The 144,179-nt window shown below is 46.2% G+C and overlaps 3 protein-coding genes across 5 annotated transcripts; all 3 read left to right on the top strand.

Moving 5' to 3' along the window:
• Positions 1 to 17,500: 17,500 nt before the first annotated feature.
• UBE2D4 (ubiquitin conjugating enzyme E2 D4 (putative)) lies at positions 17,501 to 41,780 on the top strand. The gene is made up of 7 exons (XM_040346056.1): positions 17,501 to 17,609; positions 24,694 to 24,757; positions 28,190 to 28,221; positions 33,047 to 33,124; positions 33,272 to 33,377; positions 35,205 to 35,298; positions 40,637 to 41,780. The coding sequence occupies exons 1-7, from the start codon at positions 17,586 to 17,588 to the stop codon at positions 40,680 to 40,682; spliced, it is 444 nt and encodes a 147-aa protein (XP_040201990.1). The 5' UTR covers positions 17,501 to 17,585; the 3' UTR covers positions 40,683 to 41,780.
• A 37,950-nt stretch (positions 41,781 to 79,730) lies between these two features.
• Positions 79,731 to 143,482, top strand: DBNL (drebrin like). Of its 3 annotated transcripts, XM_040346053.1 has the most exons (14): positions 79,731 to 79,902; positions 111,120 to 111,175; positions 111,389 to 111,501; positions 111,591 to 111,665; positions 125,736 to 125,879; positions 126,485 to 126,562; positions 130,442 to 130,593; positions 130,707 to 130,740; positions 133,713 to 133,806; positions 133,913 to 134,031; positions 134,065 to 134,260; positions 134,350 to 134,435; positions 135,725 to 135,809; positions 141,621 to 143,482. In XM_040346053.1, the coding sequence occupies exons 1-14, from the start codon at positions 79,820 to 79,822 to the stop codon at positions 141,758 to 141,760; spliced, it is 1,455 nt and encodes a 484-aa protein (XP_040201987.1). In that variant the 5' UTR covers positions 79,731 to 79,819; the 3' UTR covers positions 141,761 to 143,482. The 3 variants fall into 3 exon arrangements, with proteins under 3 accessions (XP_040201987.1, XP_040201986.1, XP_040201989.1); XM_040346052.1 differs by having other exon boundaries at positions 133,913 to 134,260; XM_040346055.1 differs by lacking the exons at positions 133,913 to 134,031; positions 134,065 to 134,260 and having other exon boundaries at positions 79,732 to 79,902.
• LOC120933068 lies at positions 89,894 to 93,032 on the top strand. Its single transcript, XM_040346051.1, has 2 exons — positions 89,894 to 92,776; positions 92,943 to 93,032. Exon 1 carries the CDS (start codon positions 89,914 to 89,916, stop codon positions 92,770 to 92,772), a length of 2,859 nt encoding a protein of 952 aa, XP_040201985.1. The 5' UTR covers positions 89,894 to 89,913; the 3' UTR covers positions 92,773 to 92,776; positions 92,943 to 93,032.
• Positions 143,483 to 144,179: the final 697 nt, after the last annotated feature.

The raw sequence follows: 144,179 nt of genomic DNA, 5'->3' as shown, positions 1-144,179 counted from the left end.
GGCCAACATGGCCCGATAAATGAAGTACAAGAAGTACAACAATCATATTGCAGTGCACGTCAATACGGATCTTATCTCGGGCATTCGAGCGGAACATACTGCTAAAACATATCTTCTAGGGCATGCCCATGCCAGGGCGCACGGCTGGGGGAATAAGGAGCATCATATACAGGGTATATTATAAGCTAATTCCATTATGGATCACCCCGCCCGCACCACTGAAGCATACCCCAGGAGGAGGGATGCCCCTCCACCAGCTAAAATTATCTGAACAAGCCTCCGAGCTTCGGGCTAACATGCAATGGGAAAGCAGAGAAAAGAAAGGGGGGGTAGGAGAGGGTCACATACATAACAAAAGGAACAAGGGGGGGGGGGTTTTCGGTACTAGATAGACTGTAACATCTCTACTATGGCTACATCAGTCCACTGTTTCATTAGGGTCATCGGCGGCACCTCCTTCAACAACATTGGGCCCCCTGCCAGAGGGGTTCACCCCCTGGGGGGGCCCAAGCCCAGGCAGCTCCTCAGGGCCCGTATAGTGTATCCAAGTCGCCCATATTGAGTAGAATTTGTCATATTTATCTTTGCACTGCGCCATCCACTTCTCCGCTTCCATAATTTTGTTTACCATATTCACCCACTCAGAGCGGGACGGTACCTGAGGTGTCTTCCAATGTATTGGAATCAGCCGCCTGGCCGCATTGAGCAGATGAGGCAGTGCAGACTTGCGATAAAGGCTGACTGGGATGGTAGGGAAGTGGAGCAGGGACTCCAATGGGGAGTCTGGAAGTACCACGTCCAGGATCAGTTTGATCTGGGCATGGACATCTTGCCAAAAGGGGCGCAGCTTGGGGCACTCCCACCAAATATGCAGGAAAGTGCCCCGTTGGCCGCACTCCCGCCAGCATGCATCTGAAAGAGAAGGGTATATCTGAGTGAGCCTGGTTGGGACCCTGTACCATCTGGTGAGCACCTTATAGCTATTTTCCTGCATCTTTGTGTCAACCGTGCTCGAGTGTGTGAGCTTGTACATGTGGTCCAGCTGAGGCTGAGTAAAGTTGTGTTGCAGGTCTCCTTCCCATTCCCGTATGAACCTTGGCTTCCCGTCCTCCAGCAGGGAGTAGATCAAGGCATATAACACAGAAATGGCGTGAGGGACAGCCGCTGGGGACATACAGAGGCGTTCAAAAGGGGACGCCTGCGTGGGTGACCTGACTCCCCGGGGCAGAGAGGCGAGAAAATGACTAAGTTGCCGATAGCGCCACTCATCCATTAGAAAGGGGCCATATTGTTCCCTCAGCGTGGCCAGAGGCAGCAGACCCCCATCCTGGACAAACCTCCCACACCTGGATTCCCCGTCCTCCGTCCACGTCCGGAAAAAGGACGGGTGCTCCCCCGGACTAAACCAGGGGAAGCCCCCCAGGGGCGCCAGCAGAGAGGTAGGCAAAGCCAACTCCCCCGACTTGTTTAAGGCATCCCAGATCGCCAGGGCATGGACCGCAAAAGGGGAAACCAGTCCAGACAAACCCCTATGCTCCCCTGGCACCCACGGGGCGTGGGACAGATTACGCCCCGCCAGGTACTTATCCAAAGGCACCCACATCTTGTGCTGGACACTATGGTTCCAGTCCAAAATGCGCTGAAGGGCTATTGATTCGTAATATCTCCTCACCACCGGGACCCCCAGCCCACCCGCAGACTTAGGGCGTTGCAGAATGCGGAGAGCTAGCCGAGGACATTTCCCACTCCAGATATATTGGATGAATAGGCTATTGAGGCTTGAGAAGAAGGCCTTGGGCAGAGCAATCGGAACCATCTGTAGGAAAAACAAAATTCTGGGGAGCACATTCATTTTCAACACACTGACCCGGCCCATCCATGAGAAGGCCGCCTTATCCCACCTTCCCAAATCCACCCTGATGGTCGAGAGCAGTGGGGTGTAGTTATACTCATACAACCGAGCGCAGCTCGCTGATAGATGAACTCCTAGATACTTCAGTGACGATTGACACCATGTGAATGAGAACGCAGCCTGCAGCTGCGCGCGCAGTCCCGGGGGAATGGTCAGTGATAGGATCTCCGACTTGGCGTAATTTATCTTGAAATTAGATAGAAGGTTAAACTCCGCCAACTCTGCCATAATGTTGGGCAATGACACCAGAGGTTCAGACACATAAAACAATACGTCGTCCGCATAGGCGGACAACTTATGTTCCCTGGGGCCGACCTTTAACCCCCTGATGTTGCTATTGAGGCGAATCCGGCTGAGCAGCGGTTCAAGCGTCAAAGCAAACACGAGGGGTGACAGCGGGCAACCCTGCCGCGTCCCATTGCTAATTGTAAAGGGATCTGATAGTAGGCCGTTAACCTTGACTCTGGCGGACGGAGAGCTATACAGGGAGGATATGCATGCCAGCATATTAGGACCCAGACCAAGCCTGGTCAAAACGATAGTCATATATGTCCAATCCACCCAGTCAAATGCCTTCTCGGCATCAGTCGAAAGCAAAAGACATGGTTGTGGGGCTGTTTGCGATTCTACCCAGTGGATCAGCTGGAGTGCCCTATTCGCATTGTCCCTCGCTTCCCTGTCCATGATAAAGCCAGTTTGGTCCGGGTGTACCACAGACGGGAGTACCGGCTTTAGCCTATTGGCCAATATTTTGGCCAGAATCTTAATGTCGGTGTTCAGGAGCGATATAGGCCTATAGCTACCCGGTAGGGAGTGGTCCTTCCCCTCCTTTGGTAAAACCGAAATATGGGCCAGCAGTGCCTCCGGAGGCATAGCTGTGCCTGACGCCAACGCCGTAAAATACGCGCACATAGGCCTCGACAGTTCCTCCCCATATTTTTTATAGTAAGTATTGGTGTAGCCGTCGGGGCCAGGGCTTTTCCCATTAGGGAGATCCTTTACTACCGCCCGAATCTCTGCGACCGTGATAGGGGCATCAAGTTGTTTACCCACCGACGCTTCTAACTGCGGGAATTGCGCCTCTGCCAGGTATTGGTGTATTCTAGCTGCCCGCTGTGTATCAGAAACGCCCGGCAGCGTGTCTGGGAGGTTGTAAAGCTGGGCATAAAAGTCCCGAAACGCCGCCGCTATCTTGGATGAATGGACAACAGGCGTGCCCGCCGCAGACTTCAATTTGTGTACGTGGCCCGCGTCCCGTTGGCCCCTGAGGGCCCTAGCCAGCATCCTCCCGCATTTATTGCCGAACTCATAAAATTTATGGGTCAGGTATCGTAGCCGTGCCCTGATCTTAGAGTCCAGTAGATCCGCCAGATCCCGGCGGAGGGAGGCCAGCTCCACCGCCAGCTCTGGGGTGACCTTTTTTTTATGGGTAAGCTCCGCCGTGTGAAGCCTAGCCAGCAGAGTCCGCAGTTCACCCTCCCTAGCCTTCTTAAGCCTAGCCCCTTGTGTGGAGTCTTCATTTTAAAGATTGCAAGCAGGCATGCATGTAATATCTGTAAGTCTGCATCATATGTTATCCACCGATTCAAATCATCAAAGAAAATTAAATGTTGCAGTAAGGAGAGCTTGTGTGAACCTGGTACAAAGCTGTACAAAGCTGTACAAAGCTGAGCAAGTAAACTGACCTGGCAACATCAAGTCCAAGCCTTGCAAGGCTTGGACATCACATTGCCAGCTCAGTTTGTTTGTTCAGCTTTGTACATGTAACACCTCTCTCTAGTATAAAAATCCACTCTGAGATTGGTCACTCTCCCAGGGGCTGGTAAGACCAAGTTCACACGAGCTCTCCTGACTGCAACGCTTTATTTTCTTTGATAATTTGAATGGGTGGATAACATATGATGCAGACTTACACCTTATGGAAAGAATTAATTTATTCCTTCATGTTTATGTAAGAGATAGGAAGTCCTGAAGAAGCGGTAAACCAGCAAAACGCGTCAACCCCAATTTTTTTTCCTGTTTCAACCAAACCACAATGGTCCTTATCCATGTGGCAGATGATAATAGAGGGTATTCATGTGCAAATGCACACAGGAAAGATATGTTTTTATTGAAGATGTTTATACTGGATAAAATAAAGATGATAGCTTATCAATAGCCTTGATCGAGAGCTGTCAATGACAGCTCTTTCAGTGTGCTGGGAGCGTGTACTGAGCACGCTTTCAGCACACAACCTCAGGCCCCTGTGAAAGCATATGTGTGGAAACTGGGCATTTTCTTGCCACCGCATAGATGGGCTACATTGTCAGCAAGAGGTTAAAAGAACACATAATATAATAAAGATAGAAAACACTGGAAACATAATAAAGATAGAACAAAATTGGAAACATAATAATAGAACCCGTTGGAGACATCATAAAGTTGGAAAACATTCAGGCGTTCTATAAAATAGTGCAAGGAGCAAAGTACTAAGGGCAAACTGTAGTAGCTAACAAAAGCAATTATAATCCATCTGCTCTGGCTTTATTAAACTGAATTTTGATTGTTTCCTTTGCTTTACTGCGGTTACAATTTTGCTCCTTGCACTATTTATTGAATAAACCTGATTATAGTAATAGTGGTGATCACTTATCTGAAATCTACTACAACAAAACACAATTCTCGGTGATAGAAGCAAATACTCAGAATACACACACTACTTTTATTCAGAATAGGTACAATGGTTCATACATACAACAGTTTTGGGTGTCCCTATCCTTCATCAGGTACACTAGTAAATGCCAAAATCAACTGGATCCGTATAGAGTATCTACAGTGGATATAAAAAGTCTACACACCCACGTTAAGATGTCAGGTTTCTTTGATGTAAAAAAACGAGACAAAGAGAAATCATTTCAGAACTTTTTCCACCTGCCATCATTTAAAGTGACTTTGATTAACCCCAAATAAAGTTTAGCTCTTCTAGTAGGTCTTTCCTGACATTTTCTTAGTCGCATCCTACAGCAAAAGCCATGGTCCACAGAGAGCTTCCAAAGCACCAGAGGGATCACATTGGTAAAAGGTATCAGTCAGGAGAAGGGTACAAAAGAATTTCGAAGGCATTAGATATACCATGGAACACAGTGAACAGTCATTATCAAGTGGAGAAAATATGGCACAACAGTGACAGAACTGGAAGTTGCTCCAAAATTGATGAAAAGATGAGAAGAAAACTGGTCAGGGAGGCTGTGATAAGGCTGCTGACTGATATCACTCTGCCAGAGCCGTACCTTATCGCAAAATGCGGCTCCTGGTGGTGTTATTCCATCTGAGCGCAGAGTTAAAAACAAAAAATCTCTCCATGCTACAGCATTCTGGGCCCCTCTAAATGAACTGACAGGGCCCAGGGAATATATTTTAGGCCACCTGGGAGCTGAGAGGAGGAGTCGGGGGAAGCAGAAATAAAGTCCCTGCAGCTGCATTTAGATGATGACGAAAATTAAAACCGGTGAGGTGGGAGGGAGCCTCAGAGTCGCAATATTTTCTTTGGAGGGGGCAATTTCCCCATTGCCCCCCCTGGATCTGCCCCTGACCACTACAGAGTCGGGAGGAGGTATGCTGTGCTCTCCCCTCCTCTCAGAACAGTGCTCCTCCATGCAGCAGATGACACAGGATCGCTCTTACCTTGGACTGTACACAGTTTCATTACCCATCCCAGTGATGGCCTCTTACAAGCATTCAAGCTTGTGTCTTCCATGGGGGTGATGTGTGTTCATATGAGTAGATCTACTTGTCTGGGATATTGAGGATGCGCACAAGGACCATCTAATTTACTTGCTTTTCAACCACTTGTCTACCAGTGGAGACTAAGGCCTCGTACACACGATAGGTTAACCAGAGGACAACGGTCTGAAGGATCGTTTTCATCGGTCAAAACCGATCGTGTGTGGGCCCCATAGGCTATTTAACCATTGGTTAAAAAAAAGCCAACTTGCTTTAAAATTAACCGATGGATTCCTAACCGATAGGTCAAAACCGATCGTTAGTAGGCACGACCATCGGTTAAAAATCCATGCATGCTCAGAATCAAGTCGACGCATGCTTGGAAGCATTGAACTTTTTTCAGCACGTCGTTGTGTTTTACGTCACCACGTTCTGACACGATCGGTTATTTAACCTATGGTGTGTAGGCGTAAAGGACCATCAGTCAGCTTCATTGGTTAACCTATGACAACGGTCCTTCAGACCGTTGTCCTCTGGTTAACCTATCGTGTGTACAAGGCTTTAAACATACTTCTGGCCACAAGAGCAACATCTATAATCCTGAATAGTAATAATAATAATTTATTAAGCAGACTGTCAACTTTCTGGTGGAAGCTGTAAAGCCTCCTGATCACTTCCACAGACCTTCCAGGTATCACCCCCTCGCCCGACTACCCTCACTGTCCCACCTATAGGCCTATGACCAGCGTGGCAGGTGGCAGCAGATGGAACAGAGGGATATCAGCAAACATTAGTTTGTTGATCTCCCCTCTGGTGAATGAACATGGAAGCAACGTGCATTATCTTACCTCCAGGTTCAGATCTGTCATTGAAAACATGGAATGGAGAATGACGTTTATACAGCTGCTGTTGATCACCCCACCCTCACATTTTTTTTAGCTTAAGGGCTTATCTTCCTTTCTCTCTCCATTTTGAATTTAGGCTATGAGGGCTTTCACATTCATGAATATCTCTTTAAGAGATTAGTTATCTATCAGATAACATCCTTGTGTACATCTGATAACTTAAAAAATGTTTGTAGCACTACTCCTGAAGGAGCTACTTGGTAATGTGTGTTCTCTGTTCTGTGCCTTGACTCCAACAACAACTTCAGCCCCTCTGACACACCTGGTTAAATGAAAGTTACTGCAAGCACTAAGAACATGAGTATAGATACCTTTTACTTGGCTGTGAATTAGTATCAGGAAATAGACACAAGACAGATTAGTGATAAATCAATTCAGTGTATTGGTACAGGTTTGAATAAATGATAGTTTGAGCATAAATGGACACACATAAAATAGATTTAGACACAGTCAGCTAGATGGTATAATTACTATGCTAAGGTAATTTAGAATATAGTTCTGTACCGTTAGACTGGGATTAACTCATGAATCAGCAAAGTCAACAATAAACAGTGCATATAAACATTAACTGTAATATGAATAGTAATACTATAACTAGTCTAGAGTGCACTCTAGGAGAATGGCTAGGATATGATGCAATGTCCCCTGAGAAGTACATCTTAGCATAAGCAATAAGTGATGGTCTCTGTCTCTTCTCTGCAAAGGGAAAGTCTTTAGTCCTAACTCTTCAGCTGGCTAGTGTCAGGGCCCCGTTGTACCATCGGTGCACATGAGAATAGTCCCAGCACTATGACTACGAGATGACTCTATGATCAGTTCCTAAAGGGCTTATTCTCTCTAGCAGCAGATAGTAAATGCCCACAGCACCAGCTCACCAGTCCCAGCAATATTACAGCCCACCATCTAGTCACACGCAACGATTAGTACACTCCCTGCTCTGCACCCAGGTGGCTTTGGCTGTTGACACACATGAACTCTGGATCCTGTTCAGGCTGCCATTATGCAGCTTTGGTGGTACACACTGGAAAGATATGTGCACTCTCTTGGCTTCCTCATGGCAAGAGAAAGCTGTGTCCTGTACAACCTGAGAAAATGCAGCTCTTTCCCCTCCTCCTGGCAATCTCCCTCTGGGAAATGCAGATCAAAAGCTTTTGGTTACAGTAGTCTCTCTCCTCTGGACTACAGTTCCCACAGTGCAGTGCTGCCTCACTCAGCCTATTGCACTCTTGCTGCACAGCAGATAACTCCTAGTGCATATCTCTTAACCAGTTCAGCACCACAGGGCAGCAGCTGCAGAGAGCACTCTCTCTCTCATTCTCCATTCTTAGCCAGACATTCTTTGCAAGTACTTTGAAAAACATTTGTGTTTAACATTAATTTTGGAGTGAATAGACTTTCCTGAACAAAAAAAAAAAACAATCACGGCTAAGAATATGTTTGTTTTAAGAAATATTTTCCATGCTGCTCCTTTCAGTTTTTCCATCACTGTGTTGAAAAAAAACAAACAAACATCAGTCTGACCCACCTAGCAATCTAAAAATCAAATTAATGTTCTTAAAGCGGGGGTTCACCCTTAGAGGGCACTTTTCCCCCTTAGATTCCTGCTCGTTTTTACTAGGGGAATCGGCTATTTGTTTTAAAATATGTGCAGTACTTACCCGTTTACGAGATGCATCCTCTCCGTCGCTTCCGGGTATGGGCTGCGGGACTGGGCGTTCCTTCTTGATTGACAGTCTTCCGAGAGGCTTCCGACGGTCGCATCCATCGCGTCACGATTTTCCGAAAGAAGCCGAACGTCGGTGCGCAGGCGCAGTATAGAGCCGCACCGACGTTCGGCTTCTTTCGGCTACGAGTGACGCGATGGATGCGACCGTCGGAAGCCTCTCGGAAGGCTGTCAATCAAGAAGGAACGCCCGCTCCCGAAGACCCATACCCGGAAGCGACGGAAGAAGATGCAGCTCGAAAACGGGTAAGTACTGCTCATATTTTAATACAAATAGCCGATTCCCCTAGACCGAACGAGCAGGAATCTAAGGGGAGAAAAAAAAAATTTAATACATGGGTGAACTCCCGCTTTAACCACTTCCCATCCAGGCCAATTCTGACATTTCGCTCCTACATGTAAATATCTACCTTTTTTGCTAGAAAATTACTTAGAACCCCCAAACATTTTATATATCTATCTATCTATATATATATATATATATATAAATATATATATATATATATTTTTTAGCAGATGCCCTATAGAATAAAATGGTGGGTGTTGCTATTTTTTATGTCACACAGTAGTTGCCCACATTTTTGGTATAATGTGAAAGATTATGTTACACCAAGTAAATGGATACCTAACATGTCACGATTTAAAATTGCATCTGCCTGTGCAATGGTGGAAAATTACAGTGCTTAAAATTCTCCATAGGCGACGCTTTGAAGGTCTTTTCAGGTTGCCAGTTTAGAGTTACAGAAAAGGTCTGGTGCTAGAATTATCGCTCTTGCTCTGACGTGCGTGATAATACCTCACATGTGTGGTGTAATCACCATTTACATCTACGTGCGGGAGTAACGTATTCCTATGCATTAGCCCATATGCATGATGGGACGGGGGTGCTTTAAAAAAAAAAAAATTATATTCTATTATTTATTTTATAAAAAAAGCAAATGCAAAAGTGTCTTGCCCAGGTTCAGATTGGTTTGGAAAAATGCTTTTGCATCTCTCACGGATGTAGCTGCAGCATCGTGGTTTTATATGACATACGTTGTATACAGTTGGTGCACCGGAGCACCTTTTAAATGTAAGTTCTGCGCACAATTTTTAATAAATTGAATATTGTTTAAAAACGATATAAGCACTATTTGGAGTTTTTTTTTTTTCTCTAATATATATCGAGTCATAATGGAGGCACATCAATGGACCAACTAGCAGGAAAACATGATCTGTTAGTCTGGGGTGACTAAAAAGCTTTATTTGACCAAACTTAAAGTGGAGGTTCACCCGAAAAGTACATTTTTAACCTTAGATTGATGCTCATTTTGTCAAGGGGAATCGGGTAGTTTTTTTTAAATCTAAGCAGTACTTACCGTTTTAGAGAGCGATCTTCTCCGCCGCTTCCGGGTATGGGCTGCGGCACTGGGCGTTCCTATTTGATTGACAGTCTTCCGACAGGCTTCCGACGGTCGCATACATCGCGTCGCGATTTTCCGAAAGTAGCCGAACGTCGGTGCGCAGGCGCCGTATAGAGCCGCACCGACGTTCGGCTTCTTTCGGCTACTCGTGACGCGATGTATGCGACCGTCGGAAGTCTGTCGAACTGTCCCTATTGCTCTGGTAATGTCCTGCTGTGCTGATGTTTGGCGGATAAGCTGGAGCTTGGTCTGATTTCACAGCCTTTTTCTAAAGTGGTTCTAAAGGCTCCAGGTTTTTTACCTTCATGCATTCTACTCTAATGCCACGTACACACGACCGTTTTTCGGGTTGTAAAAAATTACGTTTTTTTTATGTTATTAAAAACGATCGTGTGTGGGCTCCAGAGCATTTTTCACGATGTAAAAAAATGGCCATTAAAAATTTAGAACATGCTCTAATTTTTCACGCCGCTTTTAACGTTGTCGTTTTTAACGGCGTAAAAAATGGTCATGTGTAGGCTTTAACGACGTGAAAAAAACGTGCATGCTCAGAAGCAAGTTATGAGACGGGAGCGCTCGTTTTGGTAAAACTAGCGTTCGTAATGGAGTAAGCACATTCATCACGCTGTAACAGACTAAAAAGCGCGAATCGTCTTTTACTATAAAATCAGCAAAAGCAGCCCCATGGGTGGCGCCATCCGAATGGAACTTCCCCTTTATAGTGGCGTTGTACATGTTGTACGTCATCACGCTTTGCTAGAGCATTTTTTTTTCACGATCGTGTGTAGGCAAGGCCGGTTTAACGATCAGGTTGAAAAAAACATTGGGCCAGATTCACAGAAGTACGCCGGAGTATCTGCTGATACTCCGGCGTACTTTCAAATTTGCCGCGTCGTATCCTAATTTGTAATTCACAAACAAGATACGATGGCATTTGGCTAAGATCCGACAGGCTTACGGCTTCGTACGCCTTCGGATCTTAGGATGCAATACTTCGGCCGCTGCTGGGTGGAGTTCGCGTCGTTTTCCAGCGTCGGGTATGCAAATTAGCTTTTACGGCGATCCACGAAGGTACGCGCGTTCGTTACGTCGTCGCTAGTCGTTTTTTCCCGTCGCAAAATTACACCTGCTTTTTCATGGCTTCATTTTAGACCAGCCATGTTAAAGTATGGGCGTCGTTCCCGCGTCGAATTTCAATTTTTTTTTTTGCGTAAGTCGTCCGGGAATACGAAAGTACGTTACGCACGTCGCCATTCAAAACATTACGTCGGGCGACGTCATTTCGCGCAAAGCACGGCGGGAAATTTCAAAACGGAGCATGCGCAGTACGTTCGGCGCGGGAACGCGCCTAATTTAAATGGTCCCCGCCCCATTTGAATTAGGCGGGCTTGCGCCGGATGGCTTTACGTTACTCCGCCGCAAGTTTACACTCAAGTGCTTTGTGAATCAAGCACTTACGAGGAAAACAAGCGGCGGAGTAACGTAAAGGACATACGTTACGCCGCTGCAATTCTTTCTGAATCTGGCCCATTGTTTTTTCTAGACCATTAAAAATGTAATTTTTTACAACCCGAAAAACGGTCGTGTGTACGTGCCATTAAGCCCCATCAGTTTTCCTGCAGGTTTTTGTCTTCAGGTTTACCAAAACCATCTAATATGAGGTCAAACCTCAAGAGTTTCAATTTGTATGCAATCAGGCAGGCCCTTGTACTACATGGTTTTGGTAAACCTGAAGAGAAAAACCTTAAGGAAAACTGATGGTGTGTATGGGGCTTTAGATGGTAAGCTCTAACGAGCAGGGCCCTCTTATTCCTCTTGTACCAAATTGTATTGTAATTCTACTGTCTGCCTTCATTTTGTAAAGCATTGCGCAAACTGTTGGCGCTATATAAATCCTGTATAATAATATGCATAAAGGTAAAAAAAACGTCTGTGTGCAGCAGCCCCCCCCCCCCCCAATACTTACCTGAGCCCCACCGTGTTCCAGCGATGTGCACGAGAGCATCGGCTCTGAGTGAGTGAATAACTTGTATAGCGCTACACATGCAAACTTAATCGCCTCAAGGCGCTTGTTCCATCTGTTGTCTTCCTTATCCTTCAAAAGAGGTAGGTCTTACATTTTTCCTGAAGGCCCGATGGTTTTCTTCAATGCAGATGTCCGTAGAGCATTCCATAGCCGTGGTCCTTGGACTGCAAATCTTCGTTCTCCCTTTGATTTGTAGTGGGACTTGGGGATGTAGAGGAGGTTTTGGTTAGACGATCGGAGAGTGCGATTGGGGGTGTAGTGTTTTATTTTCTTGCATAAGTATTGAGGAGCTTTTCCTTGTGTGCATTTGTGGGTGAGGCAGAGGGTCTTGAATGTGACCCGATCCTTTACTGTTAGCCAATGAAGGGTCCTCAGGGATGGGGTGATGGATTCCCAGGGTTTCTTTCCTGTTACCTGCCTGGCTGCTGTGTTCTGGACGACTTGTAGGTGCGAGATCTGGTATTTTGGTAGTCCTAAGTAGAGGGAGTTTGCGTAGTCGAGTCGAGAATTGATGATTGTTCCAACTACTACCGCTGTATCCTCTTCCGGGATGAAGGGGATGAGTCTACGCAGTAGGCGGAGAAGGTGATGGGATCTCCAGGGACTCTCCCTCCTCTTTGGCTGAAAAAGCAGTAGGAGTCTTTGGCTCAGGCAATGAACCAATGAGGAGAGAGAAGAGGTGAGCTTGAAAAAGCAAGCCTGCTTGGATGCCCCAGAGCAAACAGGCCACTTGCCAGGAAGAAGAGGCCAGGAGCACCGGCGGGGGACCCAAGAGAAAGAGGATCAGGCAAAACCATTTTTTTTCTGTGAATTTAATGTTTTTTTACCTTTTATCCTCCTATTTCCCTGATTTTGTAATTTGTTTTCACTGATTCGTTCACTTTTTTTAATGATTTCATATAATTCTTTTACTGATTTTGTATTTTTTTCACAAATATTTTCTCTTTTTACAAAAAATTTTTCTTTTTACTGATTTCATAACCTTTACTTTATTGGGGGGATGTCGTATATTTTTTTCACTGATTTTGTCTATTATTACTGTTTTTTTCACTGATTTCATAATTTTTCACAGATTTTTTGGTATTTTTTTTTACGGATTTCATATTTCCACTTTTTTCAGTGCCTTCATGTCTTTTTAGATGATATTTTTTAAAGAATTTCACAGATTTTGAATATTTTTTCACTGATCTTTAGATATTTTTCCATTGATTTTGAATATTTTTACTGACTTATTCACTGATTTCATAATTTTTCACTTATTTTTCTTTTCACTAATTTCATATAATGTTTCCACTTCTTTTCACTGGTTTCATATTTATTTTTTTACCGATTTTTTTAACTTTTTTTAGTATAATCTTTATTTAGGACAAAATAATACGTCTCAGCAAACATTTCCAGTAGCATAAAACCAGAAGCTTGAAAGGACATGTAAAAAAATGTGGAAACGTGAAATACAAATACTAAACAAGAAAATAATAAAGGAACAACAGTTGTGTAATAGAAGAAGTGGGGTAGCCTCTATGTCACCAGCTTGTACATATAACAAGGGGAATAATCTTTACAAGAAAGCCCAGTAGCTAGTGTCAGCGAAATATGGCTGTACACAGAGCACACAGCCAAATCTCGTGTGATATCAGCAACTAGAACAATAATAGCCCGCAAATGGAAAGAAAATAAAAGTTCAAATATAACAGAATGGATATGTGAAATGAACAAAATACAATATATGGAAAGACAGATAAGAGAAGAAGAATATATAAATAGTCCAATGCCAGATATATGGCAAAAATGGGATGAATTTCGGCTCTCAAAAGGAATGAAAGAATATATATAATAATGAAAAAAAATTATGAAAAGGGAAATATAGAATTATTAGATGGAAAGAGAGAAAATATAAGGGATATATATATTTTTTTTATGGGAGCATGAATGAGAATGTATGATTGTGAGTAAATGGAGGGTATATGATGTAGGAAACCTTCTTTTAAAAGGCAATGTGATTTATGAACATTGAATAAGATTCGGTATATTGAATAGAAATAGATGTATAATGTGATAGAATCTTGTTTTAACCACTTAAGGACCGCCTCCTGCACATATACGTCGGCAGAATGGCACGGCTGGGCACAGGCACGTACATGTACGTCGCCTTTAAGAGCCCAGCCTTGGGTCACGCGCGCCCGGTCCAAAGCTCCGTGACTGCGGGACCCGATCGCCGCCGGTGTCCCGCGATCGGTCACAGGAGCTGAAGAACGGGGAGAGGCCTGTTCCCTGATATAGACAGTTAGATGCAAATGACCATATAAGAATATCCTTCTAATAGGATGTGTTAAAGGGGTTGTAAAGGAAAACATTTTTTTCCCTAAATAGCTTCCTTTACCTTAGTGCAGTCCTCCTTCACTTACCTCATCCTTCCATTTTGCTTTTAAATGTCCTTATTTCTTCTGAGAAATCCTCACTTCCTGTTCTTCTGTCTGTAACTACACACCGTAATGCAAGGCTTTCTTCCTGGTGTGGGGGGAGGGGGCGAGCAGGCAAGTCAGGACACTCTCTACTTTGCAGATAGAGAAAGGAGCTGTGTGTTAATGGGTGTCCTGACACTCCTGCTCGCCTCCTCCCCCCACACCAGGAAGAAAGCTTTGCATTACTGTGTGGAGTTACAGACAGAAGAACAGGAAGTGAGCATTTCTCAGAAGAAAAAAAAGCAAAATCGAAGGATGAGGTAAGTGAAGGAGGACTGCAATAAGGTAGTGTATAAATGGTTTTCAATTCTTTTTACAAATAAATATCTGAAAATTGTGGCGTAGGAAAAGTTGTATGGATATAGAAAGAATCGCATCCCCCACCTAAAGCGGGCAAATATGTTGTCGGGAGATGGTTCTGCCAAATCCAGCAATGCCAGATCTAAACTGGAGGACACTTGAGTTTGTTTCCTGTGATTTTGAATCAATAGAACTTGAGTGAGTAAGCTGGTATAGGTGGGTTAGCTGAGCTAAAGAAAATTCAAGCCCTAAAAAGAAAAAAAAAAATTCAAGCCCTAAGTCCTTTTTCCAGACCTGTATATATGTGGGCTTAGTTTCAGAAGTGGCAGAGTCTAGCAGTTGATATAGTTCGGAGACCATATGCGGTACAGGTTCTTCCTCTATAAAGAGGCGTGAGGGAGGAAATATCCCTTATGAAGTGGCCATTAACCTCAAAAAAGTGGTGGTGTTGCCTATACCTCCAGAAATCCATATGGGAACCTCCATGTTGGGCCTTCGGGGTTTCAAACGTCAGCAGCTTGCTGCTCCTCAGGAGCTGGCATTATCAACCTCTACCCAAGGCTCTAAGAAGGCCATTTGTTCCCCAGGAGGAAACCACAGGAACCCTCCCAGTGGACACAGGGGGTGTCAAGTCCAGTATCGGATTAATGTGATCCCAGACTGCAAGAGCATGGGTCATCAATGGGGAGGTAGTATCTGATGGGCTGCACTGATGGGCAGCATACATCAATTAAAGCGGGAGTTCACCCATTTGTTTGTTTTTTGCCCTTTTCCCCTTAGATTCCTGCTCGTTTTGTCTAGGGGAATCGGCTATTTGTTTTAAAATATGAGCAGTACTTACCCGTTTTCGAGATGCATCTTCTCCGTCGCTTCCGGGTATGGGTCTTCGGGAGCGGGCGTTCCTTCTTGATTGACAGTCTTCCGAGAGGCTTCCGACGGTCGCATCCATCGCGTCACTAGTAGCCGAAAGAAGCCGAACGTCGGTGCGGCTCTATACTGCGCCTGCGCACGGACGTTCGGCTTCTTTCGGAAAATCGTGACGCGATGGATGCGACCGCCGGAAGCCTCTCGGAAGACTGTCAATCAAAATAGGAACGCCCAGTCCCGCAGCCCATACCCGGAAGCAGCGGAGAAGATGCATCTCGTAAACGGTAAGTACAGCTCATATTTTAAAACATCTAGCCGAATCCCCTAGACAAAACGAGCATCCATCTAGGGGGAAATAGTGATATATACGGGTGAACCTCCGCTTTAAGGAGAAAAACTACCTGTTTGCAAAATGTTATAACAAAATTTTAAAAAATGTATATATAACAGGGCTCAAAATTTCAAGTCCTGAGCTACTAGCCATGCCTCAAGAGTCACTCGCCACCAGTTGCCCCACCTAATTCATACACTGCCCTGCGCCTAATTGCACCCGTAAACACGCCCTCGTAGATTATCTCATGGAATAACAATGTTTTATGCAGAATCAAGTTACAAAATTCAATATTACCAACAACAACTTTAACAAAATGGGACAGGGCACTGGGGGCAGACCAGAGGGACAGGGCACTGGGGGCAGACCAGAGGGACAGGGCACTGGGGGCAGACCAGAGGGACAGGGCACTAGAAATGGGTCTCTTCCCCATTCTCTTGCTGTCTGCTCTGCAACTCCCATCCATCCTCTCTCTCCCATTCATCTCATCATCAGGAGCCTGTGTGTGCGGCTCCACGCTTGCATGTCCCCACTTCCCCCTTTTATTCAGACTGGCAGAGAGGAGAGAAGCTGCAGCACGGGAGGGAGTACAATCCAGCGCTGAGATCCACACAACTGCACAGCCATTGACACCATAGCACAGCGCACGCTGACAGCGCACAGCACACATTGAGACCAGTCTGTTCACAGTGCTCAGGCTAAACTGTTGGACACTTACATAGAGCACAAGGAGAAGAAAAATGCACAAACTAGAAGGCTGCCGCTCTCATGTCAGGGCAACTTTCAGTGAGCGCTGCACCGGAGTGGTAATTTTTGCAATCCTCCACCTCACTCATTACTTTCTGCTCTCCAGCTACATTGGTCGGGGGGAGGGGGGCAGGCTCAGAGTGGTCATACTGTTAGGTCCCATGGCTTAATGAGAATTGTAAGGAGAGCACCTGTGTACTGCTCTGCCTGTGCGCGGCTCACCAGACTACTTTTCCCGAGCATGTACCTTTCCTCTTCGGCCGCCAATCTCATCGGGACTCTAAGTGTAGGCACAGATTGGAGGGAGATTGGTCATGCAGCCCTGTCATCACTCGCCCCCAGCGTAAATCCACTCGCCAAATGCTAGTAGGCGAGTGGAAATTTTGAGGGCTGTATATATATATATATTTTTTTTTATTCAGTCTTTATAAAAAAAAATAACCAAAAATAAAAACCGTTTTGGGTACAATGGGTTCATTTGGGTACAGTGTAGTATGACCGCGCAACTGTCATTCAAAGTGCGTTAGCGCTAAAAGCTGAAAATTGGTCTGGGCAGGAGGGGGGTTTAAGTGCCCAGTAAGCAAGTGGTTAAACTTTTTTTTCACTTATTTTTTTCCACTGATTTTGTATATTTTTTCAATGTTTTAACTTATTTTTTTCACTGATTTTGTGTATTTTTTTTAAGGGAAATAATATTTCACTATAATTGATGACACTGTATTTTGTGAAGTGTAGAGGAGGGGGGAAGCAGCGTTGGTGTATATGTATATAAAACACGGGAGGGTGTTGGTTTCCAGCCCGTGGGGTGTATTGTTCTGTGTGAGGGAAGGAATGGAGCTATCTCTTTATTATGAGTTCTCTAGGTAGAACAGTGGAGCCCAGGCAGGTACACAGATGTCCCAGTCATTCACACCTCATGTAGAGAGCGGAGAACTCCCTTCATTCCCCCGGGTCAGCACCACGTGACCTCATACGTTGTGTACAACTCCCCAGCGTGAGGAGGTATTGCCACGCATGCGCTGCAGCGGCGAGAAGCCCCATATCTCCCAGCATGCACCGCTCCACCATGCCCCAGGAGTCGACAAAGACTACACTTCCCAGAAGCCATCGCGTGGACGTGCGCAGTGGTCGCTGAGGGCGGAGTTACGTGTCAGTGTCGGGCTCCTGCTGCCCCCAGCACAGCTCGCTCCGCTGGCTCTGGGACAACATGGCGCTGAAAAGGATTCAGAAGGTGAGATGAGCAGGAGCCGCCCGACCGCAGCGGGCTCGGGTCCTCACCCCGCACGGAGGGACCCCCGGGCCGCTTCTTCCGCCTAGGAGAGCGCCGTCATTGGGCGGAGGGTGACCAGAAACGACGATGCGCTGGCAGGGTGCCGGGAGGGTGGGGGAGGAGTGTGAGGGGCCGAATCACACGGGGGCTCCCGGTAGAGCCAAGGACGGCGCGGAGCCGCTTGCCAGATACTGATCCAAGAGGCGTAGGGTCTGCGCGTGCGCTCCGGCTGTCACCGAGGCCTCGCCCCCCAGAGAACGAGAGCCGCGCATGCGCAGTGGTGCAGAACGGGCCTTGGGGCCGTGAGGGCGCATGCGCCGGGAGAGTGACTGAGCCGCTTTTGTAGTGCGCGTGCGCCGACGGTGACAGCTGCTCTCACACCTCCCCCCCTTTTCTCTCTCGAACCCTTTGCCAAATAGTGATCGTTAGGCCAGCTGCTGGGGACAGACCTTACATGGAAAGAGGGGACAGAGAGAGGGCGAGGGAGCCCGGGGATCACTGCTCAGGATATGTCCACACCTTCCAATGGAGGATGGCCATAGACAAGCATTGTCACCAGGGCCCTTCCTCCATAACACTTGTATACATTGCAGGCAAGGCCAGACTGGGAGACCAGAGCTTCCAGTGCCACATTGTACCAGGGACACCTATAGGGGGGATAAACAAGGTATATGATTGGGGGAGGGGATCCCCCGGAGAGCTTACCTCCCAACCATGTTGGTCCAGAGATGGTGTTTTCTAAAACTAGGCAGCCATTGTTCTGTATGTAGGCACACAGTATGTATAGCTGGTTAATTGAAGTCAGTAATACGGGTTGTCTATACATGAGCAGAACGCTCTCTTGACCCACGGGCAATGGGAGATCTGCTTTCCAGAACCATAGACCCAGGATCCAGATCAGGGGCGTGAAACTCAATTTCATTATGGGCCGCATCAGCATTATGATTGCCCTCAAAGGGGGCGTTTGTATCTGTAAGATTAGATGTCCAGCCCCCCCCCCCCCCCCCTTACATTAGATGTCAAGAGCCACCCCACCATCAGAAGTTGGGTCCCCCACTCTCCCTTACATCACAGTACACCCCCCTTTCCTTATGCTGCTGCTGGGAAGAAGCTGGATGCATTTCTTGAAAGCAGAAAGTACGGGTCTGGAGCTCTCCTGCAGCTACAGGAGAGGTGCAAGGGCCACATGAAATGGTCTGAAGGGCCGGATTCGGCCTGCGGGCCTTGTTTTTGACACGTGTTATCTAGAGGGATGGGACCATGGAGTATGTGAGATCTGCACCTCAGAACCATGGGCCACTCACTAGAACCATGGACTTGCCAGTGGCGTAACTAGAACCGTCAGGGCCCCGGTGCAAGAAACCATGAAGGGCCTTTCGGTCGGGGCCATTCCCTCCGAGCCTGGTGGCAGAACACCAGAGCCCGGTCGTAAATGCAACCTTTGTCATCCTGGTAATTCAGTCACTTGTGTCATTAGTAATTAATATTATACATTTTTTAACAATATGTTTTTTAGATTTCTGTTGGTGAGATATAAGGGATCTAAACAGAACTCTGATGTTCCACCTTTTAAGACAAAGGACTTTGAGGACACTGCCCTTAATCTTCGTTTTGGCAGCCTCAGCTGCCCAGAAAAAATGGACAGGGATGGCTCTGTATCTTCCATCCATTCACAGACCGAAGCATAGTGAACACAATTTACTATGTTTCAGTTATGAATTGACAGTCAGTGATCGGTGCAGATCACTGACTATTCATTTAGGCGAGGAAGGGGCTGATAAATGACACATTTACCGGCCTCTTCCCCTGACACATGCCATGCAGGTACGCCACTTACTAGAACCATGGCACATGAGACTCATGGGCCTGTTTCCTAGAACCATGGGAACCTTGTTCACTAAAACCATGGGCCACTCTATAGAGCAGGGGTCTCCAAACGATGGTCCTCCTGTTCAGGAATTACAATTCCCATCATGTCATGTCTGTGAATGTCAGAGTTTTACAATGCCTCATGGGACGTGTAGTTCTGCAACAGCTGGAGGGCCGTAGCTTGGAGATCCCTGCTCTAGAAGCATTGGAGACTTGCTTACTAGAAGCATAGACCATAGGAGGTTCGTTCACTAGAACCCGTGGAATCCACTTACTAGAACCGTGGGGCATAGGGGAATGCTCACTAAACCATCAGACTACAACCATGAGCCCCTCGCCGGGGGGATTTGTTAGATCCTTGGACAGTGGAAGATCTGCTCTTCACTGAGATTGCACACCACCTACGGGGATTTGTTTACCTGTCTCAGCCAGTTTGTTGTCAGATATTCAGGCATTTCGGTGATTAGCAGCCCTCAAACATTAATCCTTTTTATTTGAGATCAGTGCACATTGGCGTCAACGCTCTTCTTGCTACAGAAATGGTTGGCATCGCACAACCAACTGAACACATGAGAGGCAGTAGAAGTAAACGCGCGTGTGATTTTTAGCCAGATAAGTTGCTTCACAAGACTTTGCCGCAATCTTTATTTTTATTTTAGCTTTTTGATGTCAAAAAGGCAGAAGCAGTGAATCCTAATTTGTAGTATAATCAAGTAATTTCCCTTTTTTTGGCTTTGCAGAGCACAAAGTCAAATGGTAACAACACTTATCTCAGGAAAGCCTAGACCATGCACAAGCATTGCCATTGAAACAATGCTTAGTACCTTTTTATTTTTCTATGTTCATATTAAGATCAGTCGATGGGTCACATTATCCTGTTAAAAAATGCAGAAAATTTTGTTCCGTGGCAGTAAAAGCCGAACCTGTAAACAGCAAAATAGAGCACAACAATACAAGATGTCCTAGATCAGGAAGTGGGATGCACGAGCCTTGACCTTTTGCACATTTTTGTAAAAATCAGTTCACAATTGTGTATACAAGCAATAGTTTGTTTGCTCTACTTTTTTTTTTTTTTTAATTGTGTTATTGACTGACGAGCAATGGGTTTATTGGAGTCCTTAAAGTGGGGGTTCACCCAAAAACTCAATTTTTAACATTAGATTGAGGCTCATTTTGTGAAGGGGAATCGGGTGTTTTTTTTTTTAAATCGAAGCAGTACTTACCGTTTTAGAGAGCGATCTTCTCCGCCGCTTCCGGGTATGGGCTGCGGGACTGGGCGTTCCTATTTGATTGACAGGCTTCCAAAGGTCGCATACAGCGTGTTTGCGATTTTCCGAAAGTAGCCGAACGTCGGTGCGCAGGCGCCGTATAGAGCCGCGCCGACTTTCGGCTACTCGTGACGCGATGTATGCGACCGTCGGAAGCCTGTCAATCAAATAGGAACGCCCAGTCCTGAAGACCATACCCGGAAGCGGCGGAGAAGATTGCTCTCTAAAACGGTAAGTACAACTTCGATTTAAAAAAAAAAACACCCGATTCCCCTTCACAAAATGAGCATCAATCTAATGTTAAAAATCGTTTTTCGGGTGAACTCCCGCTTTAACGTGAAGTGTAATTATATCCATATCCTTAACCCCCCCCCCCCCAAAAAAAAAAACATACGAACTAGGGTTGTCTCGATGCCACTTTTTTAAGACCGAGTACAAGTACCGATCCTTTTTTTAAGTACTCGCTGATACCGATACTTTTTATTTTTATTTTTTTTTGTCATGTGACAGTGGCGCGTGTTTTTTTTTTTTTTTTTTTATTATATATTTTTTTATTTTACAATGATTTTATTTTTTTACAATAATTTTGTTTTTTAGCTTTTTTACAATGCTTTTTTTATTTGTATTTTTTTGTGGGTGGACGTGTCAGTGTGCTTTTTATTAATTTTTTTATTTTTCCAATTCATTTTTTATTTTTTTTGTTATTTATTGCAATTTTATTTTTTCTCCTACCTTCGCTCTCCATTCTAACAGTTCAATGACAGAGGAGGCGGAGGAGGACACAGAGGGGGACTAAGGCAGAACGGAGGGGACAGCAGCACAGAGCACTTAGGCGGACATGGAGCACAGAGGGTGACATGGAACAGAATGGAGGGGACAGCAGCAGAACGAAGGGGGACTGGAGGAGGATACAAGGACAGTCGGCTGCGATCGGTGCGGTGGGGGGAGTTGCAAGCACCGATCACCCTGTTGAAATCTATACAGGTTGATCAGTGCTTGTAACTCCTCCCACCGCACTGATCACCTTCACTGTCCAGCTATCGGGTGAAGCATCGGAGCATTTGCTCGAGTACATATACATATACTTCAACAATTTAGGCCAATATGTATTCTGTGAAATATTTCTGGTAAAAAAAAAAAAATGCCAATAAGCGTATATTGATTGGTTTGCGCAAAAGTTATAGCGTGTACAAACTATAAGATATGTTGTATTTTTTACTAGTGGCAGTGATTTCCGATTTTTAGCGGAAGTGTAACTATTGTGGCAGACAACTGACACTTTTTGGGAACCAGTGACAACAGAATAATTGGTGCTAAAAAAATAAATAAATGCACTGTCACTATACTAATGACACTGGCAGGGAAGGGGATAACATCATGGGAGATCAAAGGGTTACATTTTTTCCGTGGAGTGCTTTTTAACTGTGTGCGGGGGTGCTTTGACTGGGGGAAGACAGAGAATCTGTGTTCCTACTTGGCAGAAACGCAAGATCTCCATCTTCCTCTCACAGCCTTGTTTACATAGGCAGACCGCCATTCTGCCTCTTTTCGTAACGATCGTGGGGTGCTGGCGAATGTCGAGTCCACCGCACCCTCTGGCTCCCGCTGTGTCTAAACACAACGAGAGCGGGTTGCACGCAGTGGGCGTGCACTCCCCAGATCTGCAACTAGAAATAACATACAGGTACGTGATTTCGCAGTTTATATGCATGTGGCGGTCCAGAAGAGGTTAAAGTCATTGTAAACAATCACCTTGTAACGCAACCCATTCAGTTAAAAATGTAAATGAAATGTAAAGCATTTGTGTATAGCTGCATTAGAGTTGGGGGGGGGGGGGGGGTAAGCAACAGCACACTGAGCTTCCCAGTGAATAGCTGGGGGAGGGGGGCGGGGCGTGTCAGGACAAGTCTGCTCATTGGAGGAGAGCAGGCAGAGTTCTCAGCATTGCTAGAGAACTGACCACAGAATGTTCTAGTACATTGTTGGTGGGACTGCTCATCGGGTGTGTAAAGGTGACAACACTTGTGCTGAAATGAGTCATTGTTGTCTGGGAAGGGAAGTGCCTGTGCTTGCTTGTATGATTCCATTGAATGAAATGCTTGTTTTTCAGGAACATGTTCAATAACCTATTTGGTCTAAGGCCCCATGAATAACACTTCTGCAAGAGTTGAGCCATTTTTATTTTCCCCGTCTATGTAAGCCTGTATGTCCATGCATTTACAGGAATATTAGAAGGGGAGTGTTTACAGGCAGAACCCCCCCCCCCCCCCTCTCACGAAGGCATGTTTTTCTGCGCCATGACCGTAAATGCATTCAATTGGGCAGAATAAATGAATATTCTGGCCAGTAGAATGCATTCATGCATTCATTTATAGCAAATTTTTTATGTCACTTTTTTCCTACTGGTTGGCTTTCAGAGCGTCTTTTTCAGATGCCCCGTGTGCACGAGTCCTAAGTGTATTGGTTTGGATGCCCTTTTTAACCACCTCAGCCCCGGAAAGATTTGGCTGCCCAATGACGGGGCCATTTTTTGCGATTCGGCACTGCGTCGCTTTAACTGGCAATTGCGCGGTCGTGCGACGTTGTACCCAAACAAAATTGGCGTCCTTTTTTTCCCCCACAAATAGCTTTCTTTTGGTGGTATTTGATCACCTCTGCAATTTTTATTTTTTGTGCCATAAACAAATCGTGACAACTTTAAAAAAAAAAGTTGCATGACCTATGAAAAACATACCAAAAGCAGTAAAATCGGCACAAAAACGGGGTAAAATAGCCAGCAAATTTACAGTAAATTCGCTGTGATTTCACTGTAAAATTGCAGCAAAATCACAGTGAATTCGCTGTAAAATCACAGTGCCATTATCGACACCGAATGCCAATAACACCATTTTTGCCTAATATGTTTCGCCAGCCAACATTTTGGTGCATCTCTAATTAAAACCTAAAGGCACAGAGGATAGTTGGCACTGCAGACATGGAATGCTTTGCCATTGTACAGTATGTACCCTTTTTATAGCCAAAGATGTTTTATTTTTTTATTTCTATACCTTTTCTAGGTGGTATAGAACTATTGTGTAAGTGTTATAGAAGAACTCTAAAATACTATAAAAATATTTAATTCCCCAGGAGATTTAAGCCTGGTACACAAATAAAAAAAACAAAAAAAAAAAACCTGACAGCACGGAGCCGATGTGGGATGCAAGTTCAACGACCTCCCCCGCTATGCTATTGTTTTCTGACAGGGGGCGGCCCCCCGACAGAACACTCCGATCAGCACTTTAATCTGCCATTGGCTGAGAGCTCTGATCGGGAGTTGGCTGCTGGTTTGGCCGGCTTCTGTCGGACAGACCGACATGCACATGTGCCGAATGTCGGCTGTAGGTCCTTCCTTTTTTTTTTTTTTAAACTGGCCGATGTCTCCAGGCATTCAGCCCGTGTGTACTAGGCTTAAAGTGCATATAACATCCTATTACAATTTGTGGCCTCATTGTTCCCTAAACACACCTCTGTATACTGGCAGAAGCACCATCCCATTCTGAAGCCCAAATTATGGGTGTTCCCGATGGGGGTGGGTACAGCTAGCACAGTTTAGGGGTGGGATCTTTCACTATTTTGAATAAAAAAAGTCCGGGTCTTCAAGTGGTTAAAGGTGAACTTTAGGGAAGTTAAGACCATGCAGACTATGGTCATCCTCTCGTTCTGGTCAGATCTGGGTTTCTACACCAAGGCAGCTTTTTTGGTGTGTAGATGTTTGTGGCGGTCCTAGTGATATTTGCTCTTTAAAGCCTCTCGAGGCATGTCATTAAAAAATAAAATGATCAGATAATTAATATACACAAGCAACAATTTATTGGATGTTTATTCTGCAATATATTTTTTCTAAAGTCATATTGTCTTTTTATCCACAGGAACTTATGGATTTGCAGAGGGACCCCCCAGCACAGTGTTCTGCTGGTCCCGTGGGAGAGGACTGTATGTATTGCATCCTGTACATTACATTGTACATTAGTAGGGAAATTAGTTCTTATTACAAATAAACACATCAGACTTGAGTAATATTTAATGTTTAAATCGTCACTATTATATAATTGGCACTTGTGTACCTGAGACTAGACCATGCACTTCTCCTGCACATATTGTCCCTACAATACAAATAATAGATTCACAGTTACAGGAGGTGGACAGAATAATGGAATCTTCTAGCAGTCTATTAAAAATGAATGTCCTAGTAAAGAATTTTGGCTCTGATTTTGTACTCGGACCTTCTTGGAATGCCGTCAGACAAGTAGTGATCGGTGTGTTATGGGATTCCACTTCATTCTTCAGAAGAAGTGTCTCTAGTTATCTGAGAGATAAAGGAGGTGGAAATCTGCTTGGCTTGTCTCTGGCATTCCTTATTAAATGGTACAGCTGCTACACAACTCATACTTTAATTGATCGTTATTAAAAATGATTTTTCCTTTTCAATGTGCAGCTCTGTAATTTTATGTAAAATTGAATGCAATGTGACAAACTGGAGGCCTTCTGTACAGTGTATGGAAGTCTGCACTAAGCTACAAGTCAGATTTCAGGCATCCTGTGCAACAAAAATTGCATTTTGCTGAGACTCCCAAAGAGTTAATCACTCTGGGGATGCTGATGCTGCAACTTTCTTCATTAGAATACTAAGTGCATCAGCTGAAAAAAAAATCTTTCTATCCTATCTATACTGTATTGCCAAAAGTATTGTGATGCCTGCCTTTACACACACAAACTTTAATGACATCCCAGTCCATAGGGTTTAATATTGAGTTGGCCCACCCTATAACAGCTCCAATTCTTCTAGGAAGGCCGTCCGCAAGGTTTAGGAGTGTGTCTATGGGAATGGTTGACCATTCTTTCAGAAGCGCATTTGTGAGGTCAGGCACTGATGTTGGATGAGAAGGCCTGGTTTGCAGTCTCTGCTCTAATTGTTCCCAAAGGTGCTCTATTGGGTTGAGGTGAGGACTCTGTCAAAGGCCAGTCAAGTTTCTCCAACCCAAACTCACTCATCTATGTCTTTATGGACCTTTCTTTGTGCACTGGCGCTCAGTCATGTTGGAACAATATTGGGTTGAGGGTCAGGCCAGTCAAGTTCCTCCACCCCCAAACTCACTCATCCGTGTCTTTTATGGGGCCATCCCCAAAATGTTCCCACAAAGTTGGGAGCATATTGTCCAAAATGTCTTGGTATGCTGACACCTTAGGAGTTTCTTTCACTGGAACTAAGGGGCCAAGCCCAACCCCTGAAAAAAAAATATCGCCCCTCCACCAAATGATTTGGACCAGTGCATAAAGCAAGGTACATAAAGACATGGATGAGCGAGTTTGGGGTGGAGGAACTTGACTGGCCTAAACAAAGTCCTGACCTCAACCAGATAGAACATCTTTGGGATGAATTGGAGCGGAGACTGCGAGCCAGGCCTTCTCGTCCACATCAGTGCCTGACCTCCCTCTTCTGGAAGAATGGTCAGACATTCCCATAGACACACTTCTAAGCTTTGTAGACAGCCTTTCCAGAAGAGTTGGGGCTGCAAAGGGAGGGCCAACTCAACATTGAACCCTACAGACTAAGGGCCCTTTCACACGTACGGACCGTATGTCCGCATTTTCATCCGTCCGTTTGCGGATGAAAACGGGACATACATGGGTCCCTATGTGATTACGGGTGTCAGCGGATGAACATCCGCTGACACCCGTAATTTGTCCGCCTCCGTAAAGATCCGCATTTGCAGACGGAAGAAATCCTATTTTTCTTCCGTCTGCCGGATCGGATGAACATGTACATACGATCTGTGCTCATCTGATCCCCCATAGGGGAGAGCGGAGGAAACACAGGGCGGGCGCTGCACAGTGTGCGGGGACCGCCCTGTCGGCTGCCAGCTCAGCAAGGATTTTACGGAGGATCCCCGCTGAGCTTTGCGGACACATGGAGCGGATCATTACTGATCTGCTCTGTGTGAAAGGGCCCTAAGACTGGCATGCCATTAAAGTTTTTGTGTGTAAAGGCCGGCGTTCGACTACTTTTTCACAATGCAGTATAGTTTTTCAGCTGATGCATTTAAGCCTCGTACACACGGTCAGATTTTCCGCAGACAAAGCCTCAGACTTTTGTCCAAAGGGCGTTGGCCAAAACTGTCTTGCATTCAAACGACACACAATTGTCTGCCAACAAACATGAATGTAGTTACGTACTAGGTGGTTTTAGCTCTTTAGCGCCACCCTTTGGGCACCTTCTGCTAATGTTGTGTTTGGTGAGCAGACATTTTTTAAGCCTGCCATCCGTTTGTCCTCTAAAAAAAAATCAGACAACAATTGTCCGATGGAACGTACAAACGGTCGGATTTTTCACCAACAGCCTGTCATCACACAATTCCTGTCGGAAAATCTGATCGTGTGTACGAGGGTTTAGTGTTCTGACGAGGAAAGTTGCAGCATCCCCAGAGTGATTAACTCTTTGGGAGTTTCTCAGCAAAATGCCATTTTTGTTGTACATACTATATTTCTCTACTGTTCCCTTTTAACTCGCTGAATAATTTCTCAGTGACCGATGCACATGCAATTTGGGAATCGGCCATCTGGCTTCTTTGAAGTTGTTGGTGACGTCATGTGACTCTGATAACTCAAATTTCAAGTTCTAATTTTCACACCTTTTTAATAGCTGACTTATACTGCTAACTGGCAGTCAACCTTGTGTGACTAACCTTTGCAGCTGTGATGGTGATCAGTTACTGTTCGGTTTAAGGGCTCTTTCACACGGAGCGGACCGTTTCTGGGTCCGCTCCGTGTGTCTCCGTCGGCTCAGCGGGGATCCCCGCTGAGCTGTCGGCGGATAGGGCGGTCCCCGCACACAGTGCAGAGACCGCCCTGTCTCGGCTCCGCTCTGCCCTATGGGGAACCGAATGCAGACGGACCGTCTGTCCATCTGCATCCGTTCCGTTCCGCCGGACGGAAGAAAAATAGGGTTTTCTTTCGTCCGAAAACCGGATCCCGACGGACGCAGACGTTAGCGGATGCTCCATCCGCTAACGGACGCGATCCCATAGGGATGTATTACAAGTCCGTTAACGGACTTGTAATAACGGACAGGCGGAGCGGACGTCTAAAAGGGGCCAAACTCCTCTTTTCATTGAAGTGTTTCCTTTATTTTGTCCATCCCTGTACATAGAAACATACATTTTAATCGGAGATTGAAAACCTTGTTGCGCAATCGTAAATGGTGCAAGTGTCTGATTTATATATATTTTTTTAATATAGTTTACATAATACAAAGCAGTAAGGACACATCACGCACTAATAATACAGTTGCTCGTATATATCTCACTAGCAGTAGGGAATCCTCTCGTACATGAAATATCCCCAAAGTTGTGTCTCTCTGTATTTCAGTGTTTCATTGGCAGGCGACTATCATGGGCCCCGTAAGTATCTTGTACCACGCTGTGTGCACCACCCCTCTGTCTGTGTGTGGACTAATATTCATCACATCCTTTAACAGGGTGTTCAGCACTTCTGGATACCCCGGCAGCTGAAGTTTAGTGCAATCCAGTGAGCTGTCAGGCATTATGTTCTGTGATTGCAGTCTAGTCTCCCAGAAAAGTATGGACCCTTGTTAGAATGGCAGGCTGTATGGGGAGATGGATTTTGTTTGGAAACTCATTAGGGTACGGGACTAGACACAAATAGAAAACACTGACAGTCCCGTGACAAGTGTGGAGGAGGCAAATATCTGGTGAGGTCGAATAGTGTTCTAATTTGAGCGAGGAAGTGGGAATGCCCTTCTCTCTCATTGGCGAGACCCCCTCCACCGCCTGTTCTCTAAACTAAGGGAGTGTACTGACTACTAGAGTACAAAGCTAAGGGTTTTCTCTGCAAAGAAACCTTGCTGAAAGAAATACAGTACTGAGGATGCAGTTGCTGTCCCCCGTCTGAAAACGCTAGTTTGAGTGGTCCTCCTGGTCTTTTAACCACTTGAGAACCAGCCTGTAATACTTGATCATTACCAGGTCGTTTTTCATTGCTCTGATTGACCATTGCTCAGTTATGCAACCCTGTGCCTAAATTATTTTTATATAATTTTTTCAGGCAGTATTTAATCTTCAAAGATATAGATTTATATAAAGGTGAAAAGGCCAAAATATTTAGAAATTACACTTGGTGTGCCTACTTTGTATTCTAAATCATCATTGCAAATATAAATGTCAGGATAGTATGAAAACCCCAAAATGACCCTTTTTTTGGTAAGTAGAGCCCCTAATGTGATCTTTTTCCCCCAATCGTCTTTCAGGACCGCTACAATACTTTGGGAAATTAAGAAACCTGCTGGTTTTGAGGTGACTAAAACATAGAGCTCATTCACGTGGGGCATATTTCAGCGTACGCCGATGCAAGACTGTTAACCTGAAAGGGAATGCATGGGTGTTCCGTGCAGGTAGTCCCATTAATGTCAGTTGTGGCTGCAGGGACACAGCTGCTGCTCCCCCCAATTCATCATCCGTTCTGGTGTCCCTAAACTCGCACTGCTTGTGTCTGGGTCTTGCACCCGCTTGAATGTAAGATTGGGAGCAGTAGCTGTGTCTGTGCAACTGTTGACTTCAATGGGACTGCCTGCATGTGTATGCATTGGACACCTGTACATCCTTGTGCAGGTAAGCACGGGGCATATGCTGTAGTACACCCTGTGTGAACGAGTTCTAGCAGTGCATTGGATGCAACTTATTGGTCTAATGCAGTGTTTCTCAATTCCAGTCCTCAGGCCCCCCCAACAGGTCAGGTTTTCAGGATTTCCATTATTTTGCACAGGTGATTTGATCAGTTTCACTGCCTAATGGCCCGTACACACGATCCGAATATCGTACGACGGATCGTACGACTTTTTTCGCTTAATAGTCGCAAGTAAAATGAAATAGGTTATTAAAGTCACGAAAATTCTCGTACGACCGAAAAAAATAATCGGAAGTGATGTCATGTGTTGTAATGTATTTGTATTGTATTGTCGGACGACAACTGTACTGACTAAACGAAAATCGTACGATCTTACATCGTACGAGGAAAATTTTCGTGCATGTCCGATCGAAAAATATCGGATGAACGGTCGTGATCGGCTCTTGAACGTAGTGTACACACGATCAGAAAATCGTACGATTCTTCATCGGACGATCATTTTCGTCCGATATTCGGATCGTGTGTACGGGCCATTAGTAATCACCACAGCCTTTTCATCTGAGGGAAAACCTGACCTGTTGGGGGGGGCCTGAGGACTGGAATTGAGAAACGCTGGTCTAATGTATAGCTCGTACACGGAGGGTGAGGGGGGGGGGGGGGTCCGGTCAATGATGCCTTCATCCAAGGACTAGCATCAGTTCCAGTAGCTGAGCAGTGTCGGCCATTGCTTTGCGGAAGGGAGGTGGATATGTTTCTTAGAATAAAAAAAGCCACATGTAGACTGTAAGGTCCCTTTCACACAAGCAGACCGATCGGGTCCACCTATCGGTTTTTCAGGCAGACTTGATCGGACCCTCCATTCTCCTCTGTGGAGCGGCGGTTGTTTACACCTGTCGACATGCAATCTGCTAAGAAAAGACAGGTGGGGATTCGTTCTCCATCCAGACAGGCGGTCTGTTTTCCATCCGACCGCCTATAGAGCAGATCGATCTTTGTTCACTCTGCATAAGCAGAGTGAACACGCACCAGCCATCTGCCTGTATATCAGGGATCAATGGATAGATCCCTTGCTAAGCAAGCGGAGCCCACCCCATGTGGAAGGGTCTTAAGAGTTGGAATGGGGTTTTGTGTGCCAAGATTTTTACAGATTTATATTTAGATGGATGCAGCATTGGTCCGATGATGCATCTGTTCCCCGGCGCCTTTGCACTGAGAACCAAGCAATCGGTCACCACTGATCTCTCGGTTCTGACGGCTCCATGATCAGAGAGCTGCAGACTCGCAGCTCTTTGCTCTGTCCCCTCCACGCTTACTAGAGCGCTGGGCTGTGAAGAGGATGGTAGCAGCCTGCTCAGTCTCTCCAGTGGCTCGCTGAGAGGCTGAGCTGGGTGTCGGTCCAGGGACCTGACAGATCCCAACTTCCATTGTTGGGATGACGCAATGTGTGGACTAACTTCTATGATGTCGGCAGAGAGCGGACTTCAGCGCGCTCTGCTGAAAACGGGTCACAAGAGTGCAAAATGAATTGCACTCCTGTGATCCATGGAAGTACAGCCAAACAAGCTTTGGCTATACTTCTCCTTTTAAATGGGATTGTTCCCAAAATGATGTGCCTGTCTCTGAAGTTTCTGATGGGACATTCCAAGTCGCACACTTGAGCACCAGTTTTAAAATGCTTTTGGCTTTACTGTGATTTTAATGGCTTCCCTGAATTTAGCATGGGACCCTCAAGTCATGGCAGCTTCCATTAGAAGATTCCATTGATGGGGATTTTGTTAGACTATTGCACGCATATGTACCAAGCCAATATTTTAATTCTGGAAAAGCAGGTAGCGAGCTGTAGAGACAACATGCAATAAACACTTGTGATGTGCCCCTGCATGAGGGACTTTTAAAGCTACTGGTGGCCAATTCTAGTAAATATTCAGTGTCAAAGGCTGAGTAATGCTCAGTGGTGATGGGGTTCTGTATTAGGCTGTGCCGAGATCTGCAGTGCAGGCAGTAACAAGGTGCATGAGTTGGCTCTCAGTGGTATGTCAGTGGGTTGCCAAATATTTATAATGTGTAAGGAAGGAAAAAACCCTTTTTATATGCCAGCTGTGTATGCATAATAAGATGCTACTGCACGATCTATATTGTATTCAGCAGTGACGCCATTCAGTGAAATGGAGCGCTCTCTGGCCTAGGAAGTAGATACAGCATGGGACCCGGAAGATGACGTGGTTTTAGTACAGACTAATTGCACTGTAGAGCAGAGGTTCTTAACCTTGTCCACCTTTAGGGCTGTATTATGGGCTTGGATTTTGGCTTGATTCGGTTTTCTTTTAAATAAAACTTTTCCAAATCTGACCTTTTTTCAAATCTTAAAATACAGGTATGGGATCTTGTTTTTAACTTGTTTGCTTCTTTGAGTTCCGGATTTGGTGAAGAGGTTTCCATGAACATATCATTGTTGATGAACCTGGCTCGCTGATCTACATAATGGGTATGCCCAGGGGTGGACAAATCTCTGGAGCCAGGTGGTCAATGCTTCTTCCTGCTGTCGCCTAACTTCTGAGGTTTCTCCAGTACGTTGTCAATGGAGCTCCTGGGGGGAAAAAAATCCTGCTGGACTAAGCTCCCGGGGGTGGGGTGAAACACGTTGGGGAGGGGGGCGTGGCCTGGTGGTAGCCCAGGCTTAGGTTGTCTCTCTCGTACCACCAATGGATATTTCCTCTCTTCTGGTGACTACAGGAACTGGGACGAACTCCACCCCTTGCTGGCATTCCTGCAGTGGTTGAAGCATCACCCACACTATTCCCCATAGCGATCAAGTCTGAGCGGCACACTAAACGAACCATGGGTCACCCTGGATAACAGACTGGCTCCTGAATTTCAAATTGTCCGCCCCTGGGTATGCCTGTCATTTTTAAACCTGAATTAAGTTAGTTGAGCCCTCGTTCACATTGGAGTGACTTGTCATGCAATTTGACAGATCAAATCACATAAGGCGCACCCTATTGTCAGCAATGGCATTGTTCAAGTCTATGCAATTCTGACTTTGTGGTGCCACATCGATTTGAAAAAGTAGTTCCAGCACTTTGGTGATTTCAGGTGCAATTTTTGTATAGACATCTGTGAATGAAACTGCACATGTCTTCAAAGTCGCACTGATATGTGGCTTCAAAAATGTGCGATTTCAGATAGTCGCACAAGGTCAAAGCTGCATTCAATGTGACCGAAGGCTGACTCTTGTCATTCCAGTTTTCAGAATGAAATCTGTTCAGCAGGGCCCACATTGTGACTGTAGGTCTTGGTGATCAGATTAACTTTCTATTGAAGCAGATCTCATACCTGTATACGTAAAAATTGTGTGGAAAAAGATCTCTAGTATACGGGTTAAGAACCACTGCACAATACAGTCATGACTGGAGATGTGACTGACTTGTATTACAGTAGGAAATGATTAGGTCAGGCGCTGGACTTGCCACTTCTTCCTTTTTCTCTTGTTTCCTATCTGTTTTTTTTTTTTTTTTTTTTTTTTTTTTTTTTTTTGGTCTCGTCTGGCGCTCTCCATTTGCTGACATGCTTTTCCATTTTCAGAATGACAGCCCTTTCCAAGGTGGAGTTTTCTTCCTCACCATTCACTTTCCCACAGATTATCCCTTCAAACCCCCCAAGGTAAGGAGAAGGTTCAGCTTTCTGTCTAGGGAAGAGATCGCCTGAAACGACTGCACAGCAATTGTCGGTCACGCACCACTTTGGATTGATCATGGTGGTTTTTCAGTAGCAGAGGCTTTGACTTTTTTACTATATCTTTCTTTACAGGTGGCATTTACAACCAAAATCTATCACCCCAACATAAACAGTAATGGCAGCATTTGTTTGGACATCCTGCGAAGCCAATGGTCCCCAGCCCTGACGGTTTCCAAAGGTCAGTAAACATGTGTGAAAGGAGAACTAAAATGTAATCTATTGGAGCATACCGGTCTTTAGATGCGGCGGCTACATTCGTTTTAACTTCTTCAGGCATTTTCAACAATTGCAGAACAAAGCATGCCATCTTCCGTTAACTACTAGCCTCCCCATCCCCCAATGTAATGGAGAAGATAAGAGGAAGACCTGTTTGAAGTGCAGTCTGGGAGACAGCCATGGCTTCCTTTTTTTTAAAGATGCAATTTTGAAGTGAGCGTAGACACATAGGGATAGAAAGTATGTTATTCACAGGACTTTCAGGTGAGAATAAAGGGGGGGGGGGTTTGAAACAAGAAAACCAATGTTGCCGCTTCTAAGGACCAGTAAGCTACAATACATGTTAATATTCAATTGATATCTCTAAAGCTGACCATAGATGGATCATATCTTGTTCAGCAGGGGATGGGCGAGAGATGGGCAGACTGGTTGTACTAAAAATCAATAGACTTCAGTACAACCAACCTGGGAGATTTTCTGCATGCAATTGTGTTCTGATGGTAGTTAAGGCTCCCTGCTGCTGGTAGAACACAATAGCGCTGCAGGAGTGACTTTCCCCATCAACACTGACTGTGTTGATGGGCGAATGGAGCAATTATCTTTCCTTCAACTCGTGGAGCTAAAACTAATCTATCTAGCCCTGTAAAGAAGAAATCGCTATACATACATTTTCTGCAGCTGGTCTGGTCCCAGGCTGATCTGTCAGCGGCGGCTTCAGTGTGCAGAAGTGGCAGCCAACGGAATGGGAGATGTCACTTTCCAGGCATTTCACAGCCGTTGTCTGTTCTCTCCTGCACACAGCATCCTATTCTGGAGACCGGACCAGATGGGCTTCAGAAAAGGTAAGTTAAGTGATTTCTTCTTTACAGGGTTAGATCCGCTTCTATGTGTAAGCACGAGGGGATTTTTTTTTATTATTATTATTTTTTTTTAACATGGTCCTGTTTTGTTTTTTTTTTATTTATTTTTTTGTAAACATCCCTTGTCCTCCTCCTTTTTATGGAGACATCTAGGGTCAAGAGATCTGCTCTACCCTGGAAAGTATGATTTAAAAAAAAAAATGTATCTGCTTTCTAGGGGAAAAAACTGTCAGTGTTTCACACCTCCCAGAGCCAGATGATGACGTTGCTTCTGGCCTCCCAGGGTTATAGAGATGGACAGGGACAGTCCGGTCCATGGCCAGCTCTATGGTACACTGGCGCCGCTGCCGAATCTCATCTTCAGCTTCTTGATCGCACCGGAGAGACACCTGAGGGCGGGGGCGCACACATCCTCTCCTAACTGTAAAAGCAATCCAGCGGCTGAACAAGTGATGGAATCGCCGTCTAACTACAAAGTAGTAACAGGCATCACCCAGATATCGCCACTTCAACCTTAGGACTTCATATGACATCCTACGGGCGGGAAGTGGTTAAAGGGGCACTTTGCTCATTTAGGTGATCCTGTTGCTTTGTTCTGCATGGGAAAAGCACAGGTTCATATTAAGCATGCGTCAAGCAAAGTGATAACCTCTGATCTGTTTACTTGTTCTACATCAGTGACTTGGTGTATTAAATACATTGGATCAGTCAGGCAACAAGATGTTTACATGAGGTTAGCAGTGGAAGCTCTATTTTTTTTTTTGTTGTCAGGACGAGTTTCATTTGTATGCTGTCTCAAAACCTTTTTTAATGTATAATTTGTCATATATGTACATTAGGGCAGCAATGTGCACTGATTATATTTCTGCTCCAACTCCTTTTGTGTTTTTTCTCGTGTTTAAGTACTGACTTGTGTTTTCCTCCCTCAGTTCTGCTCTCTATCTGCTCCCTTCTCTGTGACCCCAATCCCGATGACCCTCTGGTGCCAGAGATCGCTCACACGTATAAAGCAGACCGGGAGAAGTACGTAGAATTTAACTGAATTTCTCTTCATATCCATTCACAGAAAACATGATTACCAATAAGCCAAACTATTGTATATGAATGATTTTTGACTAGATAGAAATGACAGGGTTTCAAGATTGCCGTAAATGTTCTGTCAAACTTTATTTTTATTTTTATTTTTTTTTCACCTAAAAAGCCTTAATGAGCTAGTATACGGTGCATACTGGCTCATTATGAAATACTTACCTTGGAACGAGGCATCAGTAACTCACCTGGTCCACACTGAGGTAGTTGACATGTTGCCTCGTCGTGTCTTCCGGCTATCGCGGCTCCAGCGCTGTGAGTGGCTGGAGCCGCGATGTTGTCACTCCCGCACATGTGTCCAGGAGACTTCTTTCCACCAAGGTCCTATTATAGGCTTACCTGTAGGTAGAAGTATAAAAAAAAAAAAAAAACACTATACAGCCACTTTAAATATTGGATTGTTGTGTGAGATGTGAAAGGGGTCTTGTCAACGGAATCTATAACCAAAACTCATGGTTTCATGGTGTAGGGATTGGTTAGCACCTCCTATTAAGTTCCTGTTGCCGTTTGTGTACCCTCTGGGGTGATTTGCCTTTTTCCCCTGTTGGATTTCTTCTCACTTTTAAAGAGACTTTCTGTTGCATTTTTGACGCAGAAAATGAGATCACTTCAATGGGATTCAGCAAGAGGGGGAAAAAAACGGATTTTTCGTTTTGGCATTTCCTACTATTTAAAATAAACCCATTATTTCTATAGATACACTTTGGGCCTGTGCCAATTGGCTTTGGGCTTGTGTTGATGACCTTAGTTTAACATTAATTGAGGTGCTTCTGAGATCGTTCAGAATTCATTGATGGGTTCTTTTGACCTCCTCCTAACATTCTGACCTGTATCAAGTGGGTTTTGCATGTCCATTGACTTGAGTAGGAATGCAAAACCTTTTTGATGTAAACACGTGCCTGTTGACTGCTTAAGCATCCTACAGAAATCGTAAGACTGCACATATGTGGACCTTTGGGCTCAGGTTTTACCATTGCATCTGTTAGTATTGGAGTCCTGGCATCTGATATTACAACTGACCTACAGGCAGTGTCACCTTGATCTTCTTTTTTTTTTTTTTGTAAACATGTTGCGCTTACCTGCTCTGTGCAGTGGTTTTGCACAAAGCAGCCCCGGTCCTCCTTTTCTCGGGTCCCCTGCCGGCTCTCCTGGCTCCACCTCACCGCTAAATGCCCCTGCCATATCAAGTCACTTTCCATGGGGGCCCCTCCGGTCACTTTTTACTGGCTCTGATTGAAAGCAGTGGGAGCTAATGACTCGTGATGCTGTATATGAGCCAATAAGGGGCAAGAGACCCGAGAGCCTCTGCACTCATGCACATTGCTGGATTGAGATGGGGCTCAGGTATGTATTTAGGTAGCTGGGGGAGGAGCTGCATGCAGAAGGTGTTTTTACCTTGCTGCATAGAATGCAGTAAGGTGTGAATAAAAATAAAAAAAAACGTACGGCTGGCCAAAAATGTATAAACGTTTCGTTAATATGTAAAATGGCACCTATCTTGGTCCTGTTTAGAGAACCATTCAAAATCCACCAACAGTTTTCTGCATTAAATAGGAAGTAAAGGTTTTTTTATTTTCTCTTGCAAAGTAAAGGTATGATGTGCTAATATTGCATCGCATACTAGCACATTATGTGAAACTTCCCTGCTCATGAAGCCCTCGCATCCATCTTCACCCATCTTCCTTCTGAGTCCACAGGCTCCGGCGCTGTGATTGGCCGGAGCGGTGTGATGTCACTCCCGAGCATGCGCCCGGGAGCTTCCGAAGAAATGGCACAGGCGGCCGTTTCTTCAGAGCACATGCGCCGATTACTTCATCGGCACTGTAAGCCTTATTATAGGGTTACCTTTAGTTACGAACATTAGAGGGAAGTTTACTTCTTCTTTTTAAAGTGTAATTCAAGGCAAATTCATGAACTCGGTTGTACATTTATTGAGCTATTTTACCCAACAAAGGATTTGTAATGTTAAGCTAAATGAGCTTTTTACATCCCTGCCACACTGTAAAACTGGTCTATACCACCACTATATTCTGATTTCAACTTTACAGTTTCTCTTGTCACCTCTGGACATGTCATCTGCCTGCTCACTGGACAAAGAGCTGGAAGTGTGTTGCTGGTTCATTGTTCAGTGTGTAGGTTGGAGGCAGAGAGGGTTGCATTAGAAGCTAGAAAGCTAAACCGGTAAACGGGCCAGACTGTACAGTGTGCAAGATGTTTGTAAATTTCAGATCTGGCTGAACAGAATCAAGAGTAAGTGAGTATGGCCAGTAACCAGATCCACATATGTTTTTACTGCATATGTAACCTTTTCCCTAGAGTTCCGGTTACCAGTGTTCTGTCTATGTATATGGTTATCAGGCTCCATTCACTGAACAATAACAAACACCTTTTTTTGCCATCAAAATCATTCTTTTCAGCAGCGTGCTTTCCACCCTTTGTTGTGGAAAAATAGTGATGATCTGGCTGTGAACAATCTGTCGCTTCGTCAGTTGAGCCCATTGTGCAAAGCACACAATGTTTAGATCTGTATGATTATTATCCAAGCAAGCTCATTTAGATGTGATAACGTAACATGTACTATGTGAGTATTGGATATTTTCATTTTTATAGGACTGTCTTTATAATATTGACTGTTTAAAATGAAGCTGGCCCCACAAATTGCATAAATTACTAAAGGCTATGTAATGTGAGAGCCCGAGCTGGTTGGTTATATTGAATACTTTGTGGTACGTTTTAGGAGATTAAAGGGGTTTTAAAGATTCATGTTTTTTCACCGTGAAAAAACACCTGGCAATGATGGGCCCCCTAGTCCTTTTTGTTTTTACTTACCGGAGCCAGTTCACCTGCTCAGCACGTCCTCTTCTCCACAGAGTCCTGGCGTTGATTGGATAGATTAATAGCAGTGCTGCCATTGGCTCCCGCTGCTGTCAAATCCAATGACACAGGCGCAAGCGGGCAAGGCTAAGTCATACACTCAGTGTCTATGGATGCCAAGTGTATGACACAGGAGCGCGCCTGCAAGAGAGAGCTTCCCAGAGGGGGTTATCTAATGCAAGGGGGAGCCGCCGTGCGACCCCAGAAGAGGATGTTTGAGGCCACTCTGGGCAAAACGAGCTGCACAGTGGAGGTAAGTATTACATGTTTGTTGTAAAAAAAAAAAAAACGGAACCGTTACAATCACTTTAAGCTCCAGGGGTTTCTAAGCCCCTGAGCCCGTGAGGAGGCAATAGCGGGGCTCAGAACGGGAGATATGGGGGCACCCATGCTAAAAAAAACAAAACAATAATAATCTCCTGCACTTGGGTGTTTGGTCTAAAAACTCTTTAAATTTAGGCAAAGCCTGTAGTCTTGCAGCCCTCCTCAGAACAATGGGTATTATAACGGGGGGGGGGGGGGGGTTATGGAGGGTGCACCGATCTTTGCATTACCCATGATAGCATTTTAAAGTCACAAAAACGATGTTTATACTCAAAAATTAGTATGTAAACGAGGCTTGTCAATTGGTCAGACTGCATCTCTAGACACCTGTCAGGAGTCTAGGATGCAGTCTGACCAATTGCCAATTTTGGTACCCAATTTTTTGGCACTCAAGCCAAGTCACAGCTCCCTGTGTCCATTCAGACACTGAGCCGCAACCCAGCCTCACCCCCTCTCTCCCATGAATAGGCTAGCTGACTTTGACAGCAGTGAGGGCCAATGGCACCGCTGCAGTGTCTCATCCAATTGGGAAAGAATCTCAGACAACTGAGACGCTTGTGGACATCGCTGTACAGAAAAGGGCGTCAGGTAAGTGTTAGGGGGGCTGCTGCACACAGAAAGCTTTATCTTGATGCATTAAGATGAAAAATCCCTCTGCTATTACAGCCACTTTAAGAAATCCTGTAATCTGCTGTGTTACAGAATTATATAATGTGCAGTGTGTCTTTTTAAGTAAAGCTTTTGAGCTAAATACCTTATTTACAGTGCCGCAGGGCGCTCACGTGACCTCCTGCTGCTCTCCTTCTCTCAGCTGACATCAGCAGGGGATCTCGGCCCCTCCCTCTGCAGTGCTCGGAGTGGTGAAGGAGAGCTCTGGCGGGTCACGTGAGCGCCCAGCAGCGCTGTAAATGAGGTATTTATCGCATTAGTTTTACACACACACACTGTACATGATATAATCCTGCGGATTATAGAATTTCTTAATGTTGACTTTACGACCACTTTTAAAGTGGTTTTAAAGGCTCAAGGTTTTTTGCCTTAATGCAGTCTATGTATTCATGCATGAAGGTAAAAAAAAAACCTGTGCGTAGGGGGCCCCCTACCCACCAGCCACCTTAATACTTACCTGAGCTCCCTCTCGATCTAGTGATGTGCACAATAACTGTGCTTCTCATCATTCCTCATTAGCTGAGACAGCCATGGGAGCCAGTGAGAGAGTGGGGGCTTTTTTATTTTTAAATGACACTTCAATAACACTTTAAGGCCTATCACACATTAAAGGGGAGTTCCAGCCTTTTTTATGTTTAAAGTCAGTAGCTACAAAAAGTGTACCTGCTGGCTTTTAATAAACAGACACTTACCTGTTCCACAGTCCAGCGACGCCCGTAGCTTCGCTCCCGGCTGTGACAGCTTTCGGCTTCACGGCCAGCCACTCACTGCGCATGCGGAACGGCGCAGTGCTCCCTGAGTAAACAAGCGATCACCTGGGACCTGTCACGTGTCCCAGGTGATCGCCTACAGGGAGGGGCCACCAAAAGGCGATATGACGTATCGCCTAAGCGGTCCCTGGGCGGATGGAGGAAGTGGGACAGGAAGTCCCACTCCTACTGAATCCTATTGAATCTTGGCATGCTTTGTGTATTTTTTTTCCAGATCTGTGCAGTAATCCAGTGCGACAGGAGATTCCTGTAATAAAGACCGGTCATTGCTGCTCTCTCACATTGTGCAGAGTGACTGGTCTTGTCTCCGCCCCCTCTAGTAGCTTTCTGCAGGCAGCCTGTAGTTGGTGTAGCCTGATAGATTAGGGTAATATCTGTATTTGGAAAGACATTTGATTCACACAGTGAATTTTTATTCTGTTTGTGGCTATAATGGGAAATATTTGAATTCAAATTTTAGCACAGAGTTCTGCCTGAAGGGGTTCTAAAGGAGACTGTACAGAGATTTATTTGTACAATCCGATTTGTAATGTATGTGGTTTGTATTAGACTTGGCCTTCTGTGGTGATGTTTTGATGTATTTATGATTTCTTAATGACCTCCTCACATAAAACTTTCCTCTTCTTCCTTTCTAGGTATAACAGACTAGCACGAGAATGGACACAGAAATATGCAATGTAACACACTCTAAATAGCACAGCCAGACTGACAGACTGGAGAGGGAAGAGACCCTCCCACTTCTCTTGTTTATCTTCTTGTGCCAACATGCCCGCAATGTTTTTATACAACACCGACCAACCAAAAAATAACCAAGCGACTCCAAGGATGCCCCTTTCCCCTTCACATCCAATTCCCTGCAGCCCGGCTGAGGAAGAGATTTGCCCATTCTTGCTCTGAAAATCTGCTGCTGTTATAAAGCCCTTCAGCTTGTTCTATTCATACTCTGAAATCCCATGGGATGAGCCCCTCTCCCCCCTGCACTGAGACTTCCCTGCCCTGGGATCTGCTTTCAAGATGCTCATATCACCTTACCCCCTTCTTAAAATAACTCAGGACATAGATCATGGGATCCTCCCTATTGCCCAGACCAGAAAAGCATGGCCGACAGCTGCTGTTGCTGGAACAAGAGAAGCCTTTGTAGGACGAGGAGGGAGATCAGGAGCTGCTTTTGTCTTCAGGCCTTTGACTCGTCCTGAAATAGACACTCTCATCTTTTATCTGTTACCTGCATGGAGAAGGCGAGCAGAGATATCTATGGAACAGTGTGCAATTCTTTATGCACAGGGTTGCGGTACTGTTTTTGCAACGGCTGTACTCCCAGAATGTTTGATGAATGGGGGAAGCTGGAACCCAATCTATTTTTAATGCATGTGACAGCTGCGTGCTTATCACATCAATAACAGTTAATGGTACCTTGGGGGTGTGTATCATCAATGATGGGTGGTACTTTGTATCTTCCTAGCATCTCCTAGAACTGGGTAGACCCTCTCCCTTTTGTTTACTTGTATAAGAATGTGTCATTAACACCCATCTGTGTTCATTTTACCATCAAACTAACTCATATCATTGTGTGCGTTAAAGGATGATATATTTAGCTACACAATTCTCGGATGCCAAACAGCTCCTCACTCCACCTTAAGCCCTAGGTCTAGCATCAACCATTGCACTCCCCTCTCTCTCTCTGTTGGAGCAGAAACCCACAGGCCATAGTTGTGGAGGCAAACCTTCTGCAAGCTGGACCACTGTTCACTAAAATAAAGGTTACCCCATACTGCTACAGATTTGTGTTGCTTCCAGCTAAAGTTGACTCTTGAAACGGGTGCAATGCAAACTTCACTCCTGTTATTGTGATTGAGCATTCTGGTAACTAGGAAACATCCAGTAAGTATCTGAACAAGCCATTTGCAAGATGAGGAGGCAAGTTGATCACCATGGAAACTTGTCAAGGGATAACTTGCATCTGTGGCAAGACACAAAATTGCTGAAGGTGACCTGCAGCTGACTGGGGAAACACTGTCACAGGGATCTTGTGACATCGCTAAGGCAGGGAAGCCTGTTGACAAATTGATGGTGACATTAGTTTGTATGTAATTTTATAGCAGCGGGATAATTTTAACTGATGTCACTGAATGAATAATCTACGTTCTTATGATCATTGGTTCATACAAAATGACTGCTTCCACTTGTGTAAGTGACTACTGGTAAATCTACCCGAAGCTGATATTTTGGGATGAGGCACTGGTGATTTGAATTATCCACCATACTTTTAAATATTGCGTTGCCTGCCAGTGTGTTGTCTGTACACGAGTTCTCAGCTCCTCCCATCTGACATGGTCATAACCTGGGGGGGTGGTCTCGGTTTAATATAAATTATGGAGAGTTCTATAGGAACAGTGAGACCCAACCTTGTCCTAATAATGGTTGTTGGTGCTGAGAATTTCAGTGTTGTGGTCTTGCCACTGCAGGCTTAAATAATAAGAAAGGAGTGGATGATTCAAGCCACCAACTGCCACCTGCAATGGATATTTTGGCTTTGGACTGGCACTCCCTTCAAGAACACAAGGTCCTATTTGGGGCATTCATTGTGCGACAGGCAGGGGAATGTTTTTCAGCACTGTGAATTTACCTTGCTCCCAGCCTACCTCACGCTCTGAATTCTGGGACAAGAGAATCCCTTCCACTTCACAGAAAAGTGGAGCGGCTCTGCAATGTAACGCACCCAAGAGCAAAACACTGGGCAGGAGAAGCAGTTTCTGCGGTCAGTCCTACATGCATAAAGAAATTGTATCATAATATACACAACGACCGGGGTGGGCAAAATAATGGATTTACCTGAAATTTGAAAAGGATTCATGTCACAACTGACTCTTCATGTACAGGGCTTGTGTAGAGACATAGCTGCTTATTCAATTGAGGAAGTCGTTTTGTAGCACTTGGCAGTTATCCCATTGGTTGCTAGTCTATTTTTTTTTTTTCGCTGAGCATTAATTTGTCACCCTTGGTCCTTTTTTTTGCCAATGCGGTTTTCACTTGTTTTGTATGTATTGTCATTTCTGTGGTGGTTCCCCTTTTTTTTTTTTTTTTTTTTTTTTTTTTTTTTGATGGCTGCTCATCTATTTTGGGCACTGCCAATTTGGCCTTTTCTCAATATTGCTGTGAAAAATCAAATAGCTAACTGCCACACCTTCTTTTCTTTTTTTTTTTTTTTCCTTTTTTCTTTTATAATGGACACCTTCTGGTAATGACAGTCAGTTTTAATGTGAATTAGGATTGCAGCTATTTTTGTAGTTGTGACTTGGTTATAACAAACTTCCTTTTTTCAAGATGGTGTTTCCATTATTTTGCCAAGTCCCTGTAGAAGAAACCTGATGCACTGTACAGTCAGAGAATCTCTACCTACTCCTTTTACTTTGTATGAGGTTTGCTTTGTATCCGCTATAGATATGCACTGTGTACCTGTATACAATGTTGGTGAATGTGCTGCACTGAATTATTGCCAGCAGACAGTAACCGACTTAAGGTCTGTATCGGCGTAATTAAAAGTGGACAGTGTTCATTAAATAATATCTATTATGAGAGCATGTCTCTTACCTTCTGTGGAAGCGGCCGTTTTTGTAGCGTGAACCAATAATCAGGAGGATGCAGCCTGTTCTTTAGGAGATGATGGCTCCCGGTAGTATTAATGATAAATTGAACCCTTGCTGGGGGACTCCAACAACCTGGAAATGCCCTATAATCATGTACCCTGTAGGGCCACAGGTTCTAGATCTTATCTCCACTGCCTGCTGATGAGAAATACATTTTTGGGGATTTCACTTATAAGTCTTCCACCAACTGTAGGTAGGCAACGCTGAGATGGAGAAGGCACATTGGAAGTGTTTTTGCACCTAATTACTGGACAAATGATACAAAGCAGCCACTTTGTAAAATTTATAAATTTCCCATCTTTACAGGTTCATGAAGTGCTCATTGTGTTAGAATTTTTCAAATTTTCCTTGTTTTAAAGAAGCCATGTGCCTATCCCATGCATATTGCATTCAAGATATTCTGTAAACCTACTCGCATTTCTATAGTTATGGCTGCTTTTTTCTTTTTCTCCATAAGGACTGGTTATGTCCTGAAAATGGAGAATCTAACTTTCTTCTGGAAGTTTTGGAGCCACTGTTCCAGTCTTATGCCACAGCTCCCACAACCTGAAGTCGCCCCTTCTGGAAGTGACCAGGATAGCCTTGTTTAATTGGTAAAGACTGCCTATGTGGGTCAAGCACAGTTTCACCAGCTGTTGACGGGGTCCTGGAAGGGGTAGCTGCAATATCAGACTGGCACACAGAGCCTCTGAAAGACTCAGTGTTCAAGGAGAAGATTAGAACTGCTCTTTGTGGAGCAACCTTAGTCGGTTATTAAGGAAGGCAGCCATAACTATTGAGTACATTTACATAACATCTTAAGCCAGCTATAGATGGAGTGATTTTCTTTCACGGGTTTGCAGGAAAGAACACTTCTTGATTCCCCCATCAACAGTGTTGGTGTTGATGGGAGGTTCTCCCTCCATGGAGTTATTGTGTTCTCCCGTCGTGGGGAGCCATCCCAGCCGGGAGAACACTGATTATTGCTAAAGGCTATAGCTGCTGGCAATAATCGCATGCAAAATCTGACAGGTTTGTTGTACCCAAGATGACGATTTGATCAGCCTGCCTATACATAGTTCGACTCTTGGAAGGTCCCTGCTGAACCAGCTGAGAGTCGAAACAGTCTATGGCTGGGTTTAATGCACACGGGGGGTGACAGGTTCTCTTAAAGGAAACCATGTTAAAGGCTCTGCCTTATCAGAATTGCCTCAAAGCTGAAGTTGTGCTTTAAATTGAACTAGGAGAACCTCTTTAAAGAAAACCTATAAGGGGCTGCTATTACTGTAAATAAATTAAGGTTGCACCATTATCGGCATCAGTGCTGATACTAGGCATTTGCATGAGTATTCTTGTGCGTCCAAATTCTCCCAATACCTGAAACCAATACCTTTGCGGTGCAATTTGAAGCCATACAAAATAAATGAGCTCAAATTGCACTGCAAAGAATCACATGTGATTTGAACAGGAATGTGGTGTGACTCCTGTCCGAATCGCATGAGATTTTTCTGCACTGCCCCTGTGTGAACCCAGGCTTGTCATAGTGACTTCAGCCTGGGTTCACACGGGAGCGGTGCTGAAAACTGCATGCTATTTGGACAGGAGTCACACCGCATTCTTGTTCCAATCACATGTGATTCTTTGCGATGCGATTTGAACCCAATCATTTGTATGGGCTCCAACTACACCACAAAGGTATCGGTACTCTGTATCCTGCGAGTACTTGACCGAAAGTATCGGTACTCATAGGTAAAAAAAAATGGTATTGGTGCAACCCTACTGATCCCTATAAAAATCTTTGTCCTGGATTAGACTCAAAATATTAAAGCCAGGCAGGCCATCAACAATCATGTAGCAGGTGAGGTCTGAACACCTGATCTATGTACCTGTCGCTGACTCCGATTATTGAGCCACAATGTAAGCATGCCAGAAGAGGATTATTTTCAGAAGTCAGCAGTGACTTCCCCCTGTATTTATTACAAGTTTCCTTTAAGGGGTCATACCACTCAAATGTTCTATCTCATGGGGAGATTTCTCTGCCATATATTCTGGCTTTGTTGCTATCCAACTGTGAAATCGGGGATGTTCATAACCATCTTTGGGTGTCCTACGCCTTATGCATCCTCCATTATGTAAACTATACTAAGAATCCAATGGTCCTCCTCAGCAGGTGTGCTGCTTTGGGAATTTGTGTATAGTGATTGAAACGCTGCAGTCCTAAAGATCCTGTTTGTTGGTTTAGTTCTCCAGCATTTGCTAAACCTGAATGATCTGTATTGGCTGGATGGACCCTTCCATCAGGCCTGATTTATATAATGCTGAAGTGCCTCAGTGATGTCACAAGTTCCTAAAGATGTCCTTTGGCTGCATTCCTGGGAATATCTGTTCACCCTACAAAGGCTGCCTCTGCAGTTTGCAAGCATGATATTGTTAATTTTGCTGATTTGCATTTGCTTGGTCTATATGTACCACAGACGTTGATGTCACTCACCACCATGGCATAGCATTTATTAAGAATGTGTTTGAATTACAGTCGGCAAACCCAAAACTTGCCTAGAATTTGAGGATCGCTTTTCGTAACTTATTTATTCATCATTCTGTTTATATTTAAACACGCATAGTTTTTTGTTTTACGGAATCTGCATTAAATGTTTCTCATCCTCCTCAAAACTAGTCTGTGTAGCTTCATGTAGTAAAGAGTGATCGGTAGTACAGGGGTGGGCAAATGGCAAGAGGCCGGGTAAGTTTGCGTTGGATCCCTTTTATACAGAGGCAAAGCATCAGGTGAAACCCCTGCAGCTGGGGGCCAGTTCTTCGTTGGGTCTTGCAGAATTTGCCTTCAGAGTGTAATTTACTTTGTCTCCTTTACCGAAATGGTACCTTTTTGTGCTAGGTGACTGGAAAAGACAGAAAAATGCAGTGTTTCTCAACTGGGGTTCTGTAGAATCGGTTCCTCCACAGGTTGCTAGGAGGTTCTTTGAACTGTGGTGGTTGTACCACAACTAACTGTAAGTGGGGCATTTTTCCTACCGATCATCAATGATGATTGGTTCTAGCTGGGGTTCCACAAGATTTCAAAAATATTTTAAATCTGTATTAAACCCCAAAACAAGCATCGTAGCTTACCAATCCCTATGTGGTGGCTGCATTAACTTTTTTTTTTTTGTAGTCTTATTTATTTTCACCTGCCAGTAACACACTTCCTCTCTTAAAGCATAACTCCACCCAAAAGGAGAAGTTCCAATTTAAGGCTACATATCAACTAGTGTAAATTGGGACTGCAAATTCGCATGACAAGTCATACCTCATGATTTCTAATGAGTACTGTTCATATCTGAGCAACTTCAAAGTAGTCCCTGCACTACTTTGGTCCGACATTGATGCAACTTGAGGTCCATAGACCTAAAGAATATGCAGGCATTGCTTCAAGTCGCATCAAAATCAAGTGATTTCAGGTTGCAATAGTGGAAACTTAATCTAAGGTCTGCTACCCCCCCCCCCCTCCTTTTTTCAAGAATGCACTCTTTGGGGGGGGCTGGTCCCCTTTTTTTTTGACAGGTACCCGCTCCGAGTTCTGCTCTGACTCCCTAGGCAATAATCAATGAAAGTAACCCAGTCTTTAAATGGTTTCTCTAACTGCCACTTTTGCTGAAAAGCTTGGTCTGTTAAGGGAAGAATGAATGCAGCCACCACATCAAAGAATTTGTAAGTTGCAATACAGTAGAATATATTTTGCTTTTGGGTTTAATACCACTTTAAGAGTTCATCTGGGGTAAAATTGCTGAGAGGCTGACCTAGGCAGTACTTTGTTGGAAATTTAGAATAATGTGCCCATACCCTGTCTTAGGGCAGTATTAAATGGACTCTATAAGACTCGTTTTCCAGCTAATTTAATCAAAATTTTCATCAAAAGTGATTTTTCACTAAAGTTTGCATTTAGTTGCCCTCTAGCATTTTTCCAGAACTGATGGATAAGCTGGCTGCTATTGCTCCCCTGGAACTAAGCATACAGCAAAATAATGCTAAAAAGTCATATTTTTCCTCGCAATGGGTGTTCTTATAACTGTTGGTGGTTGTCAGTGACTTTTTGGGCATAATGCTTCTTTGTTCATGGACCATTTATGTATTTAGATCCTGACTTAAACTCCTGACACTTCAACATTTTATTAGGGCTTTTTTTTGTATGGAAAGTGGATGGCATTGGCCTTTTATTAATAGTTTCTATCTCTGCAATGAAAAAAGCAATGAGAGAATGTTGCCTTTTGATATGGTTTTGTGTAATTAGCAGGAGAAATTGGGGAATTATGACATAAAAAAAGGGGTGATGCAACCAGTACCCTCTTACATCTGAGCTGCTATGGATGAAATTGGCCTTTTTAAAATCACTTAACATACACCTGTTATGGAGGAATACAGGAGTTGCGATTTCTGGCCTCCTAAAATGTGCTAATTGCCTGGCCTAATCAGTCCATCAATTTAGTCAGATAAGAAATTATGCAAACGGAAATTTGAGAAAAGTGAGAAATCCTTATCTCTATACTTGTTCAAAGTCGATGAGTTTCCTACAAGTTTGATGTATCACAATATCTACATCCTTTTTCTATAGAGCCTCTAGCCACGTTTTCAAAATGTTTTGGATAGCGTAGGAAATGGGTATTAACCTCTGTCAGGTTTTTATGGGTTTATCCCATTGGGGAGATTTCTCTACACTTCCTGTCTGGTGACAATTGTAAAATATGGCTTTTCACACCATTTGATTTTTCTTGTGGATTGGGAACATTATGAAAACACTCAAAGGAGATAAAATACATGTAAAGTATGAACTTATACGCATTTGACCTACAATTTTACCAGGTATTTGTGATATTAGATCCATATTAAATAGTTCTGTATTGGTTCAGGCTGCTTGTATTGTGCACAGGTGACAGGTACATTTGACTTGTAATCTCATGGAGCTACAGTGGTCTGCATGACCTAGCTCCACAGGGGTCTGATCTGTTGCATACTGTTACCCTGTGGCAGTACAGATGATTATGCATTCCTTGGCCATTTACAGCTGAAGCTGCTCTTTGAAAGACAGAGTTGATGATCATTTAGGCTGGGTTCACACTGATACAACACGACAGTCATCCGACTTTCATTCTACTTTGCTCTGCGACATCAGTCCTACATTGGTCCTACATCCATCCGACTTTCATGAACAGGATACTACTTTGATCCGACTTTGTAATAGTCTGACTTGTTCTTTGACCAATCAAAACAATCCCAGTGCGAGAAATTTTTACTGCTGCTGTAATCACAATGTCAGATGGTTAGGACAAGGATCCGACTTCAATGATATTCAATGGGCTGAAGTAGTATCAAAGTCGGACCAAAGTAGTACAGGGAGCATTTTCAAAGTCGGACCAGTTAAGACAGCTCTCATAGGGAAACATTAATTTTCACACGTCATGCGACATGAGCTCCCAATGTCGGAGCGTTTGTCGGACAAGTGTGAACCCAGGCTTGGAGCACGCCAAGTAATTCTAAAATGATTTCACATGTTCAACTTGGAGAACTGAAGAAATTATGACTGCAAGTTTAACATACAATTGTCTTGTTTTAATAGCAAAGAGCAGTGTTAATTAGTAGTACCCAGCAACCAATTTAAATAAGTCTTTCATTCTGCCCAGTGAAAGGTGTTGTTGCATTGCTTTCAATACATTATTGCTCTTTGTGCAGTGTCCCTAATGGTTTGTTTACTGCTTTCATCAAAGTGAGAAACTTCCTTAACTTCCAATTGGTATAAACTCCCCTAGTTATCACCCTGCCTGGAACCCTACCCAGGAGCTGTTGTAGTGCAGCTCTGGGGTAGGTAGTTCATTTGGTGAAGCTTGGCCTTTTAGATACAACTCCACTTCTGAGACTAGGACTGTTTTGCAAATGTCCCCTAATCATGATTGTGGAAACTCTTTGGCCTTTTTCAGGCCTGTTCTGCATAACTGGATGTTGGTAGCACTTGGCATAGGGAAGATGCATGTCTGCCAATTGAAGTGTCATGACCGAATGATACTAATGCTGAAGCTGAACACACCACCGATGATGCACATGGTTATGACCAAGGTGATTTCATTGCTAAAGGAAATGCGACACTGGTTTCCATCAGAAAGTTCTGTTCCCTGGAGATCGGGCACAGACATCAATGACTATTCTAGTGAGGGAGGGCCTAATGATTCCACTGTGCAGACCGTTTTGATGCTTTAAAGTACAACTCCAGCTGATAGGAACGTCTATCTTTTGACACACTCAGGTTTCCATGTTGTGTCCCAGATGTAATGTGATTTTTCTGATTTAAATGCGGTCTGTATCCCCATAACGGAGACTTTCTCTTTTCTGTCCAACACTTGTCACCTAGACAGGATAGCAAGGGAAATCTCTCTCATGTGGACATAGAAGGCAATCAAATCCTGACCTACCATCCTGGTCTGTGTCCTAATTGAAGGGTGCTCTCATTTTCTGGTCTGACGCCTGTAAAATAGAAAGTGGGGTGATTTTTCCCTCATACTGATACTTGTCAAATTGGACAAAAAGAGAAATATCCTCAATAAAGATGAACGGCACCCTTCGTCAGTCTGACCAAAATGTTATATTAATGCCTGGAGTTGGGTTTAATGAACATCAAATATTTTTTAAAGAGAAATTGTTCCTTAGAATTCAGATTAAAACAATAAATCATGGACTATTGGTACTGTTCTCGGCAATGCAAATAAACCTCTGCAGCATTAAATGCATTGTCGTTCAGAGATACTATTTTTTATTCTTATGGTCTTTGTTCCAAAAGAGATGACATATCCACATCCTGTCCTTATCATGCATGTACTTCTCCATCTTTTCTATATGTTGTCTTTATTAGAAATGAATTGACTCTGTGTGTAGTGTGTGTGTGCGTGATATACTATTTATTGTCCCTTTCTCCATCCCCAGGTTACAGGGGCTCGGGCAGGAACTTGGCTAATGGTTCACTTCCCTTTTTTTCTTTTTTTTTTTTTTTCTTTTGCCAAATTGTGAAATTTTTAGGTTGGTGCTGATACATACATATAAAAGGAAAAATGGTTTATAAACTCACATGTGTTTTTATTATATTGATTTGGATTGATACTACTGGATGGCGTGGGATTGATTTTTGTGTGTTATGAAGCAGGTCAAGCCTATGTGTACATTGTACACTGTATATAAATAAAGTATACATACTGTAACTGTGGTGAGCGACATCCTTCACTGTTCAGATTAATGGCATTAGTGACTTGTGGCTACAAAGAAGACCTTTCTGGGTGATCATTTTGGTCTCCTGCTGCTGACTACCATTTAATTTGCAGAGGTGCATTGGTTAGATCCTACATCTTCTAGACCAGCTTTTCTCAACCAGGGTTTCCGTGGAACTCTAGGGTTACTAGTGGTAATTTGAGCTGTGATTAACCCTTTAACAGGTTGAGTTAAGGGGCCACTCCGTGGCCCTTTACCTTGTGACTAGATGTGTCCAATCGCAGATGGTCACATGTAAACAAATGCCGGTGATCAGCATTTCCCTTCCTCAGCGCTGTCCTGTGTCAGGGGACATTTACCCTGATTATCACTGCAGCTCCGTTAGTGCCAATCGGTGACCATATCCATGTCACTAAATCCTAATTCATCACTGCACATCAATGAAAAATAAAATTAGCGTTGGACTTACCGGTAACGCTGTTTCTAGGAGTCGTTCAGGACAGCACTAGAGAAAGATGGGCTCCACCTCCAGAGGCAGGAAACACATCATCAGATCCTTAAAGGGTGGCTTCCATCCCTCTTCCCCAGTCTTTATCTGAGAACTTCCCTGGAACAGCTTCTGAAACAACAAAAACACTTGTCCAAAGTTATAACAGCAAATAGGGAGGGAATCCCTGCTGTCCTGGTCAACTCCTAGAAACAGTTATGGGTATTTCTAACTCTAGTTTTCTCTAGTTGTCTGTCCAGGACAGCACTAGAGAATCAACGAGAACTTACCAGATTGGGGGGGGGGGACTACTGCTTCGAGGACTTTCCTCCCAAACACTTGGTCTTGCTCTGAGAAGGTCCAATCTTTAATGCTTCATGAAAGTCGAGTAGTTTGACCATGTTGCTGCTCGACAGATTTGTTCTGGTGTTGCTCCAGCCTGCTCCGCCCAAGAGGCCGATTAGTGCCCGTGTATAGTGAGCCATTAGGGGGGGGCGAAAGGGCATTCCTTTTTTAAGATCTTGTAAGCTTCCACAATGGCTTGTTTAATCCACCTTGAAATTGTGCCTTTCGAAGCTTGAAACCCCAATTTTTTTCCCCGAAAGTAAAATAAATAGAGCATTGGATTTTCTAATGCTTTTCGACAATTCCGGATACCGTAAGACACAGGCTCTCGCATCCAGTTGGTGGAATTCAGTTTCCTTTGGATTGGTTGGGGACTCACAAAAAGAAGGTAAAACTATTTCCTGAGTCCTATGGAATTTTGACACTACTTTAGGTAAAAAAACCTGGGTCTGTATGTAATACCAGCCTGTCTTAAAAAAATTAGCATGAAAGGTTCCTTAATGGAAAGGGCCTACAGCTCACTAATGTGTCTATGGATATGGCCACTAAAAAGACAGTTTTGAGCTCTTCCTTTTGCGACCATTTAACCCAACCTTGCAATACTGTTGACAGTTCCTATTTTGGCAGAATTTTAAACTGAATGGGTCTAATCCCGGCTAACTCCTTAAAAAAAACTAACTACCAGGTCGAAGGCCAGGAGTTGCTTCAAAAAAACAGACAAGGCCAATACCTGTACTTTTAATGTGCTAATGGCCAGTCCTTTTATCTGCATCATCTTGTAAAAACTCCAAGACAGCTGTTATACCTGCAGACACCTTCTTGGTATCTAACCATGAACAGAAAATTTTCCAAAATGTAATATAAATCGCTTGGGTTACCTTCTTAATACTAGAAAGAATGGTGTTTACCACCCTGTCCGAGAGCCCCTTAGACTTCAGGAGGCTTTCTTCAGACACCAAGCTGACAATTTCAGGGTCTGTATTTTAGATAATAGATCTGGGCCCTGGGATAGTGGATCCTTCCTCTCGGGCAGCATAAGGGGAGGTTCCTTTTGTCAGGTATAAGTAACAGGGTGGAAAATAATAATAGACCCTGCACAAGGTTCTCTTTGTCCCTCCACCACCACGGAGACCTTTTGGTCTTTGGAGATAGGCTGAAGGTTATGTCCAACGATTCTTGCGTTCGTTCCATCCCAGCTGTTCGGGATATTTGCCTGGAGACACCTAAAATGGGCGCTGCAGGAATTGTTGCTGTCGGGAAACCCAGACCCGACATAGCGTAACGAATGGAAACTAACAGATTGTTCTGAAAAAAGGCTGCTGTCGCCTTCACCTTTTTTTACTTTCTCTTCTGTGAGATATTTTCTGTGTCAGAGTTCACCAAGTACTGTAAGACTTGTGTCAGGGTTAGGTTCTTCATGTTTATCAACCACCCCAGCTTTTCCAAAAGGAAATGGCCAACCGCAGATCTCCTTGTAATTGGAGCGTGGAGGGTGCAAAAAATAAAAGGTCGTCTAAGTATGGGATGACCTATATCCCTTTTATTCTCAGGGGGGCCAATGCCTCTGCCAGGATTTTCATAAAAATCTTGGGGGATGAGGAACGGCCGAACGGCAGGGCCCTGAATTGAAAATGTAGGACCTGCTTTCCCCACCTGATTGCCACCCTTACATTTTTGAGTAGTTTTAGTAGTGTAAGTGGGCATCCCTCAGATTGAGGGAGGCCATGAAGCAATCCGAGGGAAGAATTAACTTCACCAAAAAGATTGTCTCCATCCGAAAATTCTTGTAAGCAACCCATTTGTTCAGTGACTTCAAGTTTAATATTAGGTGGAATTTGCCCAACGGTTTCCTTACTACAAAAATGCGACAAAACCGTGGTTTATTTCTCGCTGTGGCACTGGAACAAGAACCCTCTGGTCTACCAAGATGCCAATTTGTGACAACAAGGCTGTCATCTTTTGAGGTTCCCTGGGAGGTGTGGTTACGAACATCCTTGCGGGCGGAGTGCCCTTGAACTGAATTTGATAGCCTTCACTGATTATCCTCAGAATAAATGTATTTGGGGTAGTCTTTTTCCACTGTGGGAGGAACTGCCCCAACCTCCCTCCCACGGGAACCAAGTCACTGGTATTTGGTGTTCTCTTTAGGAGAGGAAAACAGGACACCTTTCTGCTTCCCCCCTTCCCCACTGTTTCTTAGTGGTTTACCCTTTAGGGGTCTGTCCCTGTGACGGCCTTTGTTCTTGGGGACGAAAAACGTTTCTCCGGAGCTTTCTTACTTTTGATAGGGAAAGCTTTCTTCTTGTTGGCAGTACAGTCTAGAACTTTTTCTAGATCTTGCCCAAATGGGATGCCACACAGCCTAACCTTTTGAAGACTAGTACCTCCATCCTCTTCTCCATGGGTTCCTTAAGGACAGGTGAGGTCCGTTGATTTGGTGCACTGGGAAAAGGCTGCGCCCACTTTGGGCACTTTGTTCCAAATACAGGTGGAATCCTCGTAGAAGGGGAATCTCCTCTTCAGATTTTTGGGGGGGGGAAAAAATTCTCTGGTTCCAGCCACTCTATTTTGATAGTCTGCCAGTGTGCTGTGTACCGGAAATACGCTGTTCTGGTCTTATTGCAGGGTCTGATACATCTGGTCATGTAGGCCTGCTCTTCTTTGATATTGAGCATCTCGAGGATCACCCCCAATAAGGCATCCACCTCCTCAAATGAGCGCCTGTATATGGGTGAGCTTGTCCCTTGGCTCGGAATATCTTCGTATGATGCCGTTTCGCTTAGCTCATCCAAGAAATCTGATTCCTCCCCCCCCCCCCGATTCGGGGGGCAGGGGCAACTACGGCTGGTTGTTTTGGGGTTTGACAGCATAGACTTAATGGCCTTCGTTTCCTTCTGATTGCCAGAAATCAATTCTTTGCATGCCCTGTTGCCTCCTTGTAAACCAATTTATCAATACAGGGTTTACAGAGGGGCTTGTTCCACCCTTCTTTAAATTTGTTTGTGCATGACGGACACCTCCCCCCCCCCCCCCCGACCTCTCCAGATCTTTAGGCTGAGCCTGGGACAAGAGAAGGAGAGAAGAGAAGGGAGGCAAAGGAAAAAACATAAGCTGCTGTTGGAAAAAAACCTTAGACAATCAGCGAGTGTAAACCTTCACCAACACCTATGAGCACCCCCACCAGCCGCTGACAGGATTCGTATGACTCTTTAGCCTGGATCCCATCTCAAAAGGGTGTGGGAGCTATCACCCCCTAGCCCCAGGGGACCCCTTTGTCCGCCTACCTGAGGTGGGCCGGCACCACTGCCACTTGGTTTCGCTAGATCTATGATGTCTTGCTGAAGCATCGCTGTGGATCCAGACCATCCTGTGGCTTTTTTATTTATTTATTTTTTTTAAATCCCGCCATGGATCTGGCATCCGGTTCACTCGGCGAGCGTGGAAGTGGTGCACCAAAAGTCCCCGTCCTCCTCCTGCGCTCCACAGACGGGAACTCGAAGGCCTACACCCGCTGCCCCCTTACCGGACTAACTCTGGGATACCATAGTATCCAGCCAGCAGAACGCCGTGAGATATGTGCGGGGAACGCCAGCCCTCCCCGGGCTATTCTGGAGGAGGGTGCCGGTACCAGCTTCCCTGTAGCCTGACAAGGGGACCCAGATGCCTGCCACCTTTCCAGGTACTGCAGACCTCCTTCCCCCTCTCCTTTTAGGCAGCCTGCCTTGGCTGAGGGGAAGGAGAGCTCCATCCAGCTGTCTCCGGAGGAGGAGGAGGAAACGCAAAGACAGGGAAAGAGGGACTTAGGCCGCCCTTTAAGGATCTGATGTGTTTCCTGCCTCCGGAGGTGGAGCCTATCTCTCTCTAGAGCTGTCCTGGACAGACGACTAGAGAAAAATGACTTATTTGCAAAGTTTTGTATGAAGAAAGTTTGTGTGTGTGTGTTTTTTTTTATTTATTTATTTTTTATTCAGCAAAATAAATAAAAAAAATGAACATTTTGGCCTTGGCATGTAGGGGGTGAAAGTGGCAAGTGGTTAAAAAATAATTTTATTTGTCAAGCCCAGCTCTACAGTTCCAGGACCATGGTCCATTCTTATGGCACTCAGACCCTTTTGGAGATATGCCATCCATTATGGGTGAAGTTTGATTTCCTCCAGCAGCATGGATAAAGTAAGAAAGGGTTTCCCTGAATTAGAGACTAGGGCCTGTTTTTAGATGTCGGGTGTTATTCACTTTGTATCGACACCCTCTGTAAACGTCCCTACGACATTGGCAGTTGGTAGCATTATTATAACACTTACCTTTTAAGTTTGGCAGATTTTTCCCATACAGCTCTGCTGTTCAAGTGGTGCTGCAGTGGCACTTTTTTCTGGCTGATGCCCTTGGCCTGGCTTTTAGGCCGAGGATGCAAGAAGCATTGCCAATGGTGGAGAAAAGATGCAGAGAAAAATGGGCCTAACAGCACTTGTGCTACAGATGCAGAAAACAAGTAAAAAATCTCAGGGTGATAACTGTTCCTCTGCAACATTGCAAGGTCCTATATTGACATTGCGCCCTTCCTCTAATTCTCTTTTGTGTTTTTTTTTTTTTTTTTATTTTTTTTATTTATGAGGCAAAGCTAAAGCTTCACACCGTATGCTTTCTACTGTGAACTCTTATTGATGAGATGCATACTAGCTTTTGCCTAGGAGCACCAGAATCTCCTCAGTCTAAACAAGCTCCTATGGGCACTTATTGGGTGAAGAAGACTTTTCTTTTGCACACACATTTATTAGCCATATCCTAAAAAGCTATATATTTCTCACTATGTCCAAGGAGGAAACCATGCCATTTCTGTTCACAGGCATCTCGGTCCATTGGAGATATTCGCTCTGTAACCTGTAAGGATTCTGTTGGACGCAACAGAAGGCAACATTTTCTCTAGCTGGTTCCTCCTTCCAATCTGGCCATTGCAGTTATGTCCATTTTCTCAGACTGTTACTAACTGAACTGGGAAAATGAATAGAGCACACAATTCTGGCTTTTAGGACCCTGTTCTGCTAGAACTATTGCAGCTCATGCCTTTTAGAGCTGCTATTTTTTTGATGCCTGAGAGAATATATTTTGCCAGGTCTCTAAGATGACACTGCTCTCTGTGCATTTGTGCACAATTTTGTAGTTTTGGCTACAAAACTTCCTTGTAAGGTGTTTTTACACATACGTTTTGATGGTGAATGGTTATCAAGGAAGCTACTTTTACAAAAAAAAATCCTTTTGTTCCATCCAGGCATCCTTCTCTAAGGCAATGGTAGGTCCATTCTTTTGTCACAAACTTTGGACTCCAAAACCTTCCATCTAATAGACCTTTTCCAAATGAAGGGGCACTCTCAAGTCTCGTACACACGCTCGGTTTTCTCGGCAAGAACCAGAAAGTAAACCGAGCGTGTGTATGAGGCTTTCAGGTTTCTGGTCTGGAAATCTGGCCAGAATCTTGACGGGAAAAATAGAGAACCTGCTCTCTATTTTCTCGTCGAGAGTCTTGTCGGCCTGTTTCCTGACGAGAAACCCGAGAGTGTGTATACTTACCTGTCGCTGTGGAAACCTGCGCATGCTCGAAATGACTGACGCATGCGCCGTAGCTTCCAAGGCATAGGTTGGGTGAAGCAATGCACGTCGTACGTGATGACGTCCCTGCGTTCTTGCCTTTCAAGAGAACCGTGGTTCTTTTGAAAGGTCTGCGTGTACACTCGGGCGGCAAGAGATTCTTGCCAAGAATCTCGTCAGGAAAAACATTTTTTTTCCTGATGAAATTCTTGCCCGTGTGTACGAGGCCTTACACTTCAGTGTGGGGGGATGACTGTTGGCCCTTACACCAGTCTGGATCGGAGATGTTCTGAACCTCTGGGTTACAAAATAGTATTTCTATTCCTACCCCTTCCTCAAATCTGCCAGATTAACCTCCAAGGATTTGTTCTCCACCCTAAATCAACCTTGGACTCAAAGAATGGTAAAACCAGTTCCTACAATGGAAAGGTTTTACTCAAACCTATGCATTCCCAAAACCAAAATGAAACGTTACCCCATTTTGGACCTAAAATATCTTAACCAATAAGTGTCCCCAAAGATCTCAGGAAATCTACCTTGCAGGGTACCTGAATGACCTGCTTAACGATTTCTCATCCACAGTCTTTCAAACATTCAGATGGCTGATCTTGGACATGGCCCAGGCCAAAATTTTCCTTGCTCCGAAAAAATTGCTCATCTTGAAGTCCAGTAGTTGGACTGTTGGGTCACCCAAGCATCCCTTGACTAGCTTCTGCATGAGGTTTCTTGGCCTCATAGTGGCTAGTTTTGAGACCGTTCCCTTTGCTCACTTCCACTCAAGACCTTTGCCGCTCAACAGTCTGCCAATTTGGGACAAGCAGATCCTTTCTTTGGGTCACCCTTTACTGCTGTCCAGCAAGGTAGAAATCTTCCTGGCATAGTGATTTCCAGCTGAGCCCAAAAATCCTGAGAAATCAATCATTCCCTCTCCCTGGAAGATGGCAACGCTGGACAGAAATGGACAACACTGGATGTTGACCACATGGTCTCCGGTCCAATTTTTTGTTGTATCTGACTTGTGCCCAGGTCCAGGAATCCCCCTGGTAATGGATGCCGTGTTTATTTTTTGGTCCCTGTTCAGACTGGTACCCGTTCCCTTTTATTGACGATTTTTACTTCAACTACTGTGCAAGGTAGCGGTAAAATGGATTCCAGTGATTATAATTGCCCAAACCTGGTAAATGAGAACTTTTTGTATACAGATACATAGCTAGATTCACATAGAGTTAGGCCGGCGTATCAGTAGATACGCCAACCTAATTCGGAATCTGCGCCGACCTAAGTTTAAGTGTATTCTCAAACAGAGATACACTTTAACCTATCTAAGATACGACGGCTTGTGCCGTCCTATCTTAGGGTGCAATATTTAGGCTGGCCGCTAGGTGGCTCTTCCATTGCGGTCGGCGTAGAATATGTAAATCACTAGATACGCCTTTTCACGAACGTGCGCCCGGCCGACGCAGTACAGATACGCCGTTTACGTAATGCTTTATCAGGCCTAAAGTTATTCCATCAAATAGTTGGAATGGTAATGTTAAAGTGTGGCCGCCGTTCCCGCGTCGAAATTCTAAAATTTTACGTTGTTTGCGTAAGTCGTCCGTGAATAGGGACCTACGTCCACGTCGAAACCAATAGGCCCGTGCAGCGTACATTGCCGCAATGCACACTAGGATATGTAGGCGGACGGCGCATGCGCCGTTCCAAAAAAACGTCAATCACATCAGGTCAAGCCCCATTAACATAAAACACGCCCCCTCAGCTAAATTTGAATTAGGCGCCATTACGCCCGCCCGGTTTACGCTACGCCGCCGTAACTTAGCAGGCAAGTACTTTGAGAATCATGTACTTGCCTCGCTAAATTACGGCGGCGTAGTGTAAATGCCATACGCTACGCCGCCGCAACTATGCGCTCGCCATCCTGAATCTAGCTAACAGACTCCTGCTGGATAAGCTTTGGGCCCCTTCCAAAGAAGCCAGACCTCTTATCTTGCGGCCTTCTGTTCCATCCTTCTCAGTTGCTGGATTTAACAGCATGACTGTTGAAACTCGGGTCCTAAATAATAGGGGCATGTATGTAGAATCTACCATTGCATGTAGAGTGACTACTTTGGCTGGTGTAAGAGCAAGCACCTCCACCCCTGGTCTACTCCTTGCATCCTGGCATTTCTCTAATCTGGTCTGGCAGCATTTGCCTCTTGGTAATCTAAAGGGACAGACTTTTGCCTTCTCCTTTCTATTCCAGAAACCTTTTTGGCTTTGTACTCTTGTCAAGACCTTTTTTATACAAATTTAATATTTGCATTTCTAACACTGAACCTCCTCCCTGGGAATCGGGTAGTGTGGGTCTGATACCCGTCACCTAATTGGCTGAAAGGACAGGTGCTGCTATTGGCCAGTCGGGAAGAGGAGACACACGAATGTCGCAACTTGCCACTGCCTGACCCACCACGAAGATGGGGGTAAGTGCCAGTCAGATAGTGGGCGGGGGTCACAATGGTGGCATTTGGTTGGCACAGTCGCTGCGTTTGATGGGCTCAGTTGCTGCGTTTTGATTATTATTATTTTTATTTATTTATTTTCAGTTTGCACTCCTCCAAAAAATGTGGGCACCAGCCGCCACTGTACGGACCACACTTTATTTTTTTTTGCTATGGTCAAAAATATTTGCCCCCTTTTATCCCTATCGACTGTTGGGGGGGGGGGGGCTACTAATAACCCTTATTCTTTTTTTTTTTTTTTTTTTAACAAAATTCTAATTGTGTATGGCTAGTTTAAAGAGCAGTACATTCCTCTGCTGTATTGGGAAGAGTGGTGTGATAAGAGGCAGTATGGAGCAGCAGGATATACACTGCTAATCCCAGCCAGCACAGCTCTGTGTGAATAGAAAATGCTTTTCACCCCAGTAAGCAGAATATCTACTCTCTGGGACTACAGAGAGCTGTTGTCTCAAGCTAGAATAACAGAACACAACTCAACTGTCAAATCATGTGACATGGAACTTATCTATGGCTTATATACTCGTTGAGCCAAGGTTTGACCCTTGACACACTTATTAAATGGGGAAAATTTTCCATGTAAGAGCCTGTGACTACAGCAAGGTAATATCTAGCTCTGTCTGTGTGCTGTAGGGTATCGCTATTTTAGTTTCATTTCCATACACTGAGGGAAAAAAAAGTATTTGATCCCCTTCTGATTTTGTACGTGTGCCCAGGGCCGTTTGAAGGAATTAGGGGGCCCCAAGCAAAATGGACATGGAGGTCCCCCCCCCCCCCCGCATGCACAGCGCAGAACCACAGCAAGCAGAAAACCAACAGCCGGGTGGATGGAAGGGGTGATGGTGGATCAAGATGAATCACTAGTGCCCCAGCATAGCATGACATATAAAAGAGGGCTGCATACAGGGCTGGTGCAAGGATTTTTGACACCCTAGGCGAAACCTAATTTTGCCGCCCCCCTTGGCTCCACCCCTGACCCCACACCCTTTGCCCTGCCCATGTATACCCCACCTTTATAACGAAGCACCCATCAAATGCAGCCTTACCAGCGCCCATCAAATACAGCCTCACCAGCGCCAATCAAATGCAGTGTCACCAGCGCCCAAATACAGTGTCGCCAGGGCCCATCAAACACAGCCTCACCAGCGCCCATCAAATGCAGCGTCACCAGGGCCCATCAAATACAGTGTCACCAGCGCCCAAATACAGTGTCACCAGTGCCCAAATACAGTGTCAACAGCGCCCAAATACAGTCTCAACAGCGCCCATCAAATGCAGCCTCACCAGCGCCCATCAAATACAGTGTCACCAGGGCCCATCAAATACAGTGTCACCAGCGCCCAAATACAGTGTCACCAGCGCCCAAATACAGTGTCAACAGCGCCCATCAAATGCAGCCTCACCAGCGCCCATCAAATACAGTGTCACCAGCGCCCATCAAATACAGTGTCACCAGCGCCCATCAAATGCAGCCTCACCAGCGCCCATCAAATACAGTGTCACCAGTGCCCATCAAATGCAGCGTCACCAGCGCCCATCAAATGCAGCGTCACCAGCGCCCATCAAATGCAGCCTCACCAGCGCCCATGAAATACAGTGTCACCAGTGCCCATCAAATACAGCGTCACCAGCGCCCATCAAATGCAGCGTCACCAGCGCCCATCAAATGCAGCCTCACCAGCGCCCATCAAATACAGTGTCACCAGTGCCCATCAAATACAGCGTCACCAGCGCCCATCAAATGCAGCCTCACCAGCGCCCATCAAATACAGTGTCACCAACGCCCATCAATGCAGGGTGGGGGATATTTTAATAGACAAACACATTTAAAAATGTTATGTCAATGATCATGAGAAGGGTTCAGGGATCAGGATACTCCAAAATGACACTAGCGATTAACAGGAGGACAATCTTCAACCTAAATCCTCATAAATGAAGTTACACAAGAAGTTGTCATCACATATATACAATATAAAACAGTTTTTATTCACCACACCAGTGTCACCAGGTGACGGTCTTGGGCTCAGCAAACTTCTGACAATATAGTACAGTGTACCTGCTGTTTGCTGTGTTGGTGCCTCTTCCAGGCTCCACCTGACCCCAAACCTGGGAGCCGCTGCCAGGTGCCAGTGCCATGCTATATCCCATGATGCACCATACATGTCCCCTCCAGACAGGAGAGCATGAGGGGGGGAGGGGGGGTGCGCTGTGCTGCGCTGCTGGACACTAGAGAGAGAAGTGAGAGAGGCCTGTGGACACAGAGAGCAGAGGGGGGGGGCTGCCTTGTTCTGAACGGAGAGTGTAGAGGGGGATTGCTGGACACATGTGACTCACATGTGTCCATAGATTCCCCTCTACACTCTCCGCTCAGACTCAGAACAAGGCAGCCGCGCCCCCTCCCCCCCTCTGCTCTCTGTCACAGTGTCAGAGCGAAGAGCTCAAGCCGGGGGGGGGGGGCGGTGTTGGCGCTGCTGCTTGACATGTCAGGGCGGCTGCCTGGTGGATAGTGCAAGCTCCGTGGAGGACAGTGCGGCCGGGCGCTCTAGGCGGTGTAGTGTCTCCTCACCGGGCCCCACTCGGCTGCGGCCCCATAGCGCCCGCGTTGGGGGCCCCCTTCCAGCTCGGGGCCCCAAGCAATTGCTTGCATTGCCTCTCCTGTTCCGACGGGCCTACGTGTGCCCACTGGCAAAGATATGATCAGCCTATAATTTTAATTGTAGGTTTATTTATTTTTTTATCCATAAAGATTTTATTGAGAGAAAAGGAACAGCTTTACAGATAAAACAGCATCAGCAACATATGTGACAAGTGAATACAAGAGGCGCTGCAACGTGTAGCTACACATGAGATATAGGTACAAGCAGAATATCTATGACAAAATTCAAGTAATCTTCACACGATCCATATGAACACTCGTATCTTTTTCATATCACCAATGGAGGATGTGTCTCCAAGTGGTAAAGAGGGAAGACATTAGGATGCTCGTGTTCAAGGGCCTCTGAATGCTTCCACAAATTCAACCTCATACCCAATTATGGCTCCTTGATCACAGAGTCAAGTCCTATATCTGTCATTAAGGTCTACTTATAACGAACAGGATGGGTAGGTGGGTCAGTTCAAAACCAACCCGCCCTCCCATCATTGATAGAAGAGGAAGAGGGAATAGAGAAGATAGAGGGGGATAGAGAGAGATATAGAAGACGAGGGAAAGAGAGGGAGAGAGAGAGAGAGAGGAAGAGAAAAAAAAAAAAAAAAAAGAGGGGGGTGGGGGAGGTCCACTGCCCTCGCCGTCCACATCATATTGGAAGAAATACAGACTAGTGATGTCACAAACCAGTCACCAATCGGGCTTAAAGTCACCGGATTTCAATCAGCCCACGTGTCGCACCAGAGCTTGATAATCTGCTGTTTTCCGGAATTCGAACCACTCGCTCCAAACGTAAGTGAAGGTGGGAATTCTGTCTTGTGCAGTGTATATCAGCTCCTCTATCGCTGCCAAGTGGTCAATGCGTGCCACCCATTCTTTTATCGTGGGTGGCACTGTGGCTCTCCAATGAACAGGAACACATAGTCTAGCTGCATTGATCATATGTATCGCCACCGAGTTACGATATCGTTTCCTGGAAATTTTGGAAAGATGAAGTAAGTACTGTGCTGGTGAAAACTCCAGGGGAAGTGCCGAGACCGCTGTTGTCACATCATGCACTTTTTGCCAATATGGCTGAATCAGCGGGCAGTCCCACCAGATGTGGAGGAAGGAGCCCAAGTCTTGTCCACACCTCCAGCACCTGTCAGGTACCGAGGGAGAGAACTTATGGACGACGTCCGGTGTCCTATACCACCGTGTCCTGATCTTGTATCCGTTCTCCTGAATGTTCACACTCAGTGAACCTTTGAAGATAAACCAGTTGATCTTTTCCCAGGCCTTCGGCTCAATCGGTCTGTCTAACCGAGCTTCCCAGAAAGCCTTTTCTGTCTGCAGAGACGCGAAGGGTGCCTCGAACATGGACGCATACAGCATCGAGATCACATGTCTCTGAGGTGATGTACTAGAACAGAGCGATTCAAACATCGTAGGCGATTTTGTAAAGCTTCCCCTTACCCTTGGGTTATCAAGAAAGTGTTTCACCTGGAAATAGGCGAATAAGGGAAATTTCTTGGTACGGGATATCTTCTCAAGTTCTTTTATAGTCAGGAATCTATTCCCAGAAAATAAGTGTTTGGCCAACATATCTGCATGTGGCCACTCGTCTGTCAGGTAGAGCCCATCTTGTCCCGGTATGAAGTCCGGGTTACCTCTAAGAGGGGTTAGTCTGCATTCCGTCCTTGATATTGAGTATGCCTGACAAGCCTTCGTGAAAGCCAGCAGAGTTGCCCCTATTAGTGGATGAGATTGGACGTTAGACGTCCAGTGTCTCTTGGAGGTCCAAGGTATTTTTCCGAGGTCAGCCCCGGCGATCCAATTTTCCAGCCGTACCCAGCCCTTGCAGCGTGTATGGGCCCGCCAGTCCACCACTCTCGCTAGATGTGTAGCCCAGTAGTATCTTTGCAGGTCCGGGAGACCAATACCCCCCTCCGCTTTTGGCAATACCAGTTTCGCCCAGCTTATTCTAGGTGCTTTGGATCCCCACAAAAACTTTCTACATAGTCTTTTATATGTTGCAAAGAAGGAAGGAGGTAGGGAAATCGGAATTGTCTGTAGCTTATATAGCATTCTGGGAAGCACCGTCATTTTCAAGATAGCGGCTCGCCCGAACCAAGAGATTGTGGGGGAGTCCCACTTCCGTATATCCTGCTGTATGGCTTTCAACTCTGGCGAAAAATTCTTATCAAACAAGTCTGAAAGTTTACCTGGGAGCCGCATGCCCAAGTAAGTAATGTCATCTGTTTTCCATCGAAAGGGAAAGTTCTCCTGGCAGCGGGTAACCAGCAATGAAGAAAGTGTAACATTCAATGCAAATGACTTGGAATAGTTAATCTTCAAGTATGCGATATAGCGGAATTGTTCAAAGACTTGTAACAGGTTCGGTATGGATATCAAGGGGGAAGAGAGGAAAAGCAAGATGTCATCGGCAAAGGCCGCTAGCTTGAATTCATTATGATGTACTTTAACCCCTACTACGTCAGGATGGGCCCGAATGCAACGGAGAAGTGGCTCCAGTGTGAGGATATACAGTATGGGGGAAAGGGGGCATCCTTGTCTGGTGCCATTATGGATGGAGAAGGCCTCTGACAGGTGACCATTGACCCGGACCCGAGCTCGAGGATTCGTGTACAGGGCTCCAACAAAACCCCTCAATCTGGTCCCAAGGCCCAGTGCTTCCAAGACCGAGTTCATGTAGTCCCAGGCCACCCGGTCAAAGGCCTTCTCCGCATCCAATGATAAAAAGAACCCTTCGCTTTTTGTAGAGGTGAGCCAATGATGTAAGTTGAGAGCCTTGATGGTGTTGTCCCTGGCCTCTCTGCCAGGGACGAAACCCACCTGATCAAGGCCCACCCACGTCGGAACATAAAGAGCTAGTCGCATCGCCAGGATTTTTGAGAAGATCTTCACATCTACATTTAAGAGCGAGATCGGCCTGTAACTAGCCACTTCTGAGGGGTCCTTGCCCTCCTTAGGGATTACCGCGATGTATGCTTCCAGGAGGGTGTTGGAATTATGGGGAGAGCTGGCCAGCGAATTGAATGCCTTAAAGAACCCCGGCGCTAAAAGTTCAGAGAAGCATTTGTAATATTGCGCCGTTAGGCCATCCGGGCCTGGGCTCTTGCCCGGTTTGGTAGCCTTAAGAGCTTCTACCCATTCTTCTGACGTCAATGGCGACTCTAAAATTTGCTGATCCTCTACGGACACTGCCCGTGGGGAATATTTGTGCAAAAAGTCCTTTATCATTGCTTCCCTATTAACCGACGAGCCCACTCCTTCCTCCCTTGCCCTGATATTATATAATTTGCTATAATACTCTTGGAATTGACGAGCAATATCATCCGTTTTAGTATGAATCCCACCCTGTTTATCTTTAACGTGATGGATAGTGGAAGCAAGGACACGTTTTTGCGTGAACTTCGCCAAAAGTCTTCCCGGCTTGTTCCCTTGCTCAAAGAACAATTTCTGCGATAACATCATGCGCTTGCGTGCCTTTTTATATAGTTCCTCACGCAAGAGTGCTCTTGTATCAGCTAGGTCGGCCGCTACCTTAACTGCCAAGGAGCCTTTGTGTTGCGCCTCCAGTCTAGCGATTTTATCCGTCAGCTCCTTGATAAGGGCCACATGTTCCCTTTTTCTCCTCGCCGCGATGGCCAACAGATGGCCTCTCACCACGCATTTATGTGCCTCCCATTGAGTCATGGGTGACACATCAGGCGTGTCATTAAGCTGGAAGTATTCTCCAATTGCCTGTTTAAGGGTAGCAACGTCTGCGACATCTGTAAGTAGGGAGGCATCTAGTCTCCAAACCTTTGTGAATGCTTCCTTCCGTGGAAACCGCAAAGTCAGCGTAACTGGATGATGGTCAGATAAGACCATGTTCTCAATTGTTGCCTCATACAGATATGAGAGATCATTTTGGGAAAGAAAAATATAGTCTAACCTTGAGTATCGTTGGTGTGGCGATGAAAAGAAAGTGTAATCCCTTCCTCTGGGATTCAAGGTGCACCATGTATCATGGAGAGCCAGAGAGGCCAGGCCTAGTTTTGCTTGTCTTAAGGCTGAAAAAGGAAGGGATGAGGCTCCTGTAGAGGTATCGAGAGTTGGGTCTAGGGCCATGTTGAGATCCCCTCCAAGAATTAAGAGACCCGATTTAAATGAAGTAAGTTTTAAAAGCGTCTCCTTCAAGAAGGAGACCTGCTTGAAGTTAGGGCAATAAACATTAGCAAGCGTCATTGGCCTGTCTTTCCAGAACCCCTTAAGGAAGATGAATCTACCTTCTGGGTCAGCCATCTGGTCAGTGAGGCGGAATGCAAGTGACTTTGCGAGCAAGATCGCTACCCCTTTCGTCTTAGAATCAGCACAGGTCGAATGGAACACCTCAGGGTATTTTTTGTTAGTGAGACGTTGAATGCTACCTGATTTGAAATGCGTCTCCTGGAAAAAAACGATTTGAGCCTTTTGCCTACGTGCTTCTGCAAGAAAACTTGAACGTTTCTCAGGGAGATTGAGGCCCTTGGCATTAACCGAGAGAACCTTGAGCGATAGAGGAGCTGAAGATTGCATTATGGAAGCCATATGTACTTATCAGATGATATGACACCTACTGTTTCCTATCGTGGACGGCGAGGTCAGCAGGCCAGGAAGGATCAAAACACTCAAACAGGAAAAAAAAATAAAAAAAAATAAAATAAAATATATATAAGAAAAGTTCAGGAAAGGAAAGAAAGAAGGAAGAAGTGTGGTAAGCGACTCTGTAAGCCCTGCAGATGTTCCCAGTAATGAATGGGAGTCCTTACCTGCGTAAGATGTGAAGCACCAACACAGGTAATGTAAACTATATACCGGAGGAGGATGTAGCCTTGCTACTCCACCACTAAAGAGTCAAGGGGTAAGGGGAAGGGAAAGCCGGTAACAGTCAAAGGAGGACCTGCCTCCTTAAGGCGGAGAAGAGGTCTAACACCAGGGAAGAAACCCACACATCTACCGCCCAGATACTCCTGGGGAGAAGTTTTGAGTTATGGGACAACCCCTAGCTAACGACCCGTTGAAATCCTATGTAGACCCGCCTACAGTGAGTCACCCCGCCTCCATCGAGAAGCACCCCTATTCTTCTGTGACATATCCAGCACCCAGGTAAAGGGAGAGGAATGATCCCTAATATAACTATCCATAACCTAAGGGACAGAATGTTTCTGCAATATATGCCAGGAACCGTGAGGGAGCCAAGATCACTCAAACCATTTTCTAATAGTATGTAGGTTTATTTTAATCGTGAGAGACAGAATAACAAGAAAAAATAAAAGTTGATTTGACCCCTTTGCAAAACATGACTTAGTACTTGGTGGAGAAACCCTTGTTGACAATCACAGAGGTCAGACGTTTCTTGTAGTTGGCCACCAGATTGGCACACATCTCAGAAGGGCTTTTATCTCACTCCTCTTTGCAGATGCTCTCCAAGTCATTAAGGTTTTGAGGCTGATGTTTGGTAACTCAAACCTTCAGCTCCCCTCATGTATTTCCTATGGGAATAAGGGCTGGAGACTGGCTAGGCCACTCCAGGACCTTAATGTGCTTCTCCTTGAGCCACTCCTTTGTTGCCTTGGCTGTGTGTTTTGGGTCATTTTCAATGCCCTGGCTGAAGAAAGGAGGTTCTCAGCCAAACTTTGACAGTAAATGGCCCCATCCATCGTCCCTTTTTGAGGCAGTGAAGTTGTCCTGTCCCCTTAGCAGAAAAACACCCCCAAAGCATAATGTTTCCACCTCCATGTTTGACAGTGGGGATGGTGTTCTTGGGGTCATACGCACCATTCCTCATCACCACACAGCGAGTTGAGTTGATGCCAAAGAGCTTGATTTTGGTCTCATCTGACCACAACACTTTCACACAGTTTTTCCTCTGACTCATTAAGATGTTCATTAGCAAACTTCAGACAGGGCCTGTGAATTTTGTTTCTTGAGCAGGGGAACATTGTAGGCGCTGCAGGATGTCCGTCCTTTAAAGGGACTTTGAATGAGATGCGTTTTTAAGCAAACAGTAAGTATAAATAAAGTTGTATACGTAATAACCAGGCTCACACTTACCACCCAAACAGCAAGCCAAATTCAACTGTCTAACTGTATATGTTAAAAGCAGAGGATTGGTTGCACGCATTTGCAAATACATGATTAAGCTGCAGGCCATTGCCAAGGCTCTCTGCATACTGCAGTCCTAACTAAACTTTTAAAGTCTCCTCAATAGAGGCATATAAATAATGGGTAGATAGGGGGCAGGTGACTGGGGGTGTGTCACGGCCCCTACCGATGATTGGTATAGCAGTAAAGAGCACTGGAAAAATTGCATAAATGTATAAGGGTCTGCATGGCCTGCAGCTTAACCATGTATTTGCAAATGCGTCTTCTGCTTTTAACATATACAGTTAGACAGTTGAATTTGGCTTGCTGTTTGGGTGGTAAGTGTGAGCCTGGTTATTACGTATACAACTTTATTTATACTTACTGTTTGCTTAAAAACGCATCTCATTCAAAGTCCCAAAAACTCCTTTCTCTCTTTTAACCAACAGGGATGGAGGTGTATGCTTTGCATATGCCTCATTTAAAGTCCCAATCCTAGTTTTCTTTGTCCTTTATGGCATAGTGTGTTGTTTTCTTGGTGACTCTGATCCCAGCTACCTGGAAATCATTGACAAGTTCTGGGCTGATTCCTCACCGTTCTCAGGATCATTAAAACTCCACGATGTGAGATCTTGCATGGAGCCCCAGACGGAGGGAGATTGACAGTTATTTTGTGTTTCTTCCATTTGCAAATAATGGCGCCAACTGATGTTGCCCTCTCACCAAGCTGCTTGGCGATGGTCTTGTTTTGTAGTCCATTCCAGCCTTGTGTAGGTCTACTACAACCTTGGACAGCTCTTTGCTCTTGGTCATGGTGGAGAGATTGGAATCGGATTGCTTCTGTGGATAGGTGTCTCTTATACAGGTTACAAGCTGAGATTAGGAGCACTCCCTTTAAGACACCTGGGGTCCAGAAATCTTGCTATCTGATAGGGGATCGAATACTTATTTCACTCATTAAAATGCAAATCAATTTGTAACTTTTTGGAAATGCATTTTTCAGGATACAATTTGTTATTCTGTCTCTTGCTGTTAAAAATAAACCTACCATTAACATTTTAGACTGATCATTTCTTTGTCAGTGAGCCATCGTACAAAATCAGCAGGGGATCAAATACTTTTTTTTCGCCTCGCTGTATATGACAAATTTTAATTACTTTCTGCCTTGTGCTTTTTTGTGTATATTGAAAAGACCAGCAAATCTCTGCCCTCTGGTACAAGGGTCAAATCGACTGTGGTTGTATAAAAAGGATAAGAAAAAACTACTGAAAAAAAAGCAAAAGTTTTTGCTAAATTTCGAGCTAAGATGAGCAAAAATATGTACATGTAGTTTATAGGTGCTGACATAAAAAATGTTGGCTGTCTGTCACTGCTAGACCCCTATTTATCCTGGTGACAATTGATAGAGGGACTAAAAGTTTGGACGAAATCCAGACTTTTCACTAGAAAAGGAATTGAGGGTAAAAAAAAAATCTTATAATGGGTGCTTTTGTTCCACCGCCATTTCCCCTTACTTTGAAGAGATGTTCCTACTTTTTTGTTATGTGTTCAAAAAGATAAATCCCTCTAATACAGGGGTGTCACACTCAATTTCATTGTGGGCAGTATGGTCCCCTCAAAGGGCCAGTTGTATGTAAGTTGTACTAAGTAGAGAGTGAAAGGTTTAGGGGTGTGCTGTGTGCAATCCCAACCTCACCCAAGCTTCCTTGCATCTCCCCCCCACCACCACCACCGTGCTGGGCTCTAGTACCTACCTGTGTAGGTGGCTCTGTCTCATCTTTCAGGGAGATCATTCTCTCTCTCTGGAGATCTGTCCCCACTGTGTCTCACAGGCTTCTATGTTTACAAGTGCCAACAGGGTATGAGCAGAGGTTGAGAGTAGGGTTGCCACCTGTCCAGGATTCACCCGGACAGTTCGGGTTTGGGATCTTGTGTCCGGATTTCAGTCTGCCTGAAACCCGGACACATTATTTAGACTGGGCTGTGGCTCCCCAAGTAACTGAGGTAGTCACACAAAAATCTGTTGCCATTCGGGAGATGCGGGCCGCTGTCTGGGGGCAGGTTTGGCATCACTGAGGGGGGGAACCACGATGTCAGCAAGAGCAGTTTGGCCACACCCACTGTTTGCCGCAGCGCGCTGCAATACCACTGTTCTTGAGGCACCCAAAGGTGCCACAGGTCTTTTATTATCCGATTGTGTATACTACGAAAAAAAACGTGCCCTGTGCCGCTAAAGTGTTCGGGTTTGGCTTAAAGAAAAGGTGGCAACCCTAGTTGAGAGTCCGAGGTGGTAGACTGGAGTTCTGCCACGTTCCAGCTGCAAAACTGGGTGTGAGGGCCACATGACAAGGCCTGGTGGGCTGTGGGCCTTGTGTTTGACATATGTGCTCTAATAGGACGGGGAGGGGGATGGGAAACTGAAAAGTGTTTGAAAGTATTTCCTATGCTACATACAAAATGGCTTCCGATATACAGTAGTACCTAAAGCCTCATACGCACGATCAGACTTTTCCGTGGATTTTGGTCCGAATGGGCGTTGGCCTTGAATTTGCTTCTGCATACACACAGCAGGACTTTTTCAGCCAACTTTCACCAAATCACATGATTTTATAGCTCTTTACTGCCACCCTTTGGGCATCTGCTTTTATCTTATCTTTAGCATTGGTTCTGAGCATGCGTGTTTGGACTTGTGTACACACGGTCGGATTGTCCGATCAAACACGCCCGTTAGGCAATTGTTGTCAAAAAGTCCTATCGAGTGTATGGGCCTTAAAACCTTCTCTAACCCAAAAACATGGCAGAATGCTCACTGCCCTGTTGCCATTGGGGAGCTCAGTATTCATGCTTGGGGTGGGGGTTAGTTTGCGAAATCGGGACAGATTTGTTGATGACAGAAAAAGTACCAGTAGGACTGGAGGTATGCTGTGTAGCAGGAGCCAAGCTCTTCAGATTTCACCGGGAGAGATCTACCAGCATAAGCAGTGGGAGCTCCAGGTCCTCAGGAGAAAAGGTGTCAGCAAGAGAAGGAATAGGTGCCCAAGGCCAGGAGCGAGACGTGTGGGAGACGGTTGTATGACTACCAGAGAAATTCCAGTGCAGTAAGTAGGTCAGTGGAGGCAAAAAAAACAAACAGAAACACAAACTGAATTTCTATCTGTTGAAACAAAAACAAAAAAGCTTAATCAGCGTTCTATAAAAATAGAATAAACTTTAACTCTCTCTGTGGTTATTTAAAGTGCTACACCACCAAAAAAAAAACGTTCCTTCTAGGTGGACCGCCGACCTGTGCGCACAGCCTGACCGCCGATCCGAGCGCACAGCCTGACTGCTTGCGTGATGACCTGTGCGCACAGCCTGACCGCTTGCGTGATGACCTGTGCGCACAGCCTGACCGCTTGCGTGATGACCTGTGCGCACAGCCTGACCGCCGATCCGAGCGCACAGCCTGACCGCCGATCCGAGCGCACTGCCTGACCGCCGAACCGAGCGCACAGCCTGACCGCTTGCCTGCCGACCTGTGTGCACAGCCTGACCGCCGATCCGAGCGCACAGCCTGACCGCCTATCCGAGCGCACAGCCTGACCGCCGATCTGCGCACACAGTCTGACCGCTTGCCTGCCGATCTGCGCACACAGCCTGACCGCTTGCCTGCCGTTCTGTGCGCACAGCCTGACCGCTTGCCTGCCGATCTGTGCGCACAGCCTGACCGCTTGCCTGCCGTTCTGTGCGCACAGCCTGACCGCTTGCCTGCCGATCTGTGCACACAGTCTGACCGCTTGCCTGCCGATCTGTGCACACAGCCTGACCGCTTGCCTGCCAAACTCTGCATGGTTCGCACAGCATTCTAAACGGCTGATGTGCCTTCATCACTATCAAATCAATGAAGTAATTGCATCACATTCATATTTACACCTTTTTATAATACAGCCTTCGTTTGGATCTATATATAGATAGGGAGTAGTGTATATTATGAATAGAGGGGGGAGTGGTGTATGATATGAATGGAGGGGGAGTCGTAGTGTATAATATTGTATACTATGAATGTAGAGAGTAGTGTATAATATGAATGGAGGGGAAGTAGTGTATACTATGAATGGATGGGGGGGAGCAGTGTATACTATGAATGGATAGGGGGGGAATAGTGTATAATATGAATGGAGGGGGGAGTCGTAGTGTATAATATGAATGGAGGGGGGAGTAGTGTATACTATGAATGGAAGGGGGAGTAGTGTATACTATGAATGGAGGGGGGAGTAGTGTATACTATGAATGGAGAGGGGAGAAGTGTATATTATGAAGGGAGAGGGGAAAGGTGTTTATTATGAATGGAGTGTGGAAAAGTGTATATTATGAATGGAGAGGGGAGAGTAGTGTATGATATGAATGGAGAGGGGAGAGTAGTGTATATTATGAATGGAGAGGGGAGAGTAGTGTATATTATGAATGGAGAGGGGAGAGCAGTGTATATTATGAATGGAGAGGGGAGAGTATTGTATGATATGAATGGAGATGGGAGAGTAGTGTATGATATGAATGGAGAGGGGAGAGTAGTGTATATTATGAATGGAGAGGGGAGAGTAGTGTATGATATGAATTGAGAGGGGGGAGTAGTGTATGATATGAATAGAGAGGGGGGAGAAATGTATATTATGAATGGAGAGGGGGGAGTAGTGTATGATATGAATGGAGAGGGGAGAAGTGTATATTATGAATGGAGAGGGGGGAGTAGTGTATGATATGAATAGAGAGGGGGGAGTAGTGTATGATATGAATAGAGAGGGGGGAGTAGTGTATGATATGAATGGAGAGGGGAGAGTAGTATATGATATGAATGGAGAGGGGAGTAGTATATATTATGAATGGAGAAGGGAGTAGTGTATATTATGAATGGAGAGGGGAGAGTAGTGTATATTATGAATGGAGAGGGGGGAGTAGTGTATGATATGAATAGAGAGGGGGGAGAAATGTATATTATGAATGGAGAGGGGGGAGTAGTGTATGATATGAATGGAGAGGGGACTAGTGTATACTATGAATGGATAAGGGGGAGTAGTGTATATTATGAATGGAGAGGGGGGAGTAGTGTATGATATGAATAGAGAGGGGGGAGAAATGTATATTATGAATAGAGAGGGGGGAGTAGTGTATGATAAGAATGGAGAGGGGAGAGTAGTATATGATATGAATGGAGAGGGGAGTAGTATATATTATGAATGGAGAAGGGAGTAGTGTATATTATGAATGGAGAGGGGAGAGTAGTGTATATTATGAATGGAGAGGGGAGAGCAGTGTATATTATGAATGGAGAGGGGAGAGTATTGTATGATATGAATGGAGATGGGAGAGTAGTGTATGATATGAATGGAGAGGGGAGAGTAGTGTATATTATGAATGGAGAGGGGAGAGTAGTGTATGATATGAATTGAGAGGGGGGAGTAGTGTATGATATGAATAGAGAGGGGGGAGAAATGTATATTATGAATGGAGAGGGGGGAGTAGTGTATGATATGAATGGAGAGGGGAGAAGTGTATATTATGAATGGAGAGGGGGGAGTAGTGTATGATATGAATAGAGAGGGGGGAGTAGTGTATGATATGAATAGAGAGGGGGGAGTAGTGTATGATATGAATGGAGAGGGGAGAGTAGTATATGATATGAATGGAGAGGGGAGTAGTATATATTATGAATGGAGAAGGGAGTAGTGTATATTATGAATGGAGAGGGGAGAGTAGTGTATATTATGAATGGAGAGGGGGGAGTAGTGTATGATATGAATAGAGAGGGGGGAGAAATGTATATTATGAATGGAGAGGGGGGAGTAGTGTATGATATGAATGGAGAGGGGACTAGTGTATACTATGAATGGATAAGGGGGAGTAGTGTATAATAGGAATGGAGGGGGGAGTCGTAGTGTATAATATGAATGTGGGGGGGGGGAGTAGTGTATAATATGAATGGAGGAGGGAGTAGTGTACATTATGAATGGAGGGGGGTAGTGTATAAAATGAATGGATAGGGGGGTAGTGTATAAAATGAATGGATAGGGGGGGTAGTGTATAATATGAATGGATAGGGGGGGTAGTGTATAATATGAATGGATAGGGGGGAGCAGTGTATAATATGAATGGAGGGGGGAGCAGTGTATAATAGAATGGAGCGGGGAGTAGTGTATACTATGAATGGAGAGGGGGGAGCAGTGTATAATATTGTATAATATGAATGGAGAGAGGAGTAGTGTATAATATGAATGGAGGGGAAGTAGTGTATACTATGAATGGGGGGGGGGGTAGTAGTGTATAATATGAATGGAGGGGGGAGTCGTGTATAATATGAATGGAGGGGGGAGTCGTGTACAATATGAATGGAGGGGGGAGTAGTGTATGATATGAATGGAGGGGGGAGTAGTGTATACTATGAATGGAAAGAGAGGAGTAGTGTATAATAGAATGGAGATGGGAGTAGTAGTGTATGATATGGAGGGGGGAGTAGTGTATGATATAAATGGAGGGGGGGTAGTGTATGATATGAATGGAGGGGAGTAGTGTATGATATGAATGGAGGGGGGTAGTGAATGGAGGGGGAGTAATGAATGGAGGAGGGGGGAGTAGTGAATGGAAGAGGGAGTAATGAATGGAGGAGGGGGAGTAGTGAATGGAGGGGGGAGTAATGAATGGAAGGGGGAGTAGTGAATGGAGAGGGGAGTAGTGAATGGAGGGGGGAGTAATGAATGGAGGGGGGAGTAGTGAATGGAGGGGGGAGTAATGAATGGAGGGGGGAGTAGTGAATGTAGGGGGGAGTAGTGAATGGAGGGGGGGGAGTAGAGGGCGCTGGTGACTTGTCGGTATGGTTCCTCTATCGAGATGGTTCCTTAAGGACTGCGCAGGCGCAATCCTTGCCGACGGAAATCTCCGAACCTCCAGGGCGACGTGGAATTTAAGGTAGGTGGCCAGTCGGCCTCACGTCCTCGCTCGGACGGCTCACTCTGCTCGCTCGGCCTCCTGGCTCTTTTTTTTAACATCCTCCAATCCACGGGGATGTTAAGGAATGAGCCTGGATGCCGGTGATCTGCCGAGCTGGTTTCAGCTATCGTTAAAGTTTCTGCGCAGGTGCAAAGTGATCTGCCGAGATGGTTCCTTCAAGGACTGCGCAGGCCCAAACTTGCCGACGGAAATCTCTGAACCTCGGCCGGCATCCAGGGCGACGTGGATTTTGAGGAAAGTGGCCAGTCGACCTCGCTCGGCCTCCTGGCTCTTTTTTTTAACATCCTCCAATCCACAGGGATGTTAAAGAATGAGCCTGGATGCCGGGCGAGGTTCAGAGATTTCCGTCGGCAAGTTTGCGCCTGCGCAGTCCTTGAAGGAACTTTCCCGTTAGGGGAACCTTAAGGACAAGTCACCGGCCGAGGTTCGGAGATTTCCGTCGGCAAGGATTGCGCCTGCGCAGTCCTTACAGGAACCATCTCGATAGAGGAACCATACCGACAAGTCACCGGCATCCAGGCTTATTCCTTAAAGCGGGGGTTCACCCTTAGAGGGCACTTTTTCCCCTTAGATTCCTGCTCGTTTTTACTAGGGGAATCGGCTATTTGTTTTAAAATATGAGCAGTACTTACCGTTTATGAGATGCATCCTCTCCGCCGCTTCCGGGTATGGGCTGCGGGAATGGGCGTTCCTTCTTGATTGACAGTCTTCCGAGAGGCTTCCGACGGTCGCATCCATCGCGTCACGATTTTCCGAAAGAAGCCGAACGTCGGTGCGCAGGCGCAGTATAGAGCCGCACCAAAGTTCGGCTTCTTTCGGCTACGAGTGACGCTATGGATGCGACCGTCGGGAGCCTCTCGGAAGACTGTCAATCAAGAAGGAACGCCCGCTCCCGAAGACCCATACCCGGAAGCGACGGAAGAAGATGCATCTCGAAAACGGGTAAGTACTGCTCATATTTTAATACAAATAGCCGATTCCCCTAGACCGAACGAGCATCCATCTAAGGGGAAAAATTTTATAAATGGGTGAACTCCCGCTTTAACATCCCCGTGGATTGGAGGATGTTAAAAAAAGAGCCAGGAGGCCGAGCGAGCGTAGTAAGCCGGCCGAGCGAAGCGAGGAAGTGAGGCCGACTGGCCACTTACCTCAAATTCCACGTCGCCCAGGATGATTCCTTACAGGAACCATCTCGATAGCCGCAACCATATCGTCAGATCACAGGTGTTCTGCCGAGAAAGGGACCCGTGATTAGGGCGGGCATTATCCGCCGGGGCACCTTTCTCGGCAGGACATCTGTTTGTGCAGCTTGCAGTTCCTGTGCGTCGGCCAGTAGAGGGCGCCGGTGTGTGCGGCTTGCAGTTCCTGTGAGTCGGGCAGTAGAGGGCGTCGGTGTGTGCGGCTTGCAGTTCCTATGTGTCGGCCAGTAGAGGGCGCGGGTGTGTGTGGCTTGCAGTTCCTATGTGTCGGCCAGTAGAGGGCGCGGGTGTGTGCAGCTTGCAGTTCCTGTGTATCGGCCAGTAGAGGGCGCCAGTGTGTGCGGCTTGCGGTTCCTATGTATCGGCCAGTAGAGGGCGCGGGTGTGTGCGGCTTGCAGTTCCTGTGAGTCAGGCAGTAGAGGGCGTCGGTGTGTGCGGCTTGCAGTTCCCATGTGTCGGCCAGTAGAGGGCGCGGGTGTGTGCGGCTTGCAGTTCCTATGTGTCGGCCAGTAGAGGGCGCGGGTGTGTGCAGCTTGCAGTTCCTGTGTATCGGCCAGTAGAGGGCGCCAGTGTGTGCGGCTTGCGGTTCCTATGTATCGGCCAGTAGAGGGCGCGGGTGTGTGCGGCTTGCAGTTCCTGTGAGTCGGGCAGTAGAGGGCGTCGGTGTGTGCGGCTTGCAGTTCCTATGTGTCGGCCAGTAGAGGGCGTCGGTGTGTGCGGCTTGCAGTTCCTATGTGTCGGCCAGTAGAGGGCGCGGGTGTGTGCGGCTTGCAGTTCCTATGTGTCGGCCAGTAGAGGGCGTCGGTGTGTGCGGCTTGCAGTTCCCATGTGTCGGCCAGTAGAGGGCGTCGGTGTGTGCGGCTTGCAGTTCCCATGTGTCGGCCAGTAGAGGGCGTCGGTGTGTGCGGCTTGCAGTTCCCATGTGTCGGCCAGTAGAGGGCGTCGGTGTGTGCGGCTTGCAGTTCCTGTGAGTCAGGCAGTAGAGGGCGCGGGTGTGTGCGGCTTGCAGTTCCTATGTGTCGGCCAGTAGAGGGCGCCGGTGTGTGCGGCTTGCAGTTCCTATGTGTCGGCCAGTAGAGGGCGTCGGTGTGTGCGGCTTGCAGTTCCTATGTGTCGGCCAGTAGAGGGCGTCGGTGTGTGCGGCTTGCAGTTCCCATGTGTCGGCCAGAAGAGGGCGTCGGTGTGTGCGGCTTGCAGTTCCCATGTGTCGGCCAGTAGAGGGCGTCGGTGTGTGCGGCTTGCAGTTCCTATGTGTCGGCCAGTAGAGGGCGTCGGTGTGTGCGGCTTGCAGTTCCTGTGAGTCAGGCAGTAGAGGGCGCGGGTGTGTGCGGCTTGCAGTTCCTATGTGTCGGCCAGTAGAGGGCGCGGGTGTGTGCGGCTTGCAGTTCCTATGTGTCGGCCAGTAGAGGGCGTCGGTGTGTGCGGCTTGCAGTTCCTATGTGTCGGCCAGTAGAGGGCGTCGGTGTGTGCGGCTTGCAGTTCCTATGTGTCGGCCAGTAGAGGGCGCGGGTGTGTGCGGCTTGCAGTTCCTGTGAGTCAGGCAGTAGAGGGCGTCGGTGTGTGCGGCTTGCAGTTCCTATGTGTCGGCCAGTAGAGGGCGTCGGTGTGTGCGGCTTGCAGTTCCTATGTGTCGGCCAGTAGAGGGCGCGGGTGTGTGCGGCTTGCAGTTCCTATGTGTCGGCCAGTAGAGGGCGTCGGTGTGTGCGGCTTGCAGTTCCCATGTGTCGGCCAGTAGAGGGCGTCGGTGTGTGCGGCTTGCAGTTCCCATGTGTCGGCCAGTAGAGGGCGTCGGTGTGTGCGGCTTGCAGTTCCCATGTGTCGGCCAGTAGAGGGCGTCGGTGTGTGCGGCTTGCAGTTCCTGTGAGTCAGGCAGTAGAGGGCGCGGGTGTGTGCGGCTTGCAGTTCCTATGTGTCGGCCAGTAGAGGGCGCGGGTGTGTGCGGCTTGCAGTTCCTGTGAGTCAGGCAGTAGAGGGCGTCGGTGTGTGCGGCTTGCAGTTCCTATGTGTCGGCCAGTAGAGGGCGTCGGTGTGTGCGGCTTGCAGTTCCTATGTGTAGGCCAGTAGAGGGCGCGGGTGTGTGCGGCTTGCAGTTCCTATGTGTCGGCCAGTAGAGGGCGTCGGTGTGTGCGGCTTGCAGTTCCCATGTGTCGGCCAGTAGAGGGCGTCGGTGTGTGCGGCTTGCAGTTCCCATGTGTCGGCCAGTAGAGGGCGTCGGTGTGTGCGGCTTGCAGTTCCCATGTGTCGGCCAGTAGAGGGCGTCGGTGTGTGCGGCTTGCAGTTCCTGTGAGTCAGGCAGTAGAGGGCGCGGGTGTGTGCGGCTTGCAGTTCCTATGTGTCGGCCAGTAGAGGGCGCCGGTGTGTGCGGCTTGCAGTTCCTATGTGTCGGCCAGTAGAGGGCGTCGGTGTGTGCGGCTTGCAGTTCCTATGTGTCGGCCAGTAGAGGGCGTCGGTGTGTGCGGCTTGCAGTTCCTATGTGTCGGCCAGTAGAGGGCGCGGGTGTGTGCGGCTTGCAGTTCCTATGTGTCGGCCAGTAGAGGGCGCCGGTGTGTGCGGCTTGCAGTTCCTATGTGTCGGCCAGTAGAGGGCGTCGGTGTGTGCGGCTTGCAGTTCCCATGTGTCGGCCAGTAGAGGGCGTCGGTGTGTGCGGCTTGCAGTTCCCATGTGTCGGCCAGTAGAGGGCGTCGGTGTGTGCGGCTTGCAGTTCCTGTGAGTCAGGCAGTAGAGGGCGCGGGTGTGTGCGGCTTGCAGTTCCTATGTGTCGGCCAGTAGAGGGCGCCGGTGTGTGCGGCTTGCAGTTCCTATGTGTCGGCCAGTAGAGGGCGCGGGTGTGTGCGGCTTGCAGTTCCCGTGTGTCGGCCAGTAGAGGGCGCGGGTGTGTGCGGCTTGCAGTTCCTGTGTGTCGGCCAGTAGAGGGCGCCGGTGTGTGCGGCTTGCAGTTCCTATGTGTCGGCCAGTAGAGGGTGCGGGTGTGTGCGGCTTGCAGTTCCTGTGAGTCGGGCATTAGAGGGCGCGGGCGTGTGAGCGGAGGGCGCAGTAGGAAGCGGAGCGCGCAGTGCGGGGTGTAGAGGAAGTGGAGGAGATCGGAGGACACACACCGGGAACATGTCTGTGAATCTCAGTAAGAACGGAGCCGCTCTGCAGGCCGCCTATAAGGATGTGGTGGACGGAAAGACGAAGACGAACTGGTGAGTGTGGGGACCGTACACCGGAGGACATAGGGCGTGCATTGTGTGTACGGGGGAAAAGGAGGGGTCGGGCGGTGTGCAGGACTACAAGTCTCAGCCTGACCTTCCCCTCCCAATATGGCTGAGGCCTGACCTCTCCCCTCACCCACACATACCTTGCCCTATATACACTCCCCATTCATAGGGATCCATGAGGGGGCGGGGCCCGGGGTGGCAATAGGTATTGTAATAGAGAGTGAAAGGAGAGGAGAGCTTCCAGCACAGGGGGGAGAGGAGAGAGCGTGCAGCCAGCACAGGGTAGAGAGGAGAGAGCGTGCAGCCAGCACAGGGTAGAGAGGAGAGAGCGTGCAGCCAGCACAGGGGGGAGAGGAGAGGCGTGCAGCCAGTACAGGGGGGAGAGGAGAGAGCGTGCAGCCAGCACAATGGGGGAGAGGAGAGAGCGTGCAGCCAGCACAATGGGGGAGAGGAGAGATCATGCAGCCAGTACAGGGGGGGAGAGGAGAGAGCGTGCAGCCAGCACAGGGGGGAGAGGAGAGGCGTGCAGCCAGTACAGGGGGGAGAGGAGAGAGCGTGCAGCCAGCACAATGGGGGAGAGGAGAGATCATGCAGCCAGTACAGGGGGGGAGAGGAGAGAGCGTGCAGCCAGCACAATGGGGGAGAGGAGAGAGCGTGCAGCCAGCACAATGGGGGAGAGGAGAGAGCGTGCAGCCAGTACAGGGGGGAGAGGAGAGGGTGTGCAGCCAGCACAATGGGGGAGAGGAGAGAGCGTGCAGCCAGTACAGGGGGGGAGAGGAGAGAGCGTGCAGCCAGCACAATGGGGGAGAGGAGAGAGCGTGCAGCCAGTACAGGGGGGGAGAGGAGAGAGCGTGCAGCCAGCACAATGGGGGAGAGGAGAGATCGTGCAGCCAGTACAGGGGGGGAGAGGAGAGAGTGTGCAGCCAGCACAATGGGGGAGAGGAGAGATCGTGCAGCCAGTACAGGGGGGGAGAGGAGAGAGCGTGCAGCCAGCACAATGGGGGAGAGGAGAGATCGTGCAGCCAGTACAGGGGGGGAGAGGAGAGAGCGTGCAGCCAGCACAGGGGGGGAGAGGAGAGAGCGTGCAGCCAGTACAGGGGGGGAGAGGAGAGAGCGTGCAGCCAGTACAGGGGGGGAGAGGAGAGAGCGTGCAGCCAGTACAGGGGGGGAGAGGAGAGAGCGTGCAGCCAGTACAGGGGGGGGAGAGGAGAGAGCGTGCAGCCAGTACGGGGGGGGGAGAGGAGAGAGCGTGCAGCCAGCACAGGAGGGGGAAGAGGAGAGAGCGTGCAGCCAGCACAGGAGGGGGAAGAGGAGAGAGCGTGCAGCCAGCACAGGAGGGGGAAGAGGAGAGAGCGTGCAGCCAGCACAGGAGGGGGAAGAGGAGAGAGCGTGCAGCCAGCACAGGGGGGGGGGAAGAGGAGAGAGCGTGCAGCCAGCACGGGGGCGGGAGAGGAGAGAGCGTGCAGCCAGTACAGGGGGGGAGAGGAGAGAGCGTGCAGCCAGTACAGGGGGGGAGAGGAGAGAGCGTGCAGCCAGTACAGGGGGGGGAGAGGAGAGAGCGTGCAGCCAGTACAGGGGGGGGAGAGGAGAGAGCGTGCAGCCAGCACGGGGGGGGGAGAGGAGAGAGCGTGCAGCCAGCACAGGAGGGGGAAGAGGAGAGAGCGTGCAGCCAGCACAGGAGGGGGAAGAGGAGAGAGCGTGCAGCCAGCACAGGAGGGGGAAGAGGAGAGAGCGTGCAGCCAGCACAGGAGGGGGGAAGAGGAGAGAGCGTGCAGCCAGCACGGGGGCGGGAGAGGAGAGAGCGTGCAGCCAGCACGGGGGCGGGAGAGGAGAGAGCGTGCAGCCAGCACGGGGGGGGGGGGAGGAGAGAGCGTGCAGCCAGCACGGGGGGGGGGGGGAAAGAGGAGAGAGCGTGCAGCCGGGGGGGGGGAAGAGGAGAGAGCGTGCAGCCGGGGGGGGGGGGGGGAGAGGAGAGAGCGTGCAGCCGGGGGGGGGGGGGAGAGGAGAGAGCGTGCAGCCGGGGGGGGGGAGAGGAGAGAGCATCCAGCCAGCACGGGGGCGGGAGAGTGTCCATCCAGCACAAGGGGGGGGGGAGAGGAGAGAGCGTCCAGCCAGCACGGGGGAGAGGAGAGCATGCAGCCAGCACGGGGGGGGGGAGAGAGGAGAGAGCGTTCAAGTAGCACAGGGGGGAGAGAGGAGAGCGTCCAGCCAGCACAGGGGGGGGGGGGGGGGGAGGAGAGGAGAGTGTGCAGCCAGCATGGGGGGGGAGGAGAGCATGCAGCCAGCACGGGGGGGGGGAGGGGAGAGCGAGCGTGCAAGTAGCACAGGGGGGGAGGAGAGCGTGCAGCCAGCACGGAGGGGGGAGAGGAGAGCGTGCAGCCAGCACGGGGGCGGGAGAGTGTCCATCCAGCACAGGGGGGGGGGGGAGAGGGAGCAGCCAGCACGGGGGGGAGAGGAGAGAGCATCCAGCCAGCACGGGGGGAGATGAGAGCATGCAGCCAGCACGGGGGGGGGGAAAGAGGAGAGAGCGTTCAAGTAGCACAGGGGGGAGAGAGGAGAGCGTCCAGCCAGCACGGGGGGAGAGGAGAGCATGCAGCCAGCACGGGGGGGGGGGAGAGGAGAGAGCGATCAAGTAGCACAGGGGGGAGAGAGGAGAGCGTCCAGCCAGCACAGGGGGGGGGGGGGGAGGAGAGGAGAGTGTGCAGCCAGCATGGGGGGGGAGGAGAGCATGCAGCCAGCACGGGGGGGGGGGAGGGGAGAGCGAGCGTGCAAGTAGCACAGGGGGGGGGGAGAGGAGAGCGTGCAGCCAGCACGGGGGGGGAGAGGAGAGCGTGCAGCCAGCACGGGGGCGGGAGAGTGTCCATCCAGCACAGGGGGGGGGGGAGAGGGTGCAGCCAGCACGGGGGGGAGAGGAGAGAGCATCCAGCCAGCACGGGGGGAGATGAGAGCATGCAGCCAGCACGGGGGGGGGGGGGGGGAAAGAGGAGAGAGCGTTCAAGTAGCACAGGGGGGAGAGAGGAGAGCGTCCAGCCAGCACAGGGGGGGAGAGGAGAGTGTGCAGCCAGCATGGGGGGGGGGAGGAGAGCATGCAGCCAGCACGGGGGGGGAGGGGAGGAGAGCGAGCGTGCAAGTAGCACAGGGGGGGGGGAGAGAGGAGAGCGTGCAGCCAGCACGGGGGGGGAGGGGAGGAGAGCGTGCAGCCAGCACGGGGGGAGGGGAGGAGAGCGTGCAGCCAGCACGGGGGGGGGAGAGAGGAGAGCGTGCAGCCAGCACGGGGGGGGGGGAAAGGGAGAGCGTGCAAGTAGCACGGGGGGAGAGAGAGGAGAGCGTCCAGCCAGCACAGGGGGGGGGGGGGGAGAGAGCGTGCAGCTAGCACGGGGGGGGGGGGGAGAGTCCAGCCAGCACAGGGGGAGGGAGAAGAGAGAGCGTGCAGCTAGCACGGGGGGGGGAGAGAGTCCAGCCAGCACAGGGGGAGGGAGAAGAGAGAGCGTGCAGCTAGCACGGGGGGGGGGGAGAGTCCAGCCAGCACAGGGGGATGGAGAAGAGAGAGCGTGCAGCTAGCACGGGGGGGGGGGAGAGAGCGTGCAGCTAGCACAGGGGGGGGGGAGAGTCCAGCCAGCACAGGGGGAGGGGGAAGAGAGAGCGTGCAGCTAGCACGGGGGGGGGGAGAGAGTCAGCCAGCACAGGGGGGGGTAGAAGAGAGAGCGTGCAAGTAGCACAGGGGGGGAGAGGAGAGTGTGCAGCTAGCACAGGCGGGGGGAAGAGAGAGCGTGCAGCCAGCACGGGGGGGGGAAAGGGAGAGCGTGCAAGTAGCACGGGGGGAGAGAGAGGAGAGCGTCCAGCCAGCACAGGGGGGGGGGGGGGAGAGGAGAGAGCGTGCAGCTAGCACGGGGGGGGGGAGAGTCCAGCCAGCACAGGGGGAGGGAGAAGAGAGAGCGTGCAGCTAGCACAGGGGGGGGGAGAGAGTCCAGCCAGCACAGGGGGAGGGAGAAGAGAGAGCGTGCAGCTAGCACGGGGGGGGGGGGAGAGTCCAGCCAGCACAGGGGGAGGGAGAAGAGAGAGCGTGCAGCTAGCACGGGGGGGGGAGAGAGAGCGTGCAGCTAGCACAGGGGGGGGAGAGAGTCCAGCCAGCACAGGGGGAGGGAGAAGAGAGAGCGTGCAGCTAGCACGGGGGGGGGGAGAGAGTCCAGCCAGCACAGGGGGGGGTAGAAGAGAGAGCGTGCAAGTAGCACAGGGGGGGAGAGGAGAGTGTGCAGCTAGCACAGGCGGGGGGAAGAGAGAGCGTGCAGCTAGCACGGGGGGGGGGAGAGAGGAGAGTGTGCAGCCAGCACGGGGGGAGAGAGGAGCGCATGCAACCAGCAGGGGGGGGAGAGAGAGGAGAGCGTCCAGCCAGCACAGGGGGGGAAGAGAGAGTGTGCAGCCAGCACAGGGGGGGAGAGAGGAGAGCATGCAACCAGCAGGGGGAGAGGAGAGCATGCAACCAGCAGGGGGAGGGGAGGAGAGTGTCCAGCCAGCACAGGGGGGGGGGGAGAGGAGAGCATGCAACCAGCAGGGGGGGAGGAGGAGAGTGTCCAGCCAGCACAGGGGGGAGGGAGAGGAGAGGAGAGCATGCAACCAGCAGGGGGGGGAGGAGGAGAGTGTCCAGCCAGCACAGGTCAGTGTCTTCTGCTCTATGGGCAGTCAGATGTAAAGGAACCAGCTGGCTGTTTGTTCCGGACTGCCACCTGATTCGGTCCCTTCCGTGTTTTTATTTATTTTCCAAGCGAGTACAAAGTGGAAATCAGTGGCTGCAAATCTCAGAAGAGAAAGGCCCTTGTGTTAGTTTCTATGGGATGATATTGGGGGTAGGCAGGTGTAAAGGGATACAAGTCGCATCCACCACTCCATAGAGGAGTGTCCAGGTTTGGATTGGAATGCCCGTGTGAAAAGGGGCGAAGCCCGGGGGTTACACTGAATGCAGGTCTGAAATTGTGTAAGTTCAGCTGAACTCGCATGATTTCATATCCGAATGTCAGTGCGACTTCGGGGGGGGGGGGGGTGGAGACTTCTATGCGGGTTCCTGCACAGATGTCCATTGAAATGGCCCCCCGAAGTCACCGAAAGTAGTGCAGGAACCACTTTTAGGAATCAGCACAGCGCTGCAAAGTCGGCGTTCCACCGATTCAGGCGTTGGCAGGAATCTGGCATGCAAGTTGACATGTCCGATCGCCTCGATGTGAACAGGAGCTTCGAGTTCTATCAGCCGGGGGGAGGTTTCTTGCACTGCATGCAATACTTTTTTCAGCGCACATCGCAACGCAGTGGTGTGAAGCGGCCGCACTGGAGATGAGGCATTACTGTACTTGCTGCAAATGTTCTTCACCTGAAACAAGAAAACGAATGCAGCCACCACATCTAATGACTGCTAAGCAGTATGTTCTATTTTTTGGTTTAGTGAAATGCAGACTGTTTGAGATACCTCCTGTATAGCAGCATATACTGGCCTGGGGGGGACCTTGTATCCCACTTGTACGTCGGCCCTTTCATCTGGTCAGCTGGGATTCTTGTAGTCTGCGACTTCCTTTCCACTAAGGACAGAAGAGGATCTTACAAAACGTCATTGCACAGTATCACATAGTGTCACACAGTGTGGGGAAATTCTGGGCATCTCTCTATCACATAGTCCGGGGGATTCATTGTGTGTGGGACGTTGTAGAAAGGTCATACCTCCCTCTGCACAAGAAAAATAGCACTGAGGTCGGGGTGACCATGTTATGGACACCGCTTCTTTCAGTGCATGTTCAGCCCCAGTAGTAGCACAGCATCATTGGACGCTAAGGCGCAGAGAAAATGAATTGGAACCCCAATCCTTTTATATTTTCTGATAGACGCCCCGGAGAATAAAATGGTGGCTGTTGTAATTTTTTATGTTGCATCTTATGTGCACAGCTCTTTATCCAATGTAGATTTTGAGGGGGAAAAAACTTGAAAAGTAACTGAAGATAAAAATGTTTTTTCGAAAAAATAACAATCATGTCATACCTGCCCTGTGCAGTGGTTTTGCTTAGAGCAGCCCTGATCCTCCTCTTCTCCGGTCCCCCGCTGGAGCTCCTCCCCCCTGCTGAGTGTTTGTTCCCGAGTCCTGTACCTGTACCACAATCAGAGTTGCTGCATTAAAGCGGTTCTCCACCCTAAAGTGAAGTCCCGCTGATCGGAACCCTCCCCCCCCTCCGGTGTCCCATTTGACACCTTTCAGGGGGGAGGGGGGTGCAGATACCTGTCTAAAGACAGGTATTTGCACCCACTTCCGGCCCGGCATTCACGGGCAAAAGACGGGCATTGCGTCACATCCCGTTGTGTGCTGGGAACACTCGGCTCCCAGCACACAGCGGGAGCCAATCGGCGGGCACGGCGCGACTCGCGCATGCGCCGTAGGGAACCCGGCAGTGAAGCTGCAGCGCTTCACTTCCTGGTTCCCTCAGCGTGGATGGAGGGGGGAGCAGCAGGGTGACTAGCAATCGCTCGTCATCTGCTGCGGACGACGCTGGACTCCAGGACAGGTAAGTGTCCTAATATTAAAAGTCAGCAGCTGCAGTATTTGTAGCTGCTGGCTTTTAATATTTTTTTTGGGCGGAACATCCGCTTTAAGTATTATCTACTTCAGGGGTGTCAAACTCAATTTCATTGTGGGCCGCATTATGATTCCCCTTAAAGGGGCCGCTTGTACCTGTAAGATTAGATGTCCAGCGCATCCCTCCCCTTTACATTAGATGTCAAGAGCCACCCCACCCTTACATCACAGTGCACCCCCTTTCCTTATGCTGATGCTGGATGCATTGCTTGAAAGCAGAAAGTAAGGGTCTGGAGGAGGACCAGAGGAGGGCTGCAGTAGAGGTGCAAGGGCCACATGAAATGGTCTGGGGGGCCGGGTTCGGCCCGCGGGCCTTGTGTTTGACACCTGTGATCTACTTGCTGTCAGAATGGTTATTTAGTATATTGGATGTGAAGTGGTTAATTACCACATTTTTTAATATATATATATATTTAAATGTGTGTCAACTGGCGGTAATTAATTTGAAATATGTTGCAGCAACAGATTCTTGAAGTGGTGCAAACAAGAACTACCTGAATCTGTCAGACGAGTTAGAACTTGGAATAAAACTGTTGCAAGGCTTTAGTGAATTGGATGCAGCCTATTTTAAAGGGACCGTGCCATAAATGGTCTATTGCAGCCCTCAAAAATTCCACTCGCCTGCTCGCATTTGGCGAGTAGATTTTGAGGGCTGGAGAGCTGTGGCCTCCCTGGAAGTGGGGGGAACCAGCAGCAGCCTGGGTTGAATGGGAGTCCTTCTCCCAGCGATTGCAGAAGAGAAAGGAGAGCCGCCTGGATGATCAGAGCGCAGGGAATACAGTGATAACGGCTTTCATTTCACATTGCTGTGTTCTCCGCTGCTCGCTATCACATACAGCACCTCCTCCTGGTCCCGGGACTTTGATGGACAGATGGACAGATCGCCTGTCTAATCCCGTGGAGCGGCCAAGCTGTCAGTCCCATGGCCAGGGGGCGGGGCTGTATGTGACGTTGAGCGGCGGGAAAACAGCAGTTGAAATGAAAGCTGTTATTGCTGTGTTCCCTGCGCTCTGATCATCCGGGCAGCTCTCCTGTTCCCCTCTCCTTGCAGAGGCTGCATGGTGGACACAGGCAGGCTGCATTGGTGGGCATAGATGAAGTTGTTAATATTTTTATAACTTAAAGGGTCACTAAAGGAAAACATTTTCTCTCAAGCGTCTTCCAGGACAGCCCATGAGACCTAGGGCTCCTCCTACCAGGACAGGAAACACGTTAACCCCCACCAGATAAAAGGGCGGTCCTCCAGGCCCCATGCCAGTATTAGTGTTTCCTCCGGATGGGGGGTAACATGTTTCAGGAACCTGGTCCCCTAGGTCTCATGGGCAGGGGCTCTAATGACCGTTCAAAGGGGTATGTATATATTTTGACTAACCTCCTTGCCATTAGCAGTTTTTTCCATGGGGAAGTTTTTGCTGCTGCCCTTGCTTCTTTGTGCCTGGAGAGGGCCAGGACCGGGATGGCGTCGGGTCCCTTGCGCTGTTCGCAGCACAGGCTGTATGTTGGTGAGAGTGTTTCCCGCACACAGCATGGCTGATTCGTGCTGGGAAACGTGGAGCTCACTAGCGCTGGTAGGGGCGGAGCCTCTGCGCTTCAAGCTGGCTACAGGAAGATCCGGCGAGGGTCACTTCCGGGTCGCATGATGTCATCCTCGGGCGCCGGAGACATGGTTCCTGTCTCCATAAAACGGCGCGAAACGGGGGCTAATGGCTGCTGGTGATTTCTGGTAAAGACAGCACAGGCTGTAGGACTACCAGACGGACGGCATGGACAATCCTGCGATAATCGCTCAGGCAACGGATGCAGTCCCCAACACCAGCACCTCTCAGGTAAGCTGCAAGTGTTTTTTATGGTCACTTTTTCTTGCTATCCTGGTGAAGGTTTTTACCCCCCCCCCCTCCCAATCATAGGATTAGGTGTTAGGGGACACATTTTCTTCTCCTGCACGTGGTGATGGAGTATTTTTTTGTGGCTTGGGTTACTTATGGGGTCATTTAATTTGTGTCTTTCAGGCCAAGACTCAGGACAAAGCCCAATCACAGCCACATAAGAGAAAATGTGCGGTGTGCGGTAACAAACTGAGTTCCACTTGGGGAAAACCAGTTTGCCGCACTTGTATAGATGGTTTAGTGAAGGATGACCCAGTGACCTCATGTCAAAAAATGTTGACTTCGGTCAGGGATGAGCTTGCTTCTACCTTTGGCTCATTTAGGGAGTTGATTGACAAAATGCAGGTTCCCCAACAGGGTACATCTTCAAAAAGAAAGGCTTCAGTGGTTAGCACCCCGCAGGTGAGCGTAGAGAGTGAAGACTCTGAGGCTGAAGCCAAATCTACCCATTCTTCTCAGGAAGACTCAGGGTCAGATACAGAGCCCAAGGATAGAGTATCCTCTAAAGGCTCAAGGTTCAAATTGTCTCTGGAAGATGTGGATAATTTGTTAAAAGCCATCTATACCACCCTTGAAATGGAGGAGGAGGAGGTACAAATGTCTAAGCATGACCTTATGTACAAAGGTTTGCACAAAAAGAAAAGTAAAAACTTTCCAGTGCACGATTCCCTCCTTAATACGATCAAACTGGAGTGGGAGAGTCCAGAGAGAAAACCTTTCTTTTCCGGTAACCTAAAAAGAAGGTTTCCATTTGATGAGGATGCAGCGCTACCGTGGAATAAGAACCCAAAGTTAGATGCTCCTCTTTCAAAAGTTTCAAAAAATTCGGACCTGGCGTTTGATGACATGGGTACGCTAAAGGATCCTATGGACAAAAAATGTGATGTCCTTCTTCATAGAGCTTGGGATTCAGCTATGGGGAATCTCAAACCAGCTCTGGCCTCTACTTGTGTAGCCAGAAATCTGGAGGAATGGCTTACACAAATCCAAACCCATCTTTTAGCGGGTACTTCTAGGGAAGAGATTTTAAAATCCTTTCCTCTCCTTTTTAGTGCTGTGGGTTTTCTGGCAGATTCATCTGCGGAATCAGTAAGAATGACAGCCAGAACTTCAGCTTTAGTGAACTCAGCCAGAAGAAGCATTTGGCTTAAAACATGGTCTGGGGATGCAGCATCTAAATTACGATTATGTGGGCTTCCCCTAAACGGGGATCATCTTTTTGGCCCAGATTTGCAGGAGGCACTGGAACGTACGGCCGATAGGAAAAAGGCCTTTCCAGAAAAGAAAAAGCAGACGGGAAGAAAGTTTTTTCGTGGCCAAAATAAAGGCTTGCCATGGCAACAAGGTCCTAAAGAAAAGGACAATAGGCCCAAAAAACATTGGTCCGGGTACAAAGGCAAAGGGAGAGGAGGTGTGTTGTTTAACACACCTCAGCAGCCCGCCAAGCCACAATGACCAACATCTGCCAGTGGGGGGAAGACTGAGGGCCTTTCTCCCACAATGGGCAACCGTCACCTCAAGTCCCTTCATTCTGGATCTGGTGGCAAATGGATACAGGCTAGAGTTTTCCTGTCGGCCACCAGAACGACTCTTGATCACATCTCCTCCCAAAGATCGGGAGAAAGCAAGAGCTCTGGGTCTCCAAGTAGGAGAGTTGTTAGACCAGAAGGTCCTGATTCCGGTTCCTCGGTCAGATCAGAACAAAGGGTTTTATTCCCACATTTTTGTCATCAGAAAGCCGTCAGGAAAGTATCGGCTTATTCTGAATCTTCGGTCTCTAAATCAATCGATCCGATACAAACACTTCAGGATGGAGACAGTCTTCTCTATCAAGAATCTGCTTTACCCAAACTGTTTTATGGCCACGTTGGACCTCAGGGATGCTTACCTACATGTCCCGATCCATCCGGCTTTCCAGAGATTCCTGAGAATAGCAGTAAAGATGGGATCGGAAATCAGGCACTTCCAGTTTCAGGCCCTCCCCTTCGGTCTGTCCTCTTCCCCTCGTATCTTCACAAAGGTATTGGGGGAAGCGCTGGCGCCACTAAGATTAAAGGCGATAACTATCATCCCTTACCTGGACGATCTATTAATAGTGGCAGAGTCCCGCCAGAAATTACTAGCAGATCTTCAGACTGTACTCGACTTCCTTCAATCCCTGGGCTGGTTGATAAACAGGGAAAAGTCTTCCCTAGATCCAGCCCAGAAGGTGAAGTACCTGGGTTACGACTTTTGCTCAGTAGTCCAAAAAGTTTTTCTCCCAGAAGAGAAGGTCTCCAAGATGGTGCAAGCAGTGTCAGCCTTACAGACCAATCAGTTGGTTTCACTGAGGGAAATTTCAAGGACGGTAGGTCTCATGACCTCGTGTTTCCCTGCGGTACCATGGGCAAGGTTCCATCAGAGACCATTGCAGAGATTCCTTCTGGAAAATTGGGACGGGGACGCCAGGTCCCTAGAGTCAAAAGTTTGGTTACCGACCAAGGTAAAGAGAAGTTTGTGGTGGTGGAGGAAAAATCTGCACCTAACAAAAGGCCTGCCTTGGTCCATCTCGATATCCAAGAGGATCACGACGGACGCAAGTGCCTGGGGGTGGGGAGCCCACCTCAAAGACCAGGTCGCACAGGGGAAATGGTCCTTGAAGGAAGCAAGAGCCTCATCGAACCAGAGGGAGCTGCTAGCGGTGCAAAGAGCCCTGCAAGCTTTTCAATCGGAGGTCAGGGGTCACAATCTCCAGATCCTGTCAGACAACATTGCGACAGTGGCGTACCTCAACAAACAAGGAGGCACGAGGAGTCGAATTCTTCAAGGAATCGCACAAAACATTTTGTCTTGGGCAGAAGTAAATCTAGGCTCAATTTCAGCAGTGCACCTGAAGGGGACGCAAAACAGTTTGGCAAACTACCTCAGTCGCCACAGGGTGGAGCGAGACAATTGGTCACTTCATCCAGAAGTCTTTTTGGAGATCACCAACAAATGGGGTTGTCCCGAAGCGGATCTGTTCGCAAATCAGGACAACCGCAAAACAGAGGAGTTCTTTTCTCTAAACCCAGAGGATCGATCACTGGGGATAGATGCCCTGGCGAATCCGTGGCCCTTCAACCTCTGCTACGCATTTCCGCCAATCAGACTCATTCCGGAAGTGCTCCGGAAGTTTCTCCTAGAAGAAACAGATCTTATTCTGATCGCCCCCTTCTGGCCCAAGAGGCCATGGTTTTCCCTGCTACAGTCTCTGGTCTCGGAGCCTCCACTGAGACTTCAGAACAGAGAGGACTTGCTGTCGCAGGGTCCAGTGTCACACCCACAGGTGGTTTCATTAAGCTTGACAGCTTGGTATCTGAAGAGAAGATACTGAAGGCTCAGGGGTTTTCTGACAAGGTGATTAGAACCTTGGTAAATTGCAGAAAACCAGTCACTAGAGCCATCTATTCCAAGGTTTGGAAAAAGTTTAATTCATGGTTGTCTGAAAACCAAAGATCAACGCATGATGTTCCTTCTATTTTGGAATTTTTTCAAGAGGGTGTCGACAAGGGTCTTTCAGTTAGTACCTTAAAGGTACAGGCGGCAGCTATCAGCGTTTTCCTCCAGTTTTCTCTTTTGGAAAATCCCATGGTAGCTAGATTCTTTAAATCCATTTCAAGGGCCAGGCCAGTAGTGGTAAGAAGTTGTCCAACTTGGGACCTGTCCCTGGTACTTCAAACTCTGGTAGAGTTTCCCTTTGAGCCTTTGGAGGATATTTCTGTTAAATTACTTACCTTAAAAACTATTTTTTTAGTAGCTATTACCTCAGCTCGTAGAGTAAGCGAGTTACAGGCCTTATCAGTAAGGGAGCCTTTCCTCACGATTTTTGAGGATCGAGTTGTATTGAAAACTGATCCAGGTTTTTTGCCTAAGGTAGCTAGTACATTTCACAGATCACAAGACATTGTACTGCCATCCTTTTGTAGTTCACCACAGGGTGATCAGGAAAAGAAATTTAGTTTTTTAGATGTAAGAAGAACCCTTCTTGCATATTTGGAGGTCACCAAGGTCTTCAGGAAGACAGACGCTTTATTTGTCCTTTTTTCAGGTACACACAAAGGTAAAGGTGCATCTAAAGCCACATTGGCTAGATGGATTAAGCAGGCCATCTCAGAATCCTATAAAATCAGAGAAGTTCCTACACCTTTTGTTACAGCACATTCAACAAGAGCTTTGGCTGCATCTTGGGCTGAGAGGGCTGGTGCTTCACCAGAACAAATCTGTAAAGCTGCCACATGGTCCAGTTATTCGACCTTTATTAAACATTATCGCCTGGATCTGCTATCCGCTCAAGAACAGGCGTTTGGTCGAAAGGTCCTTCAGGCAGTTGTCCCACCCTAGACTGGTAAGTTCTGGCTCATCGTCTCATGGGCTGTCCTGGAAGACGCTTGAGAGAAAAGCTGAGTTAGGCTTACCGGTAACTCCTTTTCTGAGAGTCTTCCAGGACAGCCGGATTCCCACCCGGTTTTGTTGTATGGAAGTTATGTGTTATTAATGCATATGTTTTTCAGGGTAGTCCTACGGTTCTCGAGAAGACTGGCATGGGGCCTGGAGGACCGCCCTTTTATCTGGTGGGGGTTAACGTGTTTCCTGTCCTGGTAGGAGGAGCCCTAGGTCTCATGGGCTGTCCTGGAAGACTCTCAGAAAAGGAGTTACCGGTAAGCCTAACTCAGCTTTTTTTGCCTAAAATTAATGTCTGCAAGTGTAACGATTCTGTTAAAGGAATTTAATAGGTATTTATTCGTTTTTTTATCTATATCACCTCCGGCATTCACTTCTCTCATTCACTTCCTGGTTCGCGGCGCTCGTTCATGTAAGAACTACATTTCCCAGTATGAATTGCGGCACGCCCAGTAATTCACACCTCCTTGAAGTCTCTAAGGCCCCGTACACACGACCGGTTTTCTCGGCAGAATTCAGCCAGAAACTCGACGGGAGACGTATTCTGCCGAGAAAACCGGTCGTGTGTACACTTTTCGCCGAGGAAACCGACGAGGATCTCGTCGGGCCAAAAAGAGAACATGTTCTCTATTTCCTCGTTAGTCAATGGGAAAAGTTGGCTCGCCGAGATCCTCGGCGGCTTCCCAAGGAACTCGACGAGCAAAACGATGTGTTTTGCCCGTCGAGTTTCTCGGACGTGTGTACGGGGCCTAACACGTAGAGCGCGTCCTGCCACACAGATGTAGTTCCCAGGAGGGGGTGAGCACGTCACTGACCACCGCAGTAAAGCCTCCCTTCACGGTGGTCAGTAACAATCAGACAAGCAGGAATTGAACAGAACAGAGAAGAAATAGAGCAACTTCTGAGCAAAAATGAACAATGAGGAAGTGAAAAGAGGAATGTCTGCAGGTAAAGGATGCTTATTATGAAAAAAATGTTTTTCCTTTACAACCCCTTTAAGACCTCATGTACACTGCTGCTGGTAAACGGACATTTAGGAGCAGTTGGGAGTTTTTTTCAGCTTCCCCTGAACTCCCCTCTGTTGTCTTATCAGTTCATGTACACAGGGCTGTTTATAGTCGTTTCTAGTCAGAAATAGGTTCAAAAGCTGAGTTTACAGGCATTTCAAGCGCCAAACGCTTCTAAACACGCTAACTCGCGTTTAGCCGCAATTCGTTTACAGGCGTTTTTCATTTTTTGTCATTTATTTAAAAAAAAACATTAAACGCCTCCAAACGTAAATGTGGCTAAATGCAGTAAAATGGACGTTTTAATCGTGGGTTACTATCTGTCAAGTTAAATCTTTCAGGAGAGGTTGTAAAAGCATCCCATGTACATGAAGCCTTGTGATAAGTCTGTCTACTGCTGGATAAGACCATCCAATGGGTGGCTTTGTTTTCTATTATGTAGATAAAAAAAAAAAACATATTCAATGCAAAACAATATCTTTAATGCTGGGCATACACGGTTTAAATTTTGAAAGGATTTTCTTTCGAAAATTGTATATAATAATTTTTCGTACGAATTTTGCACCGTTAGTGGGCTGCAGCAACAGCCGATTTTTCGCAATCAAATTTGAGCAATCGGACATGTTGGAAATTTTTTGAAAAACAAACTAATTTATAATGAATGATGGGAGAAATGTAATAGAGAAAAAAATGCGCATGTGCAAGAGAAGAAAATTTCCGAAGAGAAAAGACGATTCCCGGCCACAAAATGTATTTTCTGTAGCAACATGAAGGCTTGGTCAGTCGAATTTCGAAAATCAATGGTGGCATCATCAGATCACAAAAAAAAAAAATCAGATTTTTGAAAAGATAATTAATTCGAAATTCGACCGTGTATGGCCTGCTTTACATTAAAGTTCACATAACAATGATAAAAGTGGTTGTTAAAGCGGAGTTCCACCCATTTAAAAGTCAGCAGCTACAAAAAGTGTAGATGCTGACTTTCAATAGTCAGACCATTGCCTGTCCCACGGTCCAGAGATGCGTGCGTACAAAGCCCTGCAGTGCCAGGGGGGAAGTGGGAGCTGGGGGCCTGTAAAAACTGGGTACACCCCCTCAAAAAAATGACATGCCAAATGTGGCATGTCAGGGGGGGTCACCAGCACTTTAAAGTGGGTGGAACACAGCTTTAAGCCACTATCTCATCTTTGTATCATCCCTTCTGTCAGATAAAAACCTGTATCCTAGTGCCTCTGCGTTATTAAAAATAAATAAAAATTCTACCTGCTTCAGGGGGCAGGGCACATTTTTCCCTGCTGACGTCAGCCGAGGAGTAGAGAGCCTGGAGTCACATGATCGCTGGGAGACACTATTAAAACAAGTAGAAATATATATATATATATTCACTCGGATACAGCTAGACCAAGGGAATGATAGAAAGGTCAGATAGTTTTGAAGCAGAAGGGAGGGGAGCAGAGTGGCGCTAGTGAGAGCTGACAGGCGGGGAGGGGGAAGGAGGACAGAGGGAGACAGGAGAGCTGCAGATAGCAGTACATGACAGAGGCGCGTACTCTGACATTTTTTTTGGGTGGGGTTAACGACCGCTTTAACTAGTCTACTGGGGCAATGTTTTTATTTTACGCACATGTTAAAATCAGCATTTCTACCACCTTCACAGCACTGTAGTGGTGCCTGGATCACTTTTACTTGAAAGCCCTTCACCAGCTGTAAAAAAAAACTTTTGGCTGCCTCTTAAAGGGGTTGTAAACCCCCTGATGGTTTTTCACCTTAATACATTCTATGCATTAAGGTGAAAAACCTTCTGTAGTGCTGCAACCCCCCCAGTGCTCCCATTTTACTTACCTAAACCCGGTTTTCTTATCCCCGGGGACGAGCACACCAGCTCTAGCCGGTGTCTTGTGTACTGATTGGATAGATTGATATCAGCACAGCCATTGGCTCCCGCTGCTGTCAATCAAATCCAATGATGCTGGGGCGGGGCCGAGTCTTGTTTCTGTGTCAATGGACGCAGAAGCAGGACTCGGGAGCGCGCCTGCATGGGTGGCCACTGTAGGAGATTGCTTTTTCCGATGTGGGCACACGATGTGGGGAGGAGCTATTAGCTCCACTGAGGGACCCCAGAAAAGGAGGATAGAGGCCACTCTGCGCAAAACAGAGTATGACATGTTGTTTAAAAAAACCCACAAAGGTTTAGTAACCCTTAAAAAAACAAAATGTATATAACCAAAGCTTGGTAGACAAGTGGTTAGGGCTGTATGGGGCTGAAACCTGTTAGAAGCATAGGTGTGCACAGCCTATTGCATTAGGGTGTGCACCCTAAAGATCAAACACATAGTACCGATTATTCATGATGAAAGGGAAGGGGTCGGTAAGTTACATATTTACCGGCCACTTCCCCCACTCATCCTAAAACATCCCGCAGCAACAGCTGGAGGGAGAGGAGAGTAGGGAAGCTGGAAGCGCTGTGAGAGGAAGGAGGTATGCATTTTATTCATAAACTCTTGTAAAGAGGATCTTCAGTCAGATGTGCCCAAAATTTTTTTTTTAGCTGCTGGCTATTAATAAACAGACACTTACCTGGCCTCACCCAGACCAATTCTTCATCTGTCTCTGGGTCCTCGGCGCTGGCATCCTAATTGTGGGCAGTTTTTAATTTTAATCTTTTAATATCACTTTTAAGCTTAGAATAGGTGAGAGGGGCTAGGTAGTTTTTATTAAAAGAAAAATATATGCTACCCTCCTAGAACTACATCCTCATCCACCTCCAAGCAGTGTGTGGGCAGGCTCTTGACAGCAGCATTGTTCTTCTAGGAAAGGAATGGGTACATTCATGTGCAGTGGGGACAGATGGTTTCAGGATAGAAAGTGGGAGGACATCGGGAAATGGATGTTCTCACTGCAAAGTGTGAACCCAGAAACGCTCAGCTCAAAAAATGCGTAGGGAGCAGACGTGTATGTGAAAAACAGTTGTGTAACACATTTTGGGCATCGCCACACACACACAGAGACATAATCTGTTTAAGGCTCCTTTCACACGGTTGGGCTAGTCAGGTCCGCCTGTCAGTTTTTTTTGGCGGACCTGAACGGCAGCTCCATTCTTCTCTATGGAGCGTCGGATGTCAGTGGTAACATGTCCGCTGATATCTGACCCGATACGTCACCATCCGTCCATATCGGTTCGGGTGAGATGTGATAAATGGACATGCTGTCCGATCTCTCCATAGGAGACAGCGGCGCTGGACAAGCCCCTCCCCTCTCAGTGAGCAGAGAGGGACCTGTCATCTGCCAGCTCAGCGGAGATCCACGGAGGAATACCATTTGTACCATTTGTTTTTTGCCATTTTGCAGGCGTATGTAGTTGTGATACTTGACATATTTGTAGCTTTGTAAAGGGGCAGAGAGGCCTTCCAGGCTGGCATTGTAGGTGTAGAAGGCTTCTTTCAACTCAAAATTTTTATTTTTATAAGTTAATAAATAAAATGAAGTTTCTATCGCCTACATTAGATTCTATGTCTCCCTTCCCCCACCCCCAGAAGGCAGATTTTGAGATTTCGGGAAATTGGATTGCGGTAAGCTGAGATGCATAATTAACCAGATCATACAAAAAGGTTTTAATATGAGGACAATTCCAGACAATGTGTATGAAATCTGCCTGATCATGGGGGCACACTTGGCGGATGAAGAAGGGTAGGTTCTGCAAGTTTAGCTGGTGTTAGTGAAGATAAATTATAGTGGATTAGTTGATCCCTAGCAGAAAACAGGTTCCCAACCCATGCCAGTCTGCACGGCTGTAATAATTAACCATATCTAGATCTAACATTCCTGTAGACACTTGATAAAGGTTTGTTGAGATCAGTTATGTCCTCCTACAAAACGCTGGCCAGTCCCGAATCTGAGATTGGTAGGCTTGTCTATGTTGTAAGTATCTAAAGAGGTAGTGGTTTGGAAGTTTGGAAATTTGTAAGTTTTATAAATAACATATTTTTTTTTAATTAAATAAGACAACAGTAAAGTTAGCCCAATTTTTTTTTATATTGTGAAAGATAATGTTACGCCGAGTAAATTGATACCCAACATGTCACGCTTCAAAATTGTGTCCTCTCGTGGAATGGTGACAAACTTTTACCCTTTAAAATCTCCATAGGCGACGTTTAAAAAATTCTACAGGTTGCATGTTTTGAGTTAGAGGCTGTCTAGGCTAGAATTATTGCTCTCGCTCTACCAATCGCGGCGATACCTCACATGTGTGGTTTGAATACTCACGTGTGCATTCGCTTCTGCGCGCGAGCTTGGCGGGACGGGGTGCGTTTTTTGGCTCCTGGATTCCAAGCAAATTTTGTCAAACCCTGCTTTAAATGGTTCCAGCCGGAGGTCACTACAGCACCCACTTGGATGCATAGCCATTTCAACAGGAACATGTGCGTCAGGATTAGTACGTAGGAAACAAAGGTAAATCTCCCCAATGGGATACAGATGGTAAAGGAAACTGTCAGGGGTTATAACTGTTTCTTGCTCTATGCAAAGTGGGGAAAAAAAAAATTGTGCCTGTAAATTTACATTTAAGCTCTGAAAACCGTATCGATAATCTATCTCAGGATGTTCACACTACTGGGTCAGGTATGTCTAGAGCAGGGATCCTCAAACTACGGCTCTCCAGCTGTGGTGGAACTACACTTCCCATGAGGCATTGTAAAACTCTGACATTCACAGACATGACTAGGCATAATGGGAATTGTAGTTCCTGAACAACTGGAGGGCCGTAGTTTAAAGACCCATGGTGTAGAAAGTGTGGAAGCATTGGGTCCTTCCATAATGGTATATACAATGAGTAGAGGTAGGTGTAAAGGGTACGATGCCGTGATGCAATTATAGTGGATTTTATAGATATTGTTTATGTAGGGGTGCAACGGATCACAGTTGATCCGTGATCCGAACGGGTCACCCCCTTCGGATCGGATCACACTGTGATCCGCCGATTGCCACGGCTCCGGAGCTAGGCCGAAGCCGCGGCCTTTCCTAATGTTACGGCGGCGGCTTCGGCCTACCTCCGGAGCCGCGGCCATCTTGCTACACCCGGCGGCGGCCCTCCTCTGTTTACACCCACAGAGGAGGAGCCCGCACTCGGACACACTGCTGCTCGGGGAGTGCCTGTCGGTACTAGCTGAGGGGGGGTCACTGTACTGAGGACTGAGGAGGGGTCACTGTACTGAGGGGTCACTGTACTGAGGGGTCACTGTACTGAGGGGTCACTGTACTGAGGGGTCACTGTACTGAGGGGTCACTGTACTGAGGGGTCACTGTACTGAGGGGTCACTGTACTGAGGGGTCACTGTACTGAGGGGTCACTGTACTGAGGGGTCACTGTACTGAGGGGGGGGGGGTCACTGTACTGAGGAGGGGGGGATCACTGTACTGAGGAGGGGGGGATCACTGTACTGAGGAGGGGGGGATCACTGTACTGAGGAGGGGGGGATCACTGTACTGAGGAGGGGGGGATCACTGTACTGAGGAGGGGGGGATCACTGTACTGAGGAGGGGGGGATCACTGTACTGAGGAGGGGGTCACTGTACTGAGGAGAGGGGGGGGTGTCTGCACTGAGGGGGTACTATAGTTGGTGGGGGGGGGACATGTGGATATTACAGTGGGGGAGATTTTTTTTCTTTTGCCGATACGAAAAATGATCCGATCCGTGACTCCTGATCCGAGGAACGATCCGAACCGTGAGTTTTTTGATCCGTTGCACCCCTATGTTTTTGGGTGAAAAGACTTGGGGACAAGAAGCAGTCGGTGATGCAAGGCCTTATATGATCCCTCAGCTGCAGTGTCTAGAGGTTTGTGAGTGCCAGTCCCTATGTGTACCCCCATTCCACAGAAGCCCTGAGGTAAACCTGTCTGTGTTTTACCTCTTGGAAGTGGAGGTTTCTAAGGAAAAGGCAGGGAGTACCTTTTATTTGTATGAGCTTTATTTTTGTATTTAGTGGTAACAAGGTTTTCCAGGCATTCAAATTGTTTTTAGGACGTATAAGGAGAGGTGAGATATCCAAAGGGCTGAAACTCGGTACTGCTTTAGTTTTTTCAAAGCCCAGATATTTTGAGACCTAATGGAGTGGAACAAGGAGGGAGCAAGTCCAAAGGATCCGATGGATCTAATGGCAGGATTTTAGACTTTCCCCAGATGACTTTCAGTCCAGTATAAATGGAGAGGTTGTTTAAAATGCATAGGGTTTCCTGTAGGGATGCACCTGTATCCTCCTCCTTTTCCAGGCTGTCTATGTTCAAACCACAGAGCTAGCATTTTCACACATTCTTATCACAGGTTTACTCTAAAGAGGATTGGAATCCAAGGTCTGCATATGTTGCAGCTCCCGGCCCTTAAAATAACTTTCAGTGAAAGCTATAAAACAATACACTAATTAAAGAAAAACCCTACTTCTGGTTTTAGGCATGCTCTTCTAGGCAAGGGTGACATCATGTGATCATGGAAAAGCTAAGGATCCCAAATCCTGCAAGAATGCGTTTCCTTGAAATGTTACATGACTTCTCATAGGACATGAGATATAGCTAAGGGGTAGGGCAAAAAAAAAAAAAAAAAAAATTATATATATATATTTATATATAGATATATCTATATATATATATATATATATATATATATATATCTATCTATCAGGGGTTGACAAATTTGCTTGGAATCTAGGAGCCAGCTAAAAAAGTTAGGAGCCAGAAAACGCGCCCCGTCCCGACGAGCTTGCGCGCAGAAGCGAACACATACGTGAGCAGCAACCGCATATGTAAACGGTGTTCAAACCACACATGTGAGGTATCGCCGCGATTGGTAGAGCGAGAGCAATAATTCTAGCCCTAGACCTCCTCTGTAACTCAAAACCTGCAACCTGTAGAATTTTTTTAACGTCGCCTATGGAGATTTTAGGGTAAAAGTTTGTCGCCATTCCACAAGCGGACGTAATTTTGAAGCGTGACATGTTGGGTATCAATTTACTCGGCGTAAAATTATCTTTAATAATATTAAAAAAATGGGGATAACTTTACTGTTGTCTTATTTTTAAATAAAAAAAAGTGTATTTTTTTCCCAAAAAAGTGCGCTTGTATGACCGCTGCGCAAATATGTTGTGACAGAAAGTATTGCAACGATCGCCATTTTATTCTCTAGGGTGTTAGGATAAAAAATATATATATAATGTTTGGGGGTTCTAATTAGAGGGAAGAAGATGGCAGTGAAAATAGTGAAAAATTACATTAGAATTGCTGTTTAACTTGTAATGCTTAACTTGTAATACCAACGGCTCACCCCCCTTCCAAGCCAAGTCGCCAGGATCCTATTTCTAGTCGCCATGGCGACCAGGCGCCCGGGATTTGTCGAGCCCTGATATATATATATATATATATATATATATATATATATATATATATATATATATATATATATATATATATATATATATATATATATATATATATATATATATATATTATAGCTTTCATTGAACATTTTTTAGAGGTTAGAGCGCTGCAGCTCAGAGGCGGCTCTAGATTTTGTGAGGCCTTAGTTAAAATTTAAACATGGGGCCCCACTCACGCCCTTTCCAGAAACAGAGCATGTTATTACTGCTGTTGCTTGTGTGTGTCAGGAATGTGTACTGCGCCAATCGCATGGGATGAATAGGAGAGGAGGGTCAGCAGGGACGATGATCTTTCTCCCAGGTTCCTCCTCATGTGGTCTGTCATTGGACACGTCAGAGGCGAGGAGGCACCTGGGAAAAGCGCCCTTGGCTCTGTTACTCTGGGCTGGCAGGCAACAACTAGCATGGCGTAGGAGATGCTGCGGGCACCAGCAACTTGCCAGTAAAGTGTCTGGGTGGATTCCTGGCACTAGCGGTGGGAGAGTTCAGTGCGGCCGCCTGGAGAGTTGTGCTGTCAGCCAGGCTTCTGTATTCAGAAGTGACAGCGATGATCAGAAAGCATAGGGCAGCACCGGAAATAGTGGAATGCCACCCTGGTGATTGACCACAGGTAAATTAGGTGGCTGCGAGGCCCCTGTCAGTGCAAGGCTTTAGGCGACCGCCTAATTAAAGAGCCGCCTCTGCTGCAGCTTAAAGCGGAGGCTCACCCTCAAACTTAACTTTATAACAATCATGTCTGCAGCCTTAATACATGCCTCTAACGTTGTCTTTTTTTTTTCCTATCTGAACCCTTACCTGTCTTAAGCCTCACTTCCGGGTCTTCTTCCCTGCGGGCAGTGGACGTGTCGCTCCTTTTCCCCGACGAGGCGTAATTGGAAGCTGTGCGCAAGGTCTCCTGGGAGTGACGTTTCAACACTCACAGGAGACCATCCGAAATAGCTAGGCGTGTATTCCCACGCTAGCTCGAGTGTCACGTGACGCGGGAAGTGGGTCACATGACTCGCAAAGCGCGTCATGTGACTAGGAATCCAGGAAGTGTTTGCTTGTGGGATTCAAAATGCCCACATGCAAGATGGAAAAGGCCAGGACTGTTTTTTTAAGGTATTATTTTTTGCGAAAACGGAGCGGACGTACGAGCGGCTAGCAGGTGAGTAGTAGCCTACTAGCTATATTACCATGCATTGGAGATTTAAAAAAAAAACGCGGAACCTCCGCTTTAAGCGATCCTTGCACACAAGGCCCACTTTCTGTAGCCCACTCTTTATTTTAGAGTCAGGTTGGTTGTCAGGAAGATCAGCCAGCAACCAGCATAGCAGGAATTTAGTGGCAGACGGACTTTGAGCCCGGTGCACAGTTTTGCTTGTGTGCCTGTGGCATGCCTCCTATGAGAGCCGCCATAATATTAGACATGGAAGTCCTCTGACACATTGGCAATGTTAAAATGGTCTCTTTAATGTCTTAGGCTCCATTCACATCTAGGCGGACAAAATCGCGGCGTTTTGTCCCGCGAATTGCGGCGGCAAATAGCGGCGTTTTGTACCGCGATTTGCAGGGACAAAACGCCGCGATTGTCCGCCTAGATGTGCCCCTAGGATGTGCCCCTCTATGGAGATGGTCCCCGAAAGCCGCCTGAAAAAAAGGTCCGGGACCTTTTTTCAGGCGTCCGGCATTCGGCGTGGAGATGTGAACCATCTCCATAGAGGGCAATGTGTTTCCAGCCCTCTGGCGGCAGTGGCGTCACACTACAGGCGACAAAACGCCTAGGTGTGAATGGGGACTAAGTGTAAAATTTCACAAGTAAGGGGGTTATTCTGCAGCTTTGTTTCTGGCATTGTATGTCAGATACTTACTTTTAAATTGTATTATGTGAAAAAATAAATAAATTGCTCTATAAAAAATGTGCCCCGTTTAGTAAGTTGAGATTAACATAATTGCATGGAATGTTAATTCATTCTCAGTAATGCGCTTTCATCAGTTGACAATAATTCTTTAATGTTTTTTTTTGTTTCGGAATTGCTAGAATGGTCAGACGATGACAACACAAATACACGGGGATAATCCAAGGTCTTAAAATGTCTTCTATTCTAATTGACGTAGAAGAAAGACTCTTCCCAGTGTAGTAGGCAGTCTGGAGCAGATAAGGTTATGTACATATATAGAGAGCTTCTCATGCAGCCTGCTAAGGCAGGACTGATCCTTGTAATGATTATGATCTGGCACAAAAGCAAACCCCAAGCTGGGTCCCACCCATATAATTATACAATGAAAGTATATCATTGTGAGGTCACCAGCCTGCCCTGTATTTGTGTGTGTGTGTGTGTGTGTGCGCGCTCAAGGTTTTTTTTTTTTTTTTTTTTTTTCAGTCCATGCAGCAAAGATTTTAGCTTTGTTTTTTCCTCTCAATCTTTGTATGTAGAAGTAAAGTTGGTCTTACAACAATTTTTCACCAAACACTATAAAGATTGGTCTAATCTGAACTGTTTGCCATTCGGATTGTTTGTACTACAGGTGGGGCCAGCTTTGCAGGGTTGTCACAGTGAATCCATGGACTTAAAGCGGAGGTTCACCCGCACATGACACTTTTTACCCTTAGCTTAATGCTCGTTTTGTCTAGGGGAATCGGCTAGTTGTTTTAAAATATGAGCTGTACTTACCATTTACGAGATGCATCTTCTCCGCCGCTTCCGGTCGGTGCGCAGGCGCAGTATAGAGCTGCGCCGATGTTCGGCTTCTTTCGGCTACTAGTGACGCGATGGATGCGACCGTCGGAAGCCTGTCGGAAGACTGTCAATCAAGAAGGAACGCCGGCTCCCGAAGACCCATACCCGGAAGCGACGGAGAAGATGCATCTGGAAAACGGTAAGTACAGCTCATATTTTAAAACAACTAGCCGATTCCCATAGACAAAACGAGCATGAAGCTAAGGGGATTGCTTGAAAAAACAGTTTTATGGGTGAACTCCCGCTTTAAGTCCCTAGAAATCAACGTTCTTTTTCTATGCCCTATAGCAGGGGTTTCTAAACTTTTGAAACAAAAGGCCAGTTTTCTGCCCTTCAAACTTTAGGGGTCCACACTGTGGCCAGTGAGAATAGAATATGCCCTGGAATGGGTAGAAGTAAGCAAAGCCATAGGCCTTGTGGTCAGTGGGAGTAAAACAAATGGCATCATTGGTGTCAGTGGGAGAATTAGTTCCCCATCTTGTCAGTGGAATGAATAGTGGCCTGTCTTTGGTGTTGGAGGAACGAATAATGCCTCGTATCACTGGAAGAAATAGCGCTCCAAGGGCCCAATTAAAGGCAAGAAAAGAGCCACATTCGTGGCCATAGTTGGGAGACGCATGCTCTATAGAAACCTGTCTTGCGGCAGTGCGAACGCTCGGGCGACTGCAGTGTGAAAGCAGCCATAAGATGAATTCCAGGTATGGTAATTTTTACATAGCTACATTGGTCCAGCTTGGAACAATGCAAGTACAGTATCTCACAAAAGTGAGTACACCCCTCACATTTTTGTAAATATTTTATCTTTTCATGTGACAACACTGATGAAATGACACTTTGCTAAAATGTAAAATAGTGAATGTACAGCTTGTATAACATTGTACATTTGCTGTCCCCTCAAAATAACTCAACACACAGCCACTGCTGGCAACAAAAGTGAGTACACCCCTAAGTGAAAATGTGCTAGTTGGGCCCAAAGTGTCAATATTTTGTGTGGCCACCATTATTTTCCAGCACTGCCTTAGCCCTCTTTGGCATGGAGTTCACCAGAGCTTCACAGGTTGCCACTGGAGTCCTCTTCCACTCCTCCATGACAACATCACAGAGCTGGTGGATGTTATAGACTGTGCACTCCTTCACCTTTCCTTTGAGGATGCCCCACAGATGCTCAATAGGGTTTAGGTCTGGAGACATGCTTGGCCAGTCCATCACCTTTACTCTCAGCTTCTTTAGAAAGGCAGTGATCATCTTGGAGGTGTTTGGGGTTGTTATCATGTTGGAATACTGCCCTGCGGCTCAGTCTCTGGAAAGGGATCATGCTCTGCTTCAGTATATCACAGTACATTTTGGCATTCATGGTTCCCATGACAAAAATAAAATGGCCCTTTAAGAGCTATGGGCAGAAGTGACATTTTGACATTGCTTCTGCCCTGCTATGGTATGGACACAGATGGGGGCCATCTTGCCCTCATTCGTATCCATGCCCAGCTAGGAAGAGGACCCGATCGCATCCACCGCTACCGATGGCTTTGGTAAGCAGCGGATGGCGAATCCGCCGCAGAGACCACCATTATCGTTAACCGGACCGCCGCCTGAAGAGATGGATACCTGGGTTATGGTAGCAGCTGCTGCCATTACCGAGATATCCCTATTCAAAGTGCCAACGTATATAGTCGTGTGGCAGTCGGTAAGTGGTTAAAAGAGGCTTCCTTCTGGGACGACAGTTATGCAGACCAATTTGATGCAGTGTGCGGTGTATGGTCTGAGCACTGATAGGCTGACCTCCCACCCCTTCAACCTCTGCAGAAATGCTGGCAGCACTCATACGTCTATTTCCCAAAGACAACCTCTGGATATGACGCTAAGCATGTGCACACAACTTCTTTGGTCGACCATGGCAAGGCCTGTTTTAAGTGGAACCTGTTCTATTATTAAGCCTCTGTATGGTCTTGGCCACCATGCTGCAGCTCAGTTTCAGGGTCTTGGCAATCTTCCTATAGCCCAGGGATGGCGAACATTGGCACCCCAGATGTTTTGGAACTACATTTCCCATGATGCTCATGCACTCTGCAGTGTAGTTGAGCATCATGGGAAATGTAGTTCCCAAACATTTGGGGTGCCAAGGTTCGCCATCACTGGCCTATGCCATCTTGATCAACAATTTTTTTTTTCAGATCTTCAGAGAGTTCTTTGCCATGAGGTGCCATGTTGGAATTCATTGTAGTAAGAACTGGTACTCTAATCATCTCCACTAGCTTCTGGGTCTCATGCCGTGCACTGCTGCATTTTGAACACAGAAGGTTGCTCACCCAGTACAGGAACTATCAAAGAAACACATTTTCTAAATGAATGCAAAGCTTTCTTTGATTTGACAAGGTGGAGAGGCAGGGCGGTGTTGTCACAATCTCCACCTCATCTAATCAGAGAACACTTTGCATTTATTGAGAAAATGGAAAGTGTTCTAAATGACACCCATGCAGAGTGGGCAAACTCCTATGTTCAGTAAGACCCCTTTGACACTGGGTCGGTTTGCAGGCGTTGTAACGCTAAAAATAGCTCCTGCAAACTGACCTGCGCTAGCAGGACCTTAAAAAAAAAAGTCCTGCTAGCAGCATCTTTGGAGCAGTGAAGGAGCGGTGTGTATACCGTTCCTCCACCGCTTCTGCCCATTGAAATGAATGGGGCACTGCGGCTATACCGCCAGCAAAGCGCCTCTGCAGAGGCGCTTTGTGTTGTTTTTTTTTTTTTTACCCTTTCTCGGCCGCTAGCGGGGGTAAAACCGCCCACTAGCGGCCGAATAGCGCCGCGACATTGACGGTAAAGCGCCACTAAAAATAGAGATGCTTTACCCCCACTCCAGTGTGAAAGGGGCCTAAGCAGCAGTGTAGCTGCTTGGCACGGGACCCAGAAACTAGTCATCACTGTAGTAGTGGTACGTTCTACAGTGATTTCCAACTTCCAGGGGCATCCGACAGGTATGGCACATGTATATGTGCATTGCTCCAAGACCAATGTAACTGTAAAAATTGCCATACCTGGAATTCATCTTTAAAATCAAATTTGTTACACAATGATTTCAAAGATGTGACACAAGCGACAATTTACTTTAGCGATCATGCAACACTGTACCCAAATACATTTTTTAGCATTTTTTTCACACAAAGCTTTCTTTTGGTGGAATTTATTCACTGCTAAGTTTTAAATTTTTTGCTTAAAAACAAAAGAATAACAAAAAATATTGTTTTTGTCAGAAAGTAATGTAAATAAGTAATTTTTCTCCTCCACTGATGAGGTGGCACTTATGGGGATGGCACTGATTGGCATAACTGGGCACAGATTGACTTCACTAATGGGCACTGTTGGGGGATGCATTGTAATAAGGGTACTGATGATCAGTGCTCCGATTACCTTTACACATCTTCCCTGTGAGAAGATGCAGCTGATTGGCGCTCCTCCCCTCACTATGTGTTAGGGGAGGAGCCAAGAAATGGCATCTCCTTGTTTACATGTGATCGGTCGATCACCTGGACAAAGAGCCACGGTTAAATTGGGTCTTGTCATATGACCTCATCCCAGAACGAGAGCCGAACCGCTTCGCTGTCATTTGACGCGGATGGACAGCAGGTGGTTAAAGGGGTGCAGTGCATTTGAAGTGCTTTTGTAGCATGTTACCTACATTTATGGTGAAGAAAAATGTAGCATGCTCTTTTTTCTTTTTCTTTTTTTTTTTTTTTTTTTTTTAACTGTAGGGCTGCAACCAACGATTATTTTCATAATCAATTAGCTGGCCGATTATTGTTTCGATTAATCGGATAATAATTTTAAAAATAATTTTTTTTTTTAAATTTTTACATTTTTTTTTTGGCCAATTTGTTGTTGGGCAGATTACAAAACGCAAATTGCCGCAAAAACACATTACATGCTTTTCTGCAGCTTCTCTATTGAAGTATATTGAACCAAAAAAACAAAATGGCACCGTTTTGCGTTAAAAAGTCCTTGCCCTTTCCAAATCCGCAGCAGCTGAAAAAAAATCATGGATGTGAACGTGTCCCATAGGAAACCATGTAAATGAACTGTAGTGTGTTTCTGCAAAAAGCACCAAAAAACAAAGGTGTGATTCAGGCCTGAGATGTTTAGTAACATAAAGGGGTTAAAAAAACTAAAATAAGTACAAAAAGAGCAAATAATCGCTACTGTAAGGGGTTCATTTTTTTTTTTTTTACTGTGGGACAGTGAAAGTAAGATTTACAGTAGTGATTTGCTTTTTTGTTCTATAAAGGGCTAATTTTAGTTTTTTTAACCCCATTATGTTACTGGCCGATTAATCGATTGCAATTTTCATAATCGATTAGTTGTCGATTAGTTGTTTCGGCCCTATTTAACTGCACTGCAATGATGTGAACTATGCCCGTAAGATTGCCTTTTATTTTGGGCTGTCAATGCAGTTTGAGTGCAGTTCATAATGTGTCCAACTGCATCCATCTGTAAAAGGGCCCTCAAAAATGCATTGCACCAGGCAGTCTAATAGTGTATGGTCATCATTACTTTATAAGTGCATTATACTTTTATTCTAGTCTTATAATTCAACATATTTTGTTTTATAATAATTTGTGCTGCAGTATTTTATGGAGGAGTTGGCAGATGTTTATTCCATAGAATGAGATGGAAATATAACCGCTTCAGAAACATTGCCATTGGACATTTATCTGATGATCTTGTTGAGTTGTGCATGTTCCTTGTTCTGCTCTGTGCTCACAGATTGTGGAAGTCTGTGTGGGGATGTGTGGGAAGTGTGTGTGTTTAACCCACTTTGTTCCAGACTCTCATTGGTGGGGAGAACGGGGGAGGTGTGATGAAAGACAATACAGTGCTATGGTGACGCTTTAGGATGGCGGTGACACAGTAAAGTGTTCCCAGTAATTGTGGTTACGTGTGCTAAAAAGACGATGACCACATCATAACTTGTGTAATTCATCCTTTGCTCTATGATTGTGTACATCCTTCCTTTTGTGTTCCAGCATCAGATGGTATTGCATCACTTCTGGCCAACCAATGGCTCTGTAGAACGTCAAGTGCCAGCATTGATCACATCGCTTGCCCTGACATTTCTTGTACAAACTGAGCTGTGTTCTGTTAGGGGATCCATAGAACATACAGTTACAGGTTCTAATGACAGAGCTGTTTAGATAGAACTAGTAATAGTTTATATCCCGTTCTGAAACTGGTGGGTTGCTAATATGCATATCACTTTTTTAGCATTATTGGTCAAAAAACGGACCGATATTGCTTCAAGGGGTTTTACCTGGTTGATGCATGCAGCTGTATCCATCACCCCGGTACCATTTTTTTTTTAGAGTGGATGGTCGACTTTATTGTAATAACCAATGCTGTTATTACAAACATCGCCCCCTCCACTTCCTGCCACTTTCCGCCTCCTGCCGGGCTCTCCTGTCCTACCCGGGTCGGCCGAGCAACCAGCCAACGCTTCCGCCGGCTGGCCAAAGACCCGAACAAAGCCCATGCATTATTCGGCTCTTGGATCTAGTAATCTGGAAGCGATGTCACAACATCACTTCCTGAAATACTGCCATCTTAAAGGTGCCAGTTTAAAAAAATAAAGTATTCAGAAATGCAGATCTTTTTTTTTTGAATTCTTTGAAGAGCAGAGAAGGGGTTTGGGGTATTATAGACCCTCGATCCCTCCATAAAGAGTACCTCTCACATGCCTATTAATGTCACAAGGGATGTTTACATTCCTTGTGACAGCAATAACCGTGATAAAAAACAAAACAAACAGAATGTAAAAGGACACTGTAAAATGTATTTTTAAATGTACAAAATATAGAGTGGTGGCCGAAATATCGGTATCGTATCGGCACAGAAAAAACAATATTTGTCGATCCCTACTAAGTAACGGTATGGTTTTACTGATACTCCCACATCATTCACACTGTAAGATCTACTAAGCATTATATTTCACCTTGTTAACCTGATAAATACCATATCATAGTTTTCGCATGTTGGTCTAGAGTAAGGATGAGCTCCAGCGTGTTTGCATGGTACACGTGCAGAGCCCGCCAGGAAGTCTCGGGACAATGTCTCTCTGGCTGTGATTAGCGCAGCGCCGTGCAGACTTCCTGGCGGGCTCTGCACGTGTACTATGCGAACACGTTGGAGCTCATCCTTAGTCTAGAGAAATGTTTGCTTCTGGTATAATAATCCTGTATGGCTATGTCTATAGTTTTGTATTTTTCTGCAAAGTAGTTTGGAGACCTGGATCCACATGAAAATGTGTTGAATTTTTTGATGGTTTCACAGACTGAAAAGTCATTATCCGGGTATGATTACATAGTCTCCCCCCCCCCCCCCCAACTCTGAAGCCTTTACATATGCTAACCTGGGGTACCTAACCAATTGGCTCATCATTTTAAAATATATTTGGGAAATTTTTGATGTTGGTAATGGTATACCAATATTTCTCATAATAGAAGGGTATTAACTATTAACCAAGTTATTTGCCATTTCATGGATAGGAGGGATGGGAGAGATCCACCTTTGTGCTATTCACGTTCAGGCAACATACAGTAAATAGAGGATGGTGGTGATCCACTAATGCCTTGCCAGAGTTTCTCCACTGCCAGTACCCTGTGCTGCGGGGTATGGGGGAGCATGTGACAGCGCTGGGGTCTCAATTGGTTAGACTTGAGCATTGTCGCATAACACCTTACCTGCTCCGTGTAATGGTTTTGCATAGAGCAGCTCTGATCCCCCTCTTCTCTGGTCCCCTGCCAGCACTCCTGGCTCCTCCCAACCCCCCCCCCCCAATCAAACTAAGTTTTGACGCATTTCCACTGATATCTTTTTGAAGTCTACGAGACCAAAAACGCAACCTGCTGCGGGCAAAAAAGTCTCTGACCCTTTCCAAAAAAATGCACTGGTTGAAATCGCACACATGACCCATGACCTTCAACACAGAGTTTAGTATAGTCCTTACAATAACAAGTTCGTTCCTTTTTTTTTTTTTGGAAAAAGGGAATCTGTATGGATTTTATTACCGAGTGCCTGAATAGACTTGTATTGATCGTAGTAACGCAGCCTATTGTTTCAAGGTGTCTGATTCTGATCTAACATTTCATTTCAGGGCTTTGTACACATATGAAGGAAACAGCAATGACATCAGACTTGCGGGGACTGGAGGTGTGTGGTTTTTATTTTACACTAATCTCCATACCGAATTGCTATGTTGCTGTAGTTGGGTCTAACCACGTCCGTGTGTGTATGTATAAACTGCAGTCAGCTAAGTTTCATATTGCTTCTTCTACATACATAATGTGTACCTTTTTGTCTTCTATGTCCTCCCTTATTCATCAGCTGTCTTTTTCCCTTCATGTTTCCTCTAATATTCCACAGATGGTGGTCTGGAAGAACTGGTGGAAGACCTGAGCAGTGGGAAAGTCATGTATGCCTTCTGCAGAGTGCAGGACCCCAACTCGGGTCTTCCCAAATATGTCCTCATTAATTGGGTGAGTAAAGGAACAACATCGCTAATTTGCTCATTCATTGATTTTATCCTAGTTCTTATCTTGCTTATGTTTTGTTCGATCTCTTATAGACCGGGGAGGGTGTGAAAGATGCCAGGAAAGGAGTGTGTGCCAATCACGTCAGCACCATGGCAAACTTCTTAAAGGTACAAGATCACCGAATGCCCATATTGTATTGATGAAAATTATTCTCTAGATCAGGGGTCTCCAAACTGCGGCCCAAGGGCCAGAGGTGGCCCTTTTGCTAGCCTTTACCTGGCCCTTGGGGCACTATTCCTTCCACCGACACCAACACTGGGGCACTATTCCACTGATACCAATCATGGGATACTATTCCTCCTACTAATAGGGACACTACTCCTCCTCCTATTGACCACCAACCCTGGGGCCATATTTATTGTCACTGATGCCGGGCCTAGGACGATTTCTGCCCACGCTGGCCATATTCCGGCCCTCCTAAAGTCTGAAGGGCAATAAACTGGCCCTTTGTTTTAAAATTTGAGACCCCTGATCTAGATAATAAAACTGTATTTAGCTGAAGATGCATGTAGTATTCCACATTGTCTGCATCCATGTTGTCATATGCTGCTGATCTCCTTACTTGATCCACATTGCCTTCTTCATCCCATTGTTCTTTATTTTTGCTCTCCTGGAACGCAATCTCGCGCCAGGGCCCTCATATTTGCTGTTCAGGTACAAATGGAGATATAAAATATGAAGCTAATACTTTTGTAACTTTCAGACATTTTATTCTGCTATATACAGGCTGTAACGGAATGACCCGTGACACCCAGAGACTTTTGAAGGATGGGATGGGTACTCCTGTGCCAGCGTCACTAATGACTCTTGGGTCTAGGGTCACCCTGTGCCCCTTTTGGGCATAGGGTGACTGATAACTGATAATTCATGTATAGCAGGAGATCTGGACATAATACAGGTGATTTCATGCTGACCCACAACAGGTCAATAGGCTCCTGAAAGACATTCCATTGTCCATTGTGTGATGCTAATACTGTGTTGTGTCTATTGTACTGATTAAGTCTGAAAGGTCAGATGTCTCATTTCAGGGGTAGGGAATTAGCATGTCAATTATGTTTAGTAAAGGAATGTGTTTTGTGAATAACAGGTGAGAGTCATAACGTCTGACTTCTCAGGTGTAGTAATTAGGTCATGTTAATTATGTCAGACCGGTGCCGAAAAGTCTGAGGGATGTATATTGGAGACTCGTTAGCCCCCCCATTGTGTGATGTGTGGGTGGAGTGTGTCTTTGTCCCTGTGATTAACTGTAACATGCCTGTAACTGCATAAAAAGCTGAGAGTGTACCATTAAAGATTCATTCATACATTTTGAAACCAGTAACAGAGCTTGTCTCGTTATTCTGGGAAATGAGCTGGATCGTGTCTGATGTCTGTCGGACTGTCGGATAAGCTGTTGTGGGGCCATGGGATGGGAATATCGTAAACGGTGGTGACCGTTACACAGGCAAATTGGTTGCTGAAAAGTGACACCTTGCTACAGTAAACTGTTATAGGGTGTTGCTTATGCTGCTGAATGGATCTAAAATAACAGCTGCCATAAATGCTTTAAAAATATGCACATGTTTTCAATCAATGTATACGAAATAATAATAAAAATAACAAGGTATAAAAAAGTGATGGGTTTGCTTTACTACTTTTTTATGCTGTGTGAGCAATGGCTTCAGTAAGATTTAAAGGGGTTGTAAAGGTTTGTTTTTTATTTTCTAAATAGGTTCCTTTAAGCTAGTGCATTGTTGGTTCACTTACCTTTTTCCTTTGATTTCCCTTCTAAATGTTTTTTTTCTTTGTGTGAATTTCTCACTTCCTGTAGCTCCTCAGTAAGCTGTTCTGGCTGACTAACCCCCATGGATGATGGGAGCAAGCTTACTGAGGAGAAACAGGAAGTGAGAAATTCAGACAGAATTTTTTTTTTTAGAAGCATTAGTCACACATAAGGATTGTATTAGAGCTGGTGCAGTGCAGGACATCTGAAAAAGAAATGTCAGACCATTCAACCCAATAAAATCACTTCTGGATTGTCATGCTTGAGGAATTGATTAGTCATTTTGTATGTATGTGCGGCTGATTTCTGCATATTGTCAGCCACGTACAACATTGTTTTAACCAGTTCAGCTCTCATACCTGCATATTGTTATGGACCAGAAACATTTTTATAATTCCACTATTTTTATTTTTTATAAAGGTTTTTATTGAAAATATGAAAGACATAGCAGATAAGGGCACAAATGCGGGGGCAGCCGCTATGCTATACATACAGATGGAACAATATATCCGTTTTATGAAAAAATGACATAACATATATCGCTGTGCAATGTGTCTTCGGTCTTTTAGATATGAACAGGTGGTATGATATGTAGTTGTTTCTATACAGATGTCTTGCAGTGTGGGGATATCTGACATATTGGGATAAGGGGATAGGGAGGGTGATTAAAGAATATTTAATTGTTTTCTGGTATAATGCGAGAGAGAAAGGTGGTGGGGGGACGCCCGGAACATTACCCAGTCTGTCGCCCCGGCACAGCACCCGAGGCCTTTTTAGGTCAAAGCTTGTTTGTATTCGTCTGTCGTGATAAAGTATAACCAGCAAGGCCAGTGTTTGCTAAATTTGGAGGCGTCTTCTGCTTGATGTACCAGTTCCTCCATTTCTGCGTTTTTTTTTTTTTTGTATCTGTCAAAACCAGTCTGCTACAGACGGCGGTTCTGGGAGCGCCATTTAGCTGGGATGCACATCTTCGCTGAATTTACCATATGCATGGCGAGTGAGCGAGGGTAAGCTGCGTTCGGGGTCGAGGAGTGGTGTAGGAAGAATTGCGCTGGTTAATATCCGAGCGTGTAAGTGGTTATCCGGTGAGGCTCCATTCACACTAATGCTTTTTTGATGCATTTTGCAGAAATGCAGGGAAATTTTTTAACATGGTTTCTTATGGAACATGTTCACATCAATGCTTTTTTGTGCCTCTGCGTTTTTGGAAAGGGTCAGGGACTTTTTTTTCCTGCAAAAAGCAGCGTTTTGCATGCAATAGAATTCAATGGACCTGCATCCAAGACGCAAGTACCGCGATTTTGCTACGATTTTGCCGCGATTTGCGTTTTTTTTTTAACCTGTTTATAGCTGGTTGTTAAAGGAAATGTAAAAAAATAAAAATTACTGGCAAAAAAATAAAACGCAAATCGCGGTAAGAACGGAGCAAGCACTGCAAAAAGCATTGCAAAAACGCTCAAAAGCAACATGCATAGGTGTGAATTGAGCCTTAGTCAGTTGGTGAACCCCTAGATTTTGTGTAGCCTAAGGGGGGTGGGGTTCTATACCATCTTGAGAATATTTTGAATGCATTCCGTGTGTATATGCTGTGGGCCTATTTTTTCAGCTATAATTTTGTGTCTCTACTTTATTTTGCTAAGAAATCACTTTGAAATGCACCCCCTAGCATTTCTGGCCATGGCCATCTTGAGCAAGGGCAGACAACTCATGTAGAATTTACTTCCTGGAATCCATCTGCCCTTAGCCTAGGCGTGCAGGCAGGAGAGCTTAGTTTAGGAACATCCCCCACCATCAAAACTCCTGGGATGTATGACATATTTTGCCCAGGCCTGGAAACCAGGAAGTAACTGAAGAAATGTAAAAAAAAAAAAAAAAAAAAGCATAAGGATTAAAAGTAGTCAATGCTTTTTTTTCTTAATTCTCTGCCTGTGCTGTCGTCATTCTTTAGGGTGTCTCGTGATGCTTAGACCGTTTTTTATTTTCCGCATTTGATCTTTTAATTTCTCTGAGCTCAGCCCTTCTCTGCCTTTCCTTTGATTTACTCAGAGATTCATGTTTCTTTCCACACAAGCTGTGGATGTTCTAGGAACCAGAGACTTTAATCTTCCTCCTCAATCACAGCTCCTCCTTGTCGAGTCATCTGAGAGACAACTGCTTTATATTTTTATACCAGTAAAATGCTTTCTGGATTTTCATGGATACTTTTATGTCTTTTTAAAGCAGATCGTTCAGGAACTGACCACCTTCTAAACTTAGTGCAGAATCAGACCTGCCATGTTAACAGAAAATAAGTAATCTACAACTTGCTGCTCTTTAGAACATTTACAATTTCAAGTATATAGACCAAGGGGTCTCCAAACTTTCTAAACCAATGGCCAGTTTACTGTCCTTCAGGCTTTAGGGGGACCTGGACTGTGGTGGGTGGGAGTAGAAAATTACATGCTATCAATAGGAGTAAGCAATACCCCATTATTGGTTTAAATGAGAGGAATACAGCCCCATTGTTATTATTGGGGGGAATAGCGCCCCATTATTGGCATCAGTTGGCGGAATGGTGCCCCATTGTTGGTGTCATTGGGAGGAAGGCTTGGATTTTATTTAAGGCCTGGATAAATGCAAGCAAAGTTTGGAGACCACTTATAGAGAGTGACAGAAACCTTATGTTATGGTCACTGCATGAAGAAGCTATTGCCTTTTGTGAATGAATGTTTAACCACTTAAGCCCCGGACCAATATGCTGGCTAAAGACCCAAGAGGTTTTTACAGTTCGGGACTGCGTCGCTTTAACAGACAATTGCGCGGTCGTGCGACGTGGCTCCCAAACAAAATTGGCGTCCTTTTTTCCCCACAAATAGAGCTTTATTTTGGTGGTATTTGATCACCTCTGCGGTTTTTATTTTTTGCGCTATAAACAAAAATAGAGCGACAATTTTAAAAAAAATTCAATATTTTTTACTTTTTGCTGTAATAAATATCCCCCAAAAACATATATAACATTTATTTTTTTCTTCAGTTTAGGCCGATACGTATTCTTCTACCTATTTTTGGTAAAAAAAAATCGCAATAATCGTTTATCGGTTGGTTTGCGCAAAATTTATAGCGTTTACAAAATAGGGGATAGTTTTTTTGCATTTTTATTTTTTTTTATTTTTTTTACTAGTAATGGCGGCGATCAGCGATTTTTTTTTCGTGACTGCGACATTATGGCGGACACTTCGGACAATTTTGACACATTTTTGGGACCATTGTCATTTTCACAGCAAAAAATGCATTTAAATTGCTTTCTTTATTGTGAAAATGACAGTTGCAGTTTGGGAGTTAAACACAGGGGGCGCTGTAATCATTTAGGGATCACCTAGTGGGTGTTTACTAGTGTAGGGGGGTGTGGCTGTAGGACTGACACCATCGATCGAGTCTTCCCTATAAAAGGGATCACTCGATCGATGCGCCGCCACAGTGAAGCACGGGGAAGCCGTGTTTACACACGGCTCTCCCCGTTCTTCAGCTCCGGGGAGCGATCGCGACGGAGCGGACCCGACCTCCGCATGTACCGGGGGGGGGGGTCCCGATCGGACCCCCACCCACGTCTAGCAGAGGACGTACAGGTACGTGATTGTGCCTGTCCGTGCCATTCTGCCGACGTAAATGTACATGAGGAGGTCGGGAAGTGGTTAAAGGAGCTTTCTTATTTAAGTGCTGTTTGTGAATTTTCACCTACTTCCCCCCAGTGTCACATTTGGCACCTTTCGGGGGGGGGGGGGGGAGCAGATACCTGAGTAATCCAGGTATTTGCTCCCACTTTCGGGCATAGATCACTGCGGTGACCTACACCATGTCCGGCGCCTACTCCGCCCCTCCACCCCCCCCCCCCCCCAACTGTCTTCTGGGAGACACACAGGTCCTAGAAGGCAGCAAGGACCAGTGGGATCACGCGGTAGGGAATCAGGAAGTGAAGCCGCAAGGCTTCACTTCCTGTTTCCCTTACCGAAGATGGCGGCGCCTCCACCCGAGAGTCGAGGGAAAGGTCGGCTTCGGGTGCCAACATAGCGGGCAGCCAGGACAGGTAAGTGTCCATATATTAAAAGTCAGCAGCTGCAGGATTTGTAGCTGCTGACTTTTATTTATTTTTTTCTGGCGGAACTCTGGTTTGAGTCCCTTTTTTAAATTTTCACGTTCTTTTGAACCATCATGATGGTCCCAGTTCTGCTGGCTGCTATGGGTGGTCTGTACATTCGATCCCCTGTTTGTACGGTTATTGCCGCTGGAGAGGACGGTTTCTGGCCATTGTGGTTTGCAGACTACCTTAGAGGAAACAACAGGGCATGTATGGTCTGAGGAGTGATCTTGGAAATCAGCAAGTACTGCCATTAATCCCTAGTTCACATGGGCACGGTTTGACAGGTCAAATAGCAGCTTATTGCCTGCAATGACACCATCCAAATTTGACGCCAACTTTGTGGCGCCGCACTAATTTTCAAAAGTAGTTCCTGCATTATTTCTGGCAACTTCAGTAGACACCTGTGCATGAACCTGCACATATATCTATCAAGTTGTCCCCAATGTCGGACTGAAATGTGGCTTTGAAATTGCACGAGTTCCTGTACATCCAGGACGTGACTGCGAGAGAACCCGAGCCTGCCCGACTATACATGAGTGTACTGCGCTCGGTATATGCCGGCGCAGTAGTTCAAACTCGGCGCGGGTATCGGCGTATATCGCGCACCCACGATTTTGCCCTGAATTTCAGGACAAAAAAGTGCGCGGTATACGCCGATAAATACGGTATATCCCCTTTTTTATGCATGCTAAAACTCTCCTGGCTTTGGTATCTGCGGCTTGACATTGCATGCTATTGCTCAGTCTGTCATCTACTAGGACCCCCAGATCTTTCTCCATCCCTGATTCCCCCCAGAGGTTCTCCCCCTAGTGAGTAGTTTGCATTTATATTTTTTGCCCCCAGGTGTATTCCTTTAAATTTTTCCACATTAAACCTCATTTGCCATGCATTTACCCACTCCATTATTTTGTTCAGGTCTTTCTGTAAAATGTCTATACCTTGTTGTGAAGTTATTGCCATGCTTATTTCTTTATCGTACATCACGGGACACAGAGCGGCATTCATTACTATATGGGTTATATGGAGTACCTTCAGGTGTAGACACTGGCAATCTCAAACAGGAAATGCCCCTCCCTATATAACCCCCTCCCATAGGAGGAGTACCTCAGTTTTTACGCCAGTGTCTTAGGTGTTAGTCATGGTTTAGCTTGCCTCCGCATCCTTGGGATTAGGTGAGCTACCGGTTCTGTCCAAAAAAGCCTCAGCGCTAAAGTGGTCAGTAACCGGACCCCAAACCCTTGGGGTATAGCCCATAATGCTTTTCTTTTTAGAGAGCTGGACCCTGGGCCCAGAACTTAGAAACCTTTGGGTACCTAAAGTTTTCTGTTGCCAGGGTGCTATATGGGCCCAGGACAGTGGATCCTTCATAGGAACCCAGGGCCTGAAGGTCTAGACATCCCCACGGAGATGGGGGAAGATTGGGCCTCTTGCTTGGCAAAGTCCTGCGGCATGGAGCAGGTAAGTGAGGGGAAAACTTGCGGAACTTGGTTCTTAGCAGGTTTTTTCTGGGGGGTCACAGGGGACATGCCTAAAGTTATGCACTGCATCTGGCAAACTAGTCACATATCATAAAGATAGGATGGCTCTCTATGTATTATTCCCCATAAGATGTGACCTCCCTTGTAGTGTTGGAAAAGCATTGAGTGGGGCCTGTGTTATATAAAAATATATGTGTGTGTCAGAGAGCTTTGCTTACCTGCAGGCCTCCAGGCGATGCTCCATTCAGTCTTCCTCCTCAGAGCCTGCAAGCAGGCAAAACGCTGACCTCCTCATGGTTCCAGGCTGCAGGCTGCAGTTTGCTGGAACAGAGAGGTCCCTTCCTCCCAAAACCCCCCCCCCCCCCCCCCCCTGTCGGGAGGGGCATTTCCTGTTTGAGATTGCTGGGGGGGAAGGGCGGGTCAGTGGCTTAAAGGAAGGGGCGGCCCTTCCTTGTTTGTTTGTTCCATTCAATACTTTGGAACTGAGGAGAAAGACCAGAGCGGCAGCACGGGGCGCCGAGGACACACAGTGGCCAGAAAGGATATTGCAGTCTTCAGAGGACTGTTTTGTCAAGCCTAGAAATAGGCTGTTTCTTTTCCATCTCATAGTTTTTCTTTGCAATACTACTCAGGGGGACAGAATGTTTTTTCTTTCCTGGATTTGAAACAAAAACGAAAAAAAAAAAAAAGTCATCTAGGGGAGAGGAAGCATTTTTTTATCCCCCAAACAGGTGTTTGGACAATTAACTTTTATAGTTCCAAATACCAATAGGTAGCAGGTGTACCTCGGTATTGTACCATGGTATGCCGCTGTTTTCCCTACAGGGAGCCTTGGGGCCATCGGGATCTGGGGCTGGAGCTGACGCGGGTCAGTCCAACCCTAAGATGGTCACGGAGGAGGTATTACTCACCTCTTTAAAAGAGATGCAGAAAAGCATGGGAAAAATGATATCCGCAGCTATGCGGGGCAGTAAGCGGAATAGATCTCCGTCGCCCGAGCGCGGACCCTCAGAAGAGGAGGTCCTTTCCTCAGGGGAATTGGACGACCTCTTGGACACGGACCAAGTAGGTTCAGGGATCGAAGACCCGGATACAGAGGAGTCTGGGGCAGTCTCCCTGAGGGAGAGCTGGTGGATTCAAGGATTGTCGGACTTGGTCCATAGGACATTCAACTTGCCAGTACCAGATCTCCAGGTATCGACGGTTTCAGCTTTGGGCTCACTGAGGGCGCCTCAAAGCAATGCTGTGTTTCCGATCCATCCTCTATTAGAGGGAATTTTGTTCCAAGATTGGAACAAGCCAGATAAGATCTTCTTACCACCTAAAAGGTTCTCTGTCCTATATCCTATGGAAGAAAATTTTTCCAAAAGATGGGCTACTCCTGCAGTGGACGCAGCCATCTCATGTGTTAACAGATCGTTAACATGCCCTGTAGAAAACATACAGGTGTTCAAGGATCCAGTTGATAAGCGCTTGGAAGCACTACTTAAGAACTCCTTCACTACTGCAGGGGCAGTAGTACAGCCAGCTGTGGCTGCGATTGGGGTCGCTCAAGCATTATCGGATCAATTTAAGCAGATGCTTAAACTTATTCCGGCCCAGCAGGCAGAAAAATTTTCGGATGTCCCTAAGGCCATATGTTTTACGGTAGACGCAATCAAGGATTCTATCCAGCAAGCGTCACGTTTATCGTTATCCCTTATCCATATGAGAAGACTCTTATGGTTAAAAAGCTGGGAGGCTGAGCCCCCATGCAAGAAGCTCCTGGTAGGGTTCCCCTTCCATGGAGGACGACTCTTCGGAGAAGACCTAGATAAATACATTCAGACCATTTCAAACGGCAAGAGTACTCTCTTGCCAACTAAGAAGAAGGTTCAGGGACCTGCGTTTAAACGACAGTATTCCCCTGGGCAGGGGCCCTCTAATGCCAAGCAGTATCGACGGCCTCCTGCAAAAGCAAACTTCGGCTTCAACAGCAGATCACAAGGACAGGCTGTTAGAGGCAAAAGGCAGTGGTTTCGCAAACCAGCAAAACCAGCCCCCAAGCCAACCTTATGAAGGGGCGCCCCCACCCACGAAGGTGGGGGGAAGGCTGCGACTCTTTTCAGAGATTTGGGAAGCCAGCATTCCCGACGAGTGGGTACGGTCTTCCGTGGCCACAGGCTACAAATTAGATTTCCTAAGGTTTCCTCCTCCTCATTTCCAGAAGTCGAGGATTCCAAACGATCCGGAAAAGGGAGCCGCATTAAGATCGGCATTAGATCATCTACTTTCCCAGGAAGTAATAGTAGAGGTACCAGTCCTGGAACAGGGGCTGGGTTTCTACTCCAACCTATTCATCATCCCAAAATCCAAGGGAGATGTCAGGCCAATTTTGGACCTAAAGATGGTAAATGCATATCTAAAGATCCGCTCATTTCGGATGGAATCCGTGCGGTCAGCAGCTGCCACACTCCAGAAGGACGACTTCATGGCGTCCATAGACATAAAGGATGCCTACCTTCATGTTCCAATTTATCAGCCACATCAAAGATATCTACGCTTCATGGTGGCTTCGCGTCACTTCCAATTTCTTGGCGCTTCCCTTCGGGTTGGCTACGGCCCCCCGGGTGTTCACGAAGGTCCTAGCTCCAATCCTAGCCAAACTAAGGATCCAAGGGGTCACGATCCTAGCATACCTGGACGACCTCCTAGTCATAGATCACTCGTCTCCCGGCTTGGAGCGAGCAGTGGCCCTCACGGTCCAATACCTCGAGAGGTTCGGCTGGGTCCTAAATCGAGAAAAGTCAGCTTTCCAGCCCACAAAGCAGTTGGAATATCTCGGCATGAGATTAGACACAGAACAACAAGGAGTGTTCCTACCTCTGAGGAAGGTAAAAGCCATCAAGGAATTAATCCTACTGGTTCTAAGCAAGAAAGAACCGACTATTCGCCTATGTATGAGGTTACTAGGCAAGATGGTGGCCACATTCGAGGCGGTACCATACGCCCAGAGCCACACTCGCATCCTACAGGCAGCCATCCTGTCAGCATGGAGCAGAAGGCCACAGGCCTTGGATATCCCGTTGCCGCTCTCATCAAGAGTCCGACAAAGTCTGTGTTGGTGGTTAGACCCTCAGAATCTACTGAAGGGGAGGTCTTTCAGCCCAGTGGCTTGGAAGATAGTGACCACAGACGCCAGCCTGACGGGCTGGGGAGCAATTTTGGATGGTTGCACTCGCCAAGGTACTTGGGCAAAGCCAGAGAAGCAGTTGCCCATCAACATCTTGGAGCTCAGAGCTGCTCGACTAGCCCTCAGGGCTTGGACGTCAAAATTGCAGGGGTTCCCGGTGAGAATTCAATCAGACAATGCCACGGCCGTGGCACACATAAATCACCAAGGGGGAACCAGGAGTCAAGCCGCTCAGAGAGAGGTGAGCTTGATTCTTCTATGGGCAGAGGCTCATGTGCCCTGCATATCGGCAATATTCATTCCAGGAGTGGACAACTTTCAGGCGGACTTCTTAAGCCGCCAGACTCTATGGCCGGGGGAATGGTCTCTGCATCCACTAGTCTTTCAAGCACTCTGCCAAAGATGGGGAGTGCCGGACGTGGATATCATGGCATCGAGACTCAACAAGAAACTAGACAGGTTCATGTCCCGCTCAAGGGATCCGATGGCCTGCGGAACCGATGCGTTGGTTTGCCCTTGGCATCAGTTCAAACTTCTTTATGCGTTTCCCCCGCTCCAGTTACTACCCCGCCTGCTGCGCAGGATCCGGGTGGAGCACATACCAGTCATCCTGGTAGCTCCAGCATGGCCCAGAAGGGCATGGTACTCACTAATCTTAAGGATGGTAGTGGGAGACCCTTGGACTCTTCCTCTACGGCCAGACCTGCTATCGCAAGGTCCGATCCTCCACCCTGCCTTACGGCATCTAAATTTGACGGCCTGGAAGCTGAATCCCTGATTCTCAGGGGTAGAGGTCTGTCTCAGAAAGTAATCTCTACCCTAATCAGAGCCAGGAAACCGGTCTCTAGGGTGATTTATTACAGGGTCTGGAAGGCCTATGTAGGCTGGTGTGAGTCCAAGCGATGGCTTTCTCGCAAATTTACCATCGATAGAGTATTAAGTTTTCTCCAGCTAGGAGTGGATAAAGGATTGGCATTAAGCACAATCAAAGGACAGATTTCTGCTCTGTCAGTGTGGTTTCAGCGGCCGCTGGCCACCCACTCGCTGGTTAAGACCTTCCTTCAAGGGGTCTTACGTATTAGACCTCCAGTTAAATCCCCGCTTTGTCCGTGGGATTTAAATCTTGTTCTGTCAAGTTTACAGAAACAACCGTTTGAGCCGTTGGCTGATATTCCTTTGGTTCTACTGACAAGGAAGTTAGTATTTTTGGTTGCCATAGTTTCCGCAAGAAGAGTTTCGGAGCTGGCAGCCTTATCCTGTAAGGAACCATATCTTGTTTTTCATAAGGACAGGGTCGTTCTCCGCCCTCATCCTTCCTTCCTTCCGAAGGTCATATCCAGTTTTCATTTGAACCAGGATTTGGTATTACCATCCTTCTTCCCTAAACCTACTTCCAGAAAGGAAGGGTTGCTGCATACCTTGGATATTGTCAGGGCCATGAAGGCCTATCTTAAAGCTACAAAGAAGATCCGGAAGACAGATGTGCTGTTCATTCTACCGGATGGGCCCAAGAAGGGGCAGGCAGCTGCAAAGTCCACCATTTCTAGGTGGATTAAGCAATTAATCACTCAGGCCTACGGCTTGAAAGGGTTGCCTCCTCCAGTATCATTAAAGGCTCATTCTACTAGAGCCATGGGCGCCTCCTGGGCAGCACACCACCAGATCTCTATGGCTCAAGTTTGCAAGGCGGCAACCTGGTCTTCTGTCCACACGTTTACAAAATTCTACAAGTTGGACGTAAGAAGGAATACTGATACTGCCTTCGGGCAGGCAGTGCTGCAGGCTGCAGTTTGAGACCCTCGGATTCCGGGGGCTCCTCTTGTTCGAGTTAAATTTAAAAATTTTATTTTTCTCAACTAAGTTGGATTTATTATGATTTGAGTATATCTCTAAATTAAATCCTTTTGTCTTGGAGATGTTCTCCCTCCCCTCATTGTAAGCATTGCTTTGGGACATCCCATATAGTAATGAATGCCGCTCTGTGTCCCGTGATGTACGATAAAGAAAAAGAGATTTTTAATACAGCTTACCTGTAAAATCTTTTTCTTGGAGTACATCACGGGACACAGAGCTCCCACCCCTCTTTTTTGAGGACCATTTTGGGAGGCATACTGCTTGCTACAAAACTGAGGTACTCCTCCTATGGGAGGGGGTTATATAGGGAGGGGCATTTCCTGTTTGAGATTGCCAGTGTCTACACCTGAAGGTACTCCATATAACCCATATAGTAATGAATGCCGCTCTGTGTCCCGTGATGTACTCCAAGAAAAAGATTTTACAGGTAAGCTGTATTAAAAATCTCTTTTTTTGTGTCGTCCACAAAAGCTGAGATTGAGCATTCTTTTCATTCTCTATATCATTTCTGAATAAATTGAATAGAATTGGTCCCAAGACAAAACCTTGGGGTACCCCACTCACCACTTCAGACCAGTATGAGTACACGTTATTCATCACCACCCTTTGGACGTGCCCATGTAACAAGTTTTTTTAACCCCATACAAACCTTATGGTCCATGCCTGCAGACCCCCGCTTGTAAATGTTAAGCCTTTATGGGGGACTGTATCCAATGCTTTTGCAAACTTATGTTTAAACATATTGGGCCAGATCCACGTAGCCCGGTGTAATTTTAGGCAGGCGTAGCGCATCGTAGTTACGCTACGCCGCCGCTACTTTGAGAGACAAGTGCTGTATTCACAAAGCACTTGCCTCTAAAGTTACGATGGCGCAGCGTAAATCTCCCGGCGTAAGGGCGCGGAATTCAAATGATGAACAGGGGGGTGTTTTTTATGTAAAATAAGCTTGACCCCCACGTAAATTAAGCTTTTTCTCATACGGCGCATGCTCAGTATCACGTCAAATTAAATTACGCCCGCTCAATGCCTAGACGACATGAACGTAATTTACGCAAAGCCCTATTCGCGAACGTTTTACGCAAACGACATACACGACGGAAAATTCTACGCTGCCCCGTCCATACCTAACATTGCGTACGCTTCATAGAGCAGGGGTAACGTTACGCCGAAAAAAGCCTCACGTAAACGACGTAAAAAAATGCGCCGGGCGGACGTACGTTTGTGGATTGGCGTATCTAGCTAATTTGCATACCCGTCGCGGAAATCAACGGAAGCGCCACCTAGAGGCCAGCGTAAATATGCACCTTAGATCCGACGGCGTACTAAGACGTATGCCAGTCGGATCTAGCCCAGCTTCAGGCGTAACTTGTTTTGTGGATACAAAACTGATACGCCGAAGCATCCTAGAAGTTGCGCGGCGTATCAATAGATACGCCAACGTAACTTCTTTTTCGTGGATCTGGGCCATTGCATTTATTTTATGTCACTTTGGGCCTGTCTTTTGGTCATGTTTTCCAGCCAGGTTCAGCTAGGTAGGTTCACATACATTTTTCATAATTGCACTTGCTGTGTGTTTGCTTGTTTTTTTAATTAGGGGAAAAGTTTGAGTAATCAAACTAATCAAAGAACCACAAAGCCCCAGAGAGTCTATACAGAGTATTGTCTAATGTCAGCAACATAAACGTATTCCGATAATCACACAGTCGCTTCACACATGGTACATTGCAGGGTGCTGTCTTTTTTGTTTTTTAATCTCTATTTTCATTGTGTTTTTTTTTTTTTTTTTTCACTAAGGGAGCCCATGTTACAATCAATGCCCGTGCTGATGAGGATGTAGAACCAGAAGTTATTATGGACAAGGTGGGAAAAGCCTCTGGAGCCAACTATAACTTCCATAAAGAGAGTAGCAGAGGCAGTGATGCTCCTCAGGGCCCCGTGGTAAGTCTTGGTATTGAAAAGGACATTTGGTAGACACAACAGGGTTGTGACTCTAAAAAAAGCACAACAGCTTGATTCTGGGGGTGCTGCTGTGAGCCTGTTCTAATCCATATGGTGAGACAGTTGCTGTCAGCACAGGTATTGGTAAATGTTAGGCTGACATGTACCGATAGCTACAACCTTTTTTTGGTTGTAGTGTTAGGATGTCTGCCAGGTTTTCATTACCGTGCCCCTGCTAGAGAGCATCACCCTTTTATTTTTCTCTAAGTATTTTTGTTTAAAAAATGTTGTCCGTATTTTCTACTACTCATAGATATTGTGTCGTAGTCAAGGCAAAAACCTCTGTCGTGTCACATGTTTGGATACATGACATGAGGCTTTTGGGAGTGCTACCCCCCCCCCCAAACATGACAAGTTGTTTCCAAATTCTTCAAATAGTCTGTCAGTGTGTATGTAAGTCATGAATCTTTTGGCTGGTTTCATACCAAGTACCAGAACTGCCTCTGTATGGACACTTTACAAGCTAATATTGACCCAGATGATTCTAGTAAAAACAGCGGTTCAAGTTTAGCTAAATCTGTGTTTTGTTTTGTTTTTTTCCACAGGGCTCCGTTTACCAGAAAACAAACGCAATGTCTGAAATTAAACGCGGTGGAAAAGAAAACTTTTGGGCAAGGGCAGAGGTGAGCTTATTCTCCTAACAGCGAAATGAATATGTCATTGTGACATTCCAGTGTATGGAGCGCAGAGCTGGGCAACCATCCATGGTCAGATTGTTCTAGTGAAATATGCGCAGTGAGCGCTCCATGCATGGTGAAGATGACTGAAAAGGAACAATACCTAGTTGTCTGACCCAACCCCTTTTATATTCACAGGTGTTTTTTGTGGATCAATCACAATGTTCTAATTGGTCTCATCTCATGTAGAAAAGGCAATATACAGTGTTTTCAATCAAATATTTTGGGGTAAGAGCCCTTTCACACTGGGGCATTGGGGGCGTCAGCGGTAAAGCAACGCTATTTTTAGCTGCACTTTTTGGCCACTAGTGTGGCACTTTAAACCCCAGCTAGTGGTCGAAAAAGGGTTAAAAGCGTTGCTGCAGCGGCGCTTCGGCGACATTGCCCATTGATTTCAATGGGCAGGGGCGCTTTAGGAGCTGTGTATACACTGCTCCTAAAGCGCCTCAAAGATGCTGCTTGCAGGACTTTTTTGGACGTCCTGCCAGAGCACCACTTCAGTGTGAAAGCACTCAGGCTTTAACTTTGGAGAGACAGGAGAGGCGCTTTACAGGCGCGATTTTTAGCGATATAGCACCTGTAAAGCACCTCAGTGTGAAAGGGGTCTAAACACTACAATCATTGTGCCCTTTCACACGGGCATTCTGATCAGGTCTACCTGTCAGTTTTTCAGGCAGACCTGATCATAAGCTCCATGCATTTGTGGCTGTTGTAAACAGACTTGTGTCCATTTATACTTCTCTACTTCCAAGTCCTTCCAGCTTGCGTGGGCTGACCCGTGTCCACTGGGCACAAACGGAGAGCGGGTGAGGATGTACAAAAAATACAGTCATTTCCGCTATGATTCATTTGGGGATCTGCTAATGGATCCACTGCTGATCGGATCAGAATACGTTCCATGTGAAAGGAGCCTTACTCTAAATTTCTGCTCTCTAAAGTAAACTAAAACTAATAGTCCGTTAAGGATCAGGCAGAATAATAAAACTATTTCTGTGGTTTGCCATACTAAAGATTCAGCTGATTACTACATTGATGCGGTTAGGGAATAAGATCCACAATATACACTCACCGGACACTTTTAGGTACACCTTGCTAGTATCGGGTTGGACACCTTAATTCTTTGTGGCATAGATTCAACAAGGTGTTGAAAACATTCTTCAGAGATTTGGGGCCATATTAACATGATGGCATCACGCAGTTTCTGCAGATTTGTTGGCTGTATGTCCATTATGCAAATCTCCCATTCCACCACATCCCAAAGGTGCTCTATTATATAGAGATCTGGTGAATGTGGAGACCATTGGAGTGCAGTGACCTCATTGTCATGTTCAAGAAACCAGTGGTGAGATGATTTGAGCTTTGTGATATGGTGTAGTATCCTGCTGGAAGGAGCCATCAGAAGATGGGTACATTGTAGTCATAAAGGAATTGACATGGTCAGCAGCAATACTCAGGTAGGCTGTGGCATTGCTCAATTGGTACTAAGGGGCCTAAAGTGTGCCAAGAAAATGTATTCCCAGCATCATTACACCATCACCAGCCTGAACTGTTGATACAAGGCAGGCTGGATCCATGCTTTCATGTCCACGCCAAATTCTGACCCTACCATCTGAATGAACATTTTTCCAATCTTCTATTGTGCGATTTGTAGTCTGTTTCCTGTTCTTAGATGACAGGAGTGGCACCCGGTGTGGTCTTCTTCTGCTGCTGTAGCCCACCTGCTTCAAGGTTGGATGTGTTGTGCATTCAGAGGTGGTATTCTGCATACCTTGGTTATTTTGAGTTACTGTTGCCTTTCAGTCTGTCCATTCTCCTCTGACATCAACAAGGCATTTTCGTCTACACAACCTCCGCTCACTCGATATTTTCTCTTTTTCGGACCATTCTCTGTAAACCCGAGGTTGTGCGTGAAAATCCTAGTAGATCAGCAGTTTTTGAAATACTCAGACCAGCCCGTCTGGCACCAACAATCATGCCATGCTCATGGTGTCTTCACCATGTCCAGATGCCTAAATGCATTGAGTTGCTGCCATGTGATTGGCTGATTTGCAGTTTGTGTTACCAAGCAATTGAACAGGTGTACCTAATAGCTGGTAAGTGTATATGACAGTGAAGAAACAGATGACTAGAAAATTGTATACCCAGTAATTGGCCAAATGTGTTGCTTACTATGATGATGAGGATGTTGTCCAGTAATACGATGATCATGATGAGCAGTAGCACAGATCTGAAATCATTGGATTACCCGGTTCGCAAGCTGTTGACAAAAGGTATGTAAACTGTGGTGTTTCCAGAATCAATGTGCACGCCAGTTGTACACTCCACATCCTTGCATAACCTGCTGCCCCTGTTATACTGGCTTTGAGCTGCATATATTAAAGTAGAACTTTTCATTTTGGATAGGGAGAGTAATAACCCCTGTTGGTTTATTTTTTTTGCCATCTGTGCACCATTGGGTAGATTTACCAGGAAGTGAGGAAATCCCAGCAAATGAAGGGAATTCCTTGGGGACCCCCAGGCCACCAGAACTAATGTGCCCATTGGAAGATTTCCTCTGTATTACTTTTCTGGGGACAACCCAAAAGTTCGAATTATTCTTTTAGAGCCGGTTCACACTGGGGCATCACGACTTCCAGCGTGACTTTCACAGGCAACTTGGAGACGACTTGAGCGCGAACAGCAACGCGACTTGGGGCGACTTGCGTGACACAAGTCGCCTCCAGGACAGGCGACAAAGCCAGTGGGCAATCAAATAATCTGCTCTGTGGGAGGGAGGGGTTTCCCTTAAAGATTTTCACTTCCTGGAAAGTCGCTTCAGTCAAGACAGTGATCCGACTTTGGAGGCGACTTCCATTGAAATCAATGGATACAAGTTGCCTAGAAGTCGGATTGAAGTAGTACAGGAACCTTTTCTGAAGTAGTGTGCATTAAGACGGCTCTCATTCACTTTCATTGAATTTCTAATGTTGCGTAACTTCAAGTCGTATCCCAAGTCGCCCCTGTGTGAACCGGCTCTTACTTTCAATGCTAATGGTAAACAGGACAAATAGAAAAGATGAATCTCCCTAATAGGGGTACAGACGGCAATAAAAACTGACAGGGGTTCTAATCTCCACTCTATACAATAACTAAAAGGAAAAAATAACTTACCTTTTTAGTTAAACATTAATGGCTTTGTTATCCTTCATTCTGTTTGATATAGTGTTACCAGATTATTTCATGTTGTAAGAGGAGTGAGTGGTAGGATTGGGATGTTTTTGATTTAGTAAAGAATGCAAATAAAGTTATTTAATACAGGTGCATTTTAAGGCAAAAATACATTTTTGTGGGGGGGGGGGGGGGGGGGTACTATAACCAGTTTTACCATTATCCACAGAGCGCTTTCCCATTAGTTCCTGTTCCGCGCACAAGGTTTTACCATCAGAGAGTATCCTAAAGCAACAAAGACAGAAATTAACATTTTTGGCATAGCAGGAAGTCGCTCTAATAGACCCTGGATAGCAGACAGGGGTTCTATCCCCCCCCCCCCAAAAAAAAACATTTTGTAGCATGGCCTTATACTGCTGCTGAAATGGTAGGCCCACCCTTTTAACAGAAAAAAGTGCTTGACATCCAAGACAAGTAACAAGTTCAGCTCAGAGGTTATAAGGACCCGCTGCATTATCCATCTGGACATAAATGCAGCAGATCCCCAAATAAAATTAATAAAAAAAATTGTCAAGCCCAAACCTTTGTTTTTTTTTTTATGTTCATTGAGTTACCATTGAAAGCTGAGAAATAAAAAAAATCCATTGTCCTTACAATCAAACTTTCTCTGTTTTACAGAAAGATGAGGAGGAGCGCAGACTAGAGGAACAAAAGAAGTCATCCTTGGAGAGGGATCGGCTGGAGAGGGAGCGTAAAGAGAGAGAGCAGAAAGAGGCAGAGGAGAGGGAGAAACGGTTCAAAACGAGGGCTGGAGAAATAGATGCTCATAGGTAAGTGAAGTCAGAGATGAGATGGTTTTCTGTGACAAATTGCACACAAATGTACCCATACATTTCTAGATTCAGGGTGCCATTCTAGTGTTGACTGCTTTATTTTCCTACAGGAAGGCACAGCAGGACTCAGAAAAACCAGATCGGGTGAGTAGAAGGGAATAATGTCTGGGCACGTAACTTCACGTAATCCTTCGCTATAAAGACGTTCAGGTTGCTATATTATTGTGATCACTTATATTGTACAGGAGGGTATTGGTATTGGGGTAGGAGGTAAAAAGGATCAAAATAAATTAAATTAATAATTATTTACACATTGATCAGCAATAACTTTGACAATTCACCTAATATTGTGTAGATCCCACTTTTGCCAGTGGTTTTTCCTTGGAAAAAACTTTATTGATCAGTATGTAGAAAAAAATTGTAATCACAGTTAATAGGCAATAGATGATAAATAAAAGTTGACAATGTTTTCATACATAAATTCATAAATATACAGGATTTGCATGTAGACGTCTACATGCACAAACATAGAGCCAGACCTATAAACTGTCACTTACACCGGTGACTTGCATTATGGGTTTATAGCTGTTAGATCTGATTCATCTTAGCTGCTACCCATGCTTTCCATGAATTATATGTGACATTTGCAGGAACATCAGTGTATGCTGTGACATACAGTTCCCTGCCCAGCAGATCCAGTCCATTGGGGAAATTAAAGTTGGTATAAAGTCAGATTTTTTTTTTTATCTTAATGCATTTTTAGCCACCCTAATAATTTCCTAAGGTCCCTCTAGCTTCAGCCATCCAGGACTCCCCTCATTGTCTGAGACAGCAGCGCGGTGCCATTGGCTCGTGCTGCTGCCAATCGCAGTCAGACAGTGAGAATAGAAAGGGGGCAGGTGCCGAGCCGCATTTCTGTGTCTGTATGGACACGGAGTTGTGACTGGGCTCCGGGTGCCCTTATAGCAAGCTGCTTGCTGTGGGAGCACTCGACAGAAGGGAGGGGCCAGGCGAGAAGAGGAGGATCTGGGCTGCTCTGTGCAAATTCACTGCAACAGGGCAGGTCAGTATTTTTAATAAATTTTATATTTTTAATAAAATACTTTAAATCCACTTTTAGAAACCCAGATGTCCTATGCGAGTTGTACAGCCGTGCAAGGGCCGACACCACGGCAGTTACCTGGGACTCCTCCAGACCCCACACACCCTGCTTTTCATTCTTGAGCTGGCATAGTTGATACCCTAGATTTATGTGGAAATTCAGTGTGCTTGATTGGCTTTTGGATGTGGCTGTACACCCGGGCATGTCTTTTATGTATGAAGTTGTCGACTTTTAATTATTGTATATTGCCTATTAACTGTGATTATAATTTGTCTATTTTTTTCTATATACTGATCAATAATTTTTTTTCAAAGAGAAACCACTGGCTGCCCTATTCTCTTCACACCTTTTTCGCATACGTTACCTTTTGAACTACTTCTAGGCTCTTCCTATTTATTTATCCCCTTGTTGCTATATTGATTTGTTCATGTGAAGTAGGGATGTGCCCCACCTTTCACTCTCTAAGTGAGCCGGTACTCATCACTTGGTCTAGTTAGAGCCCCATGTTCTGTTTTTATCTCAGTTACTAGGGCAAAACAGGGCTCAAAAGGGGTATAAACAAGACTACTTTGCATCAAAACAAGAAACACAACTTTGGTAGTTATGGTTTTCACATTGATCAGCTTTTCTTCTGTTTCTGCCTTAACAAAAATAATTTAAAAAACGCCTGACCATTAAATCCTATGAAACTCCTGCATGCTGCATTTTTTGTGCGGTATAAAAACGCACCAAAAACGCATCTCCCCATTTAAATGAATGGAAAACGCACTTGCGTTTGCGTTTTTGGTGCAGTTTTTGAGTCATGTCCTTATTTTGCATATGCCTTTTTACCACGTATTTGTAGTGGAACAGTATGAAAGCAGCCTTGAATTTTAAGGAGATAAACAACCAGTTTAGGGATCTTTCCAACTGGCTGACTCCGCAAGCAGATCTGCCTGCTCAGCTGGGGGTCTCTCTGCTGATGCGGACACAGCATGCCCTCTATGGGCAGTTGGATGTAGGCGGACCGCCTGTCAGTTTACATTCAACAGTCATCTGATCCAATCCGCTAGACGGATGGGGAACCGATCACCCATCGGTCTCTTTTTGGAGGAAAGGATCAAGTCGGATGTCGGCAGGTGTCAACGAAAACGTCTGTTGACATGCGCCGCTCCATAGAGGGAAATGGATGCTCCAATCAGGTCCACATGTTGTGTGAAAGGGGCCTTAGATGCGAGTAGACCTCTGTGGAATATGGCCAACTTTGTTTTTGGTCAGTTTTTCATAAAATAAAAAAAGTGGCAGGAAAGTGCATCCCTTTAAATCTGATGGAACTCTTCACAATGGTCAGTTGTATTTTAAAAGTCCTGCTTGCTACATTTTTGGTGCGGTACAAAAAAAAAAACACTGTTTGAAATTAATGGAATCCGCAGCAAAAACCCAGCGCACCTGTGGAAAGTGCGTTGTCCAGTCACATGTCCAGGGAAAAAAAGTCACGCAAACATGCATAAAAAACGCAATGCACCACAGCAAAAAACGCATATGCATTTTTGCAATGGAGCAGTGTGAAAGCAGCCTAAACCCTGACAAGCTGATTAGAGCATTATTAGACATCCCTCTTGCCCTGTATGTGGTATCCTTCTGCATATCTACTAATAAAGGGGCATTGCATAGTGTAGGGAAGCCTTGCAGTTGCTGATCAAGAAACATTTTCCAACATGTCCCTTCAAAAGAAGTTGATCCAGCAATCGATGTCTGTTGAGTAGGGAGAGCCAAACAATGATTTGAAAATACAATGGTTTAGCAGGGACCAGTCAAATTTCAATCAGTGTATGGTCATCTTAACATGAAGGATGTAGATCAGTGCAGACACATTAATGAATACTGCAGACACTGCTGGAAGCCCAATGGTGGGAATGTGCTTGGTATAAAGACACTAGACTAGAGGAACAGGGAAAAGAGAGCTCAGGAAAGACCACCTTTATTATTATTTTTTTACAAATTTAAGCTTTCAACATTTTAATCTTTTGCCCAGGATTCTGCTGCTCCACGAAAAGTTAATGCCCGAGAGGTGTTTATGCAGAAGGAACGTGCATTCCCTAACGCTGCCCCAGTGAGTGCACAGCCTGGTGAGTCTCAATGGCTGTATCTTGTGGTGTCTTTCCAAGCTCATTCTGTGTGTTTTCTGTGACATCACACAGTGTGTCTTTTCTGTTTCATGCCGTCTGTCTCCAGGAAAGCTGCGCAGTCCCTTCCTCCAAAAGTCGACCAGTCAGCCTGAGCCTGATTCTCCTCCATCATCCCCTGTAAAACGGGCTCAGGAACCCCCTGCATCACCTGTGTGTCGTGATAAGGAACCCCCTGCATCACCTGTGTTTCGTGATAAGGAACCCCCTGCATCACCTGTGTTTCGTGATAAGGAACCCCCTGCATCACCTGTGTCTCGTGATAAGGAACCCCCTGCATCACCTGTGTCTCGTGATAAGGAACCCCCTGCATCACCTGTGTATTACCAGACACCCCCAAAGTCTCCTCCTTCCCCTGTGTCTCGTCCTCCTCCAGTACCCACTGTCAAAGTAACAGGTACAGAGAACAGCACTAGTGGCACTAGACATAAGGCAGCTTTTAGGCTCTGGAAATAATTATTCTGGTTTTTGTTTTATTCTTTGCAGAACAAGTCTCTGCTCATCAACAGCAGGAGGAGGAGGATATATACCAGGAGCCACAGGAAGATAATGTTTATGAAGTTCCACCCCAGGTAAGTGGGAGGTAGGGCTTGTTCTGTGTAATAGGAGTCGACTCCTCTCTGGCTTTGGTGTTGGGACAGTTCCTTGTATCAGTGTGTTGTACAGATCTCTGCTGAGCAAGGTGAGGTTTGTATCCATACTGAAGAGGCACTATGAGACACTGATCTGAATATAGCAAGTTTATTAAGGAAGTGAATACAAAGGAAGTAACGACATAAATACGCAGCAAACAATGGTGACAGTGCACAAATGAGACCAGAAAGAAAGGAGAAATGAATCAAATGAATATAAAGATAGCGCAAGGCAGCATTCTATGTACAACATTATAAATTGGTGAAAAAAGCTAGCTACATAAATTCACTGATTGCAAGCGACATAGGGGCTTTTGCTGCTGATCTCCTCTTTTCTAATTACTTGGCTGTCCTGCTGACCATCCCCTCTTGTTTTAATATTTTGAGTCACTAACTGAACAGTATGCACATAGCGACATCTGACTCCAATTTTCCTAACCTTAAACTGATTTCCATGTTTCCTGTGACTTTAAATAGTTTGTTTTGGACCAAGCTGGTCTAATTGAACTATTCCCTTCACCAAGTGCTGCAATGTCTCCAAACGCTGTATAAACTGCATGAAGCTGCAGCTACCTATAGTACACAGTGCTGGGTTCTAAGGCTGCGAGACAGACTTCCTGTCTCTTTCCTGGCTGAACTGCTCTCAGCCATTCATAGGCAGCTTTGTCTTCTGTGACTGAATCTGATTAGCCAAGTTGGAGAGAGTGTGACATCATCAGCCTGCCCCTCTGATTTAGCCAATCAAAGAAAGCTTTGTATTCACAAAATACAAACCTGCCTATGAATGGCTGAGCACGGCTCAGACAGACTGCCTTGTATCGGGTGTGAGATGGGAACTCTGTTTCACACCCGATACCCAGCACTGTGTATGCTGAAGCTTCATGCAGTTTGGGGGGTGTGAGTCATATGGAGTTTTGCCTCTGTGTGTCTGTAAATCCAGGAAGTGAACAGGCAGCAGCTCCAGCTGCCCACAGTTAAAATGGTTGCAGCCAGACTCGGTGGAGGGAGATTTCTGCAGAATATTTGGCAAGTACAGAATCACAGTATATATAAAATATGCAAAGTGGTTGCAGGGAAGCTTTAGAATGGCAAAGATGTTTTTATTGCAAACTATGTGAGCAGACTGTAATTCCTCTTGAAGTCTTAAACACACAGACTAACCGAATGTGGTCAACTTAATTTATGCATAAAATTCAGTTGCTGAGTAATTCTTTCCCTTTTCACATCAGGATCAGCAGGAGGAGCCGGTTTATGAAACAGGAGTAGAGGAAGACCAGGGACTGTGTGCACGAGCGCTCTACGACTACCAAGCTGGTGGGTGTATAGGACAATAACGTTTTGTGGTTATTGCATAAGCAGTGCTACCTTGTAGTAGCTTTGTAGTCAGTGCACTTGGCATTTTAGTGGGACCAGTTTATGAAGGTATCTTCAAAAACTGCATTTTCAGTGCAATTTCTATAGACCAGGCCAATTCAAAAGAAATGAAAAGGTGTCTACTTTACATCTGTCAAGCTTTTAAAATGTGTGACCGCTACGTAATATCATCTTTTTTCCATATGGCAACTTTCCCTATTGGATCAGAGAGCTCAGGCCTTTAGGTGGTTCATCTCATGGAGCTGTACAATCCTTTTTTCCCACATTAGAAAGACCGTAATTGTAAAGAATTCCGATGAGATTGTTTTACACGTCATCACAGATTTTGATCAGGTGTCATCAACTAGAAAAGTGTAAAGGCTAAATAACAAAAATGCAAGCAAATTTGTCAGATAACAACCACGCTGTCAAGCCTACAGGCAAGAAGACTAAAGGCTTTGTTATTTGACAGTTCTGTGAGCGCTGTGTGGCAGCAACCCAGAGAGAATATTTTATGTCAGCGCTTGGCTCATGCTGGAGGTAACATGGTTTATGTAGGGTTACAGACAGAACAGTAGCTCTCAGAGGGATAGCCTATAAATAAATGAACAATAAGTTATCCTTTGCAAATACATTTGCACTGGTATAACCATATGTTGAGACTTCTGATCTCTTTTCTAAAATTTCCAGTTCTACTGACGCTTGTGCTTTAATACTTTAAAGAGACCCTGCCACCTACTTTAAGTGTCCCAGGCAAAAATGAAAATCACTCCTTTTTATAATTAGTGACCTAGGGAATCGTTGGCTCTTGTGGTAGATGCATCTATACAGTAAATCCACAGCAGACAGGAACTATATTTAAGGGCCTGGTAGCCCACTTTTATTAAAACTGCAAAAAGGAAGACAACAGTGCAACATAAAGTTTCCCACACAGGGTGTCTTCTCCAGTTTCAACAGAATATAAACATTGGAAAATACTGAGCCATGTGGCTCAGCTCACTCAGATTTAACTGCAGTACCATGCCGCACACGTTTTTCCGGCAATGCGCAGTGCGAATGCATCGCATATATGTGAACCAGCCTCATTGAAATTAATAAGAAAAAAATATAAAATGTAGCGCCAACCTATGTGAAAAAATTTTGTTTATCCACAAAGTGGCCCCAAATGGACAGACACCCTATAGGGAAATATGTCCAAAAACTTCACTGGGTACACGATGGGAAAAAGATCATATATACCATGAACAAAAAACAACTGATGATCACGGTTAAATATGAATAAGTGAACCAACAAAGGTAAATAAAGTAATTAATAAGTCCTGTAAAAGTGTGTGACCACAAATACAATTTATAATTGAAAAAGTCCCATGTATATATGTGAGGGTGGTTCTTTATGATACATTCATAGCTTGTGACTACGTTCAGATATTTCCCTCAGTTGAGAAAACACCACTTCACACGGAAAGGCAAAAACCTCTTCTCATGGACATTCCTTGGTAAGTTAAAAGATGAATACTCTTACCGACTCCCGTTGACCCACATCTCACCGTACGGTGGGTAGGTCTCCAAGGCTTATATGGGCTCAGATACCCTCCAACAGCACCGATGAAGGAAGAAATCCTGATTCTGATGTTCCTGAAGGAGATTGAAGTATTGGCCCCAGGAGCGTCCGTGAGATGGTGTGGAATAAACACTCCAGGTTTCAGAGGGAAAAAAGGGAAAAAGAACACCTCCTCATAGTGTAGAAAAATTTAATAAAATCTCTCAAAAGATATAAAAAATGTTCCACAGCAGAGAGAGAATCCAAACAGTACAGATGTATATAAAAATCCCGACAGATAAAAAGTTCCACACTTAGGTTACCACAGCAGGTCACATCACCACAGCAAATCAAATCAAGAGAATCAAGATCAAATGGCGTAGTGAAAATGATTGGAGTCCAGTGTAGCCGACCGGTTTCGTCCTCATAGACTTCTACTAGGGCATGGAACTGGACTCCTTCACCTCCACACGCCTATAAATAGCCCCCATAATTGCCTACCTGTTGTCTATGCATGCCACGCCGTTCCCATCCAGCGTGCCACAGCCTGTGTGTTCCCCTTCCTGCGCTCCACGCAGCGGAAGTGAGCCACAAGGATCTGACGAATTGTAGGGGGTAATCACAAAAATCTCCTCCTCCTGTTTCACGTGTATCCCTCTGTCCAATGCGAGGGAGTGTGAGTGGATAGCCCCGCCTTGCACCCGCTGTCCAATCCGAGTCCAGGGCTCAGCACAATGCTGTCCATTGCTGAACTGGTCTTCCATGGGGCCGGCGATGACGGAAGCGCTAGTATCATGTGACCGCTTCATGCGCGTCACCCACGTCCAGACGTAGTGACGCCGTGAACTCCATCACAATGACGGAAGTGTCGGTGCCATGTGACTGCTTCATGCGTGTCACCCACGTTAGAACTTGGTGACGCCGTGCGTTCCATCGTGAGCATCCCAGGATTCATTGGGAGAAAAGGGATTTAGCGCAGTAGCGTTAACCCTTCGCTGCGGAACAAGTACATTAACTCCTATGGGGACGAATACTGATATACAGTGTCCCATAGGTGGGAAGGTCATAGCTGGCGTGTACATGCAAGAATACAAGTGTGCAACGTCTAACAACTGCGTTAGCAAGTGTATGAATAAAACTCATGGGGAAACAGAAAAAATATATAATACAATACATAAACAGCTCAGTCAAAACCATTATTGAAAGGGGGTTTATGAAGCTGTACTGGACTGTTTATCAGACTATTAAGATTGATTGATGAAAGAGTTCACGTCCCATTCCACGTTGAGGCCATGGGGCGTGTAACTCTTAAGTTGGTAGATCCAGAACACCTCCAACTTTGACACCCCACGAGTGGCGGGTTCACCCCGCCAGTGGGGGACAAAATGGTCGATAATCTGGAACATGGTCCCTTCCACTTTTTTGTCGTGGTGTTCCAAATAGTGTCTGGGGACCGTATGTTTTGGATAGCCTTTAAGTATCTTGGCAATATGTTCACCTGCCCTTGTGGAAAAATTCCGTATAGTACGTCCAACGTACTGTTTTCCACAAGGGCAGGTGAGGAGGTATACCACATACCTCGTGGCACATGTGGAAAATTGTTTTATGGGAAATTCCATCCCAGTGACGGTGGACCTAAAGCTGACAGACTTCTTTTTCTGGACATTATAAACACAAACCTTACACCTCCTACAGGGGTGATACCCCTTAGAAAGAGGGAAGAAGGTTGGTTTAATGGGGGGGTCAGGAACATTGGGTGCGATCTGGTTTCTCATAGACATGGCACCCCTATAGATCACGGCAGCATCATTTGGGAGGGTTGGTCCCAATGTAGAATCACTCTTTAATACCTTCCAGTGTTTCTGGATGATAGACTTGATCTGCCTATGCTGTATAGAAAATGTTGTGAAGAAGGAGTTTTTAAACCTATTTTCTTGGGCCGACCTAATTTTTTCTTTTATTAAAGTTGTTCTATCTATGTATGAAATCCGTTCTATTTCCTCCTCAATATTGCTCTCAGGGTAACCCTTATCCACAAATCTCCTTTTAAGGACATTTGCTTGATCTCTAAAGTCCCCTAAATTGGAGCAATTACGTCGGATTCTTAGAATCTGGCTACGTGGAACTGATTTCAGCCATGACGGATGATGGCAGCTATCAACTGGGATAAACCCGTTACGATCGGTCTTCTTAAAGTAAGTTTTGGTCTGTAATTGATTATTCTGCACGAAGATTTCTAGATCCAGGAAATTAATGTTAGTGGAGCTAGCCTCATAGGTCAAACTGATTCCGACTTGATTCCCATTAAGGTAAGTCATGAATTCATCCAGAGATCCTCGGTCTCCTCGCCAAAGGAGGAGGATGTCGTCTATGTACCGCGCCCAGAGAACTATCTCCGGCCGCTCTGCAGCATAGACGACATCCTCCTCCCACTTGGCCATGAATATATTGGCCAAACTGGGAGCGAATTTAGCCCCCATTGCAACTCCCCTTTGTTGCAAATAGAAATCACCAGCATGCCAAAAGTAATTATGGGTTGTTGCGAATCTAAGAAGGTCCATAATAAACAGCCTCTGTGCAATGGGGAGCTCTGAAGATCTATTGAGGAAACAGTCTACCGCTTGAAACCCCAAGTGATGTGCTATACTGGTGTACAAGGATGCCACATCTGCAGTGACCAGAATAATGTCATCCGTGTACTCCACCTCTTCCAACCTGGCGATCGTATGCCGAGTGTCCTTGAGATTGAAATTAATGTATTTAGAAATGTTTAAGCCGCACTCAATTTGCATAGGTGTGAACCCGGCCTTAAGCAATGACATTTGTTGAGCTGCTGGTAGTAGAAAGCCTCAGGAATTATATACTTGGACCAGACTAAGTGTCTGCGTTATCATTGTCCAAACTAAATAGAAGCAGAACTTGGTCCTAATCCAAACAGACCTCAAACTACTGTGTGGTGTTATGAGAAGCATATCTTAGAACACCATGTAAAATGGAAAAAACATTATGTACTTTAATGCATAAGCTATTCTGTTAGCATATGATCAGATTTTGTATAAGGAGTTTCTACTTGTTAAAAGCATGAAGAAAATAGGGCCAGATCCACGTAGCCCGGGCGCAACGTAACTTTCCCGATTTAAGTTACACCGCCGCAATTTTTCCAAGTTAGTGCCCAATCCACAAAGCACTTACCTGGAAATTTGCAGCGGTGTCACTTAAATCCGTCCGGCGCAAGGCAGGCCCAATCGAATGGGGCGAGTCCCATTTAAATTAGGCGCGCTCCCGCGCCGGACGTAATGCGCATGCTTCGTCGGGTAAATCACCCGACGTGCATTGCGCTAACTGACGTCGCACCAACGTCATTTGCTTAGACGTTAACGTAAATGGTGTCCAGCGCCATTCACGGACGTCTTATGCAAACGACGTTGAGGTTTAAATTTCGACGCGGGAACGACGGCCATACTTAACATGGCTTAAGAGAACTAGGGCTCAGCCCTAGTTTTACGCGGCGTAACCCGACGGAAACTACGTAGATTTAGATCAACGGGACGTTCGGGGATTGCCGTAAGTCTTCATTTGTATATTCTACGCTGGTCGCAATGGCCTCGCCACCTAGCGGCCGGCCTAGAATTGCATCCTTAAGATCCGACAGTGTAATTCAATTACACCTGTCGGATCTTAGGGCTAGCTATGCGTAACTGATTCTATGAATCAGTCGCATAGTTAGAAACAGAGATACGACGGCGTATCAGTAGATACGACGGCGTATCAGTAGATACGCCGTCGTATCTCGTTTGTGGATCTGGCCCACTGTTTGTTTGCTAATCTTTCATAGCCTACTTTATCATATAAATCTAATAAAGGCAGATTCCAGAGGTGAGTCACATTCATGACCACAACAGAGACGGCGTTTAGAAATCTGCCACCAAAATTCCAGACAAATGACAGTTGAGGCCTTATGAATAAAAAAGTGTGCTGATGAGAACATTTCTCCTTGCTAGTAGCAACCAATCGGCTTCCAACTGTCAATCCTAGAGTCTGTTTGAAAATGATATATGTATTCTGATTGGTTGCTGTGGGTGATATGAAAACTTCTTGTTGGCATACTTTGTATACATACGTACATGCCTGTATGTAACTTTTGAGCAGTTACGACTTTTACAGTAGATCACCTCTAACACAAAACAGTATTGGTTAATGGTACTCTTTATCTGTCCCTTCCTTCCATCCAGCGGATGACACAGAGATCTCCTTCGATCCGGATGACCTGATCACACACATCGAGAGGATTGATGATGGATGGTGGCGTGGATATGGTCCTAGTGGGAACTATGGCATGTTTCCTGCCAATTATGTGGAACTGCTGGAGTGAGAGACAATTGGTTGAAAGTGAGACCTTACAATAAGAGAGGCTCCTACTGCACTGATACAGTTATATTTCCATGGGCTGTAACCACAAAAAAACACCTAATGTACTTAATGAAACGCTCTATGTTTAACTGTGACACAGATGGCTGATTCCACTATTCATCACACACAGCCTTGTACTTAGTCACTTTTCAGTTTCTGAATTAATATGGACCAACGTTTATGACCAAAGTAGGCTGCTTATTCTGATCACAGTGGCTATGGTACTTTACTTTCCATAGTCTATATGGACAGGCCTGCCTATACCTAACGCTGTGTTTCTATTTCTTCAGCCACATTTAATGTGGAATTCCACCTCTTTGGCAAATCTATTTTAAAGTATGGCTACACAATGTAACTTCGTAAATGGCATTCATTACCCTTTTAGATCTTAAGAGTTTTCATTATTCCCAATGGCAAGTGATCCAGCTGCCCTTGTTGCCATGTGGCCATTATGGACACAATGAAGTGTTATCACTATGCAAAGATTCTTATAACCATAGAAAGACCCTATGACATCCAACAAGATTTTAATATTTTTTATTAGATACAATGGGTATTTTAGGCGTAACGGAACAAAATTCTGTAGTTAATGAATGCTATAGATCATTTCTTCCAGCATTAGATTTGTCAGAAAGATGGACCTTCCCATTAAGACGAGCATGAAATTCTTCCACAATCCTTTTCCTTCCCAAGTGCAATCCTGGTTACTAGCACCCGCTGCTGTACACCCTCCCCATTCCAGGCATCCCCTTTGCATACACACATACGTTGCCTTTTCATCTATATGTAAAGTCTGATGATTGTTCTTTCTACACTTCCCATTATTGATACAACATTCCATTTCGCAATTCATTCTTTAAAACTAGCACTTTCCTTGGCTATTCATTCTGCTTACACTGTAATGGCCAGACAACAGGTACACTTTATTTTTTACGCTACTACATTAATCTTGTGGATGGTTTTAAAGTGCCCCTCTCGGACCAAAATCACTTTTGTATGGTAATGCATACTTGTAATAGAAGAGTCGCTATACTTACTTTCCAGCACCATGTTTGTTGTTCTGCCTCTTCGCTTCTCCTTGGATGCATTAGGTATTTACCCGTCGTAGTTTCTCTTGCCGATTCATACATCCTGTAGTTAAGTGCAAGTCAGCAGGAGAAACCACAACGTGTGGTTGGAGGTGGCCACATATTCTACACGTGGTAGTGTGAAATGGCTGGTGGGAAGATGACCTTAATTTCTGAGAATGAATCGCTGGAAAGGTTAATAATAGCGACTCTTCTATTACAGGCATGTTTACTATGCAAAGTGATCCTGTTATGTTATGATCCCTTTCTCCATTTTCAGTGTTTTAAAAGTAAAAGTCCTTCCTAAGAGCAGGTCTCGTAAGATGCTTGGTACTTTTTTTTTTTTTTTAGCGCAATAGAGGATTTGGCAGGAAGGGACCTTTTTAATGTAGGATTCACTGGTACCACATCCCTTTGAATACCATATTAAAAAACGAAGAAACCTAACACACGAAAACAATATGGGATTTTTACGGTACCACACACAAATAAAAAATGCTTTTATTGATACAAGTCCAAATGATTATAAAAACATTAAAATGCCCTGCATATAGAGGTACATCATACAAGTACAAATGTTACATGGTGCAGCCATTAAAGCGGGGGTTCACCCTATTTAAAAAAAAAAAAAACATTTATTCTAGCATAAAATTCGGCATCGTAGCACGAGCTACAGTATGCCGGTCTTACATTTTTTATCCCCGTACTCACTGTTTAATCCTACCTAGACGATTCCGACTGCCCACGGGGAATGGGCGTTCCAATCCAGACGGAAAGTGATTGACGGCCGGCTCTGGCGCGCCACGCTTCTCCGGAAATAGCCGAAATAGGCTTGGCTCTTCAAGGCGCCTGCGCATAGCCTGTGCGCAGGCGCCGTGAAGAGCCGAGACCTACTCCGGCTGTCTTCGGGCAGCGTGACGTGCCAGAGTCGGCCGTCAATCACCCTCCCTCTTGCTAGGAACGCCCATTCCCCGCGGCAGACGGAATCGTCTAGGTACGATTAAACAGTGAGTACGGGGATAAAAAATGTAAGACCGGCATACTGTAGTTCGTGCTACGATGCCGAATTGTATGCTGAAATGTTGTTCAGCAGGGTGAACCACCGCTTTAAGGAGAAACCTAATCCATGGTGTTCTCTTCAATTATGATAGGTAAGGGGTAGAGCTGGGAAAAATGGGAATCGCAATTCTTTTGTATAATATGAAGATCACGATTCTCAAAATGTTATCTATTTAAAGTTATTTTCAACACAAAACGGAGCAGTATATGTAAATCTGGCGGACTGTTTACATTACATTTTTAAATTTTAAAAGC

Source organism: Rana temporaria, chromosome 3 (genome assembly GCF_905171775.1).
Source record: "Rana temporaria chromosome 3, aRanTem1.1, whole genome shotgun sequence".
Classification (NCBI taxonomy): domain Eukaryota; kingdom Metazoa; phylum Chordata; class Amphibia; order Anura; family Ranidae; genus Rana; species Rana temporaria.
The sequence above is the reverse complement of the archived record's forward strand: the minus strand, read 5'-3'. Positions and strand labels throughout refer to the sequence as shown.

Excerpts from the sequence above, each read along its gene's own strand:
- UBE2D4 (XM_040346056.1), top strand. The coding sequence starts at position 17,586 with ATGGCGCTGAAAAGGATTCAGAAG. Across the intron at positions 24,758-28,189 it reads TGGTCCCGTGGGAGAGGACT|TGTTTCATTGGCAGGCGACT; the intron begins GTATGTATTGCA and ends TCTGTATTTCAG. Across the intron at positions 28,222-33,046 it reads AGGCGACTATCATGGGCCCC|AATGACAGCCCTTTCCAAGG; the intron begins GTAAGTATCTTG and ends TTCCATTTTCAG.
- DBNL (XM_040346052.1), top strand. The coding sequence starts at position 79,820 with ATGTCTGTGAATCTCAGTAAGAACGGAGCCGCTCTGCAGGCCGCCTAT. Across the intron at positions 79,903-111,119 it reads GGAAAGACGAAGACGAACTG|GGCTTTGTACACATATGAAG; the intron begins GTGAGTGTGGGG and ends ATTTCATTTCAG. Across the intron at positions 125,880-126,484 it reads ATGCTCCTCAGGGCCCCGTG|GGCTCCGTTTACCAGAAAAC; the intron begins GTAAGTCTTGGT and ends TTTTTTCCACAG.
- LOC120933068 (XM_040346051.1), top strand. The coding sequence starts at position 89,914 with ATGGGCAACCGTCACCTCAAGTCCCTTCATTCTGGATCTGGTGGCAAA.